This window comes from Molossus molossus, unplaced genomic scaffold (assembly GCF_014108415.1).
Source record: "Molossus molossus isolate mMolMol1 unplaced genomic scaffold, mMolMol1.p scaffold_m16_p_6, whole genome shotgun sequence".
Classification (NCBI taxonomy): Eukaryota; Metazoa; Chordata; class Mammalia; order Chiroptera; family Molossidae; genus Molossus; species Molossus molossus.
The window spans coordinates 87221187-87365365 of record NW_023425399.1 but is presented as its reverse complement, the minus strand read 5'-3'; the positions used below and the strand labels follow the sequence as shown (position 1 = coordinate 87365365).

At 39.2% G+C, this 144179-nt stretch overlaps 1 protein-coding gene and 3 long non-coding RNA genes across 8 annotated transcripts; 3 read left to right on the top strand and 1 right to left on the bottom strand.

Moving 5' to 3' along the window:
- The first annotated feature begins 10210 nt into the window (after nt 1–10210).
- Nucleotides 10211–15534, top strand: LOC118618274. The gene is made up of 3 exons (XR_004957034.1): nt 10211–10314; nt 11157–11392; nt 15429–15534. It is a non-coding gene; the product is annotated as an uncharacterized LOC118618274 (long non-coding RNA).
- A 15866-nt stretch (nt 15535–31400) lies between these two features.
- On the top strand, nt 31401–90702 carry LOC118618273. Of its 3 annotated transcripts, none has more exons than XR_004957032.1 (8): nt 31401–31509; nt 32613–32672; nt 41120–41181; nt 41871–41943; nt 42280–42440; nt 48571–48723; nt 79454–79588; nt 90468–90702. It is a non-coding gene; the product is annotated as an uncharacterized LOC118618273 (long non-coding RNA). The 3 variants fall into 3 exon arrangements; XR_004957031.1 differs by having other exon boundaries at nt 79454–79599; XR_004957033.1 differs by having other exon boundaries at nt 79454–79691.
- Nucleotides 32808–137682, bottom strand: GALNT1 (polypeptide N-acetylgalactosaminyltransferase 1). 3 transcript variants are annotated; one of them, XM_036244436.1, is made up of 14 exons: nt 137601–137682; nt 122676–122730; nt 114538–114577; nt 105489–105732; nt 91785–91959; nt 67998–68164; nt 62953–63160; nt 57137–57307; nt 55037–55154; nt 53573–53753; nt 52163–52302; nt 42221–42319; nt 41385–41519; nt 32808–34924 (listed from the first exon to the last, which is right to left on the bottom strand). In XM_036244436.1, exons 4-14 carry the CDS (start codon nt 105625–105627, stop codon nt 34778–34780), a joined length of 1680 nt encoding a protein of 559 aa, XP_036100329.1. In that variant the 5' UTR covers nt 105628–105732; nt 114538–114577; nt 122676–122730; nt 137601–137682; the 3' UTR covers nt 32808–34777. The 3 variants fall into 3 exon arrangements, with proteins under 3 accessions (XP_036100329.1, XP_036100328.1, XP_036100330.1); XM_036244435.1 differs by lacking the exon at nt 114538–114577; XM_036244437.1 differs by lacking the exons at nt 32808–34924; nt 114538–114577 and adding an exon at nt 40578–40643.
- LOC118618276 lies at nt 108401–137440 on the top strand. Its single transcript, XR_004957035.1, has 3 exons — nt 108401–108434; nt 123268–123420; nt 137358–137440. It is a non-coding gene; the product is annotated as an uncharacterized LOC118618276 (long non-coding RNA).
- Nucleotides 137683–144179: the final 6497 nt, after the last annotated feature.

The following is a 144179-nucleotide window of genomic DNA, read 5'->3' as shown; positions in this document are numbered from 1 at the left end:
GGAGCCCCAGGCAGCTCCTTAAAGGGCCCGCGCACGGACTTATCGGACTCTCTCCCTCTAAGCTTGGAGGGGAGACAGCTAGAGGGACGCCAGAGACATACAGGGAAGAACTGAGCTGTTTGGCACTGGAGCGAGGGCTGGAGAGGGGGCTTCCTCCGGGACAAACGTGCTGTCAGAGGCCTTTGTTACTTTGGTGAGCCCTTCCCGGGGGCGGCAGACAGCCACCATATCTGGGACTCCAGCAACCTGGCTCACACTGGTAGCCCCGCCCTGCTGACTCCCTGAGGCCCCGCCCCTCCCCACACAACTTTCAGGCCCACCCAAGCTGTTGCCACTTGCTTAACCATAGGATTGGCCTGTCTTGGATCCTGCTTCAGGTTTTTCCTAAATTCTTTCAAACGAGCAGCATCGGGTCTCAGCGAGCCCCATACCTCTCATTAAGTAATACACAGAAACAAACACAGGGAGGCAGCCAAAATGAGGATACAAAGAAACAGGTCCCAAATGAAAGAACAGAACAAAACCCCCAAAAAAGAACTAAGCGAAAGGGAGATAAGCAACCTAACAGATACTGAGTTCAAAATACTGCTTATAAGGATGCTCAATGAACTTAGTGAGAACCTCAGTGAACTTAGGGAGGGCCTCAAGAGCATAAAAAAGGACCAGTTAGAAATCATGGATACACAGTTAGAATTGAAGGAGGCATTAACTGAAATAAAGAATCATTTACACAGCTTCAATAATAGAGTATGTAAATCCAAGGAGCAAACCATTGATTTGGAATATAAGGAAGCAAAAAATCCCCAATCAGAACAGCAAAAAAAAAAAAAAAAAAAAAAAAAAAGAATCCAAAAAAGTGAGGATAGTGTAAGGAGCCTCTGGGACAACTTCAAGTGTGCCAACATTCGCATCTTGAGGGTGCCAGAAGGAGAAGAGAGAGAACAAGAAATCGAAAACCTGTTTGAAACAATAATGGCAGAAAACTTTCCTAACTTGGTGAAGGAAACAGACATACAAGTCCAGGAAGCACAGAGAGTCCCAAACAAGATGAACCCCAACAGGCCCGCACCAAGACACATCATCATCAAAATGCAAAAGGTTCAAGACAAAGAGAGAATCTTAAAAGCAGCAAGAGAAAGGCAGCTAGTTACCTACAAGGGAGTTCCCAAAAGGCTGTCAGCTGATTTCTCAAAAGAAACTTTGCAGGCCAGAAGGGAGTGGCAAGAAATATTCAGAGTGATGAAAACCAAGAACCTACAACCAAAATTACTCTATCCTGCAAAGATGTCATTTAGAATCGATGGACATATAAAAACTTTCCCAGACAAGAAAAAGTGAAAGGAGTTCATCACTACCAAACCATTATTATATGAAATGATGAAGGGTCTTTTTGAAGAAAAAGATAAAATGTATGAACAAACAAAATGGCAATGAATACATATCTATCAACAATGGAATCTACAAACAAAATGAACAGGAAGAACAGAAACATTCTCATAGATACAGAGAACATTTTGTTGGTTGCCAGTTGGGAAGGGGGTTGGGGGAATGGGTGAAAAAGGTGAAGGGATTAAGAAGCACAAATTCATTGCTAGACTGATAAACCTCAAAGGGAAAGGGGTTGAGGGGGTGGGAAGAAATAAACCAAAGAACTTATATGCATAACCAATGGACACAGACAATAGTGTGGGAAAAGGTGGGAGGGGGGCGGGAGTGGGGAGGAGAGGGTCAATGGGGGAAAAATGTGGAACATCTGTAATACATTTTACATCCAACAATAAAGATTTGAAAAGAAAGAAAGAAATCAGTCACAAAGACCACATAGTATATATTATATTCATATGAAATGTCCAGAATAGGCAAATCCATAGAGACAGAAATAGGTTAGTTGCCTAGGGCTGGAGGGTTGGGGGGGAAATGAAGAGTGGCTACTAATGGATATAAGGTTTCTTTCTGGGGTAATAAATGTTCTGAAATTGTGGTGATGTCTGCACAACTCTGAATATATAAAAACTGTTGAATTGTGTGGAATGTGAATTATAACCCAATAAGGCTGTTACATTAAAAGAAAAGAATGGTCCTGGCTGGGTGGCGCAGTTGGTTAGAGGTTCGATCCTCAGGGTGCATAAGGGAGATAACTTATCGATCTCTCACTCTCTCTGTCATCAATAAACATATTCTCCCGCCCTGGCCGTTATGGCTCAGTGATAAGAGCGTCGCCTGTGAACCAAGGAGTCGGGTTCGATTCCAGCCAAGGGCACGTACTTTGGTTGCAGTTTGTCCCTGGCTCCGGTTGGGGTTGTGCGGGTGGCAACCAGTTGATGTGTCTCTCTCACATCAATGTTTCTCTCTCTCCCTCCCTCTCTCCCTCCACCTCTATCTGAAGAATAATGTAAAAATATCCTCGGGTGAGGATTAAAAAAAACCCCAACATATTCTCAGATAAGGATTAAAAAATAATAATAAAAGAAAATAACATATCCACAAAAGCATGAGAGCTTGGAAATTTTTAAAGTATAGTTTTAAACTACAAATTCAAGTTTTAAAATTGTTATAGGACTATTTGAGCTATTTACTTCGCATTGGGTGAGTTTTGATAGTTGGGGTTTTGAAGATTTAGACCATTTCATTTGCAAGTGGGTATTATTGTTTTCATGCCTGTGTGATCTGTAGTTATACTCTTTTGCACTCCTGATTTTGTAATTTCTGTTCTCTCTATTTATCAGTCTGACTAGAGGTACATCAGTTGTATTGATCTTTCAAAAAGTCACCTTTTGGTTTCATTAATTTTCTCTGTTTTTCTATATTCAATTTCATGGATAACTGCTCTTTATTATTTTCTTCTTCCTAATTGCTTTGGGTTTATTTTAGGTCCTCCCCCCACCCACCCCCAAGTTTCTTAGGAGGGAAGCTTAGATGCTTGCTATGAGACATTTCTTATTTTGTAATATAATCATTTAATGTAGCAAATTCTCCTTCCATTTTAGCTACATCCCACAAATTTAGATGTGTTACATATTAATTTTCTTTCATTTTAGTACACTTTTTAAATTTTATTAAATGAATCAGGGAGGCATTAGTTAATAGGGTTATATAGGTTTCAAGTATACATTTCTATGATACATGATCTCTATATCCATTGTGTGCCCACCACCCAAAGTCACATCATCTTCTGTCACCAAATATTTAGCCCCCTTTACCCTTTACAACCCCCTGTCCCCCCAGCCCTCCCACCCCCGGTAACCACCATACTATTGAAATCATACAGTTGTTACCTTTTCCTGGCTGACTTATTTCATTTAGCGTAATATTCTCAAGGTCCATCCATGTTGTCACAAATGGTCGTACATTTTATTTATTTATTTATTCTCACCTAATGACATTTTTGCATTTATCTTCAGATAGAGCAGGAGGGAGAGAGGGAGGAAGAGAAAGAGAGAAACATCAATGTGAAAGAGACACATCAACTAGTTGCCACCCACACTACCCCACCTGGGACTGGGGACAAACTGCAACCGAGGTACCTGCCCTTAGCGAGAACCGAACAGGGTCTGGCTGGTCCGCGGGCCAACGCTCTAACCTCTGAGCCAAACTGGCCAGGGCACGGCAATGCATTTTAAAATTTCCTTTTTAAAAGGTGTTTTTTCCTAGTGTTTGGAGATTCTTCAGTTATTCTCCTGTTATTAATTTCTAGTTTAATTCCATTATAGTCAGAAAGCATATTGTATGATTTCAATCCTTTTTATTTGTTAAGATTTAATTTATGACTCACGATATGGTCTATCTTGGTGAATGTTCCGAGTGCACTTGGAAAGAATGTGTAGTCTGCTGTTGTGTGGAGTGTTCTATAAATATAAATTAATTCAAGTCAGTTGATGGTGTTGTTCAGTTCTATCTCGCTAATGTAGATTACATAGAGAGGACTGTGGCAGTTTCCAAGTATAATTGTGGATATATCCACTCCTTTTCTGCTCTGACAATTATTTGCTTCTTATATTTTGAATCTCCATTCTCAGGTGCTTATATATTCAGGATTGTTATGCGTTCTTGGTGAATTGATTCTTCTATCAATATGTAATATCTCTCTTCAGCTGGTAACTTTCTTTGCTCTGAAGTTTACTTTGATACTAATGTCACTCTTGCTTTGGTTTGTCAGGGCTTTCACGTTATAATTTTTTCCTTCTTGTTTTTTTTGTTCTTACACTGCCTATATCATAATATTTAAGAGAGTTTCTTAGAGACAGCATGTACTTGGGTCATTTAAACATTTTTTCCCCTTTATTTATTTTAGAGAGAGAGGGAGAGATAGAAACATCGATGAAAGAGAACATCGATTGGCTGCCTCCTGCATGCCCCCCTCTGGGGACCGGGGCCCACAACCTGGGCATGTGTCCTGACCAGGAATGGAACTGGCGACCTCTTGGTGCATGGGTGGATGCTCAACCACTGAGCCACACCAGCCAGACTACTTGGGTCATTTAAAAAAATCCATTCTGCCAATCTCTATCTTTTAATTGGTACGTTTACTTCATTTGCATTTAATGTAATTGATGATATGTTTGGATACAGGCCTCCCATTTTATTATTTGTTTTCTATTTGTTACTTCTATTTTTCATTCCTCTGTTTCTCTTTTCCTACCTTTATACTTCTTAAACTTTTAAAAGGTATTTCATTTTAAGTTATCTAATATATTTTTGACATTCTCTCTTTGTATAGTTTGTTTCAGTATTGGGAGAGACCATTCTGCTTGAGCTTCTTGCTTCCCTTGATCTCCTACTGTGTATGCCAAGACTGCAAAGCCCTGACCACTCTTTGGTCTGGGCCATTTCTTAGCCGTGGCATGGGGGGAGGGCCCCCCAAAGCACCGAGGACTGCAGGTTGAAAGGTGGAGTCCTGGGTAGAGGACTACGGATGCCTCTGGGCTCACACCAGACATTGGGAGAAATGTCTATGCTCAGATATAGACCTTAGAAGGGAGAAAACCAGCTGACATAAGTTTCCTTCCCGCTGCTTCCACTGTCCCCGTGGGCTAATCTCCACCACCCCTCATGCTCCCTGAGCTCCCGGCCAGGGGATAACACGGTCCCCTGGTGTTCGGAACTGATATCACTGTAGTTCCTGACTTGTGTGCATGTTAGAGCCCTTGATTGGTGTTCTCACGGATACAAAGATCTCTGACTTCAATTGATGAGGTGTTGGTGAAGTTTGCAGAAGGGAAGGAAATCCAGAGGGGCCCGTGGGCGGGGCCTTGGGCGGGGCCTTGGGCGGGGCCTTGGGCGGGGCCTTGGGCGGGGCCTCCCAAGGCTGCACCGATAAGAACCAACGTGTTCCAAGTCTGCACTTCCCGTCCCATCCGGTCAGAGGGGCTCCCAACCCGGATCAGTGCATATGCAGAGGCACATGTAGACTTCAACTTCCTCTTCATCCTTTTCTTTCTAAACCATTCCTGGTGGTCCAGCAGAAACAATCCGGAATTCTAACAAGGGAAAGAGAAATCCGTTTTGGTTTAAAAATGTAATGGCTGCCCGGCTACTCAAAGGCATTTAGTAGTATGCTAGCGCCACCTGCCGGACAAGCCACCAAGTACATGTCTTTGTTTTGAGGAAGTTGTCACCAAGCTCTTGTTGAAACTGCATGCCTGACCTATGGACACCTTGTGGCCCTTTGACCAGACATCCCCATTTTGGGGTGGATCAACTCAGACTCAATGACCAACAAGGTGAAAAGAGCCCAGCTGCCCTCTGTTCAAAAGGAAACGGCATTTTTAGGAGTCAGTTGGCCTGGCCCTATCAACATCACAGGTTCACATGAAAAAGTGACAGCAATCCCTTTAGGGGAAACAGTACCCTCACCATGTCCCTAGAGCAAAGCCACTGACTCATTGAGGTCCTCGATTCACAAAAACTCCCCTAAATTCCTGGGCCTAGTGCACTGGTGGTTTGGCAAAGTCAATGACGTCAGTGACACTTGCAGAAAGTGACCATGATTATTCGCTCAGGGGACAGAGCTCACCACAGTCCTAATCACCTTGGCTAGTATCCCCTTTGGTAAACATTGCTACATCTGGCCCGCTATGGGGAAGACCCTGGACTGGCAGATTAAAGACTCTGCCTTGTGAGGCAGCAAACCGTGGGAACAAATCGCCCCTGCTGATGGGACAGTTGTGTCACTGATACAGATGTACTCAGTAAGAATTCTCTTGACAAGACTAACTGGAATCTAGTTGCTAATCAGGCTGGAACTGCCCAGATCACAGCCATAGCTCGCCTGGTTCCACTCGCAGACTCCAGGTGGCCTTGAGCCAGGCAGGGGGATGCTGGAGAACAAACACCGAGAAGCCACTGGTGCTGGTGTGTTTCAGATTCTGCTCTTCTTCCCCATCCACCTGCTACTGCGTACTTTAGTCCTCAGAGAGCTGCTCCATGCATGTCCTGGGTGTACAGACAGGGGGCAGTGTGCTTTCCCCATCTCACCCAGAACCAGGACCAAGGGAAGGATGTGAACAAGTGGAGATGAGAGGAAAGGGCAGTCCCAAGGAGCCCCAGGTCCAGGGAAAAGGCACAGAGCTGGGAACACAGCAGCTCTGGGGACAAGAACAGCCCATCCATCTGGGTCCTGAGCTCTAAAGAGCAGCAGGAGAAAAATCTGGCAGAGGGCTTGGCTTGAGAGGGGGCCCAAGTGAGGAGTGTAGACTTTGCTGGGCCTCAGTCATGGGAGTCACTGAGAGGATGCAAGTCGAGAGAGAAAGCTGGGCTTCGGGCCCTGTTTGTGCAGTGTTGTTCCCCCTGCCTGGAACATTTCTCCTTCTCCTCTTCACTCAACCATCTCTTTCTCGTTCTTCAGGTCTCAGCTTAAATCTCACCTCAGGGAAGTCTACCGGGTCACTCCCACCCAGCCAGCTCAGACCACGGTCCCACAGAACACCGTACTTTTCCCTCTTTAATTGTTAACTGAGTCTTTGGCAGTTGTTTAATTCACACCAGTGTCCCCTGCGAGACTGAGAATATGAGGGCAGTGTTCACATATAGCTTGTTCATTGCTAAGGTCAGTCAGTCAGCAAACTTGTAGGGAGAACCTGTTCCATGCCCACCATTACTTTGGGCTCCGACAGACCTAAGACTAAGGTTATTAGCCTGATGCCTGCACTAATGCTGGTGCCCAGTGTTAACTGGCTGCCTGCACAAAGGTTGGTCTGGCTGCCAGGGATGTGTGTGGAATGGAGGGAGAGGGGGCAGGAGGCAGAGAGGCCAGGCCAGGACCTGCTATAATAGCCCAAGGGAGGTCCCAACCAGGCTCTAGTCTGGGCCTGATGGGCAGGGCTGAGCTCAAGAGTGGAAACAGATCTCCAGACCGTTTTGAGACCCTAGAGATCAGGGAGTCCTGACTGGGGACATTTGATGCTGGCCCATCTCCAGCAGGCTGCAGTGAGCCAGGCTGCATGGTGCTTTCTGGCAGTTCCTGGGGCGCTGTCAGGACTGGCGGGAGGAAGGGGGCTGAGCACCTGCTGAGCTAGGCCCAGAGGGAAGGCTCTACATCATTATTTCCAAGGCCTGTGGCCAATGAGGCTTGAGCCCAGAGAGCCCCAAGGCTTGCTCCGAGGCCCTGACTTGGGGAAGTGACAGGGCCAGGACAGGGAGCCTGGGCTTGTTTGCTTTCAAGGTCCCTGACCTCTGTGCTCCTCAAGGACCACCTGGGGGAAGGGGGTCTGGATAGGAAGACCCCCTCAGCCTCAGCCAGCTCCTTCATCATCCTCTGTCTTCCGTACCCAAACTTCCTCAGGCTGTGACCTTGGAACAAAGGAACCAACAATGAAAATGGGGTCTGCAGACCACCTGGCTTTGCCCCAGGTGGCCTCCTCCTGCCACCTCTGTGCACAGCACTGCAAGAGAATCCTCTGGGGCCCCTCATTACAGGCCCCTGCAGGGGCTCTGTGCCAACAGTCAGCTCCAAGGGCCCTGGGCTTCGTACTGATCCCCAGAGACACTGTGGGCGGGTGGGGTGAAGGCCTCCTTCTCTCTCTCAGGATCAGGGTTTTATCCACAGATCAGCAGAGCCCCAGATGAGCCTCTCAACCACCTGGAGTCTCAGGTTTCTAATATTTTTGTTTGTTTGTTTTTCATTCTCTCTTTAGTAATAGCTTTATTGAGGTATAAAAGTCATCCATTTTAAGTATACAGTTCAGTGGTTTTTAGTAAATTTAGAGCTGTACAACCATCACTACAGTCCAGTTTTAGAACATTTCCATGTCTCCAAGATTTCCTGTGCTAAGAGAATTTAAAAAAATTTTTTTTTTTTTTTTTTTTGTATTTTTTTCTCTTTTTAAAAAAACAAGACAAAATTACTTTGGACAATCTAGGAAATAATATAAAAGCAGAAGGAAGAAAATAAAAGTTGTCTTTATTCCACAACCTATAGATAATCATTGCTATCTTGGCATATATTTAACCCCTCTTTATTTATTTACCTATTTATTCATATCTTGGGATGGTACTACTTAGGGTTTGCTGAGAAGTCAATTATATCTGGACACACAGCAGCTGCATAATAATTTTAAAATGGCAAGGAAGATCTTTTTTTATCTTACTGATTTTAAAGAACTTGACTGAAGTTTTGACTCCTGAATCAGTGTTCTTTCTAATCTTGAAAGTAGGGGGTTGGCCTAGACAAGCCTGCCCTGTGGCGTGCATAGGTATTTCCCCCAGAGGGCGCTCTGCTCACAGGATCTGGTACACTCTTGACTGCATCCCTGACTGGAGTCACCTCTGGGGAGAAAGACTCAGAGAAACAAGAGGCTTGCCTCAATTTGTCTTTTCCCAGACCTGTGTAACTGGGACGCCTATTTTCCATAGAACACCTTTAAGGTTCATGGAACCCAGACTGAGAAACTCCTGAATGACCTTTTTCATTTTAGCCTAAGTAGTAGGTGCCCAATATATATGTTCACTAAACAAATGAAGGCCTGAATGGGGTTGTGCCCCTCCCTCCACTCACCATCTTGGCCTCTTCAGGCCCACTGTCCTTCCCAGCACCCTGCTCTGTCCCCCAGCTCTGGCTCCTCTGGTCTGAAGTGCCTGCTCCCTGGGGCCTCTGCACAAGCTGCACTGAGCCTGACCCACACTCACCTCCCCAGCAGCCCAGACCAGCTGCCCATTTTTAAGGTTGGGATTAAAAAGGGGTGGAGAGTCCAATTTCCGTAAGAACAGGGCATGGTGAATGCCATCAAGACGGGTTAAATGCATTTCTTGAGGAGCTACTTTGTGTCAGGCACTGTGTGGTCACTTTGGGGCATGTTTTCTGCTCTAAGAAGTTCTCAGTACTTTGGGGTACATTATTTGATCCAGGAATGACATTGGCCCCCATCTGTTTGCCCGGCTCTGGCTCACAGAGTACTTCTGTAGATAAACCAGACCTGGGCCTCATTCCCCAGCTCCCTCCCACCTCAGTCGGTGCACCATGAGCTTAGGGGCAGAGGTGGCCAGCGACTCGGCTCCTGTGGACTGGCCCCGCCCTGCCGTGCCCCGTGCCTAAGTCTCTCATCCTAGCCCTGCTCAGTGGACAGCACCTTTCACAAAAGCTGGCTTCCTCTGGCAGCTCTGACTCCTTGCATCTTATAGTTAAAAATAGGTGCAGAACCTTAAAACCCCCTGCCTTGAGGTTTCAGAGGTCATTCTAGTTGTTTCAGTAGATATTTGTTCTAAAGATCTGCACTATCTGGCCATGCCTGTCAACAATTAAAGCCAGGTACTCCCTGGCAAATTCATTCCTTCTAGAAGCAAATTATTTCACAGACTCCAATCAAGTAAATTGCTTATTCCCAGCGCTTTGGGAGGCATTGGGGGGGGGGGGGGTGTATTACTCTGAAGACAGATGATCTGCACTGTGAGAATCCAAGATATTGCCAAGGTGACAAGCAACATGCAACTTGAGAGGCTGCCTGAGACTCTCCCATTCACCTAGAAGGGTGATGAGACCGGGGTGTCCAGGGTTAACTAAGAGCTGTAGGTTTTCCTCAGGGTGTGGTCCCCAGCTGGCCAAATTCTGTTGGTTCCTTTCAGCTGAGGGTTCTCAAACATAGGGAAAACTGTATGTTTTAATGGCAACTATGAATTGTGTAGATCACACACTTTGTGTTATCTGATTCTGGCCTTTTATTGCCTGAGTGCTGTTTTAGAACTGCAAGTTGTAGATGACTGATAGCAGTGCACTTGATTCTTATCCACAGACATCAGTGAATTTTCTGGAGGGACAACTGTCTCCCTATGTGGAAAAGCCAATTTTGGATTCACTTGCAAGTCCACTCCAGTATTCTTAAGGTATACATGTACCTGTTCTTTGGATTCTCCTTTAAACGGTTTGTAATATCCTATAGGTTTCCTCATTAACAATGAGTCAAATAAAATCTTTCACATGTATTCATTTTATATCTATTAGAGCCAGAGTTTTACCTTTTGTTGATAATTATAGCACAAACTTTAGTTCATTGGAGTCAACCCCAGAACTTCTCACACATTAGGTCTGGTGTGGGGCCCGATAATTTGATTTCTAACAAGCACATGGGTTACACTTTGAGAACTCTGATTTGGCTTCCCCCAAGGACATCCTGGTGGTGACAAGGGATCAGTTGTGGGGAGAAATGAGGTGTCTAACCTTGGGATGTGCAGGGTGCCTCCCAGAACCCCACCGAGACTCCATTTCACAGAAACCAATGGAGAGGAACCCACGTTGGGGGGAGAGCGACCACCGGGCCAACGCTCTGTCCCCAGTGCCCTGGCCCAGCTGTGTGCTTCCATCCTTGTGTAACTACCACCTGTGCCCCTTAAGGCCCAGATGTTCGGAGGTGGACATGTGCCCCAGGAGGAGTGGGAGAGTCGGATCACCCCCTGGCCACCTTGCCTGGATGTCCTTGCTCTTCCTCAGGGCAGTGCCAGTCTCCATGCAGCCCCCCCTCGAGCTAGGGGGCACATCGGGTTGAGCTGGTCTCTAGGACCTGCGACCCAGGGAGGGGCAGGGGGGTATCGTTAGTGGATGAGGCATTAATGAGAATTGGGGTTTGGCTGATAGGTAGCTTGAGCAGGACTCTAAGGAGGAGTCTGAGAGGAGAGGCCTCAGCACCTGGGGAACCCAGGTGTTTCTCATCTTGGGACTCCCCGTCCAGGTGATCTCTCGAGATCCCGCGAGAACTGGCTTTCTCTGGGAGGAGTGGTGGAGGCAGCAGCGCCGGTCCGGGAGTCCACGTTTCTCTGAGCCTCCCCCGATGCTCGGCGCTGGGTGGAGAGCGAGCAGAGCCCGAGCTGTGCCGCAGGGGAGCAGGAGGAGGCGCTGGCAGCCAGGGTCCCTCGGCGAGGTCGAGACGCTTCGCAGGCCGGAGGAACGACTGGCCCCAGGGATGTGGTGAGTACATGGAGTGTGTGTGTCCATGTTTGTTTATGTTTTTGTTGTTTTTTCCTAAAACCTATGCATGAAGTTCACTAAACTGAGCAAACTTTGGTCGGGCTGGATGGGTAGTCCAAGGTGCATATGCGTTCGCACCAGCTGTAGCCTGCGCACTGGTTAGCCGCCTTGGCTTCTGAGGGTAAGGGCTGGGCGATTTTTGTTGGTTGGTTGGTTGTTTTTGGTTCCGTTTTGTTTGTTTGTTTGTTTGCTTGCTTTAACCCAGCTTGTGCTGTGATAAAGTGGGGATTAGCTGTGGTGGAGGCTGTCCAGGGCTGACAGCACAGGGTTTATCTGGTGGGCTCCCATTCAGTTCCTGTGCTGGCTCGACACATTTTCTGATTTAAGAATGTACCTTCCTGTGGCCTTTGACCAGGCTAAAGGTAGGTTTGGTGCCCCGGGAGCCTGTGCTGGTAGCTGGGGGTCCCCAGGGCTCTGGCCATCCTGGGAAGTGATAAGACTCCTGGTCTTACAGGTGAGGGTCTCTCCCCGGATGGGGCCTCCAATGGTCCCATCCTTGCACCTCGTTGACACAGAATACATCCCTTGCTTGCAGAGCCCCTGGGATGAGCCTCATTCCCTGCAAGGCTCCTCGGATGAGCCACTGTCACAATGTGTCTCTAACCGTTGGGTTGGGGGAAGTTTCAAAGAGAATTTGAGTTTGTTTCATAGGTGGCAAGAGCCAGACTCCACACTGAAGTCTGGGTAAAGGTGACAGAACACTTGGTTGGCTCGCTGTCCATTGGTGCTGCTGTTGTCCATTCTTGCTCAGAGATGGCAGGTTGAGAGGTCATCTTGTTGACACGGTTGTAGTGAAGTTGTTTTGATATGGTCTCCTGAGATTAGCAGATGTGGGTGAAGGTGGAAGGGCAAGGATGGGAGGGGGTAGAACTCTTTAGAGGTGACACAAGCAACTCAAATGGGCAAGTGGGCATCAAACACTGAGATTAATTATCTGAGTGGGATGGGGAGGTGTCCATAGACTTACAGGCAAATAATTATTATAATTATGATTATTATAAATACTAATTTATCCATATAAATTAAGAACCTTAAATAGAAAACATAGACAATCACACATTATACATTTATGTAAAAAGTAAACAAACATGTAATTAGAAAAAACAAACAAGAAAAATTACCCAACCCAAATAATAGAGAAAAAAATAACAACAATTGATAAAACAATTAGAAAATTAGCCAGGATGTAGAATTCAACATCATCATCAACCAACAGAATCGAATTAACATTTTTAGAACAGTCTGCCCAACAACATACATTCTTTTCAAGTGCCTATTGAGCATTTACCAAGATAGATCATATCTTGGGTCATAGAGTAAATTACAACAAATTTAAAAGAATGGAAGTCATACAGATTGTGTTTTTTAAACCACAGTGGATTCAAACTAGAAATCAGTAACAGAAAATAAATAAAAAAGTCTTCAAACACTTGGAAACTAAGCGACACACCTCTAAATAATCTGTGGGCCAAAAAGGAAGTCTCAAGGGCAATTAAAAATAAAATTAATTAAATGACAGTGAAAATACAAACATATTAAAATGTGAGACACAGCCAAAGTAGTACTGAGAGGGAAATTCGTAGCACCAAACACTTACATAAGAAAGAAAGTTTCAAATCAATGTAAACGCCCACCTTGAGAAACTAGACCAAAATAAGCTGAAAGCAAGCAGAACAGAGGAAATAAAGATGAGGACAGAAATCAATAAAACTGAAAACAAAAGTAATAGAAGAGACTCAATGAAACCAAAACAGACTCTTTGAAAAGATCAATAATATTGGCAAACCTCTAGCAAGAGTGACAAATTTTTAAAAAGAGAGAGAGAAGAAAAATTAACCAGTATCAGGAATGAAACAGAAACTATCACTACAGACCCTGCAAACATTAAAAGGACAATAAGGGAGTACAACACACTACTCTATACACAAAAGTTTGACAACTTAGATGAAGTGAATCAATTCCTTGAAAAATACAAACTACCAAATTTGCCCCGTATGAAATAGATAATTAGTCCTACAATTATTAGAGATATTGAATCTGTAGTTTAAAATCCTGTAAAAGAAATTTCCAGGTTAAAATGGCTTCACTGGATAATTCTACCGAACATCTGAAGAATTCTATTCTAATGCTGTACAGGCTCTTTCAGGAACACATCTCAGCCCTTTTTATGAAGTCAGCATTATCCTTCTACCAAACTACACAATGATAGTACAAAAAAGAAATGTACTAGCCAGTATCCCTTGTGAATACAGATGCAAAAACTCTCACCCAAACATTAGCAAACAGAAGTTATCAGTCTATAAAGTAATTATACACCATGACTAAGTGGGGTTTATTCCACAGGTGCAATGCTAGTTCATTATTTGAAAATAAATCAATGTAATTCACCATTGTAAGTTGCTGCTGTAACAAATGAACACAAACTAGTAGCTTAAAAACACAAACTTGTTTTAGCATTCTACAAGTCTAAAGTTTCACTGGCCTAAAATCAGGGTATCAGTAGGGCTCTGTTCTTTTCTGGAGACTTTAGGGGAGAATCTGTTTCCAGCTTCTGGAGGCCTCTGGCATTCTGGGGCTCGGGGCCTCCTTTCATCTTCAGAGCCAGCAAAGGCCACTTGAGTCTTTGCTTTTGTTTTTTTGTTTTTTACATCACATCACTCTAGCACTGACTCTTCTGTTACGTGTAAGGATACCTGTGACTGCTTTGGAACCACCCAGATAATCCAGGATAATTTTCCCATCTCAAAGTCAGCTGATTAGCAATCTTATTTCCATCTACAACCTTAATTCTCCTTTGCCAAATAACCTAATATATGCATAGGTTCCAGGGATGAGGACATGACCATCTTTGGGAGCCATTATGCTGCCTATAACATCTGACCCCCTGCCTGCTTCCTGGCCCTGTCTTGGGCCCTTTTCCTTCTCCCAGCTATTCCCTGGCCAGACTGCCTGCTACTGTGTCAGCTTGCTGACCTCGTGTCCATCCCAGGGCCATTGCCCTCGTTGCGTCCCCCACCCCCACTGCGCAACTGCCCATGGCCTGCTCTTTGGTACCTTTCAGGCTCTGGTCAGCTATCCCTTCCTCAGGGAGGCTGTCCACCTGTTGTAGAATGGCTCCCTCCCCTCTGTCACTTTGTCAGCTGCTGTAGTTGTCTGTAAGGCACGTTCTTTATTGTTTACTTGTTTTTTTTAATCTGTCTCTCTGTCCCTGCCCCCCTCATTCTGAGTTATTGAATGGTACGGGATATAGAGGAGGCTCTCAGTCTATAGTTGATGAATTAATGGACAAATAAATGACAATCATCTGCAAATAAGGGCAACAAATTATTGTTCTTGATATTTTTTTGTCTCTCCTTTCTGTTTCATTTCCTAATGCATTGCCCAGAACTTCCTGAACACTGTTAAGGGGTAATGATGCTTACAGGCATCCTTGTTTTGTTTGATTTAAATAGCATAGTCTCTAGGGGTTTCTGTCTAAATAGAACTTTCACTTTTGGTTTGAAATATTAAAGTACAAGAATACTTGAGATATATATATATATATAGATAGATAGATATAGATATAGATATATAGATGTATATATCACATGCTTTTGCAACAAGTTTTTACTAGTAATGTTTTACCAAACAGCTACTGGTCAGATACATGTATAGATTTTTCTCTTGAACCTTAGTTATATTTTGAGACAATCCCAACTTGGTTGCAGTGAATTGTATTTTTAATCCAATGTTGAATTCTCTCTGTTAATATTATATCTAGGGGTCTTGAGTCTGCAATCATAAGGGAGACTGCGACTCTTCTTTTCCCTCCTTAGTTCCTCTGTCTCAGGCCAGCTCTAGGTCCCCTCCACTGCCTGTAGTCTGCTCATCAGCCTTCCTTGGAAGGCCCCAGGTTCAGGCAGTCAGGTGGCCTGGGCTAAGTAACAGTGGAATTACTGAAGAGTAAATCTCTGCTGTTTCTTTTCACTTTTTGCAGTTATACACGTCTCTTCAGGAGAATCAGATTGAGTCATACATTGGGTAAAGGACCAGATTTCTATTCTCCGTCTGGTCCGGCACACGGCTGGGTGCAGCGGCCCCCACCACAGGTATCAGCTCAGCAGAGGCACATGGCGAAAGCAGCAGAAGGGGAAATGGTTTGTTCATGCCATCCGTCAAAGTGTTGTAACTCTCCAGAGAAGCAGGCATTTTAGAGATGACAACACAGGGAGAGACTGAGGGTCTGCTGTAAACATCCCTCAGCTCACCAGTATGTCTGGACCAGTGACTGTGGACCTCAAAGTCCCTGCTCATTACACAATCCCAGACTGTCTCCTTTCATAACTGCCCCCTCCCTCGCTTTGGCTGTTCAAATGGATGTGCAGGGCAAGGTTGCCTGATGTTTTGAAACCTGGCAAAGGCCCAAAGCTGGTGACAGAAAGCAGCCAGAGTAGTCAGGGCAGCTCCTGGCACCCACCCAGCCCTTCTGCCTTCAGATCCCAGCATCTGAACAGGGAGGGGTGGGAGAGGCCAGTCCTGAGGAATGGCAGCCTCTCCCCTTCAACAGGGTGTGTCCCCACTCAGGTAGGAAGGGATGTCTGCTTGGAGGGGAGCCTGGCACCACACACCTTGCCTATCTGCCTGGGTGGTGGTGTTTGCTGGGGTGCCCTCTACCACCTGAACAGAAGAGAGAGTGTGTGGTGAGAGCTGCCTAGGGAGGGATCCCTAGTTTCTAAGAGTCAAGGAACAAGATGGCAAAGCAACCCACAGCCTAGGGGTCTGAGAGGGCTGTTCCCATGCACCCTGGTGGGGAAACGCAGGGCAGAATAGGGGGGATGCCAACTGGGAGAGTCCAGTCCCCTTTACTGCCACCAAAAATACTGTGGAAGGAGAACAGAAAGGAGTGAGTTTTGACTAAGCTCAAGATTATCAGAATAAAACAAAGGAAGTGGCTAAAACGTTGTGGAATTGGGCCCTGGCCAGTTTACTCAGTGGTTAGGGCATCGGCCCATGGACCTGAGAGACCAGGTTCGGTTCCTGCAGCTTGTACCTGGCCTTGGTTGGGGTCATGTGGTTAGCAACCACTCGATGTGTCTCTCACATCTATGTTTCTCTCTCTCTCTCTCCCTCTCCCTCTCTCTTCCTCTCCCTCCCTTTCTCCCTCCCGCTCTATATGGAAAAAAAAAAAGGGGGTGGAATTGGGCCAAAGTGTTAAGGGAGCTCCTTCCAAATGCAAAATATGGCTGGCGGACAGGTATGGGAACAAGCAAAACCATTTCAGGGGAAGGCTTCTTAATAAATGGGTTCCACACTCTTTGATGACAGTGGATTTCTGACCCTGCCTCCTGCCTCCCTCCCCCCCCCCTCAAGGGAAGTCCTGAACGCAGCAGGCCTTTGGGGAAATAGATGCTCTACCACTCTTACTCGACACACCCTTTAGTTTGATTATTTTGCTCTGACCCCCTTTGCTCAAACAAACATTCCCTACGGGCTTTCAGAGATGTCCGGCCATCTGCTTGCAGCTCCCCTGAAGCTTTGGCCTTTGCCGCTGGGTCAGTGCCTCCTAATAGACAGAGCATCTTCTCCTTTTGGGAGAAGGCAAAGTAATGTCCACACACTATTCCTACCAAGCATCCTTCCTGCACGGTGGCTGGGGGAGGACCGCACACAAAGCTGGGCTCCCTCGCAGCCACAACAGAGGGGACTCTGTCAGTTTTCTGCAGCGGCACAGAGCCGGGGATCACCAAGAAGAGAGACTGGAGGAGGGTTCTAGGGCAGAGCCTGATAAAGAGGACATGGGGCAACATGGCAAACAGTGTCCTGGGTGTGGTAGTTGGGGTGGCTTTCTCAGTCCCCATTTCACCCTAAAGGGTTAGTCCGACCCTCTCAGTGCTTTCTCAGTCCCCACATCAGTGACTGCTGGGTGATGAGCTGTAAGAGGTGCCCTAGGAGTGAGGTGCTAGGAAAGGCTTTCTTGCCTCTAAGTCTAAGAGATGGACTCTCTCTGGATGTGCTCTGTGTGTGTGTGTGTGTGTGTGGGGGGGGGGGATGAGGCCTCCAAGGAGCGGGGAAGGTTAGGGCCAGTGAAGTAGAGCTTCCCCATGGACCTCTCTTATGTGAGATGATAAATGTACTTCTTTTTAAGACCCCTGAAAAGTAGAGTTTCCATTACTTGGAGCTGGAAGCATGGAGTCTTCCAATTAATAAGCACAGCTTCTCCTTTTTTTTTTTATCCTCACCTGAGGACATTTTTCCATTTTTCGTTCAGATAGAGTGGGAAGGAGAGAGAGAGAGAGAGAGAAACATCGACGTGAAAGGGACACATCGAGTGGTTGCCACCCGCATGACCCAACCAGGGCCGGGGATAAACTGCAACTGAGGTACGTGCCCTTAGCAGGAACCAAACCCGGGTGTCTCTGGACCTCAGGCTGATGCTCTAACCACTGAGGCAAACCGGCGAGGGCTCTATTTTTTAGATCTTATTTAATTTCTCTTTATTGTGCTTTGTAATTGTTGGCAGAAATGTCTTGATCTATTTCATTAAATTTATTCCTATTTTGTAGTTTTGTTGCTGGGCATATTATATTAGACATATTTCTCATTTCCAGTGCTCTTTGCTCCTTTTTGTAGATCTGAATGTTTATCTGCTACCATTTCCTTTCAGTACAAAGAACTTTTAGCATTTCTTCTTGTTCAGGACTATTGGAACAGAGGCGCTAAGGTTTCATTTATATGAAAATGTCTTTATTTCAACTTCAATATTTTTTTTGTTTTGAAACATTTTTTTATTTTATTTTTGTTACAGATGTTTCTCCTTTTTCATCCCATTGACATTCTACTCCCCATCTCCCCACCCCATCCCCAGTTTTGTTGTCCATGTCTATTGGTTATGCATACATGCATATAAGTTCTGTGGTTTATCTCCTCCCTCCCCCCCTCACCCTCTCTTCCAAGGTTTGTCAGTCTGAACCCTACTTCCACGTCTTTGGGTCTACCCTATTCCTCAGACTGTTATGTTCATTATATTCCACAAATAAGTGAGATCATATGAAATTTGTCTTTTTCTGCTTGGCTTGTTTAGATTAGGATAATATTTTCTAGGTCTCTCCATGTCATCTCAAAGGATAAGAGATCTTTCTTTCTTACAGCTGCATAGTACTCCATTGTATACATGTACCACTGCTTTTTTATCCATTTGTCTACTGATGGACACTTGGGCTTTTTCCAGATCTTAGCTATTGTAAATAGTGCTGCTATGAACATGGGGGTATATATATTCTTTCTGATTGGTGTTTCAGGCTTCTTAGGGTATATTCCCAGAAGTGGGATCACTGGGTCAAATGGCAGTTCAATTTTTAATTTTTTGAGGTAACACCATAGTGTTTTCCATAGTGGCTGCACCAGTCTGCATTCCCACCAGCAGTATACTAGAGTCCCCTTTTCTCCACACCCTCACCTACACTTGTTTGATGATTAGTTGATGGTGGCCATTCTGACAGGTGTGAGGTGATACCTCATTGTTGTTTTAATTTGCATCTCTCTGATGATTAGTGATGTTGAGCATTTATTCATATGTCACTTGGCCATTTGTATGTCCTGTTTGGAGAGGTGTCTATTCAGCTCCTCTGCCCATTTTTAAATTGAGTTCTTTCTCTTTCTTTTGTTGAGTTGTATGAGTACTCTATATATTTTGGAAATTAACCCCTTATCTGATATATCATTGGCAATGATGCTCTCCCATACAGTGTGTTGCCTTTCCATTTTAATGATTGTATCTTTTGCTGTGCAGAAGCTTTTGAGTTTGATGTAGTCCCACGTGTTCATTTTCTCCATTGTTTCTGTTGCCTTAGGTGATGTATCAGTGAAAATTCTGCTGCGTATGATGTCAGAAATTTTGCTGCCTAGATTTTCTTCTAGGATTTTTATGGATTCACGGGTCACATTTAAGTCTTTTATCATTCTGAGTTTATTTTTGTGTATGGTGTAAGTTGATGGTCTAGTTTCATTTTTTTGCATGTAGCTGTCCAGTTTTCCCAACACCATTTATTAAAGAGGATGTCTTTACTCCACTGTATGCTCTTGCCTTCTTTGTCAAATATTAATTGAGCATAATGTCTTGGGTCCATTTCTGGGTTCTCTGTTCTGTTCCACTGGTCTATATGCCTGTTCTTGTGCCAGTACCAGGCTGTTTTGATTACAGTAGCTTTGTAGTATAACCTGATATCTGGTATTGTGATCCCACCTACTTTGTCCTTCTTTTTCAATATTGGTGTGGCTATGCAGGGTCTTTTTTGGTTCCATATGAACTTTTGAAGTATTTCTTCTAGTTCTGTGAAATATGTCGTTGGTATTTTGACATTGAATCTATAGATTGCTTTGGAAAATATGGACATTTTAATGATGTTAATTCTTCTAATCCATGAACAAGGTATGTGCTTCCATTTTTTTACATCTTTCTCTATTTCTTTTTTCCAATGTCCTGTAGTTTTCTGCAAATAGGTCTTTTACTTCTTTGGTTAAGTTTATTCCTAGGTATCTTAATTTTTTTGCCAGGATGGTAAAACGGATTTTTTTTTTTTTTTAGTTCCTCTTTCTGTGAGTTCATTGGTGTATAAGAATGCCATCGATTTCTTGACGTTAATTTTGTATCCTGCTACTTTTCCAAATTCATTTATTAACTCTAGTAGATTTGTGATGGAGTCTTTCTATGTATAATAGCATGTCATCTGCAAATAATGACAGTTTTACTTTCTCCTTTCCAATTTTCTTCCTGTCTGATTGCTGTGGCTAAGACTTCCAGTAGTATGTTAAATAAGAATGGTGAAAGTGAGCATCACTGTCTTGTTCCTGTTCTTAAGGGAAATGTTTTTAGTTTCTGCCCATTGAGTATGATGTTGGCTGTAGGTCTTTCGTATATGGCCTTTATTATGTCAAGATATGATTCCTCTATTCCCACACTGCTGAGCATTTTTATCAGAAATGGATGCTGCATTTTGTCGAATGCTTTTTCAGCATCTATTGATATGATCATGTGGTTTTTATTCTTCATTTTATTTATGTGGTGTTTCACATTTATTGATTTGCAAACATTGTACCAGCCTTGCATCCCTGGGATGAATCCCACTTGGTCATGGTGAGTAATTCTTTTGATGTATTGCTGGATCCGATTTGCTAGTGTTTTGCTCAGGATTTTGGCATCTATGTTCATCAGGGATATTGGCCTGTAGTTTTATTTCTTTGTAGTGTCTTTTTCTGGTTTTGGAATTACAATTATGCTGGATTTATGAGTTTGGAAGTCTTCCTTCTTCTTGAATTTTCTGGAATAGTTTGAGGAGAATAGGTGTTAGTTCTTTTTTGAATGTTCGGCACAACTCCCCTGTGAAGCCATCCAGGTCTGGGCTTTTGTTTGCTGGGAGAGTCTTGATTACCTCTTCAATTTCCTTAGTTGTTATTGGTCTGTTCAAGTTTTCTATCTCTTCCTGGTTCAGTTTTGGGAGACTATGTGTTTCTAGAAATTTGTCCATTTTGCTTAGATTGTCGAATTTGTTGCCATGTAATTGTTCATAGTAGTTGTTAACGATCTTTTGTATTTCTGTGGTGTCAGTTGTTACTTCTCCTTTTTCATTTTTGATTTTGTGTATTTGGGTTCTCTCTCTTTGTTTCTTGGTGAGTCTAGCTAAGGGTCCATCAATCTTGTTTATCTTTTTGAAAAACCAGCTCTTTGTTTCATTGATTCTTTGAATTGTTTTTTTGGTCTCTATGTCATTTATTTCTGCTCTGATCTTTACTATTTCCTTCCTTCTACTTGCTCTGGGATTTTCTTTTTGTTTGCTTTCTAATTCTTTAAGTTGAGAGGTTAGATACTCTATTAGATATTTTTCTTGTTTTTTGAGGTAGGCCTGTAGTGCTATGAACTTCCCTCTCAGAACTGCTTTCGCTGCATCCCATAGATTTTGTGTTGTGTGTTCATTTTCATTGGTTTCCAGGAAGTTTTTAATTTCTTCCTTGATCTCCTCAGTAACCTATTCATTATTTAATAACATGCTATTTAGCCTCCATGTGTTCAAATGTCTTTGCATGTTTTTGTTGCAATTGATTTCTAGTTTCATGCCATTGTGATCTGAGAAAATGCTTGATATGATTTCAATCTTCTTGAAATTGTAGAGATTTAGTTTGTGTCCTAACATGTGGACTATCTTTGAGAATGTCCCATGTGCACTTGAGAAGAATGTGAATTCTGTAGTTTTGGGGTGTAATTATCTGTAGACATCTATTAAATCCATTTGGTCATGTGCTTCATTTTGAGTCTCTGTTTCCTTGCTAATTTTTTGTCTACAGGATCTATCCAGTGATGTCAGTGGGGTGTTGAAGTCCCCTGCTATGATTGTATTGCTGTCGATTTCTCCTTTGAAGTCCTCCAGAAGATTTTTAATATGTTTTGGTGCTTCTATATTGGGTGCATATGTTTATCAAGGTTATATCTTCCTGTTGGATAGATCCTTTCAATAGTATGTAGTAGCCTTGTTTGTCTTTAGTTATGGCCTTCATTTTGAAATCTATTTTATCAGATATGAGTATTGCTACCCCAGATTTTTTTTCTTTTCCATTTGCTTGGAAGATTTTTTTCCATCCCTTCACTTTCAAGCTATGTGAGTCTTTTGTTGTGAGGTGGATCTCTTGTGAACAATATATAGATAAGTCATGCTTTCTTATCCAATCAGCTACTCTGTGTCTTTTTATCAGAGCATTCAATCCATTTACATTGAAGGTGATTATTGATATATACTTATTTATTGCCATTTTTGTTTAGTTGGTTATATTTTTCTTCCTGTTTCTTCTACTGATTACAGCAGTCCTTTTAACATTTCTTGCAGTGCTGGTTTGTTGTTAATGTATTCCCTTAGCCTTGTTTTTGTCTGGGAAGCTCTTTATTTGACCTTCTATTTTGAATGATAGCCTTGCTGGGTAGAGTAGTCTTGGATTCAGACCCTTATTTTTCATGACCTTGATTACTTCGTGCCATTCCCTCTGACCTGTAGTGTTTCTGTTGAGAAGTCAGCCTTATGGGGGTTCCTTTGTAGGTAACCTGTTGCTTATCTCTTGTTGCTTTTAGGATTCTCTCTGTGTTTAATTTTTGGCATTTTAATTATTATGTGTCTCAGCGTGGGCCTGTTTGGGTTCTTCTTACTTGGGGCTCTCTGTGCTTCTTGAACTTGAATGCCTTCTTCCTTCACCAAATTAGGGAAGTTTTGTCACTATATCTTCAAATATATCCTCTAACCCTTGCTCATTTTCTTCTTCTTCGGGGACTCCTATGATGCAAATATTATTACGTTTCCAGTCGTCCCACAGTTCTCTTAAGCTCTCTTCCTCTTTTTTAATTGTTTTTTCCTTTTGGTTTTCTAATTGGTTGATTTTTTTTTTACCCTGTCTTCTAATTCACTGATCCGGTCCTTAACTTCCTCTACTCTGCTGTTTAGACCTTCCAATGTGTTTTTTATTTCTGATATGTCATTCTTCATTTCTTCATGGTGGTTTTTAATTACCAGTTGTTTGATTTTCAACATTTCTATGTCTTTACTCATGGTTTTGATGTCCTTACTCATGCAGTTGAGCTTCCTCAAGATCATGGCTCTGAATTCTGGCTCTGTTAACTTGCTTAACTGCTCCACATTTATCTCATCTTCGGTAGAGGTCTCTTATTGTTTCTCATGGCATTTGTTTTTTTTTGTTTCATCATCTTGGCTATCATGATTGGCTTTGGGGCCTGCCAAATTTTCCCTGTGGATGTTACAATTCTGCTATTTGTGGCTCCCTTTCCTGGGTTTGGATGAGCATGGGAGGACCCACGTTAAACACCACTGTCAAGTCTTACTTTCCTGGGTAAAGTTGCAAGCCCAGGAATGGTTCAGTTATCCTCTAGCTTTTTGCCTTGAGGCTATTAGTCATGGTTACTTGAAGAGCCTTGGGTTCTCAGTTGAATGAAAAACTCCCGCAGGTGCTCAGTGTAAGGATTTCCTGAGAGTGGGGCAGATGCTGGTTGTTAATGAGTCTCAATTTGCATTCCAATGGCTCACCTTGGTGGGGTTGAATCTCTGAGGGAGGGGCCGCCGCCTATCCCCAGAACCCGGGAAAGGAGTAAGATGGCCACTGTCCTGCATGGCTGCAACTCAGCAAAAGCTGTGAGCGTTCTCTGAGCGCCCTCCAAATCCCAAGTGTCCCCACACAGTTCTAGTCTAGTCCACCGTCTCTCTGCCGGAGCTCAAGGTGAATGGCTGTGGCTATTTTAGGGTCTGTTCTGGCTCTGCACTGTGGAGCTGCTTGGGAATGTAACCCCGAGGGTGCTGCTCACAGCCAAGACCGCTGCTGTGGGCTTCCAGCCACCCTATCGCGCCTCCGCAGTCCTACCAGGATTGAGTCAGTGTCCCTGGTTTTATGGTCCTCGTAAGCTGCCCCTCTGTTGCTTCTTCCTGACGACCTGTCCCTATTTTAGTTGTAATTCCAGCTTGGTCCTGGGAGATGGTCCGTGCAGCTTCCATTCACTCTGTTGCCATTTTGGATCTCACCTTCAATATTTTAACTTGCTTATTTGCTTTTCAGAGTATTACAATTCAATGATTTTTAGCATATTCTCAGAGTTAGTATTCGCTACTGAATTCCATAACATTTTTTAAATCTCTAAAATAAACCTGTACCCATTTTCATTCACTCCTTATTCCCTCTTCTTCAAGGCCCACCAACCACTAAATCTTTTTTTTGTCTCTATGGATGATTAATACAAACATCTCATATAAATGGAATAATAAAATGTGTCCTTTTGTGTCTGGTTTCTTTCATATCGTATATTTTCATAGTGCATCCATGTTGTAGCTTTATTAGTATTTCATTCCTTTCTTTTTTTTTAAGACAATTTTTTATGTTCACAACAAAACTGAGTAAAACTCTCCTGTTACCAACATCACTCACCAGAGTGGTGCATTTGTCACCAAGGATGAATCTACATTGACGTGCCATAATCACCCCAAGTCCATAGTTTACCTTATGGTTCATCCTCGGTGGTGTATATTCTGTGGGTTAATACCAATGTTAATGACATATACTCATCATTATATTATCACTCAGAGTATTTTCCCTGCCCTAAAAATCCTGTGCGTTGCGCCTATTTATCCCCTCACCTCACGGCAACCACTGATCATTTTATTATCTCCATCATTTTGCCTTTTCCAGAATGTCAAATAGTTGGAATCCTACAGTATGTAGCCTTTCAGATTGGCTTCACTTGGTAATATGCACTTAAGGTTCTTCCATGTACTTCCATGGATTGATATCTCATTTCTTTTAGCACTGAGTGATAGTCCGTTGTATGGATGTGCCCGTTTATGTATCCATCCACCTACTGAAGGACATCTTGGTTACTTCTAGGTTTGGGCAATAATAAGCAAAGCTGCTATAAACGTCTATGTGCAGATTTCTGTGTGGACATGTTTTCAACTCCTTTGGGTGAAGACCAAGGAGTGCAATTGCTGGATCACTGTCTTCCAAAGTGCCTGTACATTTTGCATTCCCACCAGCAGTGGATGAGAGTTCCTGTTGCTCCACATTCTCTCCAGCATTTGGTGCATTCCTTTTTTAATTGTGGGGAAATAGCCCATAAAATTTACCATTTTAACTGTATAATACAGTGGTGTTAAGTCTATTCACATTGTTGTGAAAATATCCATTAAATAGCAACTCCATTTTCCTACTTTCCCCCACCATGGTAAACTACAATTCTACTTTTTATTTTAGTGAATTTGACTTTAGATACCTCATGTAAGTGCAAACATATAATATTTCTCTTTTTTGTGGTGGCCATATTTCACTTAGCACAATGTCCTCAAGGTTCATCTATGTTGTAATGTGCCAGGATTTTCTTACTTTTTAAGGCTGAAGAATATTCCATATTTCTTGGCTATTGTGAATAGTGCTGGTATGAACATGAGTGTGTAAATATTTCTTTGTGACGCTGCTTTCAATTATCTTGAATATATACCTAGAAGTGGGTATATATTGTTGGATCATATGGTAATTTTTAGTTTTCCAAGGCAACTCCATACTCTTTTCCATTATGGTTGCAACAATTTTACAATCCCACCAACTGTCCACAAGTCCCAACTTCTCCACATCCCTGTTAACACTTGTTATTTTCTGCGTGTGCGTTTCTTAATATTACCCATACTAATGAGTGAAAGGGGATATATAATTGTGATTTTATTTTGCATTTCTCTGATAACTAGTGATGCGGAGCATCTTTTTATATGCTTGTAAGCCATTTGTGTGCCATCTTTGGAGAAATGTCTATGTAAGTCTTGTGCCCATTTTTAAATTGAGTTACTTGATTATTTGTTGATTTGTAGGTTTTTTCATATCCTGGATATTAAACCCTTTTTTCAGATATGATTTGCAAATATTTTCTCCCATTCTGTAGATTGTCTGTTCACTCTGTTGAATGTGCCCTTTAACATACACAAGTTTTTAAGTTTGATGTAGTCCTATTTGTGTATGTTCTGTTGCCTGTACTTTTGGTGTCATACCCAAGAAATCATTGCCATGTCCAGTGTCATGAAGATTTTCACCTGTTTTCTTCTAGGAGTTTTACATCTTATGTTCAGATCTTTAATCCATTTTGAATTTTTATGTATGGTGATAAGAGTCAAAACTTCATTCTTTTGCATGTGGATATTCAGTTTTTGCAATAGTTTTTTGGAAGAGATTGTCCTATCTTCATTGAGAAATCTTGGCACCCTTGTTGAAGATCATTTGACCATATATGTGAGGGTTTATTTCTGGGCTTTCCATTCTATCCCATTGGTCTGTTTGCTTGCTTTATGACAGTACCATAGTGTTTTGATTATTGTAGCTTCATAATGTGTTTTGAAAACAGGAAGTATGAGTCCTCCAATTTTGTTCTCTCCCCTCCCCCACCCCAATTTTCTTGGCTATTCCGTGTCCTTTGAGATTCCATATGAATTTGAGAATGAATTTTTCTATTTCTGCAAAAAAAACAACAAAACAAAACAAACAAACAAACAAAAAAAACTGTTGGAATTTTGATGGCTATTGTGTTGAACTTATAGATTTCTTTGAGTGGTATACATATCTTAACAATATTAAGTTGTCCAGTTCATGAAAATAGGGTATCTTTCCACTTAATTGTGTTTCTTTAATTTCTTTCAGCTATGTTTTGTAGTTTTCAGTATATAAGTCTTTTATCTCCTAGGTTAGGTTTATTCCTAAGTATTTTATTCTTTTTGATGTTATAAATGGAACTGCTTTCTTAATTTCCTCTTTAGATTGTTTATTTTTAATGTATCGAAATGCCATTTTGTGCGTTCATTTTGTATCCTGTAGTTCTGCTAAATTAGTTCTAACAGGGTTGTGTATGTGTAATCTTTAGAAGTTCCTACATATAAGATCATGTCATCTTCAAACAGAGATAATTTACTTCTTTCATTCCTATTTGGATTTTTGTCATTGCCTAAATGTTGTGGCTAAGACTTCCAATACTTTGTTGAACAGAAGTGGCAAGAGAAGGCATCCTTGTCTTGTTAGAGGAAAAACTTTGTCTTTCACCACTGAGTATGACAATACCTGTGGGCTTTTCATATATGGTCTTTATTATGTTGTGGTAGTTTCTATTTTCAGTTTATTGATTGCTTGCTTTTAAATCATTAAAAAGTATTGAAAGCATAGAGGGGATAAATGTTAATGAAAAAATAAAATAAAAATGAAAAAAAGGTATTAAATCTTCTCATATGCTTTTCTGCATTAACTGAAATGATCATATGGATTTTGTCCTTCATTCTGTTAATGTGGTATAGCAATTGATTTTTGTAAGTTGAGACATACTAGCTTTCCAGGAATGAATCCCACGTGGTCATAGTGTAGAATCCTTTCATTTCTGTTGAATTCCATTTGCTAGTATTTTGTTAAGGATTTTTGCACCAATATTCATTAGGGACATTGGTCTATTGTTTTATTTTCTTGTACAGTCATCCTTTGCCACTTTGTGTTTCGACTTTCACGGCTTTACTCTATTGTGGTTTTTTCAAATATATTCATTAAAAAGTTGATCAAGACAGTGAAAATGATACAGCGCGCTCAGTTGTCTGAGTCAATTATACACCCTTGTATTACAATTAAAATTACTGTATGTGTGGACTGTAGGCCTATATATTTGAGCACCCCAGGAATTCTTCAACGCCAGGTGCAACTGCTAGAGTCTGGAACAGATTAACCACAATAAACGAGGGACGACTGTATTGTTTTTGGCGTTAGTACCAGGGTAATGCTAGGCTCAAGGAATGAACTTTAAAAGAAGATTTTTTTTTTCTTTATTGATTTTAGAGAGGAAGTGAAAAGGAGAGAGAGATAGAAACATCGATGAGAGAGAACATTGTTTGGCCGCCTCCTGCATGCACCCACTGGGGATTTGGCCCACACCCTGGGCATGTGTCCTGACCAGGAATTGAACTGGCAACCTCTTGGTGCATGGGTCAACACTCAACCACTGAGCCACACCAGCTGGGCTGGATCTTCTTTCTTTTTACCTCTTGCTCCCTTTGGTGTCTGCCTGCAGATCTGCTCTAATATGCTACTTGCCTGTTTTCAGCAGGTTACAAATTCTGGTACTGATCCCATTAGTGCTCAGAGTCAGGCAAGGCAGAAACCAGTCCTTCAGGTTGCCTCCAGATAAGCCAGCACATTGGATACATGGTCTACTCTTTTGTTCTTGAGGGAGGAATGGGTACTTCTCCAGTTCCTCTGTACTAAGCCATGTTTTTCCCCCTTCAATATCTTTCTCTGTGGTTCAGTTTGGAAATTTTTTGACTTATGTTTAAGTTCAACAATTAATTTTTCTATATCATCCAATTTGCTGTTAATCCCATTCAATAAAATTTTTGATGTTTTTCAACTTTAGGATTCGTACCTTTCTCTTTTCGAGTTTCTAAACCTATTCTGAAATTTCCCATGTTCTTATTGTATCAAATCTTTTTTAAGTATTGATGAATTTGCTAATTCCATTATGTAGGTTAGCAGTGGATCTGTTTCTTTTGACTTTTGAAAAACAAGTAACTTTCTTGTTACTTTTTCATTGTATATTAGACATTGTGATTGATACACTGAAAAGATCCTGTATTCTGTTATCTTCTTCAGAAGACTGTTGTTGAGTTTTTTCCAAGATGGCAGTTATATTATTGGTAGATCAACTTGATGTTAAAGGCTTGGTTTTACTGTTAAGTCTAGTCCTTTCCTATTTTGACCATGTCTATAGGAACAGACCTAAATCCTTAAAGTCTTTATTCCTACATATGGCCCTTCCTGAATTTTAACATAAAGTCTAAAGTGTTTAGCAGGCCTCTCCGAACTCAGAACTGTATTTTGGCACCACGCAACTGCTAAGATCTCTGCTCACACCTTTCTGCCTCCCACTTTTCTCCTGAGCTTCTTGGAGTCTTACCCTATGTACACTTAGTCAAATCTGCCAAGGATTCGAAGAAAGTTTCATATGCAGATTTGGGGGCTCCTCTATGACTCCCTCCTGTTTGGCATTTCCTCCCTCAATTTTCAGCCACTCTGCTTCTTAGTAACATTTCTGACTCTTCAGCCTGAGACAAGCCACTACCTGTATGAACACTACCTCTAGTGTGCTGTGTACTGGAGATGCTCTCTGAGGAAAAGCTGCATATTTATCATCATACCCTGTGAAGATCCCTTTTTAACAAAGGTCAAATTCCCCTACATTTCCTGACTTTTGCTCACTCTTTAGGCATTAATTTTTTTTTTTTTAAGTGTTTTCCAGGGTTATTAATTTATTGGCAAAAGTTTTAGTCTGACAAAAGCTGTTCTTACCCTGGCTGGTTTGCTCAGTGGTTAGTGTTGGCCCAAGGACCGAAGGGTCTTCATTTCGATTCTAGACAAGGGCACATACATTAGTTGCAGGTTCAATCCCTGATCCCATGCAGGAAGTGACTAATCGATGTATCTCTCACAGTGATGTTTCTCTCCCTCCCTCCCTCCCACTCTCTAAAAATCAATGGAAAAATATTCTTGGGTGAGGATTAACAACAAAAAGCTATTCTCACTTTGTGAGAACTTTCTCGTTTCCTCTTTTAGATAGTGATTTTGTAATTTAATTTGTGGGAGCATAGAGGCTTAATTCCCCCTACCCCAAAAGACATGTATTCTAATGATTTCCAGTAAGTGTCATTAATCTGGACTCATTTTTTCTCAATCTGCAGACTGTATTGAGGTTTTAAACCTTTGATCTATGGTGAAATCAGGCCTTCTGGCTGTAGGGTGGTATCATCCTCATCACTACTATCTGGAAAGGGGACAGAGGTAGATTACCCTTTGGTTTCCTTTACAAGGTGGCACACTTTCTTTTTTTTTTTTTAATCCTCACCCGAGGACATTTTTCCATTTTTTGCACAGATAGAGTGGGAGGGAGAGAGAGGAAGAGAGAGAGGGAAACATCGATGTGAAAGGGACACATCGAGTGGCTGCCACCCGCACGACCAACCAGGGCCGGGGACAAACTGCAACCGAGGTACATGCCCTTAGCGGGAACCGAACCCGGGTCTCTCCGGACCGCAGGTGGATGCTCTAACCGCTGAGCCAAACCGGCCAGGGCCAAGGTGGCACACTTTCTTACCTACCCTTTGCCCTGTAAGTGTAACCTCTGACTATCCGAACTTTATGCAGGGATCGTCAAGTCTCCAACTTTGTTCAGGCTAAAAGCCTAAGCTCCCATTCACCAAACTCTGATTATTATATTTTATTCATAGGAGAGAAAGGATGTTCATATTTAAGTTACTTTTGTGGCTTAAGTTTATGTGTCTCCCCCACCCTCACACACCCATTTTCCCCCCTAGACTTTAGGGATTTTCCATATTTTCTTGTGAGCTCAGCATCCCACTGAGAAGTGTTTTTTTTTTTTTTTTTTTTTTTGCAATTTATTTAGCCTGTGGGTGTTTTGTAGCAGGGAAGAACTTTTTAGAAAACCTTGATGCCAAAAGAGTAACTATCTTCCTTATTTCCCCCCAGCATTTTATTGAGGTATAATTTACATACGATAAAAAGCATATATTCTAAGTATACAGCTCAATAAATTTTAACTAATATATATGCATGTTACCACTAAGTCAATTTATAGAATACTTCCATCATTCCAGAATGTTCTCTCATGCCCCTTTCCAGTCTATACTTACCCAGAGGTTTTCACCCTAGATTTGTTTTGGAGCTTGATATAAATGTAACGTTTTTCTTGTTCAACAGTATTTTTTAGAATTATCCCTTTTACAAGCAATTCATTTTTTTTTTTTAATTGCAGACTAGTATTCCAATGTACCATTTGATTATCCATTAACTTGCTGGTGGATATGAGTAGTTTCCAGTTTGGGGGTATTATAAACAGGGCTGCTATGAATATTATTGTACAAATCTTACTGTGGGCATATGTACTCATTTCTCTTGGTTATATCTCTAGAAATGGAATCAATGAGTCATAGGGTGGGCACATATTTTCCTTTATAAAAAACTGACAAGCTGTTTCCCAAGGTGATTATACCAATGTACAGTTCTACTAGTTGCTCCATATTCTCACCATTCAGCAGGTATGCAGTGGCATTTTCTTGTGGTTCCATTGTGCACTCCTTGATGGCTGATGTTGAACACCTTTTCCTGTGCCAATTGTGCATTTGAATAGCTTCTGTGAATTGTGTATTCAGTAACTTATTTTTATATTGTGTTGCTTTTGCAATGGCTTTTTCGTTGTTTCCCTGCATACAAGTCCTTTGTCAGTTACAAGTGTTGCAAATATTTTCTCCTTAGCTGTGGCTTGCCATTTAACAGTATCACTTTCAGAAAGAAAGTTTATTATCAGTAAAATTTATCATTTTCTTTCTTTTATAGTTGTCTTTTGTGCCCCAAGAGCCATGAAGATACTGTGTTCAATTGTTTTGCCCTTTACATTTAGGTCTGTGACCCACTTGGAATAAATTGTGTATTGTGTGAAAGCATCCGTGTTTTCTTCTCAGGTAACCAAAGTTACTCTAGCTCTAACTAAAAAAAAAAAAAATCCTTTCTCTATTGAATTGCATGGTGTTTTTGTTGAAAAGCCAATATATATATATATATGAGTCTATATCTGAACTCTTTTCTATCCACTGACATGTTTGTCCTAAGTCTAGTACCATAGTCTCTTAATTACTATAGCTTTCAAGTCAGTCATGAAATTGAGTAGTTTAAGTCTTCCAATTTTTTTTTCCTTCAAGATTATCTTGACTATTCTGGGTCTGTTGCATTTCCATATTTATGTTCCAATTTATATCAGATTAAAACTTAACTGATATACAAGGCAGCCTCATAGGATTTTGATTTCATTGACTCTAGATTAATTTGTGCGAAACTGAGATTTTAACATTATGCAGTCTTTCAGTCCATGAGCATAATATATTTATTGCAGTGTTGTATAATTTCCCTCAGAAACATTTCGTAGTTTTCATTCTACTAACTATCTTTTGAGGTATCTGACTTATATGATGCTAATATAAATTATATTTTTTAAATTTTAATTGTAAACAACTAGAGTTTTGCCTCATATTCTCCAAAATTTTTAGTTCTGGTAGGTCCATCAAACAAATACTTGGTAATCTTCAGGAAATTAGAGGATGGGAGCAGCATCATCATATAAATAGAAATACATCTGATTTTCCAAACACTATAAATAGTGACCCACTCTTTGTACACCTCCTTTCAGTTATGATCTGAATCAGAAACATTACCTTCTGATTTTCTTTGTTCTTTGAAAAACATGTGATTCTGGAGTTAAACTTTTTGTATTCTTCTTGGGAGATGAGAAGAGCACCAGATCTTTACAGAGGCACCTGTTTTTCAGCGAACGTAGAACAGGGAAATGAGGACATGGCCTACATGCTGCCCCTTTCTGCAAAATGGTGAACGAAGGACTGTTTTTCAAGAATGCCAATAAGAGACATAAAATAAATTGTTATTGGAATAGGGTGCATAGATTTGTGATATTTAAATTATCCTTGTCATATTTATTAATTCTTCACTGGTCAAATAATAGTCCCATCTTTTCATTCTTTGCCTTCTTTTTCATTCATTCTTTTCTTTCCAGTTTGACTTACAACGGAGTGATTAGCATGTTGGCTAACCTACAAATGGATATAATGAACAGGTACCCATTTTAACTTCAAAAAACACCAATGTAAGGCACAACTATTCAGGAATATTTATATTTTCAAAGTATTTAGGAATTCTTTAATTAGAAAAATAAAGGCAATGGGATTATCTATCAGGTTCTAAAAGTACCCATGAATTAAATCACTCACATCCCCCTCTTAAAAAACAAAAACAAAAACAAAAACAAAACAAAACAAAATCTTAAATCACACTGCTATTAAGCTTTCTTACAGTTAGGAAGAAAACCAAGCTATGCTAGAGTACAAAACCTGAAATTCTGAGCATGAAAATAATTTATTGATTAGACAGCTGGTTTATTCAAGCATTAGGCCTACTGAGGATAGATTTAACACAGCTCATGGGGCAGGAAAAAAAATTCCATCCAGCACTGTTCAATTTCAAATTTCCTGGGGACAAAATTTTTGCATTCTGTACTACAGACTCACCTTAAAGCATCCACATGTGCTTGATACTAACTTGAATAGGATATGAGAACTTTCTGTACACTCAGCTTGGCAAGTATCATTAGTGGTGCAACTTTCAGAAACATTCTTAGGCGCAAGAAATAGCATTGCCTGCAATGGAAGTCTTTGATAATCAAAGAAAATAATATTTAAATATAATCTTACAAATAGGAAAATCTATGCACTTTTGCCAGTAGATTGCTTTACATATCGGGAAAAGTGTCACAATGAGATTTTCTTTTTATGAGATTAAAGCTTAATTTAATTGATAGGTTATTTTGCAGTATTAGAAATCAGAGAAAAAGAAAACCGATTTACTCTAAATTAAATTTAGGGAAAGAAGTGCAGGATTAATAATATGGAATAATAGTTGCACTTCTTTGGCTAACTCATTAAAAAATGCCAATTAAACATTTTCAGTCAAATTTTATTATTACTTTTAAAAAGCAGCAGATCAACATTACAATTCAAGAACCTAATCTAAATATGCACTTAACAATGAAGCACATCTGAATATGGAGTGAAAACAGTTTTCCAAAAAAACCCATCAAATGTATCATCTTCAAATACCCAAATAATAAATCACCTCTGCAGGCCTTCTGTTGAGTGGAATCATAAACACAAACTAAAGATTTATTGCTGTGAAAACAAATCTGTAGTACAGTAGTATGAATCTTGGGTATTAAGCATATTCAGTTTAATCAAGTTGAAAATCTAGTAAGAAATTTGTGTGTGTGTGTGTGTGAAAATCTATAAGCCAGTTGACCCAAGAGCAACTGAGATATCTAACTGTTCAGTGAGACCAGACAGTATTTTATATCTCCATTTTTGGAAGGCAATTAAAAATTATAATTCTAACAGCCCACAAACCAAATTTTAAAAATTGTAGAAAGCAATTAAAATTACGTTCAAATACCCCCCCAACCCGCTCAATTTCAGCACCCCAAGGAGAAATTTTAAAAAGCATCCATGACTGTCACAGATGAAAACAAAATGAATGTCATTGGAATTAGTTACTTTTCCCCACTGAGGTATAAAAATCTATATAGAAATTTGATACTATACTATAACAAATTGTACTTCTCATAGTTCTGTTTTAATTTTCTTTAAACCCTGTTTAATATAGTTTTTTTTTTTTTTTTTTAATTGTAAAAATGTTGTTTTCATGATTCTGAATCTGGTTCCAGTTCTTTTCATATATCTTTATATCAATATTTAATATACTGGCTACCAGTTCTAATCAGAAAAATTCTTGGAAATCTCTTCATTATGACAGCACGTTCAGCAGAAATTACTGATGTGCAAGCAAACCCTAAAAGGTGCAGCTTTTCAGAAAGCACGTTTTGTTGATTGTTTCATTGTCTGAATAGTCTTTACAATGATTCTTGAGGAAAGACTCTTTCAATCTTGTAAACATCAGTGTGCACAGTCTCGCTACATTGTAGTTGCTCGTCCTTGAACAGGAAGGATGGTTCACAGCTAGTGAGAAGCGAGAGTCTAAGTTTAATGGCTGATAAACCTTACATCCTGCAGGAGGAAGCACTTTTCCTTTTTTGCTACTTAAGAATGTGGCAGAAATGTATGCTGAGGTAGCCCAGTCAATCCTTATTTTCTTCTTTTTGTGTAAAATTTGGTCTCAGAATATTTCTGGAAGGGTGACGTTTCGAAGAAGCCACTGCTGTGACCGGCTTCCACTGCAGTCTCTAATGCTGGGCACCTGGCTATCCTCTTCTGTAGCTTTATCCAGGCACTGATTACTGTTCACATGCTGCAGGGTTAATTTCTGAAAATGACAGCAAAGGAGTATTAACATGGAAGAGGAAAACAAAACAGAAACATCTCAACCATCATTTTTTTTTTTTTTATCCTCACCCGAGGACATTTTTCCATTTTTTGTACAGATAGAGTGGGAGGGAGAGAGAGAAACATCGACGTGAAGGGACACATCGAGTGGCTGCCACCCGCACGACCAACCAGGGCCGGGGACAAACTGCAACCGAAGTACGCGCCCTTAGCGGGAACCAAACCCGGGTCTCTCCGGACCGCAGGCCGACGCTCTAACCGCTGAGCCAAACTGGCCAGGGCTCAACCATCATTTTTGATGATGATTAAATTCCTCAGTAGAAAAGGGATTTTTTATATTTTTGTAATATCAATTACGTAAATAACAATGGAGAAAGAGCATCTATATAAAGATAGCATTAAGGGCTATGTGGAGGGAGAAAGGCACTGAGGTACAATGGGTTATACTGAACTTGTGGTAAGATGACCTAAATTCTAAGTCCAATTCTGCCATAAGCTCTGTGAGAAATTTCACATTTTTGGGCTTCAGTTTCCTAAAAATATGATTGGATTAGTGGTTCTTAATTTAGGATCCTCAACCTATTTTCAAAAAGCTATTTCAAAACGGCTTCATTTCCCTATGATAAGGCTGTTCAAATTAATTCTGTGATTCCATGTAAGTGCTTAGAAACTCAGGTCTTTTGAAGACTCAAAAATCGTAAGATTTGTAAAGCTGTCTTTAAGTGGCTAATAGATATGGCTATATATCTTCCTGTCTACCTGTTTATATTCTATACTGTCATGTTGATTTTTAGAATGATTTTCAAAAGACAAGAGAGGTGAAAGTTACTAGATACACACTGACTCACAGTAATGAATTTGGTACTTATCAGTGTCCTGGTTAAGGTAAAGATACCAAAGTAGGAATCTGCATTAAACACTATCCTGTAAGTGCATCCATTCATAAGGAAATGTGAAGTATATTTATTAATATACATTTATCTCACTTTTTACTTATGGCTCTATTTAAATGTAATTCATTTATCTGGAACATTTTGTTTTCATAAGGCCATTTTTATACCTATTTGAACTTAAAACCTAATGATCATATAATACAGTGAACTATTTTAGCTTTCAGTCATATATTCCATATTGTGGTCAAAGGGGCAACTGATTTTGCAGATGTCATAGTTTACTACCAACATGACTTTAGATATGTTAATTCTTATAAATGCATAAGAAGGGAACCTGAAGGAGAGTCAGCCTGGTTGTGGTTGTTTTGTTATTTATTTTTTTCCTCACTCGAGGACATTTTTCCATTTTTTTTTGTTCAGATAGAGCAGGAGGGAGAGAGAGAGAAACATCAATATGAAGGGACACATCGAGTGGCTGCCACCTGCACGACCAACCAGGGCCGGGGACAAACTGCAACCGAGGTACGCGCCCTTAGCAGGAACCGAACCCGGGTCTCCGCTGAGCCAAACCGGCCAGGGTTTTTTTTTTTTTAATTCTCACCCAAGGACATTTTTCCACTTTTTTGTTAAGATAGAGTGGGAGGGAGAGAGAGGAAGAGAGAGAGAGAGAGAGAAACATCGACGTGAAAGGGACACATCGAGTGGCTGCCACCCACACAACCCAACCAGGGCCAGGGACAAACTTCAACCAAAGTACGTGCCCTTAGCGGGAACCGAACTCGGGTCTCTCTGGACCGCATGGTTGTGGTTGTTTTTTAAATGCAGATATTTTGTAGTTTACTTGTTGAAAGAAAGGGCTTTGCAGCCAGACATTTCTAGAATAAATTCATGATTTGTCACATTCCAACTACACCCGTGAACATCACAGAGTGACTTACACAAATCTAGATGGTATAGCCTACTATACACCTAGGCTACCAGCCTGTACAGCATATTACTGGACAAAACAACATGAGATTGCATCATTTTCTTTTGTGCTTGATTTAATCAAGAAAATGACATGGGATACTGATTTATAGCAAACTTTTTTTGTTCGTAAGTAGAAAGAGTAGATTCTATTTTGTTATATTTTTTTAAATATGTTTTTATTGATTTTTTAGAGAAAGAAACATTGATTGGCTGCCCCCTGCAGGCCCCCTTCCAGGGATCATCCCCAGGGATCGAAGTAGGACCTCGGGACAACCAACGCTCAATCCACTGGGCCACACTGGCCAGGCTATTTTGTTCTTTTTAAATACATAAACCAGTAATATAGTCACTTACTATCATTATCAAGTATTATGTACTGTACGTAATTGTATGTGTTATAATTTTATACCACTTGACCCAAGCCTCGGGTTCCTCATCTATAAAACGGACAAAAATACTTAAAATCATTATGAGGAAAGATTAAGATAATTTACAGAAAGTGCTGCCTAGCTCAGAGTAAGTTCTTGATAAATGGCACTCACTATTGGAAATCTCAATATCCTAGCAATATCCCAAGCAACATGAACACAATCTGGCAGAACTGAAGGTCCCATGCACAATGCTTGCTGCTAAGGTCTGTAGACGCATATAAGACAAAATCCCCCAAACATTCCAGAAGGCCCTGAAAAGCTTCTCTGAGTGTCAACATTAATAAAAATATAGAAACTAAAAAACACAAAGTTTAGTTGGGGAATTTCTAAAAATGTTTCATTTAGAGTCATTAAAATAAACTAACAAAGACACAGGTTATTGTTCCACGCTAAGTATTTGCTCAAAATTAAGAGAGAATTCCCACAATTTCAGAAGGCTGACTTCCCCTTTGGAGGCCTGGACTCTGAAGGACCCTATTCCAGGCACAGCTCTGGCTGCTGAGAGTTCTGTGGCTCTTGACTGTGCAAACTGTCAGCATTGTACTCAGCAGAGGACCTGGTCACCACTGACTAGTTTCCCCACAGAAAAGCTTGATTAAGGCAACCGGACAAACAAATGACAGAGGTAATTGAAACTGTTGCAGAGAAGGATAAAGCTATAATTATCATTGCATAAAGTCCACCTACAACCTAGGAAAAGTAATTTGTTGCCTCCCGCTCCTACTCTCTGGATGCAACTGGGTCAAAAATCTACATTTTAGCCCGGCTGGTGTGGCTCAGTGGTTGAACGTCGACCCATGATGTTTCTCTCCCTTCATCTCTCTCTAAAATCAATAAAGAAAAAAAAATCTACATTTTATCCCAGAACGGACAGCTATAATTAGTCAAAGCAAAAGAACCTGGTGTCATAAACTGTATGCAAAATATAAACAAGACTTAAAGCATATACAAATTTAATCACAGTATTACATTGTGCAAAGAGTCTGCCTGAGATCTGCTTACACCATTCCCATGCTCTGTCACCTTGGGTAATCAATTGCCATTCTGGGCCTCAATGTCTACATCTACAGAACAAGGTCCTAGATTTATTTCTAGGTTTCCTTTGAAATCTAAGATTTCATTATTTCAAGTTTAGATTATATATTACTGACATAAGTGTTGTATTTTTCCAGATTAGTATCTTTTTGGCTGATGGAGGAAGGATAACTCTGACAGCCCTTTACAAAGCTCCCTGTACAGTGGCTCAGGCTGTGGGACTTGCATTGCAGCTCGACTCTACCCAATTCTGTCTTCTTTCCTTTTCAGTGTTAATCCAAAGGGCATTTTTAAAAAAATATTTTTTCTTTACTGATTTTAGAGATAGAAATATCGATGAGAGAGAACCTCAATCGGCTGCCTCCTGTATGCCCTACAACCTGGGCATGTGCCCTGACCAAGAATCAAACCAGCGACCTCTTGGTGCATGGGTGGATGCTCAACCACTGAGCCACACTGGCCAGACCAAAGAGCACTTCTAATAAACATACTGAACACTAAATTTATATCAGAGTCTGCTTCTGGAAGAACTCAGCCTGTAATACTAAAATTTTATCTTAGGGAACACTTTGCAAAGTGCTCCAGAAGTTTTAAAACTTTATATTCATAACTGGTTGTTTCTAATGTCTACCCCTTTACGTTTCTAATAATTTACTTTTGGAATGACAGACTGGAAAACCAAATGCCTGGTTTTCCATCCTCCCTTATAGCTGGGAGTGTGGGGGAGATCACTATGGGATGAAGTTGTGGCCCATGAGACTTTAGTAGAGTCCACTGAGGAGGAGCCAGGGAATGGGTTGGCTTTCCTGATAGCAACACAGGAGGTACAGCAACATTCTTCTTCCCATCTTGAGTTGGGATGTGATGGTGAGAGTGTAGCAGCCATCCTGTGGCCACAAGGAAAAGCCAAGCATACTACAGCAACGTTATCCCTGACACTGTGCAACTGAATCCACACCAGAAGCCACTGACTTTCAGGCTTATTAAGAAAAGTAAACCGCTAATTGTTTATGCTACTATAAACAAGTTTTATGTTACCTAACTGATATACTGTCATTTTTCAATGACCACACAATTGGGAGGCTTTTTAATTTTTAAAATATTTTGATTGTCACGACGACTGTGGGATGCCACTGGCATTTACTGTCTAAAGTCAGAGACTATACATCTTATAGTACATGGGGTAGTTACACCCAAAATGGTAGCAGCACATACCGTGGAAAACCCTGGAACTGAATATTCAGGCCATTCTCAATGGCTATGTTAACTGAGCTATTGCTATAGTATTTTTTCACTATAGTTTGACATGGTGAAGGGAGACCCAGGATTTATAAAACATGGTGTTTGCCCTCTAGGTTCTAATAATCTATAGTAGAGAAAAGACTGGTAGATTAAAAAAAAACAACCCTAAAAACTGCAAAGCAGCACAGCACTAGAGGGGTCAGAGACAATTGTAATTAAATTAGGACAGCAAGCTAATTTCTGGTTGGGATTCATGGAAGTGATGTCAAAGATGGGCCCTCAAGCATGGGTAGGATTTGCTAGGTAGAGGGAACTGCATGATCTTAAATGTAATGTGGAAAAGTACAGGGTAAGGTCAAGGAATAGCAGATTGATGATTAAGTACAGCTGGGTTTGTATACTGATACAATATATAGGGAGAAAAGATGAGCAAAGTCATAACTTTGGACATCTCCATTTAAGGGGTAGAGTGAGGCAAGCAAACCAAAGGAACAGAGAAAAAGCTAAGAGAAGTAACTAAATAGTGTATCTAAAGTCAATGGATAAGAGGATTTTATTTATTTATTTAACTTTTATTTTTGTTACAGATGTTTCTCCTTTTTCATCCCATTGACACCCTCCTCCCCACCCCATCCCTGGCTTTGTTGTCCACGACCATTGGTTATGCATACATGCATATAAGTTCTGTGGTTTATCTCTTCCCACCCCCTCTTCGGAGGGTTGTCAGTCTGTACCCTACTTCCATGTTTCTGGGTCTACCCTATTCCTCAGACTGTTATATTCATTATATTCCTCGATGGATAAGAGGATTTTAAAATATCAGCTCAGCAGCAGGAAATGCTATGAAAAGCTAAGGAAAAAGAGAGGAGGATGCTCCTGGCTTCACGTCCAGGAGTAGACTGCAGAATCAGGCTGATGCAGGAGAAAAGGGTTGGAGAAACGGAGGTGCAAGTGCTGGCCATTCACTTGCCATCAAACAACACAGGAGAAAAGTTAGGAGAGCACGTAGCACGTAACATAGGAATGAAAGTCTTTCCTTACATGAAGAACCAGAGGAAGACATCATGAAGACGCTGGTGCAGGTTCAAGACCCGTAGAGCAAAAACACAAGTTGGGAGGTTGGTCAGATCTGAGGCGAGGGGAGAGGCTTACTGGAGTACCTCTATGTGAGTGAGTACAACACATACTGGGTGGGGAAAGGGAGAAGCTCCAGAGGGACATCAAGATAAATATAAAAAGTTTTGTTAGCCCTGGCTGGTTTGGCTCAGCAGTAGAGCATATACTTGTAGACCAATGAGTCGCAGGTTTGATTCTGGCCAAGGGCACGTACCTCAGTTGTGGTTTTGTCCCCGGCCCTGGTAGGGGTCGTGCCGGAGGCAACTAGCCGATATGTCCCTCTCGGGTCAATGTTTCTCTCTCCCCCTCCCACTCTATCTGAAGAGAAACAGAAAAATTTCCTTGGGTAAGGATTTAAAAAAAAAAAGTTGTGTGTGTCACTGAAATATGATGATCAAGAGAATTTCATTAACTGACACACAGCTTTTACCTAAATGTTTAATTCCATAATTAAAAAGCCTATTTATGGCTCCATTTCTCTCATGCCAGACTGCAGAGCCTGAGGACATACAGAGGGAACAGTGGCTACTAAGTGACAACCAAGGACCAAGGTACTAGAGGCAAAACTAATCTACTTACTGGGGAGATTAAAACATGCTTATTTTACTCATTGTTTTTCCCACCTGTAAATTTTTTTAGTATAAGAACAATTTGATTTATATTCAAACTCCCCAAGAATTCATTTTTTTAGTTATAAAGTCTATAAATATACCCAGTAACACAATTTTATCTTATATGTAAATGAATAACTTACTACGGGATCATACTCCCAAAGTTGGTTGCCTTTTAGGTGGTGGCATTTGAGCATTGTGACTGGGCCATTGAGTTTGGAGACATCCAAGCAAAGGTCATCTGTTCTAATTTCTTTGTTGGCAGTGTAAGAGAAAACCTGAAAAACAAACATTACTGTTGAAGCTTACACATCTGTACACCAGTCAGTATTTTATATGCCCAATAATCTGGAAGGGAAAAAACAATTCAAGGAACACAATTTTGAACTTTATTAATGTAACAGAGAACAATTAACTGACTCAGAAAAGCTACCACTAATTTTACACAGCAGAAAGAAAATAGTTTTCTGTATACACTGAGTGTATTGTCATCTGTTTGACAGAAAAAGGGCAAAATAAACCCCATGCACAGCAATGTAAATATAGTTCTTACAAATGCTTCATTTAAAAATAATAATTAGATTGAAGGCTCCCTTCTCCTAACGGTCTTTATTATTTCCTCTTTAAAGGTAGAAAAATATTTCCTGAATGACATCATCAGATTAAAAGGACAGAATCTTCCCTGGCCGGTTTGGCTCAGAGGTTAGAGCATTGGCCTGCGGTCCAGAGAGACCCGGGTTTGGTTCCCGCTAAGGGCACGTACCTCGGTTGCAGTTTGTCCCTGGCCCTGGCTGGTTGTGCGGGTGGCAGCCACTCGATGTGGCCCTTTCACATCGATGTTTCTCTCTCTCTTTCTTCCTCCCACTCTATCTTAACAAAAAAGTGGAAAAATGTCCTCGGGTGAGGATAAAAATAAATAAATAAATAAAAGGACAGAATCTGAAAATTATCCCTTTTAAAGCTTTACTGAAATACTCACCTGATTACCTCCCATACCGTGACAGTTAAAAATTCCAACTTTTTCATTTTCTTTTCTAGCCATGTTATCTAGACACTGATTTGTTTCCACATTTCGTATCTAAGGGACAATGAATAATGAAAACATCAGGAATTAAAGAAAGTTAACCAGAGAGACACACATACATTAAAATCAATCTAAACTTCCCACTACTATAAAACAACTTCACATGCTTGACAAGGTAAGGGCTATGAGTTTGGAGGGAAAATTCGCTGCCTGGTTATCTAAAATTCTGTGGTCTAGAAAGGTCTTACTCTTTACATACATATAACTTCTGTGTTTCAGGGAGAAATCTTTGAAATTTTTATTTCTTTCGTTTCTTTAAAGCTATTCTTCTAGGATTTTATTTAGTTCAATAAGCTCTATTCTGCCTAATCATTTAAAGCAATTTAACAACTTCCTGTGGACACTGTTAACCACAAGTTAAGGGGCATTGCTTTTGATGACTACTCTGATGAATTCTTAGGCCATCAAGGTGGATATTTCCTAATAAGAGTTTGGAACTTGGCTTCATTGGGAGCCTAAGCATGGTGTGGTGCAAACACCACTCTTTTATTAGGTAGTTGTCAGTTACATAAAAGGAATTTAAATCAGTTATCAAAATTAGGAAGAGTATTTTAAACAATGCCCCTTGATACTGATTCCTCTGAACTGCAGTTTAAAGCATGTTGTAACCTAATAGACACTTGAAAGTTCTAAATCTATTCCCACGATGGTATTGTTAGCAGCTAAGCCAAAGGGAGATGTGTGACAAACTTCATGTCATGTAGATAGGAAAAAAAATGTAACTAATTTTGTGTGGTGGATAAAGTGGGGGTCAAGTTGAAACCACAAACCAATTGTTTTTATAAACAAATGTACATTCTATATATTATTCCAATACCTTATAAAATACTAATAATTCCATATGCATTTTCTTTTTTTATAAATATACAAAGACATAGCTATGAAAAACTGGGATTTTGGCATAAGTGTGACCTTGGTTTAAACCCAAATGACCCAAAACTTCTGAGATCAATTTCCCAACAGTAACTGGGACACGATGCTGGCTCTATGCTGAGGTTAGGTAAGACAATGCATCCATCTACTTACCTATTTCAGAGTCTAGCACATAGTAAGCTCAGAAATAGTAACAATCTTCCTTGCCACCTTACTGTTAGTTACTCCATCTTGCTATTACATCAACCTCAAATTCAGGTCATGTAAAACAGGACTTTTCAACTGTATAATGCTACTGCCCTGGCCGGTTTGGCTCAGTGGTTAGAGCGTCAGCCTGCGGTCCAGAGAGACCCGGGTTCGGTTCCCACTAAGGGCACGTACCTCGGTTGCAGTGTGTCCCCTGTATAATGCTACTATTTCCTCATCCCAATATTTTAATATGCCCCTGCCACTCCACCCTTGACCTTGAGAATTGCTATCTAAAACAAAACCCATTATCAATTTCCAAAAAATTCCCCTGCTGATACATATCCTATTTTTGTTAATAATCCCATCATTTGTCCAATTTTTCAAGATGGAAATCTCAGGGTCCTTTCTCATATCAGTACCCAGGGATTCTTTTACCATGTAATTAACTAGGTTTTTTAAACCACTATTTTAATTCAGAAATCTATTACCTCATAAACAGATTTTATAAAAGATGTTATAGATACAAATGTGCATAAAACATCTTTCTGCACTCTAGTGAGTAGTCAAGTAATACTTAATGATCATGGCTACCTTGCTTAAAAAGGAATTTAGTTCATATAAAACAATTATTTCCTTGTACTTTTGAAGAAAACATAAATTCTCTAGTCCTTCCCTTCAATTCTTCCCTTTCAAATACAGGTGTAAAGGCTGCGGAAGAAAGGTAATAAATGCCATAGGAAAGATTCTCTCTCATGTGGAATGGCCTTTTGGTTAAATAATTCTCTTTCACTGAATTAACTAATGAAAATGAATACAATTCTTCAAACCCCAAATGTAATAGGGTTTCTGATCACTCTGTAACTATCTTATAATAAATCAACATTGGTTATTTTGTTTCCCTAACTGAGGTTGCTAACTATAGCAAATAAAATACCCTTACGCTGTGCTTGGCATTATTTTATGAGTTTTGTATGTAACAGCTTACACCATTCTTACAACTTTCCTATGAATAATTCCAGGTTGTTTTCTGACATGAGAAATCTAAATCTCTATCCCTTGGGGTCACTATTGATTATAAGGTATTAGAAGTACAGTTTCTTCAAGGACTGGAAATCACTGCCTTCTGCCAACTGTTACAATGACAATGAACCTTGATCAGCAAGATGTGGTCAGGGACTTGGTTGTGGCTTCTGATGGGACCTGACAGCACTCCTCTAAAATGCAGGGGAGTACTGGAGTGATGCCCTGCACATTCGAGATGAGGTAGGAACTTCTTAAGGAGGCAGCTATTCATATCTTGGTCCCTGAATGGCTTTAACATTAGAAGGCAAAGAGGATTTTGTTTGGCCTCACAATTATGTGGTATCTTTGTAGCTGAAGGGGACATCTGCTCTCCAGGCTGGTTCTTCTATGTACTGAATGGCTAGAGAAGACAGTTTTCAGAGAATATCCTTCTTCTCCTGGTAGGAACATATGTGGACTACCTCATCTGTGGGGTAAGATGATTTCTTGAGGACACAAAAAACCAGGACGACTAGAGGGTTGGCTGAGGGAACATTTCTGTCCTTTAGAAAACCAGTGAATGGGTTTGGTGGGAGTTGACTTTGAAGTCTTTGGAGAAGGAAAACATTAGGAAGAAACATTTTCTAGGAATGTTGATTCAGATGTTCAGAACTGTAATTCCATATAGCTTTAAAGGCTAACCAACTACCAGCTTTCTAGTGAGGTGAAAGTAGAAAGGTGGTGACATATACTTGTGCCAGTGTTTACACTGGGATACAAATAGGTACTAGAATTGATAATCCAACATGTGACACTTAAAAGTCATTGAAAGCCCTGGCCGGTTTGGCTCAGCAGTTAGAGCGTCCGCCTGCGGTCCGGAGAGACCCGGGTTCGGTTCCCGCTAAGGGCATGTACCTCAGTTGCAGTTTGGCCCTGGTTGTTTGTGTGGGTGGCAGCCACTCGATGTGTCCCTTTCACATCGATGTTTCACTCTCTCTCTCTTCCTCTCTCTCCCTCCCACTCTGTCTGTACAAAAAATGGAAAAATGTCCTCGAATGAGGATTAAAAAAAAAAAAAAGTCATTGAAAAAAATAGCACTTGGAAAATACAGAATGACATTAAAGGTATAGGTATGTTATCAGGGAGAAGAATTTAAGACTGGTTAGGTAAGGATGTTCTAGTCCAATGTCTCCTTTGTTGGATTTCTAAAAAAAAGAGGACTAAAACTGAAAAAAAAAAAAAAGAAAATAAAGTGCAAACCTTCAGACAAGTTAGGGAGTATTTTGAAGTATATTTTAAGGAGAAGATGGGCACTTCTGGGTTCTCCCACTCTTTATAGGACTCTGTCCCATCTTCTGCTATATGTGCAGTGACAACGAATGCTCAGTAGTCTCATCACACTATGAATTCCTTCTAGTTTATTCTCATTCCAGGTTATATCTTGATGACTATCTTGGAAACAGAAATAAGAGAAGTCCCCTTGTTTGGTAACATAGTACTTGGTGATTATCAGGATGTCCAATGCCAACTGAGATTCTGAATTATTATGGGCCCTTAAACTAAAAGACTGATTTGATATGGAAAAAAAAGGGAGCTTTTCCTCATTGGAGTAGATACTCCTGAATATAAATGTGATCCTGATGTTCTCCTTAATGGAGCAGGAAAATAACTGACAAGATGGGTGGAAATTTGATATGATACATCCATATGAAAGTTGTTTTAGAATGTACATATTCTAAATTATTTGAGAATGAGGATGATTATGGAGGGTATACAATAGTTATGAGTTTTTAAGACACTAGGTTAGACAAGCAAATATAAACACCTCAACTTTAGGACCCACGCACGGAGAAATTTGTGGAATGATGGCAAGATAGATGGATTAGCTTCGATATTGACTATTGTGTTAATGTCCCCAGCACAGTCCAATAAACTTTCTATGATGATGGAAGTGTTTTATATCTGTGCTATGCAATATGGTAGCCACTAGCCACATGTGGCTAGGGTGACTGAGGAACTGAATATTAGTTTTGTTTAATTTTAATTAATTTAAATAGCCACATGTAGCTACTGGCGACCAGAGTGATGTGCAGGACTAGATGCTGACACAGAAAAATAGTCTTCCACCTTTTGTGAGGGCTACTTGTCAATGATGAGAAACAGTGAACAAACCTGCTAATGGAGCCGTTATCACATCCTTGGCACTCTCTGAAAGGCACCTGGAAGTGCCCAAGTTTGGTTAGTACTTTCTGGAATTAGTAGACATCCTAGGGGATCTAAATGATTTCAAGGGGGAAGAGGTTTGTAGACTAATGGTTCTTTTTACAGGATTTCTTTATGACTGAACAACACATCTTTCCTTATAAAACCAGAATTGCCAGTGAGCCAAACCAAAACAGTCATAAGCACCATGTACAACTAACTGTGAGATTGCCGGAGGGCAAGGAGTTGTTAGAAGCAGGAAGTTTTCTACTTGAATCATAGCAATATCTGAATTATAGTGGTTGGGGAAATAGCTACACTTCCAAGGTATCTGGAGGCAGATTAGCAGGAGTGAGAGTGGGTTTGAGGACATGCAGACATGGGCCTCACTCCCGACTCTACCATTATTAGCCATGAGACATTGGCAGATCAGATCTAACACAGTGATTCTCCAAACCACAATCTGAACAGGGGTGGATACAGGTGCCACTAAGGGGGGGGGGGGGGGGGCTTGCGATCAAATATGTTTGGGAAATACTGCGTTAAACAAATTTAAATAGGTTTCTTTATTGAAGGACTTCTCAAAGTCTTTTACATGCTGTGACTCTTGGTAGGGGTAGGGACTGGCAGTACAGAAGGATATGAAAAGCAGCATTCCCCAAACACATTTGGCCACAGAATTCATTCCCTCCTCCTCCACCTCTTGCCTTTCTAATTGAGTGAGCACCTTGAGGGACAGCAGATACCAGCATTCTTTACACAGTATTTGGGAAATGTTGCTGTAAGAACCTAATTTTCTCATCTGTAAAATAAGGATAACTATCTCAGGTTTGGAGATCTCTCAATGAGGCCTCACAGAAACCGACACATAGTAGGCCCACAATAACTGTCAATTTCCCTTCCTTGTCCACAGATCCTTCTGAAGTAGCAACTTAGGTGTACACAACTATCACTAAAATATTACTTCTGACTTTAGGATTTGAAAATAATTGTGAATGCACTCAGTTTTGGGAAACAGGCAAGAAATTAGAGCCAAAGTTCCTTAATCTCTGCTAGAGCCTCCTCCAAAACATGAGAAAGAGTGAGGGGATCAGTGGTTAAGAGCACAAACTCTCGAGCCAGACTGCCTGTGTTCAAATCCTCTCTCTTCCATTTTGTGGCTGTGACCTGAGCCATGTTGTTTAAACTATTTTCTTATGCCTCAGTTTACTCACCATGAAGTGGGGATGATAGCACCTGTGTCTCATAGTGTTAATGTGAGGTTAAAAAGAGTTAATGTTTGTGAAGCATTCAGACTGGTGCTTGACATGGAATCATGCTCACTAAATCTTAGGATTATCAGATCTGCCTGGAGAAGCAACTAACTGGTCACTCCAAAAGGCTGGCTAAACATTAATGGTCTGAATTATTTACTTTCTGTGGTAGTTGTTTAGAATATTCATTTCCTGGATTAACAGTTGTCAGATATCACAATGAAACATTTATTCAGTTCCAGGTCCTCCAGGAGCTTGAGACTTGGCTCGGTGAAACCAGAGACTAAATTTATACCTTCTAATATCCCATGATTTTAGGTTTCCCTAGGCCCTTGAAGTGTGACAAATGATCCTTAAAAAGCTAAATTCCAGTCTCTAGTGAAGGAAGGCTTACACAGGTAGAGCTATAATCACAAGAGAATGACTGGCCCCAGAAACCCAAGCTTCCATCTGGATAGTGTGGCTATTAAGGGCATGCAAGCTTAAGATCAGCTGCTTCGTTAAGAACAAGCAGGTCACAAAGGGTTAAATCTGTTCCTTGTACAGAACGCCAGCTGGCAAGAGGCAAGTAAAAGGCAAGTTTGCCTTGGCAATCGTCTACTATGGTTTAGACAAGTGGCTCTTTGTAATATGCCTATATTCTGGCCCAGTTAACAATGCCTAGGTGTTGTCCAAAACTGGGTCAGTTCAAATGAAAAAAACACCTTTTCATTCTCTATTCTTAAGTCATAGCAGCAACTGCTATAAATTTTCCCATGGCACATCACCTTCCCCGACTATAAAGAGGCTACAGCAAAGGAAACAGATGGTCATTAATGAAGCAAGAAACTGCATCACTTGTTTGAAGGTGAATTCCTCAAAGCACAAAAAAGTTCAGAGGTAAGGAACTTGCAATCCTGAAGCAGCCTCAGTAACTACTCAAGATGGGCACAGAAGTCCGCCCGCCTTGGAAAGGCAGAAAGGCAACCAGGTTGAGTGGTTTCACTCTAACTCACCACCATCCAGCTCCCTCTGGGATCCATTTGCTCTCCCATATTCTATTTCTAATTTACATTTTAATTTACATTTACATTCTTTCCTCAACTCCCTGTCACCAATACCACCTCTTGACTCTTATCTGAGGAAACAGAAGTCATTTGAGAACTTCTTCACACTTCTACCACATACCACCAGGTTCTGCCCCCAAATCTACAATTGACCTGCACTAGCCCCATTCCCTCTACCTTCATCAATGGATAAACTGCCTTCTCCCTTCACCTCCCCCCACCTCCACTGTGCACTGGAGCTCACCACTTCCCATCTGACTCCTGCAATCAGTACAATCAGTAGCTTGATTTTAGCATATTCATATTTTATTTGTGGGGTCATTTGCATTAGCACAGTTTCATTATAGCAAAAAAAAATCCCTCTGTTATTAACCCCATATTCCCCTCCAGCTACCCCCATTTCTTTCTTTCTTTCTTTTTTTTTTTTTACAATAAAACCTCTTCCAAGACTTGTCCATTCATGATCTCTACTTTCTTTTCTCCCTAGATCCCTGAAGCCATCAGGGATTGTGTCCCTACCAATCTCCACAGGAACCCTCTTGACACTAAGATGGAGAAAACCTACAACTTCTCCTTTGTCGATCCAATGGCCAATCCTCAGTACTCCTCTTACTCGACTTCTCTGCAGCATTTAAAAGTTGACCACTTCCTCTTTCTTGAAACAAGTCCTTCACCTGGAGTGGTCTTTCCCCAGAAGCTCATATGGCTTGCTCATTCACTTCCTTCAAATCTCTGCTCAAAAACTACCTTACATAAAAGCGCACCACTATCATTCATGCCCACCAGTCATTCCCTATCCCTTCTGAACCACCTGACATTGTATATTTAAAAAACAAATCTGTCTTCCTCCAGGAACTGTAAAACCCACAAAAGCACTGCTGTATTCCCAGTACCTATCACATAGCAGGTACTCTAATATTTGTTGACTGAATGAAAGGAATAAAGAGATGACAATGTATAAATTGGGGGTAACTTTTCCTGAATGTCAGGAAGATTCAATCCTGGGATGGGGCCTGGTTGTGGCCCTGTACACACACACAGCATTAGTTGCCGCTGTGACTTACTAAAGGAAACACTGTCAATTTCTTTGGTAGAAAGATTGGATTCCCCCCACCCCCAATCTGGCTTCATGTGCTTTCTAAAAGTTTATAAAGACTTACAATGAATTGCAGATTGACCCAGTAGAACAAAATTCCTTTATATAAGCAATGAACTTTTATATATTCTTCTCTAGATTATAAAAAGTGTGGTCATAAGGCAGCTAAAGTGATTTATAAGCCACTACTGGGTTGTGACCAGAACACTGTAAATTACTGCCTTGGCCTAATAAAAACAGGAACCTTGGGGAGTTAGAAGATTATTGAGAAAGGACAACTAGGATTTTGACCCACTAGTTCGGGGTATTATACTGAAGTAAAGAAGAGAAGGACAAACACTTCTCATTGGGACATAGCAGCACAATACTGCTGCTCCAACAACTAGGGGAGAAAACAGTGAAATTGCAAAAGTCCTATCTATTTTTGAGGCTATGGAAGCAATTAGGACGAGGTGAACTATAATTTCAGAAAGGAAAGAACCCTTGCTGAACAACAGCTGACAATCACCAGTTGTCTTCCTCTGAGAGGGCATTTGCTCATGGTACAGGCTGAGGACAGGCCGTGGCTGGAAAAAGCAGTGGTGTTTTGGTTCTGAGGCTGGTAGGACACATAAAAAACTAGAGGAGGCCCAAATGCAATGCCATTTGCCTGATGGGACATTTGCTGAGTTCTGGGTAAGCAAGGAGCTGGATCTAAAAGCAGAATGAAATCTTCCACGGTCTCCCTAGTCAGTAAGGTGGGAGGATAAAGTACTATCCTGAAAACCTCAGAAAGATAAAACTTTCAGGATTGCAGAGATAGAGGTGCTGCTATGCCATTACTCAAAACCCTGGCGGACCAGACCTAAAAAACACACATGAGCCAGAAGTGAACGAGGTTTCCTAAAACTGTAACCCAGCCCCACCTAGTTCCATCCTTGTTACAAGTAGAACTGTGACCCCTAAAATTCATATGTTGACATTCTAACCCGATACTTTAGAATGTGACCTTATTTGGAGACAGGTCTTTAGAGAGGTAATCAAATTAAAATGAGGTCATTAGGCTGGGTCCTAATCCAATATGTATCCAATATGTCCTTATAAAAGGGGAAATTAGGAGACAGACATGCACACTGAACAATGAAGATGAAGGCAGAGACACCAGAGACTGTCAGCAAACCACCAGAAGCTAGGGAAAGGAAGAGACAGCTCTCCTTTAGACCTCAGAAGAAAGCAAACCTGCCCACACCTTGATCTCAGAATCCACTCTTCAGAACTGTGAGATGATAAATTTCTACTGTGTAAGCCACTCAGTTTGTGGTACTTTATTATGGAAGCTCTAAGAAACTAACAGACTCCTTGACTTGATCAGATGCCTGGGCTAAACAGAAGGACCTATTTGGATATCCTATACACAGACCACAGTTTTGGCTGGGAGGTAGACTGGATGGCTAGGGACACTGTAGGAATGCTGAGGAATAGGGCACAAGAAACTGTTTCTTGTGACCATCCTGGTAATTATACCAGAGGTAAGACAAGTCTCTCTCACACCAAACCCTATACTATGGGCACCCATAAAGATACGAAGGCCAAACTCCAAAGCACAACTACCTGTGTTAACTAAGAATTAAGAATTTCAGGTTTCAAGAAAACTTGTTTGCTGAATTCTAAGAGCATTAACTAAAGTCATTATCAGAAACAAACATGCTTACCAACCTCCCTGTCCAAACTGAGATTTAGAACTCACAAGGAAAAAGAAAAAGAGTGCTAAAAATACAATTAATTACAAATGATCTTGTAAGTTTCCTTGGCAATTCTTTACAATTTATTATATTACTTTGAAGTTCTTCAAGATTTGATTCAGCTAATTAACACTAGGACATTAACTATAGGAGTATATGGTTTCAATTAAACGGGTCAGTTTGTTAAAATGAGAAGTCTATGGAAGACACTAATATGTTGTAACAAAGTACAACTATAAAAGGGGTAGAACCCTTTTAGAAAACATAACATGATAAAAATTAACAAGGTTTCAAGTTATGAAGTAGACTGTGTCAACTAACAAGAATTTTTCCACACTTGTGATTATGTAATTTTAATATGAAGGTACTAAGTACTCCTTGTTGAAGTTTAACCTCTATTGATTTTGATATATAAGTGAGAATGTAATAACCACATAGAATACATTTTTTTTTACCTCTCCCAAAGAGAAATAGTGACGTGGAATCTGAGAATCAGGGTAAATATTCTCTAGGTACCAAGAGAAAGGTTGGCATTGGAGTTTGTGTCTTAGGCCAAGTCTTGATGCTATATCTCCATAATCTACCTTCGTAACACCTGTTAAAAGAAATAAATGACTGAATTACTAATGTTCTGTTGGGTAACACATTTCTATTTATGTATTTACATCTAAGCCAGAGGAATGGGAAAAGTGGCACCATTTTGGTGATGTGTGACTATACCTGTGATATATCATAAATCCACTTCTCAAGTGTAAAACAAGGAAATATATTAGTATATATTTTTCCAAAAAATAAATAAATGTATGTGAGAACGATATACATGCTAATAATAATGTAAGTTATAGCCCGGCTGGTGTGGCTCAGTGGTTGAGCATTCACCCATGCACCAAGAGGTCGCTGGTTCAATTCCCAGTCAGGGCACATACCCAGGTTGTGGGCCCAATCCCCATGGCGGGGGGTAGGCATTCAGGAGGCGGCCAATCAATGTTTCTCTCTCTCCCTTCCTCCCTCTCTCTGTAACATCAATAAAGAAAAAAAAAGTTACATGTAATCAGCAAACTTTAATATGTTAAGGCAAAAACAAAAACTGAGATTTAATTTGCCCAAATATTAAACAGAAATCAAATAGGACAATTGTTTTCCATCAGGTTTCTTTCAAACAACTCACTGAATTGTGCACCCTGCCACTTGACAGTCTTGTATAATTAAAAAATGAAGATGGAATGGTAACACTGTCAGGAAGATGTACAGCTGATGGAATAGCTATTCCCACAAAACTTAAGAGTAGAGAAAATTCCCTTGAGGCATGCCACTGGGTTCTGGACTGGCCCTGAGATTCTCAGTCCTTTCATATCAACTTTAATGTGGAGATTAGGTTAACACACACACACAAGGAAAACACCTGGTCTAACAGTAATTTCTGCAATAATGACCTGGATAATTCATTTTATTGTTAATAACACATTATACCAGGCATTCTGCTAAGTGCTTTCTTTAAATCCTCACCTGAGGATATGTTTTTTATTGATTTTTAGAGAGAAAGGGAGAGAGAGACACTTATTAGTTGCTTCCCGTACTTGCCCCTGAACCTGCAACCTAGTTATGTGTCCTGACCAGGAACAGAACCCACAACCCTTTTTTGGTGTACGAGACAATGCTCCAACCAACTGAGCAACCTGGCCAGGGCTGCTATGCCCTTTTTATACTGTGCATGATTTCATTTATTTCTTACGATGACTTATGCAGGTAACTGTTTCGCCTCTGCTCAAAGCTTTTTCCTACCTCTTCTTACCTCTCCTCAGAAGGCATTAGGGTCAGGGACAAGAAAGTTAGTCTTGTATTTCTAATGCAAAAATAATGCTAACCTGGAGAAATTATATAGAAGAAATTCTTGAATTCATCCATCCACACTTCTGCGAGTCGTCTGTTATTTTTATTAATAATCTGTCCTGTGCCTCCTGGAAACGTGTAAGGTGTAGCTTTCCGAAACACATGTCCAACATGTGAGCAAGTAACGATCTCCAAAGTTCCTCCACATTGCCAAATCTGAACACAACACCAAAGAAGACTAGTTTTAAACACTGATAGTTTAAAAAGAAATTTGTTTGCATCTGTTGAATTTCATACTTGGAATTTCACAGATTCAAGGGCACATAGTAGAGCTCCTGTTATATGGTCATAAAACCAGTACTTCCTCAGGAGCAAGCCATTCTCTAATTTTTAGTCTTGATTAAGCCAGAGTTGAAGTTTAAATTCAGAGAAGATAGGTTAAAGGCTAAATACAGAAAAAACATGAGGTCTAGGGCAGTATTTTCCTAACTGCAGACCATGACTCATAAAAGGATCATAAATTCAAATTTGATGAATTGCAACCAGTACTTGCTAACAAGGACATACTGTTTCATGAAATGTTTGTTTTGTGTGTTATGTGTCTATAATGAATAATGTATTTATTAATGTGGTTCATGGTCAAAAAAAACTTAGACCACGGAGTATTCAGCCAGATTCGTCCTATTTGTTCCTCCTCCTCCTCCAAACCTGTGTCATAGCCTGTACACTGAATAGAACCTAGGAATCTAAACTGAATCTCTCACAAGTTATTCAGTGAGACAGTAACAGCACACTTTGTTGTCCTTGTAAGCATAAAAACAAAAAGGGGATAAAAGATCAAGTATGGTTTCACATCCTTATTTAATGAAATTATCCTTTTGCTCCTTTCAAAATACATTTTCCCACAAGCTAAAAATCTACCAACTGCTTACAATTAAAACGTATTTTGAAAAGTTTTGATTTCGTTAAACATTCAGTGTATCTACTTTAACATATTCCAAGGATCATAAAATGATGAAGCTGGATAGGATCTCTGCGATGATCTGGAGTCCAAACCTCTCCTTTTATAAGAGGGCAAAGATATCCACTAAAGTAACTAGCTGGCTTAGATTACAGTGCAGTTAGAGTGTGGTTTCCACTATAAGTTATATGTCTAAAAATTGATTATGTTTAGAAATACAGAATGTCATTTACATAATATGTTGATTATTTTTAGAGCTTGAATTACTTCCTTGAAAATAACAGAAATTTAAAACAAACAGGGAATCTTGTATAAGTTTTATAGGTAGACTATTAAGATAACAGAATTATTTGCTTAAAACAGTTTATAATAAACCCTTAATAGTTCTGCCAACCTTTAATGGACTAAAGGCTCTGAAGTCTGGTTAAACTCATACTAGATTCATTTTTTTTTAATTTAGCAATAATATGAACAATTAAAGCATATCCATACTTAAGTTTAAATAGATTACTTTTTTCAAAGGGAACTACTTACTTACCCTAAAGGAAATTTCTAGGTTTTCTCCTCCCCAAATATCCATTCCAGCGTCATATGTTCCAATCTCCTGAAAGTAATCTCTGTCTATTGAAAAAAGGCCTCCTGCCATTGTAGGTGTTCTGAAATTCAACCATAATATTATACTGTTAATTGTAACAATTTAACATTTACAATCAGTTTTTGTTTTTAAAAGTCATTTTAAAACTACAGAATAAATGCTTATTCTTACACTCTTCAGAAACATTCATAGCTTCCCTGGGGTTTTCTTTGTTTTTACGCTGTTACTTGGTTTTCAGACATGATCTGGCACCCTGGTCATGCTGTCACCACTTCTGCCTGGACATCCTTCTCTCCAGTTCCAAGGGCTCTTCCGGTCTTTAATACTTTTCTTGGTCCTCAGGTCCTGACTGAGCATCCACCCAGAAACTCCTTAAATTGAAGCTATTTCTCAAAATCCTCTCCTCTGAGAGTGCATCTACTCCATAGTTTCTAGCAACTATAACACACCAGGTTCTAAAGAGTGGCAAATATTGCAAAGATATAAGTTTAAACAGGATGAAAACAACATGGCGCTTTCCCTATACTTAATAAAGACCTTTAAGGAAAGAAGGAGATGAAGTACAGAATAAAATCTATATATCCTTCCAAAGGAATCATCATCCTGACCAAGTATGGTATATCCTCAGCAAACCAGGAGCCCAGTTTATCAAAACATGGACCACGTATGCAGAGCAGGTGGGAATAGGTGGAATTTAGCAGAGAAATGATAATGAAAGAGGTTTGGAGTGAGTTGAAGAAAAAATAGGCTCCAGCTAGGAGAAAACAATTAAATTCCAGGGAAGAAGACACACCATCGAGGTTAAATTATAGGATAATTTGGGCCACCTCTGTAACTCAACTGTGTACTCATTCCATGCCCTAGTGAGGGTGGCATATTTGCTTTTCCAGTAGAAAGAGTTTCCACAAAATAAGTTAGGACTTATTTTGATTTTAGAAGAGAAAACGTCTAACATAGTAGGAGTTAAAGGAAATAGGCCAACACCCAGAGTTATCATTTAGTAAAGGGGTTTCTTGACCTGGGTTTTGGGGTATGTCTAAGTTTTCTAGAATTATATGCCACATCTTCTATTTGCAATATGTGCACCCGCCCCCGGAGGAGACATAGCATTTATCAGATTTTTCAAAGAAGTCCATCATTTATGAAATGTTTAGGAACATTTGGCTTAGGTGGTAATTTTATCTGTCAGCAAATGAGTGGGAAAGATCAGAATTATTGAAACCTCTCTTGTACTTTGTCAGAAATGGACTTGAATTCAAGGGAAGGCAGATCTGAGAGGCCCAGGATAGGAGAAAGCTAAAAACCTGGTTTGGAAAGAACGACACTTGCTACAGAAACAACAGTAGGCTGGTGCAACTGGAATAAATCCCAGGATGGATTAGAAAGCTCAAGGTCTCAATTTAAAGATCCTAAATAGCAGGAAGATTTTTACCCCTTTCTGAAAAAACATCTATATATGGCCAAATGCAGAACAAAAGAAAATTCAGAAGTACATTAATGAAAATTCTTTTTTACATGTCTGTCAATTCTAGTCATTTTTATATTTAAAACAAGTTTTTTTTAACCGTACTAGTCAGTCAATATCATCCAGATGGTGCAAGTCTGAATTTATAATCTTATATTATGGTATATTTTCTAGTATTTGCAATTTTAAGTAATGTTTTCACATATTAACACTTACAATTAAGGAGTAGTTCGATTCAAGTTCAATATTATCCTTAACAACTGAATTAAAGCATAAATCTGACAAAGAATTGCAAAATGTTGTTCATATAGGAATGAATGAACATATGCACAGCACCATCATTTCTCATGTGCACTAGATTTATATAAACAAAAAAATTCTAATTTTATTAATTGATCAAGGGGAAAATCCCTCTTTAAAGTAATGATATATATGAAAAATGGCTCTTAACTATATATATGGTACCTATATGCTTCATGTCCTTCAAAATACACTTATAATCCTTAAAATATGATTCCCAAAACTTCACAATCTCCTGCCAATAACATTCTAGAGAAAATGTTTGACAAATTATTTACCTGACAGGAAGAGTCCGATCACCTTTCCTTCTGTCCATTTCTCTTTGGGGAACAGGATACCAGCGAAAATTGAGCTTCCAGTTGAATCCACCATAGGTCATATCAGAACCTGCCATGTACTCAAAAGTATCATCACTGATCACATCAATGATAGGACACACCACCGTTTTCCTAAAATCATAAAGGCAAAATTTTAAATCTTTAAAAATTTTCCTTTTTGAGGTCTACTAGAATACTGGAAATACTAAGTGTTTTTAAAATAAGAATATATTCCATAATGACTGTTAAAAGGCTATGGTGAAAAGATTTCCTGCTGTATCCTATCAAGCTAGTGTCATGATTATTTATCATATTTGTTTATAACTTGTTGATAATCTTCCATTTCTTTTTCATTTATACATATCTGCCACCAAACTGCCACCATGTCTGGTATTTTCACTGTAGGCATTGCTGAAAATGTGTTTGCTCGGGCATTTTCAATGCATAACTAATTGGCCATGATAAAAGACATTAAAACATATGACATAATAAAACATGAAAATATAAATAACAAAATTTTAAAAACTTTATTTAAAATGTGTGTAGATTCATGGCAATACTGCACAAATAACTGATTTTATATTGTGGATTCGACCTCTGGAAAATGTGGGTTCTACTCTCCAACTTCAAAGAGGGCTCTCAGCCTCTCTTTCTCCTCCCAACAGAGTGTGCTTCAAAATAGGAAAAACCAACTTTTGGGGCAAATCACTATCATCTGAAAGAAATGCTAACTATTTTAAGACTACCACCATGTCTACTTATCACTGTATAGACAGACCATTGGAGAGCTAAGATTTACATATCATATAAAAATGGGAGCCCTGGCCGGTTTGGCTCAGCGGTTAGAGCATTGGCCTGCGGACCAGAGAGTCCGGGTTCGGTACCTTGTTGCAGTTTGTCCCTGGCCCCGGTTGGGCTTCTGTGGGTCGATGTGTCTCTCTCACATCGATGTTTCTCTCTCTCTCCCCCCTTCTCTCCCTCCTGCTCTATCTGAAGACAAATGCAAAAATGTCCTCAGGTGAGGATTAAAAAAAAAAAGTAACTCTAAGAACTTTGTCAATGGAGAAATGAAAAAAATGAAACCAACAAACCAAAACTGTTAACCAGCCATTTTACCTTTTTTACTACAGCTGATTGATTCATCAATAGAGAAATGAAATAAAAAAAAAACAAAAAACCCCAAACTGTTAACCAGCTATTAAATCTTTTTATGGGAAAATTGCCTTACAGCCAGTTAGTCACACAGCAGAATGCTTGTGGCAAAGGTGCTACAGACAAAGTACCTAAACCATCCGGCACATATAAAAATACTGCAAATACTTCTATGGTTTTAAAAAATACTTTTACTAACTACATATTAAATCATTTTAAGCTAATAATTTTCATAATAAACAATTCTTAAACATCTGTGTATTCCTTATGATTTTTTGCAATGAAGGTATCAAGTGAACATGTTCATATAGATATTTTCACTTCTGCTTTAAGAGGAAACTCCCAGGAGTGAGATTACTGAACTAAAAGAAGGAACTTCTTTGTGGCACTACTCTTTAATGCTTTCCAAAAGTGATAAATGTAATTACATATATATTTTCCCCTACAGTTTCCCTAAAATAGTATTAACTTTGGATACCATTTTCTTACATGTTTCCTAATATAATGTTAAATTGTATCTCAGGATTTTAAAATTTATTTTGTGCCCTGGCCCATTTGGCTCAGTGGTTAGAGCGTCGGCCTGCGGTCCAGAGAGACCTGGGTTCGGTTCCCGCTAAGGGCATGTACCTTGGTTGCAGTTTGTCCCTGGCCCTGGTTGGGTCGTGCAGGTGGCAACCACTAGATGTGTCCCTTTTACATCGATGTTTCTCTCTCTCTCTCCCTCCCACTCTATCTGAACAAAATATTGAAAAATGTCCTCGGGTGAGAATAAAAAAAAAAAATTAATTTTGTAATTATTAAAAAGGATATATTCCTTCACAAGTGTTATTTGATCAAATTGTCTGATCATACACATTTAAAATTTGTTCAGTTGACAATGTGATATTTGTTATAAACCTGAAAACACTCACCCATGATCACAGCCCTTTCTAAGGACAGGTGCCCTACTCAGCCCTTGGCAGCCACATTTTAGAGTATGTGATATCTTCCTCCTCCAACTGATGTCTTATTTACCAAATCTTTCCCTCCTTTCAAATCATGAAGATATTCTCCTATATTGTTTTCAAAAAGAATTATAATTTTGCTTTTCTATTTGTCTTTAATGCTCAATGAATTGATTTTGGGTTATAATATGCAGTAAGTATCCAACTTCATTTATTTTCCTTATGCATAACCAACTGTTCCAACACTGTTTATATAATGGTCTTTTTTTTTTTCTTTTGCTGTAATTATCAGTGCCTTTTCTGTCATAAAGTTTCCATATAAACATGGGTGGTTTTTAAACACTACTGTTTCACTGGTCAATTTGTGAATTCCTGTATCATACATCGCTGCTTTAATTAATATAGCTTTAATGTAAGACTTGGTATCTGCTAGGACAAGCCCCAATGTACCTGAATCCCCTTCTTCAGGAGAGTCTTAGCAATTTTTTTTTTTAATATGCATCTCCCTATAAATGTTAGAATTAGCCAGTTTCTCTGAGCAAATTCTGTTGAGATTTCAATTGGAAATGCTTGAATTTATAGATTAATGTGGGGAGAGCTGATATTTTTTAAAATTGATTTTTAGAGGAAGGGAGAGAGAAAATCATCTACATAATGTGAGGGTGAAATACCCCCTACCGGGGATCGTACCCACAACTCAGGCATGTACCCTGACCAGGAATCTAACTGGCAACCTTTTGGTGCACAGGACGAAGCCAACCAATTGATCCACTCTGCCCAGGGCAAGAACTGATATCTTCTATCCATGAACATTATGCCTCTCTCTACTTAGATTATTTTCCAGTGAATTTCAATGGTTTTCTATTTCATTTATATTTTGTTAAACATATTCCTAAACTATAGCCTATGATTTCCATTTCTATTATAAATGGTATTTCTTTTTTTAAAAATTATATGTTCTATTTCTTGCTGGGGAAGAGAAGGCAACTGCCTGCCTTTTCTATTGTGATCGATCTTATGTTTAGCAATATTGCTAAATTATTATTTCTATAATTTTATGCATAGATTTTTCGTTATAGAAAGAACACTCTGGCCCTGGCCGGTTTGGCTCAGTGGTTAGAGCATCAGCCTGTGGTCCAGAGAGACCGGAGTTCAGTTCCCACTAAGGGCATGTACTTTGGTTGAGGTTTGTCCCCGGCCCTGGTTGGATTGTGTGGGTGGCAGCCACTCGATGTGTCCCTTTCACATCGAAGTTTCTCCCTCTCTCTCTCTCTCTTCTTCCCACTCTATCTGAACAAAAAATGAAAAAGATGTCCTCGGGTGAGGATTTAAAAAAAAAAAGAAAAAACACATCATCTGCAATTGATAACACCTGTTATTTTTTTTTTTCCTTTCCAATACTTACTATTTATTTCTTGTATCAATGTAAAACCTAAATCTTCTAATAATCCTGAGTAACAGCAGTAATTCAGGGCATCCTTATGTTGCTCCACATCTTTGAAAAAATACTTTCAACATTTCTCCATTAATATGGTGTTAGCTTGCTAAAGATTTGTTGCTTTTTATTTATTTTTTAATCCTTGCCCAAGGATATTTTTCCATTGATTTTCAGATAGAGTCGGGGGAGTGGGGGAGATTTGTTGCCTCCCTCATGAACTGGGCTGAGGGACATGCCCTTGACCAGAACTGAACCTACGACTCTTTGGTCCCCAGGCCTGGCGCTCTGACCGCTAAGCCAAACCAGCCAGGGCTGTTGGTATTGTTTTAAGATGTACTTTCTGAGATTATTAAATTTCCCTTCTACAACAGTTTGCTAAGTAGTTTTAATTATCAATGTACCCTTTTTCTGTATCTACTGAAGTGATCACAGAGTTTTAATGATGGATAATCATAGTTTCAGAAATATGTTAATGGGGCATAATATATAAATTGGTTTTATATTAACCTAAACCAATTGGTCATATGATATATATGTGCTCATATATAATTGCCCCCCCCCCCACCCCGTTAGACTAAGTTTGCTGGTACTGTGATATTTTTGTATTTGCACTAATGAGTAGTTTTGAGTAATTTTCAATGTACATATTTTCTGGTTTTCCTATCAAGGTTATACTAGTCTCATAAAAAAGAGTTGAACTGGTTCTCTATTTTTCTATTTTCTCTTTATAAATTCTTAGGAGAGATTTGTTTCTCCTTCTCACTTACACTGAGGTACTGATGTCATGACCCTAGCTTTATACAGGGGTTTGCTATTCATTTTCCCACTTTAGGCAGGGCCTAGGCCTTGTTGTCTCTGTCTTTCAAGGCAGAAGCTCAAGTTCTGCAGAAACCATACAAGTGAAAGCTTTAGTGCTTGAACTGCTCACTTGTTCTCAACTTCGGTGCCAAGTCAGCGATGCACTTAAAACCTTTTTGTTTTGTTTTGTTTTGCATTTTAGCTTTTCAGCTGGAAAAGTTATTCGGGATCCCTAATCTACCCTACAGCCCAAATGAAGTTGTTGTAATTATTATTTCAGCCAATTACCCTTTCCCATTTCTGTGTCACCTCACACTGCTTTTTCATGGTTGTAGACTCCTGCTTTATAAAGGTTAAGTGTAGTCTTTATGCAAGCAAATACTTCCTAAATCAGTCATCTATTACTTATAGAAAACAATTTACAGATATTCTGTTCCTTCTTCAGGCAATGGTCTTCCTGAAGCTGCTGTATCTTCTTAAGTTGGTTTTTCCTATTCATCTTAAACAGGGAAAGATTTAAGTCCAGCAGTTGCTAACAGAAAAGATGTAATGGCTTTAACTTGCACTATGCTCCACTTGACTAGTAAAGATTAGCCTGCTAAAATCTAAACCTCAGCGTTTAGTTGACACAGACAGGCTCTAGCTCAAACTGTGATGACAAACAGAAATTCAACTAATATAGGTCTGGCTTATTTTGTGTATTAGGTGCACTCCTGATACACAATATAAGCCACAGCCCAGCAGATCATTCTTTTAAAAATGTGCATTATGGCCCAGGCCAGGTGGCTCAGTTGGAGTGTCGTCCTATGCACCAAAAGGTTGTGGGTTCGATCCTGGTAGGGGCGTGTATGGGAGGCAACTGATAGATGGTTCTCTCTCCTTCCTCTAAAAATTTCAATAAAACATACACTTGGGTGAGGATAAAAATAAATAATGTGCATTATGACAGACAGTGGGCATGCAGTTCCCAAAGCTCTTCTTGGTGCTTTTCAATACGCAATTAAGCATTTCAGGATGTAACATGTATCTCCCCACCCCCCTTCTACTTCCTGCTGTACTACAGTTCCAGTAAGGATGCAGACAGAGATGGGATGACCTGCATGCCTCAGTGTTAGTTTTAAAGGGTAGGAACAAGTAAATGATTGTATCCTACCTTCCCTGAGTTCACTGTCCATCTGTTCTGCTCCTGCTCAGTGACCAGAGTATATACACAATATACATCTTAACAACATGCTTCCTAATCCATCCTATTAACAAAGTTTGCAAACATTCCTTCCAGACATTAGAATGTGGTTTTCTTCATAATTAGCTTAGAGGGCTCTTCATGGGTATTTTAAAGGAAACTTCTGAGGAAATTATTTTTGAATTTATTCACAAATATAGAACTTACCATATAGTTTAGGACAAATGCACTGAAAACAAGTTTATAGACTCCAGAAAATTACCTGTCTTGTTTGATCCTGGCTAGGAGAGGCTCCAGCCATCCCACTGTACACTCACAGTGAGCATCTAAGAAAGTGATCACTTGGCCTTTAGATACAGCAGCTCCTTTTAATCTAGCTCTAATCAATCCAGAACGTTGTTCCATTCGAATTACATGAACTGGTACTTTTAATTTTTTCACATAACTCTCTAGAGGTCTTTTCAAAAAGTCTGGAAAATTAACAAAACAAAAATAATGTGAAAAAAATGGTGACCTGGCATTAATCTAGATGTAAAACAATTTTGATCTGCAATATTCATTCAATAGGTTGAGCACTTCCAGTGAGGCTATCTGACTCACAAACCCACTTTGCTATAGGGAACCATTCTATCTCCTGAGAGAAAGCACTAGGGCTACCTTATTACATGAGGAATTAGGAGAGAGCCTTTAGGTTTAGGCTCAATCAAAGATAGGCATGTTACCACATTTCTCTAAGCCATTATTAGTCAGGCTTAATTCTGCTTTTTCTACTCATGCTTAAGGATCAGGTACAGAATGAATACAGTTCAAGAGCATTAAATCCAGACTGTGATAGAGAAAAGGAACAGAATATGCAATAGCTGTTAGAGTTCATAAAATTGTGGGGTTTCATCAAAGGTAGAAACTAATTGTCATATTAATTACTACAATCTTTGATTAGTAGTTCTTTTATCAGGAGGCAGGAAGTGAGGTCAAGCTTAGAAGAGAAATACTGGATTGTAATTGCAAGACCAAATACAGATTCTTAACAGATAAGCATGTCTAAGTAAAAACAGTTTTAAGAGGAAAGGGGAAAAGGGAAAGGGAGAGGAAGTGGGTATATGAAATTAACAACTCTCTCAGAGCCATGAAGATAGAGGTTATGACCCTAAACCAAGGATGTCCTGCCTCAAAAGTACATAACTGACTTTAAAAAGATGAAAAGGCCCAGGTCGGTGCGGTTCAGTGGTTAGAGTGTCGGTCTGTGCACTGAAGGTTCTCGGGTTTGATTCCAGGTCAAGGGCACGTACCTGGGTTGCAGGTTCAATCCCCAGCCCTGGTCGGGGTGCATGTGGGAGGCAACCAATGTGTCTCTCTCCCACCCCCCTCCCACTCTCTCTGAAAAAAATCAATGGAAAAAATATCCTTGGGTGAGGTTAAAGGGAAAAAAAAAAAAAAAAAACAAGAAAAGGCTCAGCTTCTTCAAAGCAAAAGAAAAAAATTTTCCGATCTGGTTATTATGCCAGAGAAGCTACTGATGGTGGTATGGCCAATGTCTTTCCAACTAGTCCCCCACAATGGGTATGAGGATAATCTTTCTCTAGGCAAGGAAAAACTCCAGATGGAACTACTGGGACTCTGATGACTAACTTTGTCCCACTGGACTCAAATAATGGGAAGGTCACCTGTAAATCCCAGGTATACGTATTAAGGGACTCTTTAACTACTAAAAGTGGGGATCCAAAGGGTTCTTGTCTAACTGGTCAGAAGAGAATTTTGGCCGGCAGGTGTGGCTCAGTGGATTGAGCATTGTCCCATTGACTGAGAGGTCCTGGTTCAATTCTGGTCGGGGCACATGCCTGGGTTGTGGGCTCAATCCCCAGTGGGGGGCGTGCAGGAGGCAGCTGATCAATGTATCTCTCTCGTTCCCTTCTTCTCTAATAAATCAATAAAAAACATTTAAAAAAATAAGAGAATCTTGTTTATTAGAATATCTTTACAGCTGATAGCCTATAAAGGGATGCCTAGGCATCACTCCATCAGGGAGTGTGAGGCCGTTAGAGAATGCGAGTGACACGGACAATTTCACTGCTCATAACAAAATTTAAGAACGTTTAGCCAGAACTCTAAAGAGCTGTAGAAAGAGCACGTAACTTAGAGTCTAATAAATCTGACTCCTATTCCCTACTAAATAAGAACCTCCATTTAATATTTGTATAAAATGAGAAAAAACAACAGTCGTCTCAGATGAGGAACAGTCTATCAGTTCCAAGTCTTAGGATAACATGAGATGACCATTACATAACTTCTGACATAGACCAGAGATTCACCCAGACTATCTTCACTAGAGATCCTGTAACAGTAAAGTTACAAGCCCTTGGTTTATACTAAGCCTTATTTTCCTCATCAATAAAACAGAAATAATTACAGAATCTACTTCATACTTCTTTAATAAATGGAGCTACTGACAACTCAACAGGTTAACTGTGAAATCAAGTATCCTGAGGCCATGAGCAGACTATAGTAATTAGGAAGCCTGCACAGACAAGAAGTGAAAGCAAGGATTAACTGACTGGTAGATTACTCATTCATTCATTAAATAAATCTGTTTACTAAATAACAGGCACTATGGGTACTGAGGGGGAGATAGAGGTGAACAAACAGACCTGATGGAGTATAGAGTCTAGCTGGGGGACAGGAGACAGTCATGAACAGACAAGTAAACAATTAAATCTCTGGTGGGAGCTGTGGAGGAGGACAGTGTCTTCTGAGTTGTGTTCAGAGGGATATAACCTGATCTTGGGAGGTCAAGGAAGGTCTCTTTAAATATAACTTGATTCTGAGTAAACATCTGAGCTGAGCTGTGGGCATGGGGTAGGCAGGGAATGGTTCAAGATATGACTGAAGATGCAGGAAGAAGTCAGGTAATACCAGCCTAAGAGGAAAGATTTTATCAGAGAAGTGACATAATCAGATTTGCATATTTAAAGGCTCACTCTGCATGCAGCATGGTGAGCAAATGAGGTAAGGTAAGAGTGTGTGTGAGACTAGTCTATTTCACCAGTCCAGGTGAAAAATGATGATGCGTGCTGTGTCTCATGAAGAGGAAAAAGCAAACTTAGAGAGATACTTAAAAATAAAGAGCTTGCTCTGCTTCCTGAGCCCAACAGTTAAACCCCTAAACAAGACAGCCAAAGAAAATTATATTAGATAATTCTCAATCCATATAGCAAGACTACAATTATAACCACAAAAACGTAATGCCTAGTTGTTTCCAAATATCAGAAATGGTGACCTAAGCTCCTAAGGTTTTCTAGGCAGGAAGATAAAGGAGAAGAAGAGCCTGATGGAGGCTCTGGGATAACAGTTAGGGACCCTGCTAAGTGACAAAGAGCCCCAAGTGAAGCAGTGAAGTAAATGTCTGCCCGCATGTTTCCTCTTACAGAATAGAGAAGGGAAAAAAAATAACTGGCGTATGTGACTTTCTTTGTCACTTTAGAGTTGTAGGCACATGTGTCTTTCTAATTAGGCCACATTCTACAAAAACTTATAATTCCACACAACTTTCTCAGGCACCCAACAGAGTAATAGAGAAATCAGGGGAGGAAATGAAAAAATAATTCATTTCACCTTAAGAAAAATCTCTCTCCTTGAGGAATATTTAGTTTAGAAAATACCAACATATGAGTAAACAAAACACGAGTCACTTGCAGTAAAGATGTTTGTACAGATCACTGTATAAATGAACTTCAGTTAATTTTCTTAAAGGATTAATTAACTCCTAGCAAACAATTATCCACATGAGGTTTATACTTCTACTGTCAACAGTAATTATTTGTTTTAAGTGTATTCTTAATTTATAACAGCTCTAATTAATTTTGCCATTAATAACATATTATACTATTAAATAAATGATTATAAACTATCTCCTTAATTAGACTAGGGAGATAAACTATAAGGTATGTGAGAAGGTAGGACTATAACTTATTCTTCATTTACATCTCTATAAACTGGCAAAGTATTAAGATTTAAATTATTAATGTGCAAACTGCTCCCAATAATTAGGGTATGAAGCTATTAAATTTAATCATAGTTATATGTACATATTTAGTGTGGGCATAGGAAGGAGAAGATATAAAATGTGACTAAACTATCTTAGCAGATGCAATGAGAGATTAGGCAAGAGAGTTGAAGATATTAGCAAAAGAGTTGAAGATATTACCAAAAAAATGATGGGTCAAGAAGTTTAAGGCTGATAAAGAAGGGAAGGAGAGCCATTTTTTTTTTTTTTTTTAGTTCCCTCCAATTTTTTCTTATGTGAGCTTAGGAATATTAGGGGAATACATGACACCAGTGATCCTAAACAGATGTGCTGGGTGGGGAGAGGGGAGCCTGGGAAATGCTGGATAACTGCATTGAACAGGTGGCTTTACTGATGGACTAAGCAAAGCCTTTCCTACATTACCTAGTAGTGTGCAATCTCCAAGGATTCAGAATAATGTAGGACCTAGGTACTTTCATTTATTTATTTATTTTTGGTACGTGCCCCTAGCAGGAACCAAACCCAGGACTCTCTGGTCTGCAGGCCGATGCTCCAACCACTGAGCCAAACTGGCCAGGGCGGGCCTAGGTACTTTTAATTAATATACCTTTCCAAAAAGAGCACTTCATAAAACAGTTTGAGAGATTCTAAGCTCACAAAGAATTCTGAGATTCTTGGAAGAATATCTGGGGAAGAGTCACTAGAGATTTATTATGAACCCAGAGTCATATACCACTTTTTCTTAATTTCCTTCCTCATCCTTTTCTGCATCTAACTATAGATCACCCCTGAACTTAAAAGCTGGAGTAAATGGGGAAGCCTATGAAGAATCCAGAGAACTAAGGCTCACCTGCTAAGGCTTCATTTTGCTGTCACAAACAATTCCTACTGTACACAGAACTAAGTATCTCCATTCGTGGCTCTAAATAAGATTTAATCTCTCTCCAATGACTCGGGGCTGCAGCTTCCCACAAAGAAAATCCTAATAAAACGATGTGGATTTATTCACTATTCTACATAAATGTTTATATTATACAGCATTATTTCTTTTTTAAAACAAAATTAAGATGAAATACAAATTAAAAGCTAATTAAAGTAGTATTTTAAGTTTCACAGTGTGTACTTTTTTTTTTTTTCATATGTGAAGGAGTCCAAATGCCACAAATATTTTTAGGATATATTAGAAGTTTGTATAGCTACTCAGTTAAAAGTGATAGCAATTAGTTGTTTTAATCCTTAATGACAAAAGGTGTAGCATATTATTGGCATTACAATTTAAAATTTACCTCTTTCACTGGCATCATCTACTAGAACAATTTCTTCTAGCATGTGTCTTGGTGAGCGATTAATGACACTATGGACAGTTCGCAGAAGCGTGCTCCAAGCTTCATTGTGGAAAACAATCACCACACTTGTTGTAGGAAGATTATCTGGATACACCTTTGTTTTACACCTAGAGACAAAGCAGATACCTTTATAAAAAGTGACTGTTAAGATAGCACAATGAATGAATCCAGACTAGAACAGATAACAGAATAATACAAACAGTTTGCTATAGTGGTGGGATTCTTGGTAACTTTTCATTTATTTAAGTTTTGGTTAATGTTGCATGCTTAATAAATAGTACCCATTTAAAGTTATCTGTTTAAATTTAAATTATTTTAAAGAGGTCAATAGTATTCTTAAAATCAGGTATCTCTCCCTAATGAGTGTTTTCTGCTGATTCAGTTTAATACAGAATGCACTAAGGCTATGCCATCAATCCAAAACTAAATTTATCTCAAGAATCCAATTGGACAAAAAAAAAATCATAACCATTAGAATCTACACAATTTAATAATTTAAGCAAAAATATACCTTTCATAAAAGAAGAGAACTAATATTCACTATCTATGGTACACTAGGCACTTAGGTGTTCTACTAATTTTGTGAGGTACTTGGAGCCATATTTCACAGCTGGAAGCAGAGGACAGGCACAGCCAGGGAGTGGCAGGGCCTGACTGAGGACTCCACAGTCCATGCTCTCCTGACCAAGCTCTTAATGCTGCCTCCTCCATACTGAAATATCAACATGCATCTTGTTTAGTAAAGACAGTGCCTAGAAATGCAATCATCAGAAAGACCAAACACACTAAAAATACATGCACACAGAATCGATGTATTAACTATATATTTCTAGCACCTTGTTTTAGGCAACATGGTCTCTTTTTTAAATCTTGTTAGCTAGATGAAACTACTAGATAACAGGTCAGTATAGTAACAGTAGCAAGTTACCAGATATCAGGGATGTGCTTTAGAACATAAACACTCTAACTCTTTCTTAGGTACCCACCAAATTGTAACTGTTACTCCAGCCTTTTCTTTCCTCCCTTTTTCCTGCTCTATAGCAACCTCCCCAAACCCTGTGGTCTCTCCAATATCATCTGTTATTACCTGTCAATGGGAGTGAAGAAAGAGAAGAAGGGGGGAGGAAATGAGAAAAATATCAACAAAACCCCTCTTCAGAAGCTGCCACAACTATACTTATTGAAAGCACCACCCTACGGCTGCTGGTTGGCAGCAGGAAGAAAAAGAAAATGGAAGGTTAAAAAAGTTGAAAAGGTTAAGGGGTTGAATAAAAAAAATAATAGGAAGGGGAGTTTACTATAGGGGCTCCATGAAAGTGGTCCCCCTTCTCTCCAAGGGGAAATAAATAGCTTCCCCTGTCCTCTTCATTAAGTTCCATTTTAGCTCCTCCCATCCTCTTTACCATTCCCAAGACCCTCTTTTCAGAGTTTGGTCTCCATCTCCTATTATTAGTAACCTCACTATCTATTCATTGACCCAAAAGACCCATAACCTCATTTCTACATCACAGTCCACTTCTCTCTCCTCCTATGATCATTCCAAGATCCACTGAAGGCCACCACACAGCCTGCCACCCTACTATACCTCCCTGCCTCCAAATCTGGGCTGCAGAAGTGAGGCCAAAAGACTAGTTGCATAGGCTATGGGATAATGTGTCCTTAGCATTCCAAATAATACTTCTGAAAATAGTTTCTCATTAAAACTCTTTTGTGATAGATCGATTGATCATTAGTACTATGCTTCAGGTACATCATAGGTGAGAGCCAAGACATTCATATATATATGTTTTCTTTTATCCTCATCCGAGGACATTTTTGCACCTATCTTCAGGTAGAGCGGGGAGGAGAGAGGGAGGAAGAGAGAGAAAGAATCATCGATGTGAGAGAGCCACATGGAGTGGTTGCCACCACATGACCCCACCGGAGCCAGGGACAAACTGCAACCAAGGTATGTGCCCTTAGCGGGAACCGAACCCAGGACTCCCCAGTCCGCGGGCCGACATTCTAACCACTGAGCAAACTGGCGAGGGCAAGACACTCATATTTTTATGGGAAGACACATCCTGAAAGCCTGACTCATAGTCTACTTGAACAGGACTTTGAAGTCAGGAATGGCCTGTATATGGGTAAAAAAAGCTCAGAAAAAGTTTCTGGTATTATTTAACTGATCGTATTAAGTCATATATGATCTCTTTTTCCCAAATTTATCCTACTTGTTATTATAAGAGAATTGGGAAACAGAAAATAGCCAAGGCGACTACAAAGCTGCTAGCTTACCAAAACAACAAGAAGAACAAAACTAAATGAAACATAAAAGATGATGGGCAAATGCACAGCATATAAACAGCATCATTAGCCATGTGCAAGGTTTGGAAGTGGAAAGGAAGAAAACAGAAAAATCTGACACAGCAGGTTCTGCATAAGAGACATGATAAGCCAGAGTTATTTCTTGGATAATATGTTAAAGAATTAAATTCTGAAATTGTATGGAAAGGAGGTAAGAACGCTAGAAATAAAGAAGACTAAAATGGAAATTGTTTACAATAGGATGGAAGAACCAAAGAAGCAATACAAATATTAGGGTTCTAATAAAAGAGAAAATAATTTCTTAAATCAAACAGTTAAATTTAATCGTTTAGAGAACACAACAAATTCATAAATAGTCTCTCAAAACAAAATAGAAAATGGAGAGAGAAAACATCCCCATGTTTATGTAAAAGCATAACAGATCTCAGAACAGATAAACATATATACTCTCCTCAACCTGGGAAAGCCACAAAGCACTTGAGAAGAACCAAAGATCCTTTCAGCATCTAGCTAAGCTTTTCCCATGGAGGGACCGCCTGTCCTTGTGGAGGTAAGAGTGAGGGGTCCCTAGAGGGTGGGGGACACAGAGCTGAGGATGAGTAGGAAGGACACAGGAAGTGTTATAAAGCAGCTTTCACCCACCCTGTCCCAACTGAGTCATGAATGAAAATTAGCCAATGTAAGGTTGTACTACTTTTTTTAAGTTATGTATAGCGTTATGGGTTAGAAAGAGAGGAAAGAATCTTAACTTTTTATTGAAATAAATAAATAAATAAATAAATAAATAATAAATAAATAAATATATATATATATATATATATATATATATATATATATATATATATATGAAAGCTGACAAGTCATAGTATGTACTGAATGAATTTCCACAAAGTGAGTGCAACAAGTAGTCAGCACTGAGGTAAACAAACAGATGGTTACCCTCACTGCAAGAGGCTTCCTCTGTGCCCACCAGGAATGTATGAATTCCAAATGCATCTTTGTCAGCACTTAATACTGTCAGTAATTTTTATTTTAGCTCTTTAAATAGGCATAAAATGGTATCTTATTATGGTTTTAATTGGTATTTCCCCAATGGCTGTCTTTTCATGTGCATATTTGCCATCCAAATAGCATCTTGGGTGAAGTGTCAAGTTCATCGACATTTTACTGCATTCAACTTTTTAAAAAAATTGGGGTGTGTGTTTTGAGAGTTCTTTATTCTAGGTACGAGTCCTTTATTGAAACTATGGTTTTCAAATATTTTCTCCCAGTCTGTAGATTGTCATGTCTTTTTTTTAAACAATGCTTTAAGCAGAGTGAAAGCTGTAAAATCTAGTGTAATTCAAATGATCCATTTTGGTTGTTTTATTTCTTTTTTAATGAAATCAGGCTTTTGGTGTCATGTCTGAATACTCTCTGCCTAATGCCAGCTCCTGAATATTTTCCCTTAAAATTATAAACTTTTAGGTTTTAGATTTATATCTATGATGAAATTAGAGTTAATTTTCATGTAACACATGAGATTTAGGCCTAGATTAATGTTTTTGCATTTGAGTATCCCATTGTTCCAGCACCATTTGTTGACAAGAGAATCTTTTCTCTATTGAATAGCTTTTGTATCTTGTCAAAAATCAAGTAGCCATATTTGTGTGGGTCTATTTCTGAACTTTCTTTTTCTGTTCCACTAATCTGATTTCTTTCTCTCTGCCTATACCACATTGTCTTGATTACTGTAGTTTTATAATAAGTCTTTAAATTGGGTGCTGTATGTCTTCAAAGTTTATTCTTCTTCAAAATTATTTTAGCTACTCTATTTCCTCTGCTTTGCCATATAAAATTTTAAATCCCTTGTTGGGATTTTTAATGGAATTGCATTAAATCTGTGTATCTGTTGGGGGAGAATTGACATCTTTCATGTTACGCGTTCCAGCACAGCTAGAACACTGAGGCTTTAATTTCCTTACTCTGCTGCACACTTCCTATGACTGTGTCTGTGTTCTTGGTCAAGCAGAGGAGACAGAAAAAGACAAGCCATGGGGATTCTGCCCGGGCTCTGGAGACAGAGATCCTCTGGTTAGAGAGCAGATTTTAGTTGCTTGCCTGGCTACTGCTCCCATAGCTGTGCTGCCTTGGCAATATTGGCTAGGGGCTGGAAAAACAGAGAGCAGAAAGAAAGCAGGGAGTGAGGAAGAGGAATAAATAGGGATTTCTCCACTCTTAATTATTAAGAGATCCCTTTCTTGCTCCTGAGACCAGAAAGTGAGGGCTACTCTTGGGGCTCCCTTTCTGCACCCAGTATATACTTCTGCATATTGGACAGCCTTCAAGTACAATGTGGAACAGAAGTAGAGAGCAGACACCCTTTCCTTGTTTCTGATCTCAGGAGGAAAGCTTTCAGTCTTGCACCATTAAGTTTGGTATGCCATTAAAAACACAATTCATAAAAGAACTGATAAATTTGACTTTATCAAAATTTTAAAATGTTGTGCTTCAAAAGGTACCATTAAGGAAATAAAAATACAAGGAACAAACTAGGAGAAAATATTTGGAAATCATTTATCTAACAAAAGATTTGTATTTAGAATACATAAAGAACTGTTACAACTCAGTAACAGAAAGACAAATAATCCAATTAAATGTGGGCAAAAGATTTAAAGAGGCATTTCGAAAATATAAAAATGTAAGTTCATGAAAAGATCCTCAAAATCATTTACTCATTAGGGGAATGCAAGTTAAAATCACAATGAAAGACCACTTCACACTCAGTAGGAATGGCTATAATAAAAAAGATAGTCAAAAAGAAATATTGGTGAGGATGTGTAGAAACTAGAACACTAATAAATTGCTGATGGGAATGTAAATGGTGCGATCACTTTGGGAAAAAACTTGGCAATTTCTTACATAGTTAAAATAGTTACTATATGACCCAGCAATTAGGAATCTACCCAAGAAAAATGAAAACATATACCCAGCCTGGTCAGAGAGACTCAGTTGGTTGGAGTGCTGTCTGGTGCACCAAAAGGTTACCGGTTCCATTTCTGGTCAGGGCACATACCTGAGTTGTGGGTTTGACCCCCCAAACAGAGTTCATATGGAGGGTAACCAATCAATATTTCCCTTTTTCTCTCTTCCCCACCGTCCCCACCTCATCTCTCTAAGCAAGGATTTAAAAAAAAAACACAAAATATCCACACAAACACTGTACACAAATGTTCTTAACATTATTCGTAATAGCCAAAAAATAAATGTGGTAGAGCCATACAACTGAGTAACACTGGGCAATAGAAAGGAACAGGAATACATGCTATAACATGGATGAATCCCAGATGCATTATGCTCAATGAAAGAATCCAAACATAAAGACTACATATTTATGATTCCATTGATATGAAATGTCCAGAAAAGGCAAATCTATACAGATAGAATTCAACAGTGCTAAGTAAATCCTGGGGCTGCGAGTGGAAATGAGTGGCTACAAATGTACACTACAGATCTTTGTGGGGCGATGGAATTTTTCTAAAAGTGGTAATGTTTGCATAACTGCAAATTTATTGCAAATCATTGAAATGTGCACTTTAAATGAGTGTATTTTCTGGTACCAGGTAAGGTGATTAAGTGAACTCCACTCTGCCTCTCCCAGGGAGTGAAACTATAAATCCAATGCAAGGAGCAGCCACTTGAGGGGGCTCTGAAATGCAAATGGTAACAGAATTCGAAGTTCCACCAAACCAGTGGTGAATTTTCCATTTTTCTCCCTCTGGCATTAGCTAGCCTGCACTCAATGGCAGCCCCTTAACTAAAAATGTGCATGGATGCACAAAGAGCCCCAAGAGAAGCTCTCTTTCTGGTCTGAGGAACTAGAAAGGTAGATACCACCCCTCTTCTCTCTCCCTCTTCTCCTACCCTAATAAATTTGAGTTTGAGAAGTACTAGATTAGGGTAGTGAGTCTCCTGGTTGGTAGGATGTCTGTAGATATGAGAATTACCTGAGCAACTTTATTTAGTTTTTTGTTTGTTTGGTAATTTTTGCATTTATCTTCAGATAGAGTTGGGGGGGGGGGAGAGAGAGAGAAATATCGATGTGAGAGACACATCAAGTGGTTGCCACCCACACGACCCCAACTGGGGCTGGGGGCAAACTGCAACCAAGGTACATGCCCTTAGCGGGGACCGAACCCTGGACTCTCTGGTCTGCGGGGCCAATGCTCTAACCGCTGAGCCAAACTAGCCAGGACTAGTTTTTTCATTTTTTTTTTTTAATATTTTTTCTTTATTGATTTTAGAAAGAGAGGAAAGGAGAGAGATCTAGAAACATCGATGAGAAAGAACACTTACTGGCCGCCTCATGCATGCCCCCCACCGGGGATCAGGCCCACAACCTGGGCATGTGCCCTGATCAGGAATCGAACCGGTGACCTCTTGGTGAATGGATTGACACTCAACCAGTGAGCTTAAGCTACACCAGCCAGGCTATTTAGTTTTTATTTGATCAAAGGACATGTACATAGCTTAAAGAATAAGCAACCATCCAAAACATGTTTTTAAAACAAAAAAACCCTGGCTAGTTTTGCTCAATGGTTAGAATGTCGACCCGCAGACCAGAGAGACCCAGGTTTGGTTCCTGCTAAGGGCAGGTACCTCAGTTGCAGTTTGTCCCCGGCCCCAGTTGGGGTCGTGTGGGTGGCAGGCAGCCAGTGGATGTGTCTCTCATGTCGATGTTTCACTCTCTCTCTCTTCCTCCCTCCCTCCCTCCCTCCCTCCCGATATATCTGAAGATAAATGCAAAAATATCCTTGGGTAAGGATAAAAAAACAAAGAAAGGCTGTTCCCTCACCTCTGCCATTTCCCCCTCCCCATAAAGCAAACCACTTGCAATTCTTTTTTCTACTTCTCTTGACATTTACTTCCATAATTCTAAGTACTATACCTGCATTTTTACTTGCTGATTTTTTCCCATAGTTCTAGATATTACATATTCCCTCCTTACTACAGGAGGGTTTATTTCATTCCTACTCCTAACCCAACACATACATTTGTGGTCCTTTAGTCTCCCAATGTATGTAAGTTTGGCTATATTGTTACTTAATGTTTATATTAGGACTAGGTAAAATGCTATTCATAGCTGATTTGTATATTATGAATACTTTTTCTTTACTGCACAGCATTACCCTCCACTTCACTCTGAGCTTTCGTTTTTCTTAGTTTTCTATATATTTGTCACTAAATCAAACCCAGACTCTCTACAGATTGTCTACACAGTCACTTAAGATGTTCCCAGCTATAATTAATATCAGTGAAATATCCTTAAGGAAACCTCTCCTGAAATTTATTGGGCTGGCTACCTCCATGCCTATGCTGCTGTCATGGGAGCTCGCCCTTCACCACTGCCTGGGGGTTCTATTGTTCCTCTTACACACTGGATCTCCTGTTTTCTTCTTCCTTAGTTTACCCCCCCCACACACCCCTTTTTTTGGCCAAGAGCACAGACTGAGAAAGGATGAGGGGAGATGGGCACATTTTTCAAACTACCATAGTGGGCTGATGCTATTAATGGGAGTGAGTTAAACAATGGAGTGGAATTGGAGTTGACTGTAAATCCCTGGGTGTTAAACAATGAGTCAAAACACAAGTGGTTTCATTTGTCCCCTATCTACAACACTAATTAAAAGATGACCTCTATAATGAGCACTCTTGTTATGTGTGTGTGAATGAACGGATTACTGAATAAACTCTAATGCATAAAATTCACTATACGTTCTAAGAGTTATCTTGAGTCCCTGCCTGAGCGAGTCATAGGTGTTTCAGGAAATAAAGAGATTATTAAATATGCTTAGGAGAGTGTTCATCTCAGCAAGACTGGGCTTACCAGAGAATCCACATAAATACCTAACAATTCAGGAATGCAGAACAGAAATCCTTTGAAAAATTTTTTTCTATTTTTCTACTGTTCAAGTCCCATTCTACTTATCTTAACCATCCTACAGCCTGAAATGGCATTATCTCACTTTATCCTTACAACAACACTTAAGACAGAGGTATTATTCCCAATTTTACAGATGAGGAAACAGGTTTAGTGAAGTAAATACACATATATAATACATCTGCTACTCCATGTCCCTTTGAGCTATGATTTTCAAGGTATTCTTTGTCATCCACCATATTGAGCTTGTCCCTACCATTTACTAAGGCCAAGTCTCTCTATATATTTATCTTTATTGTTGAATGTATTACAGATGTTCCTCATTTTTCCCCCATTGATCCTCTCCTCCCCACTCCTGCCCCCTCCTGCCTTTTCCTACACTGTTGTCTGTGTCCATTGGTTATGTAAATAAGTTCTTTGGTTTATTTCTTCACACCCCCAACCCCCTTCTTTTTGAGGTTTGTCAGTCTAGCAACCAATTTGTTCTTAATCCCTTCACCTTTTTCACCCATTCCCCCAACCCCCCTCCTATCTGGCAACCAACAAAATGTTCTTTGTATCTATGTTTCTGTTCTGCCTGTTCAGTTTGTTTGTAGATTACTTTGTCGTATTCATTGCCATTTTGTTTGTTCATATATTTCATCTTTTCTTTAAAAAGACCCTTCAACATTTCATATAATGGTTTGATGGTGATTAACTCCTTTACCTTTTTCTTGTCTGGGAAACTCTTTATATGACCATCGATTCTAAATGACAGCTTTGCAGGATAGAGTAATCTTGGTTGTAGGTTCTTGCTTTTCATCACTCTGAATATTTCTTGTCACTCCCTTCTGGCCTACAAAGTTTCTTTTGAGAAATCAGCTGACAGCCTTATGGGAACTCCCTTGTAGGTAACTAACTGCTTTTCTCTTGCTGCTTTTAAGATTCTCTCTGTCTTGAACTTTTGCATTTTGATGATGATGTGTCTTGGTGTGGGGTTTGGGGTTCATCTTGTTTGGGACTCTCTGTGCTTCCTGGACTTGTATGTCTGTTTCCTTCACCAAGTTAGGAAAGTTTTCTACCATTATTATTTCAAATAGGTTTTCGATTTCTTGTTCTCTCTCTTCTCCTTCTGGCACCCCCAAGATGTGAATGTTGGCATGCTTGAAGTTGTCCCAGAGGCTCCTTACACTATCCTCATTATTTTGGATTCTTTTTTCTTTTTGCTGTTCTGATTGGGTATTTTTTGCTTCCTTATATTCCAAATTGATGGTTTGCTTCTTGGCTTTACCTACTCTACTATTGAATCTGTGTAAATTATTCTTTATTTCAGTTGGTGCCTCCTTCATTTCTGACTGTGCATCCTTCATTTCTGACTGGTCCTTTTTTAAGCTCTTGAGGCCCTCACTAAGTTTGTTGAGGTTTTCACTAAGTTCATTGAGGTTCTCACTAAGTTCACTGAGCATCCTTATAAGCAGTATTTTGAACTCAGCCTCTGTTAGGTTGCTTATCTCCATTTCACTTAGTTCTTTTCCGGGAGATTGTTTTCTGTTCTTTCATTTGGGACCTGTCTCTTTGTCTCCTCAGTATGGCTGCCTCCCTATGTTTCTTTCTCTGTATTACTTAACGAGAGGTATGGGGCTAGCTGAGACCAGATGCTGCTTGTTTGAAAGAATTTAGGAAAACTGAAGCAGGATCCAAGACAGGCCAATCCTATGGTTAAGCAACTAGCAACAACTTGGGTGGGCCTGAAAGTTGGGTGGGGTGGGGTCTCAGTGAATCACCAGGGCGGAGCTACCAGTGTGAGCCAGGTTGCTGGACTCCCACATATGGTGACTGTCTGCCGCCCCAGGGCAGGGCTCACCAAAGGAACAAAGGCCTCTGATAGCACCTTTGTCCCGGAGAAATCCCCCTCTCCAGCCCTCACTCCATGTCAAACAGCTCAGTTCTTCCCTGTATGTCTTTGGTGCCCCTCAAGCTGCCTCCCCTCCAAGCTTAGAGGGAACAGGTCTGAGTAAGTCCATGCACGGGCCCTTTAAGGAGCCACCTGGGGCTCCATCAGCCTCAGCCTCCCTGAGCCTCAGTTCCCACTGGTTTTTCCACCCAGAAGTTATGGGGGCTTCTCTTCCTGGCACTGAAACCCTGAGCGGGGCGCCTGGTGTGGGATGGGGACCTCTCAGTCCTCAGAGATGACCGTCCCAGCCGACGTATCCTCTTGATTTTTATGTGCCACACGTGGATGTGGGACTAGCCGGTCCACCTCTGCCCCTCCTACCAGTCTCAATGTGGCTGCTTCTTTAATTCCATAGTTGTAGGACTTCCATTCAGTTTGATTTCAGGCGGTTTTGAATGAGGGTTGTTCTGTAGTTTAGTTGTCACTTTGATGTGGTTGTGGGAGGATGCAATACCGCGTTTACCTACACCACCATCTTGACTGGAAATCTCTCCAAGTCTATATTTCTTAAGATGTCTGGGTACCTGCCTGGCAGTGTTTGGCAATGTTACATCTTTTCTCCTGTGTTCACTCATTCAGGCAAGATCAATAAAGATCTAACCAAAAAAGTAGTAGTAAAGCACATTGATTGAGATTACATGTTTTGTCGCTGACAAATTTCACTTGGGTTGCTTATTAACCATCCTTGGCACAAATCATTTAATCTCCCAAAGTCTGAGTTTCCCCAGTAAACTGGGTACACTATTATTGTTTAAATATGATCAGGTGGCCCTGATCGGTTTGGCTCAGGGGTTAGAGCATTGTCTCGTGAACCAGAGAGGCCCGGGTTTGGTTCCTGCTAAGGGCACATACCTCATTTGCAGTTTGTCCCCGGCCCCAGTTGGGGTCGTGTGGGTGGCAACCACTCGAGGTGTCTCTCACATCGATGTCTCTCTCTCTCTCTTCCTCCCTCTCTCCCTGTCCCTCTATCTCAAGATAAATGCAAAAAACAATTAAAAATAAAAATATATGATCATGTGTATAATGCCTGGAACATAATAAACACTAAATAAATGGTATTGTTATTACTTCGTAAGCATCTAAGATTAATTATATAGAATAAAATTGCCATAATAAGTGAGTTGGGATTTATCTTAAACTTGCTTCCCTAATATCACACATTACAAAAGTTATTCTTTGATTGTTATTTCTACTTAATGCTTCCTGACACCGAAACAATGTTATTCTTTTCTCCAGTCTCCTCCAGGAAATGTGCAATGAAGGTCCTTGGCAAGCACAGGATGATCTGGACATGGCCAGCTACATCACCCGTCCAGCCCAGGGCTGAGAATAAGCAGGGCTTTTCTGGATTCTGAAAAGGGGGTGAAAAAGGTGCACTCTAGGTGCTGTCCCACACTACTTATCCTTCCACCTCTGGGAATTGGTCTGAAAAAGTATCTGCTGGCCAGCTTTGTCCAGCTTTAATATAGGCATAGTTAAGTATTAAAGTGACATTTCTCATTTAACATTTCATTATGAATACACTTCAGAAATCCGACAGTTGATTAGTAAAAAATAATGGAGGTGGAAAAGCATGCTTGGAGTTTTTTCCTGAGAATTGCCTGTGACCTACAACTTACTCCTGAACAGAGGCCTCTATCCTAGGTGCCAGGAAATGTTCGAAGCACTACAAATCGTCACAGCAACCCTTGTTATTTTCCTTATTGTACAGATAAGAATCATGAGGTATAGAGAAGTAAAGAAACTTGTTCAAAGCCACACAGCCAGTAAACGGCAGAGCCAGACCTGGACTTTACCACTATCAAGATATTAATGAGAAATTCATCTAGGTACAATTCAAAAAGGAAGAAAAAAATAACAGTATGAATCAAGAAGCTCTAGTATACACACATGAGTAGTTACAGATGACTAGATCAGAGGGAAGATACAGCAATAGCTGAGATTATTGCTAGAACTGTCCTAGAATTGAAGATTACGCACGCTCAGATCAAAAGTATGCTATGCGCATTGAGCATGTAGCTGAAGATAAATCTAGGCTGCACACCAAGAGAGAAAAACACAAATACTAAAAAGTTTATTAGCTGAAACTGGATCAATTAGCAAAACTGAAAATGAAAAAGATGGTAAACAGAAAACAAGATTTATTAGGTTGAATTTTATTAAACTGTCATTTTGATAGGTCAAAAATGGTATCAATTTCATATGGTTCAACTTAAAAAAACTATAAATATATCAATAGTCATAATTATAGATACATCAAACTCAACCCATTTAAAGAAAGATTAGATTGAATTAAAAATATAAAATCCAGCCATTTAGTAGAAATACACCTAAAACAAAATCATATAGAGATGGTTGAAAGTAAAGAAATAGGAAAAAGAAAACAAACAGACATACCAGAAAAATGTTCAACAGACTAAAAGTAGTATAGCACTATTGCCCTGGCCGGTTTTGTTCAGTGGTTAGAGCAGTGGTTCTCAACCTGTGGGTCAAATGACCCTTTCACAGGGGTTGCCTAAGACATAACAATAGCAAAATTACAGTTATAAAGTAACTATGAAAATAATTTGATGGGTGGGGGTCACCACAACATGAGGAACTGTATTAAAGGGTCGCGGCATTAGGAAGGTTGAGAACCACTGTGTTAGAGCGTTGGCCCGGAGACCAATGAGTCGTGGGTTCGATTCTGGTCAAGGGCATGTAGCTCAGTTGCAGTTTGTCCCCGGCCCTGGTTGGTTGTGCAGGAGGCATCCAGGTGATGTGGCTCTATCACATTGGTGTTTCTTTCTCTCTCTCTCCCTCTCCTTTCCCCTCTCCCTCCTCCCTTCCACCCTCCCTCCCTCCCACTCTATCTGATGATAAATAGAAAAATAGCCTCTATCAAAACCGGGATAAGGTGAGGGTTGATAAAGATACAGCAAACACAGTGTTTAAAAAAAAATACCAGAATTGTCTTAAATGCATCCAATGATGCAGCCTTGAAAAATAAACTATCAGAATGAGTTAGAGAAATTGTCAACCACAATCACAGCATTTTTTAAAATGCAACTTCATCATAATCTAATAGAGCATACACACTAAAACAGAAAATAAAATAAAATAAAACCAGAAGTAACCGGCTACACAAGCCTGCACTTTCCCTGTTCCTGTTTCAAGCGAACTCCATTTAGTCTCACCTACTTAAGGTTAATGCTCTTGCTAGAATAGTCCCCCGTCATATTTCCCCTCAAGGGGATCATTCCCATCAACATACAACCATACTATAACACATACCATCTAAAAACAGAAAAGGAAAACGTCTCCCTTGATTGTACAATTGCTCCAGCTAACACCCCATTTCTCTCCCTTTTCTAACAACTGTACCTCAGAAACACTGCTACACTTGCTGTCTCCACTGATTCCCCTCCCACCTGGTTCTCTCACTCTTTCCTCAAGTTGATTGTATTTGAAGTCTAACAGTTCACAAAATATAAATTGGGTGCTCAATGAGTTATCACATACCAACACCCATGTACCCACCACTCAGGTGAAGAAAAAGCACTGCCAGCACCTCAAAGTCCCCCTTGTTCCCATTACCTTTTCTTTCCTCCACAAAGGTGACCAATCACTACCCTAACACTAACATCACAGTTTGTGCCTGTTCTGACCTTCCCAGAAACAGCCATCATTCTACATATATATTTGTGTGTGACTTTCTGCTCTGTATAACAGTGAAATTCATCCATGTTGTGGAATGTATCTTTTGTTCATTTTCATTGCTATAAAGTATTCCATTGTATAAATATACCTGAAATATATTCTACTGTCGATAGGAAGACTGCTCTCAGTTTGGAGCCCATACAAACAGTACGGCTATAAACTTTTTTGCTCTTGTCTCCTGATGCATATGTGCATGTGTTCCTATTAGGAATACATAGGACTGGACCTGCTGGGTAATGAATTATGTTAATATTCATTTTAGTAAACACTGACATGTTTTTCAGTATCAGTGTACCGATTTATATTCCTATCAACAGTGTATGAAATGGTATTTCATTGTGATTTTGTGTTTTTTTTGATTACTGAGGTTGAGCATCTTGTCAATGTTTATTGATCCCTTAGCCAATCTCTTCTGTAAAGTTTAAATCTCTCGCCCATTTTTCTATTGGATTGTCCATCTTTTTCTCATTGATATACAGGTGGTCTTTATATATTCTAAATCTGAGCACTTTACTGGTTATGAGTATCATAAATGTCTTTTCTTCTGTGACTTGCCTTTTCAATATATTTTTCTTTTCAAATTTTTTTTTTTTTAATGAACAGTGTCTTTAATGTAGCCCCATTTATATGAAATTTTCACTTCATTTTTGGGCAATTTTGTGTTCTGTTGAAGAAATTTTCCCCTATCCCAAGATCTTTTTATAAAAATATTCTTTATATGGTCTTCTAGGAGCTTCATTGCTTTGCCTTCATATCTACATCTACAATACACATGAAACTGGTTTTTCTATATGGTATGAGATAAAGGTACAGCTTTAGTTTTTACCTTAATTATATCAGGTCGACCAGTACTTTACCTTTTTCTTTAGATCATCCTTTTCCTACTGATATGCAGTGCTATCTTTGTCCTAAACCAAGTGTTCCAATAGTATGGGACTGGTTATGAACTCCCTATTTTTGTTTCACTGATCTTGTTTGTTTATCCTGACAATATCATACTACCTTAATTACTATCGTTCTCTAAGAAATCTTGGTAACTTATTACAAATCCTCAACCTTATTCTTCTATAAGAATATCTGGTTCTTCTGGGTCTTTGCATTTCCAGTTACATTTGTGAATCAATTTGTCAAATTAAATGTATATGTATGTATACACACACACACACACATACACACACAAATGTGGCTGATTGGGAATGCACTACACACCTATAAATTAACTTGAAGAGAATCAACATTTGTATAATATTGAGCCGTCCACCCATGAACATGGGAAATTTCTTACTATTATTTTAATCCTCGCCTGAGGATATTTTTTCAAATATCTTCAGATAGAGGTGGGGGAAGGGGGAGACAGAGAGAGAAACATCAATGTGAGAGAGACACATCACTGGCTGCCTCTGGCATGACCTCAACCAGGAGCAGGGACAAACCCCAACTGAGGTACGTGCCCTTGACCAGAATTGAAACAGAGACTCTTTGGTCCATAGGCCAACGCTCTAACCTCTGAGCCAAACCAGCCAGGGCAAGAATTTCTCATTTATTTAGGTCTTTAATTTCTCTCAATGTTTCAGAATTGCCTTTAAAAGAGTTTCCTATATTTAATATTTTCTGGTTGCATTTTAAAGTGGTATTTAAAACATTTTTATTTTGTTTTTGGAAAACTGACACAAGAAATAGTTAATTTTTCTTATAAATATTTGCCAAACATTTATTGGCTCTAATCCTTTATCTGTAATTCTTATTGTTGTTTTTTTATCCTCACCTGAGGACATTTTTCCATTTTTTGTTCAGATAGAGTGGGAGGGAGGGAGAGAGAAACATCAAGAAACATCGACATGAAAGGGACACATCAAGTGGCCTCCACCTGCACGACCCAACCAGGGCCGGGGACAAACTGCAACCGAGGTACATGCCCTTAGTGGGAACCGAACCCAGGTCTCTCTGACTACAGGCCGATCCGGCCAGGGCACCTGTAATTCTTTTGGACTTTCATTATACATATCATGTCAACCTCAAATAATAAGTTTTAATTCTTCCTTTCCAATCCATGTAACCATTTTTCCCCTTGCCTGAATAGAAATGGTGCTAAGGAGCAGATGTGTCACAGTCCAAATCTCAAAGGGAAAGCTTTCAAAATTACTATTAAATATGAATATTTGTTGTGAGTCTTTTATCAGATTAAATAAGTTAATTACTCCGAGTTTAAGATTTGTATCATGACTGGTGACAAATTTTTATCAAATCATTTTTTATCTACTAAAATGATCACATAACTTATCTTTTTTTCCCTGTTAATGTGGTAAATTTAAATGGTAATTTTCAAATATGCTTTTTGCCTTGAAATCTACTTTACTCGATAGTAACATCCATTAGGTATATTTTTGTGCTCTTTTTTTCCTTGAATATTCCTAGATCCTTTTCTTTTTTTTTTTGATGTGTGCCTTTTATAACAGTATATAGTTGCCAATTTTCAATCCAATTTAGCATTCTTCGTCTTTTACTCAAGACCTTTAATTCATTTAATGTAATTATAGATATATTTTAGATTAAATCTACCATCAGAAATACTTGTCATTTTGCTTGTTTATTTTAATTTTAATTTCTATTTTCTCCACTTTATTAATATTTACTTTCTTCTGGTGGTTACTTTAAATATTACAAATCTCTGGACCACAGGCTGTCACTCTAACCGCTGAACCAAACTGCCAGGGCTAAATATTACAAATCTATCTTTGATTTATTAAAGTCTAATACTAACTGATATTCTTACTCACTTGTTGATAACACAAAAAATATTACAAATGTTTAACCCCATCTCCCCACCCAAAGAAAATGCTTTGTTCGACATATTAATTTTAGAGATACTTTATATCCCATGATATTATTTTACAGAGTTGACATTAATATATCTACATATTTACCATTTTTATTGTTCTTCCTTTATTTCTATTTTCTGAGTATTCCAATGGGATTTTATTTTTCTGCCTAGAGAATATCCATTAGTATTTTTTAGTGCAGGTATTGAGTTAACTCACTTGTTTATCTTAAAATTTTTAATTTTTGAAGGATACTTCTGTTGGAAATACATTTTAGGCTTGTAGTTATCCCTCAGCGTTTAAAAGATACCATGCCATAATTTTTTGGCTTTTTCCCCGTCTCTTTAGAAGTCATCTGTCAGACTGTCAGACTTACTATTGGATCTTTGAAGGTTATCTTTATCTTCCCTGCTCCAACACTTACTTTCTCTAATTCTGGTTTGTGATGAGTTTTTTGTTTGTTTGTTTGGTATATGCCCCTAGCGGGAACCAAACCCGGAACTCTCTGGTCCATAGGCCAACGCTCCAACCGCTGAGCCAAACCTGCCAGGGCTGCAATGGTTTTAATATGATGTGCCCAGGTATGATGTGGCAGGTGTCTTGCTCAAGGGTCATAGGATTTACTGATTCTGTGCCTTAATCTTTCATTAGTTTTGGAAAATTCTCGGCCATTATACTTTCAAATATTGCTGCTGCTCTATTCTTTTTCTTTGTGATTACAATTTGTAAAAATTTTAGACCTCTAACTGTAGCTCCTATATCTCTCACTATCTGTCCTTTATTTTCCATCCTTCTAACTCTCCATGCTTCATTTTGGATATTTACTTCTGATCTGTAATTCAGTTCACTAATTCTCTCTTCACCTAAGTGTAATCTGTTGCTAAACCCATCCACTGTGTTTTTAATTTTTATTATTGTACTTTCTCAGTTCCAAAATTTCCATTTGGTTATTTTCTAATAGATTCATTTCCTGCTGAAATTTTCAATCCTGTTTTTAATCTTCTTGAACACATTAATATTATGTACAGTTATTTCAAAGTCTGTGTCTGATAACTCCATTATCTGGAATCCTTTTTGGTCTATTTCCATTGTCCACTGTTTGTTTTCTTTCATTTGCCTTCTTTCCTCACATGTCTGCTCTTTCTTGATTGCAAGCCAGACAGTTGCTTCTAAGGGAGCTAGAGGCACTAGTAAACCCTAATCACCTTAATTCAATTTCATGAATTGAGATAGTTTGGAATTGGGCTTCATGACCTGATCTACCTCAATTCCATCATTACTTCTAGGAGCCTAAATTAAAGCATTATAGAAGGGGCTATCAGAACCCCACCCCCCCTTCCGCAACAATATGCACTTAGGTAGGCTCTAGACTCCAATTTTTATGCCCTAGCACCAAAAGACCATTAAGAGCAGTACTAAGTTTCTAAATATAAATCTGGATTCAGCAGATGCCTTTAGGTAAAAAGTGGCCTCCAAATTCTAGGCCCAATGCTCTGAGTTCCCATCTCCTTCTATATTTTGGCTCTGTATTTCTTCACTACTTTCTAAGCTCTGTTTTCTAACTTCTCAATGTTTTCAAGTAGAGGATGTTTATACTTTTTCTAACTCTCTAGGTGTCAACTGGAGAGTTGGTACAGATCACCAAGGCCACAACTAAAAAAAGTGGAAGTCTTCTCTATTTTTTTCAGCAGGGTTTCATTCCTGTCACTCCACAGAGACAATTTTGTCCAAGTTCTAACAATTTCCACATACTGAAATCCATTGGTAAATTTAGAGAAGTTAATTTACTTTACCTGTTAGCAGTAGTTAACCACTTTCTCCACGAAATATTTGCTTGGTTTCTTAGGCAGTGTATACCTTTTCCCTCATACTGCATCTTATCCTTCTCAGACTCTTGCTAGAAATTCCTCTCCTCAATCTTTAACCTCTTTTCATCTCATCCAGTCCCTGTCTTCAATTTCTCTTGCCCCTGATGACTATGACTTCAACCTCTCCCCAACACTAGAAGATTTTTATAAATATGTGCTAAGAACTCTTAATTTCTATCCCTATATTTCTACATTCCTCTTCTTTCCATCTTGGCAAGTATCAGTGTAATTCAGGAAGCCTGAATTCTTAACTCCTTTTCTTCTCTTCTGCTCCATATCCAACCCACCAGTATGCTGTTGCTTCCATCTTAAAAATGCAAACAGGCCCCAGCCAGTTTGGCTCAGCGGTTAGAGTGTCGGCCTGTGGACCAGAGGGGCCCGAGTTCGGTTCCCACTACCGGCATGTACCTCAGTTGCAGTTTGTCCCCAGCCCTCATTGGGATTGTGAGGATGGCAACCACTCGATGTGTCTCTCTCACATCGATGTTTCTCTCTCTCTCCCTGTCTCCCTCCCTCACGCTCTATCAGAAGATAAATGCAAAAGTGTCCTCGGGTGAAGATTAAAAAAAAAAGTGCAATCAGAATTGCAAACATCTTCACATGTGTAGCCCAGTCCATGCCACTATTCTGTCTCCCTCGTGGACTCCGTCACACCACTACTGTACTCCGCAAGAATATGCAGAGAAAAGTCTGCAGGTGGAAAGTGTAAACTGGTAAAACTACTGTGGGAACAATTATTTTAAAAATCGAATGAAATAAACACAACCTTTTAGCATAATAATTTTACATCTACGGGTTTTTTTTTATCATAGCCCGCAGAAATAATTATTTTTTGTTAATGTAGCACATAGATACTGAAACGATTAATGGGGAAAAAAACACCTTGATTATATGAGACATGCTCTGATATCCTAAGTCTATTCTACTAACTAAAATACTAAATGGATTTCATGATCCATTAATAACTAAAAGGTAAACATATACACATAAAATCAAAGAACAATAGATAAGTATGGTATATTCATAAAAGCAGTTGAAATGATTGACCCAGAACTACATGTATTGACATGGATAAATCTCAGTATCAATGCCTGAACAAAACAACCTGTAAAAGTAGCACAAGGATATGTGCATATGTTGTACTAATATTTGCAAAGTTAAAATATGAAACCATAGGCCTGATTTTTGCACTTATTATTTTTAAAACAAAATGCTTAATAAGATGTGTTAGAGGGGTTGTGTGCTTGGTAATTATAAAAATTACAAAAATAACTCTATAAGAAACAATATTTGAGGCTCTTTTGAATGTAACATTAAAATTTTAACTGTAGGCTTCCCTGAAGAGTCTAGCTTTCTTCAATTCCTAAATTTTTCAGGAAAGTAAACATAGCTTGTGAAATCTAAGATTACAGTAAAGCTTCTCTTGACTGATCTCCACTTAACCAATTTGCTGAACAGATACTATCCATCCCCTCAGTTTAATTTTTACATGCACAATATTAAATGGTTATATTATGATTCATTCACTACTCTGCCATGCAGTAAACTATGATTATTTTTACTTTCTCTGAACAACTTTTGAAAGCTTTCCCTGGAGCCCTGGAGTGTGGCTCAGGAGTGTCACCCCTACACCAAAAGGTGGTGGGTCTAATTCCTGGTCAGGACACATACCCACATTGCAGGTCAATCCTTGGTCCGGGCGTGTGCAGGAGGCAACCGATTGATGTTCTCTCTCACATCAATGTTTCACTCTTTCTCTCTAAATCAATTTTTTTTAATATCTCTAAATCAATTTTTAAGTTAAAAAAAAGCATTCCCTGGAGTTAATGATTAAGTTTTTTCCTTACTATGGTTTTCAATGTACTTATTAGTAATTCCATCCCAAACTCTTCATCAGTTGTCTAAATCTCTTCTAAAGACATTCAGCTGTATCAGATATGATTTCAACACCTTGAAGCTCTACTGGAATGCATTTTCTTCTTTTTTTAATCCTCACCCGAGGACATTTTTTTTTTTTTGGATATTTTGTTCAGATAGAGTGGGAGGGAGAGAGAGAGAGAGAGAGAGAGAGAGAGAGAAACATCGACGTGAAAGCGACACATCGAGTGGTCGCCACCCACACAACCCAATTAGGGCCGGGGACAAACTGCAACCGAGGTACGCACCCTTAGTGGGAACCGAACCTGGGTCTCTCCAGACCGCAGGCCAACGCTCTAACCGCTGAGCCAAACCAGCCAGGGTGGAATGCATTTTCTAACCTGTTCCTATCTGGAATGGTTGTCTCTCTGCCTGCACAACTCTCCAGGGCTCTTCCTTCACCAGTCTCCAGGGATTCCTAACATCTCTCACCCATGTTGGATAGATCTCCTGCCTTTCATGTCCTGTGTCCTTTTTGCCCTTAGTTTAAGTCAGTGGTTCTCAACCTTCCTAATGCTGCGACCCTTTAATACAGTTCCTCATGTTGTATGTGGACATATCTACATGTGGGCGGACCCACCTGGAGACGAATAGAGGAGCGGTGTCTCAATTCCTAAGACCATAGGAAATGTGTTTTCTGATGGTCTTAGGTGACCCCTGTGAAAGGGTTGTTCGACCCCCAAAGGGGGTGTGACCCACAGGTTGAGAACCACTAGTTTAAGTCCTGATTTGGTAGAGCACACTCTCTAATAACTTCCCAAGACAAGATGCATGGCAGTTCAATATTTTGAGACCTTGCATATCCAAAAAAAAGTCCTTATTTAACCTGCGCACTTGACTGTAAGTTTAAATGAATATAAAATTCTAGGTTGGAAACTATTCCTTTAGAAATTTGCTCTTTTGTTTCCAGAGCTGCTATTTGTGACCTGCCTTCTTCTCTAAAGAAATCTATAGTTTCTTTATTAAAAACCTAAGTTATAGATCTTTTGTATAGGAAGATTCCCAGTGTTCTAAAATTTTTTTTTTTAATCCTCATCCGAGGACATTTTTGCATTTATCTTCAGATAGAGCGGGAAGGAGAGAGGGGGGAAGAGAGAGAGAGAGAGACATCAATGCGAGAGAGACACATCAAATGGTTGCCCCAACAGGGGCTGGGGACAAACTGTAACCGAGGTATGTGCCCTTAGCGGGAACCAAACCTGGGACTCTCTAGTCCGGGGGCTGATGCTCTAACCGCTGAGCCAAACCCACCAGGGCCCAGTGTTCTAAAATTCACAATGTCTTGGGTTTTCATCTATTGTCCTGAAAACATGATAGGCTCTTTCAATCTGAAAACTTGGATAGTCCAGTTCTGGAAAATTTTGTGGACAAATCATCCCCCCGCCCCCCTTTTGTTGTTGTTGTTCTTTTTGATACTCCTATTAATCAAATATTAGTCCTCCTTGATTGCCACTTCAATTTCATGTGCTTTTACTACTGCCCACCACTTTGTTCCTTTGGGCCATCTTCATGGAATATTTCCTCCCAACCTGCTACTGAGTTTTTGCTTTTTTAAAAAAAATTTCCAAAAGGTCTTTTTGGCTCTCTCAGTGAATCTTTTTACTAGTATCCTATTATTGTTTTATGGTTGTAATACGTTTTCTTATATCACTGAGAATGTTAATTATTTCTTTTCAAGTAGTCTTCTCCCTGAATAGTCTTTGATTCCTCCAAGTTGCTGTTTCTGTTTGCTTTAGACTATACTTTTCATGTTTGCGGGTGTCCTCTGATGTTTAGTATTCCTTGGTTATCTGCTTGTTATAAAAATGGAAAATCAAAAAGCTGAATATAAGTTCTGAATATATGAGTGAGGCCTACTGACTATGACTTTCCACTGGGGTGATGTGATTAGGCTGTGACATAAATTGCAGAATCTCTGATGTTGATGTTTGCATTTTTTTTCTCTAGGGCTAGTCCAATTCTGCCGAGACAGATCCTCCAATTTCTTGCCTGGACAAGACGGCATGGAAGCTGGCATTAATGGGAGCCTCAGATAGCAAGGTGGCTAGGGTCTCAGCAATATATATGTTCACTTAACCCACCTGTGTTTTCTACAGTACCCTTGCTTTTAACTGGCCCTGTTGTCCTCTAGTCCAGATACTATGCATTACCTTCTTCATATGAAGCAAGTGGTCTCTTTTATTGCTGGTAAGAGTGAAAACTGGTCAAACCATTATGGAAAAATGTTTGGCAGCATGTGCTAAAGTTATATAAATGTATTCCTCATTCCTTTTCCCCAAGACACCAAACAGAAATGACATCTTAAGTCCTCCAAAAGAAATGCTCAAAAATGTCACAACAGCTTAATTCATTATACACAAAAAGTAGAAGCAACCCAAATGTTTATCGATGTGTAAGTGAACTATGGTATATTCACATTAACAAACACTACACTGTAATAGAAAAGAATAAAATTCTGATAGATGCAACAACATGGATTTCAAAGACACAAGAGTATATTCTGTATGGGTCCATTTATAAAAAGTACCAAAAAAGAAAAAAACTCATCTACAATTAGAAAGGTCAAAACAAAGGTTGTCTCTCAGGTTGGGAATATTGCCTGGAAAAGAACGTAAGAGAACTTTCAGGGTGATAGAAATGTTCTGTATCTTGATTTGGATGACAGACAGGTACATACATATGTAAAAATTTAGTAATCTGTACACTTACAACTGTATACTTAACTGTTTTAAGTTACAGAAAACTTAAAAGAATCTTTTTTTAAAAGCTAGTAATATGGCCCAGCCGGTGTGGCTCAGAGGTTGAACACTGACCCATGCAGCACAGACATCACCAATTCAATTCTCAGTCAGGGCACATGCCCGGGTTGTGGGTCCAATCCCCAGTTGGGGGCATGCAGGAGGTGGCTAATCAATGTTCTCTCTCCCTCTCCCTTCCTTTCTCTCTAAAATCTATAAAGAAAAAAAATTTTTTTAAGTCGATAATATGAATGTTTTGGTAATAATGAAGTTTAAAACCTCCTATTATCTTAATCTATTAAGATACACAATTCTTTTCCAAAGCCTGAAATACTAGTCCTAATGATCACTAGTAACTTGAGGTATTCGTTTAGCAGCATTTAATTATTTTTCAGTGGGGTATGTAGTAAATCAATGATATAACATTCATTTCAGGAACGGTCACCACTAATGTGCAACTGATTAGGAATTCAGAATATACTTTTCATTCAAATTAAATACTATCAGGACCATACTAAGTACTTACCCTTCTAACCTAACATCTGGTAAAGATCTGTTAAGTGCAATCATCTCACTTGCCATCAAATTGAACTGATTGATTTTAAACATCTCTTTCATCTTTTCTTGATCCTCTTTAGGAATGACGACTGGTTTCCCCATTTCTCCAGGACCTTCATGAGGCTTTTGTACTGGCTCTAGAACTAAGAATAAGGAGGAAACTTAACTAACAATGTTATAGCAATCGACTGTTTCTTTTTAATAACATCTGAGTTTAAGCCATGCCCTCAACAAGAGCCATTTCTGAACCCGTCCTCTCCTAGCCTGTAACACCTCCTAGGAGCTTCCCTGTCCTCCACTTCATGCCAGTGTCATGACTTAAGACCTTCTCACCTTGCACCACTCACGTGAATTACTGCACTGCCTTGATATACCCATCTCAAATATTCTTACCACATGAACCTCCCTAAAAGCACAGGCTTCACTGTGTTATTCCCATGGTCTCCAAAAGTCCAATCTCATCGATGTAAATTTTAACCTAACTTGCAAACCAACCACTTGCTAGGCTCTCCACGCCCCTCTCCCCAGTATTTCAAATAGCAACCCACTACTTTCCCCCAAACATACCTCATATATTCTTGCTTTGGTGCCCTTGTTCACTAAGGTCCCCCCTCCCTTGCACCTCCTTCCCACTCCCAGCTTTGCAATACCAACACTGATTTGTCTTCCAAGGCCCAGCTAAAATGGCTTCTCTTGCTTATAGCTTTTCTGAATCTTTTACATCATTTCATAGTGAGTTCTTATGTCTCTAATCAATTGCTACTTCTTTATTTTCTTATTTTGAGAGTACATTTATTAAAGCTGGGGACGGTGAAACAAGAACAGCTTAGGATAGAATAAGCAACATGAGAGAGCTTAGGTAGGGCTGCTTTGGCCTGGACAAATGGTCCTAGAAATGCCACAGGAGAGAACTGAGCCAAGGTGGGCCTGCTTTAGGTCACTGAAAAGATAGAAAAGGGGGGCCTTGAAGACAGGTTCAGGGGGTTAGCCTGAGATGGGCTGCTACTATCTGTTGCTCCCCTGGTTGTAAGTTTCATGGGGACCCTTATACATAGAGTTTAGGATAGAAAAGTAAAGATGCATGGCTCAGAGGAAAAAAAGGTGTGGGCGTGCTCCTGAAAGGGAGAGCACCCAATTGCTACTTCTTACTCTGATGATTGCTAAATCTCTCTTATCATAACTCCCACACACAAGGTTATGATGTTTTTAACTGGGTTTTTGAATTCATTCATGTATCATCTGTGGAATTTAGCATAGTGTCTTATAGGAGTTTTATAACTATATGCTGAACGCATGTGAATAAAAGTGCTATTTAAAATAGGTTGAAATGAAATCCTAGAATTTGTAACAGTAGACATTGTATGAGCACCATGCAAGATGGCGCAACATGAAAGATAATTCTAATCAGATGTTATATCCTAATAATATATATAAAGAGTAGTTAGTATTCCAGATTTGCAATCCCCAAATCTTATTCTTTGTTATATATGCTTTTGAGATGTTAAAACATTCCAAGAAGAACAGGTTCTAAGATGTATTAAATTTAGATAAAAGTGTGTTAAACTTCCCATCTAAAAGGGTTGGATATACAGTGAGGTGAGGATAATAATGAGATGAAAATATCTGACTGGGATATTACTTTCTTTTTTTAACTGAAAGTATTATTCTACTGCAGTTTTTCTCTAGGCATGCCCCCAAAAATTTCTGCACAAAAATGGAGACATCAAGGCAATAGACAAACCATCTGTCTTCAGCTAGGCTTCATCTGCCCAAGAATAGCACTAATTGGTAAAGCTGACCTACAGGAAGATCATTTCAGATGGTGGAACAAAGCAAACTATGAATACAAAAGCTACAGCATGTGAAATTATTCACTGTGTCTTTAACAACTCTGTCTAGAATATAAGAATCTATTTTAGAGAACCATCAAGAAAAATATGATATATAATAACTTTCTCCATTCTCAGAATAAACTGTGATTTTAGGAGTGACATGAAAATATTTAAAAATAACTTTAAAAACTTACAAAAAACTCACGTAACATAGTTTTTTGTTTTAATCCTCACCTGAGGATATTTTTCTATTTGTCATCAGATGGAGTGGGAGAGAGGGAGAGAAACAAACATTGATGTGAGAGATACATTGACTGGTTGCCTCCCACGCGACTGACCAGGGCCGGGGACGAACCGCAACCAAGGTATGTGCCTTTGACCGGAAGTAAGCCTACGACTTATTGGTCCATGGGCTAATGCTCTACCGCTGAGCCAAACGAGCCAGGGCAAGGTTTTAAAAACAAATCCTGCTTAATGATTTTCCAGTAAGTAAGCTTTTTAAATATAAGGGTTGATATATTTTTTAAAAAATTCTCAATAAGTAAAAACTTTAAGTAACGGAAGTATAATGCCCATATAAGCTTTTAAAACTTTAAAAATTATAAATTATAAAACTCTTAGAACCAATTCTACTTACTTACCTGTCTCTGAAAAAAGAAAGTACAATCAACAATTTTGGGGACTGGGATGTTCAGGGGTTACCAGAAAGCAGCAGAGTTCTGGAAGTGACAATTATCTTTAGCACATGGCATAGATAACACAAAGAGTAGGTGGGAGACATCTAGTGGCCCTGATTATAAATATCCTTCAATTATCTGTGCCCTGTTTAAGTGTAAGATGATGTTTTAAAGAAAAGTTAAAATGGAAACATTTTTATGCTGCTCAGTTTTGGGAGTATTAAGTTATTCAGAACACCATGTGTAACATATATTTCCAGAGAAAATAGAGGAGCTCTTGAATCCGTTCAAATCTCTGAACCTACCTACAAATTAACAGGACACATAGGGAACAGAGGATGTGATAAAAAACAAACAAACAAACAAAAAACGTTAAAGGGAGGTAAATCCTGACTGTGGGAAACTGGGAAGAAAGAACTTAATGTCTTCTTCTTCAACAATAACCAAAATTGTGTGTGGGGGGGGGGGGGGAGTAAGGGAGGCAAAGACAAAAAGGTATTCATGAATCCATGCCACAAGACTAGTCTTGAGTTGACAACTATTGAAGCCAAATGATGGGTATATGGGAATTATATTTACTATTTTACTTTTTATTTATTTTTTTACATCATCCCATGCACCAAGAGGTTGCCGGTTCAATTCCCCGACAGAGCATGTCCCCAGGTTGCAGGCCGAATCCCCAGTGGGGGGCATGCAGGAGGCAGCCAAAAGATGTTTCTCTCATCCATGTTTTTTGTTTGTTTAACTTTATTTTTGTTACAGATGTTTCTCCTTTTTTACCCCATTGACACCCTCCTCCCCATTACCCCCATCCCCAGCTTTGTTGTCCATGTCCATTGGTTATGCGTACATGCATATAAGTTCTGTGGTTTATCTCTTCCCACCCCCCACCACGCCCTCTTCTGAAGGTTGTCAGTCTGTACCCTACTTCCACGTCTCTGGGACTACCCTATTACTCAGACTGTGATGTTCATTATATTCCACAAATAAGTGAGATCATGTGGTATCTGTCTTTTTCTGCTTGGCTTGTTTTGCGTAGGGTAATACTTTCCAGGTCCCTCCATGTAGTCTCAAAGGACGAGATCTTTCTTCTTACAGCTGCATAGTACTCCATTGTGTATATGTACCAGAGCTTTTTTATCCATTCATCTATTGATAGACACTTGGGCTGATTCCAGATCTTACCTATTATAAATTGTGCTGCTATAAAATGGAGGTACATATATTCTTCCTGAGTGGTGTTTCAGGCTTCTTAGGGTATATTCCTAGAAGCAGGATCAATGGGTCAAATGGCAGTTCAATTTTTAATTTTTTGAGGTAACACCATAGTGTTTTCCACAGTGGCTGCACCAGTCTGCATCATCACCAGCAGTGTACTAAAGTCTCCTTTTCTCCACACCCTTGCCAACACTTGTTTGATGATTAGTTGATGGCAGCCATTCTGACAGGTGTGAGATGATACCTCATTGTTGTTTTAATTTGCATCTCTCTGATGATTAGTGATGTTGAGTATTTCTTCATATGTCTCTTGGCCATTTGTATGTCCTGTTTGGAAAGGTGTCCATTCAGCTCCTCTGCACATTTTTTAATTGGGTTCTTTGTCTTCCTTTTGTTGAATTGTATGAGTACTCTATATATTTTGGAAATTAACCCCTTATCTGTTATATCATTAGCAATGATGCTCTCCCATACAGTGGGTTACCTTTCCATTTTGATGGTTGTTTCTTTTGCTGTGCAGAAGCTTTTTAGTTTGACACTATAGTCCCATGTGTCTTTTCATTTGTTTCTGTTGTCTTAGGTAATGTATCAGTGAAAATTCTGCTGCGTATGATGTCTGAAATTTTGTTGCCTACATTTTCTTTGAGAATATTTATGGATTCACAGGTCACATTTAAGTCTTTTATCCATTTTGAGTTTATTCTTGTGTATGATGTCAGTTGATCTAGTTTCATTTTTTTTGCATGTAGCAGTCCAATTTTCACAACACTATTTATTAAAGAGGCTGTCTTTACTCCATTGTATGCTCTTGCCTCCTCTGTCAAATATTGAGAATAATGTCTTGGATCCATTTCTAGGTTCTCTGTTCTGTTCTTGTGCCACTACCAGTCTGTTTTGATTACAGTAGCTTTGTACTATAACATGATATCCGGTATTGTGATCCCACCTACCGTGTCCTTCTTTTTCAAAATTGCTGTAGCTATACGGGGACTTTTTTGGTTCCATATGAACTTTTGAAGTATTTGTTCTAGTTCTGTGAAATATATCACTGGTATTTTGATGGGGATTGCATTGGGTGGTATGGACATTTTAATGGTGCTAATTCTTTCAATCCATGAACAAGGTATGTGCTTCCACTTTTTTATATCTTCCTCTTTTTCTTTTTTCAATGTCCTGTAGTTTTCTGCAAATAGGTCCTTTACTTCTTTGGTTAAGTTTATTCCGAGGTATCTTCATTCTTTTGCCACGATGGTAAATGGGATTGTTTTTTCAGTTTCTCTTTCTGTGAGTTCATACTTGGTGTATAAGAATGCCGTCGATTTCTTGACGTTAATTTTGTATCCTGCTACTTTGCCAAATTCCTTTATTAAGTCTAGTAGATTTTTGATGAAGTCTTTAGGGTTTTCTATGTACAATATCATGTAATCTGTGAATAATGACAGTTTCACTTTCTCCTTTCCAATTTGGATCCCTTTTATTTTTTCTTCATGTCTGATTGCTGTGGCTAGGACTTCCAGTACTATGTTAAATAAGAGTGGCGAAAGTGGGTATTCCTGTCTTGTTCCTGTTCTTAAGGGAAATGCTTTTAGTTTCTGCCCATTGAGTATGATGTTGGCTGTAGGTCTTTCATATATGTTCTTTATTATGTCGAGATATGATCCCTCTATTCCCATATTGCTGAGCGTTTTTATCAGAAATGGATGCTGGATTTTCTCAAATGCCTTTTCAGCATCTATTGATATGATCATGTGGTTTTTATTCTTCATTTTATTTATGTGGTATATCAAATTTATTGATTTGCAAATATTGTACCAGCCTTGCATCCCTGGGATGAAACCCTCCTGGTCATGGTGAATAATTTACTTGATGTTTCGCTAGATTTGATTTGCTAGTATTTTGTTCGGGATTCTGGCATCTATGTTCATCAGGGATATTAGCCTGTAGATTTCTCTCTGTGTAATGTCTTTTTCTGGTTTTGAAATTAGAATTATGCTGGCCTTATAAAACGGGTTTGGAAGTCTTCCTTCTTCTTGAATTTTCTGGAATAGATTGAGGAGAATGGGTGTTAGTTCTTTTCTGAATGTTCGGTAAAACTCCCCCGTGAAGCTATCCGGGCCTGGGCTTTTGTTTGCTGGGAGAGTCTTAATTACCTCTTCAATTTCCTTAGTTGCTACTGGTCTGTTCAAGTTTTCTATCTCTTCCTGGTCCAGTTTTGGGAGACTATGTGTTTCTAGGAATTTATCCATTTCGCTTAGATTGTCGAATGTGGTGCCATATAATTGTTCATAGTAATTTTTAACGATCTTTTCTGTGTTGTCAGTTGTTACTTCTCCTCTTTCATTTCTGATTTTGAATATTTGGGGTTCCCTCTCTTTGTTTCTTGGTAAGTCTAGGTAATGGTCCATCAGTCCTTTTTTCACTTTGTTTCACTGATCCTTTGAATTGTTGTTTTTTTTTTTTTGGTCTCTATGCCATTTATTTCTGCTCTGATCTTTACTATTTCCTATCTTCTACTTGCTCTGGGGTTTTCTTTATGTTTGCTTTCTAATTCTTTAAGTTGTGAGGTTAGATAGTCTATTAGAACTTGTTCTTGTTTCTTGAGGTAGGCCTGTAGTGCTATGAACTTCCCTCTCAGAACTACTTTCACGCATCCCATAGATTTTGTGTTGTTGTGTGTTCATTTTCACTGGTTTCCAGGAAGTTTTTAATTTCTTCCTTGATCTCCTCGGCAACCCATTCATTGTTTAATAACATGCTATTTAGCCTCCATGTATTCAAATGCATGTTTTTGTTGCCATTGATTTCTAGTTTCATGCCATTGTGATCTGAGAAGATGCTTGATATGATTTCAATCTTCTTGAACTTGTAGAAATTCAGTTTGTGTCCTATCATGTGGACTATCTTTGAGAATGTCCCATGTGCACTTGAGAAGAATGTGAATTCTGTAGTTTTGGGGTATAATTCTCTGTAGGTATGTATTAAATCCATTTGGTCTAGTGTTTTATTTAGTCTCTGTTTTCTTGCTAATTTTTTGTCTAGAGGATCTATCCAGTGATGTCACTGGGGTGTTGAAGTCCCCTAATATGATGTCCTCCAGAAGATTTTTTATATATTTTAGTGCTCCTACATTGGCTGCATATATGTTTATCAAGGTTATATCTTCCTGTTGGATAGATCCTTTCAATAGTATGTAGTAGCCTTCTTTGTCTCTAGTTATGGCCTACATTTTGAAATCTATTTTTATCAGATATGAGTATTGCTACCCAAGCTTTTTTTTCCTTTCCGTTTGCTTGGAAGATTTTTTTCCAACGCTTCACTTTCAACCTATGTGAGTCTTTTGTTGTGATGTGGGTCTCTTGTGAACAACATATAGATGGTTCATGCTTTCTTAACCAATCAGCTACTCTGTGCCTTTTTATCAGAGCATTCAATCCATTTACATTTAAGGTGATTACTGATATGTACTTATTTATTGACATTTTTGTTTAGTTTGGTTATATTTTTCTTCCTATTGCTTCTACTTATTACAGCAGTCCTTTTAACATTTCTTGCAGTGCTGGTTTGGTGCTAATGTATCCCCTTAACCTTTTTTTTTTGGTCTGGAAAGCTCCTTATTTGACCTTCTATTTTGAATGACAGCCTTGCTGGGTCGTGTAGTCTTGGATTCAGATCCTTGTTTTTCATGACCTTGATTACTTCATGCCATGCCCTTGTGACCTGTAGTGTTTCTGTTCAGAAGTCAGCTAAGAGCCTATGGGGGTTCCTATGTAGGTAACCTGTAGCTTATCTCTTACTGCTTTTAGGATTCTCTCTTTGTCTTTAATTTTTGGCATGTTAATTACTATGTATCTTGATATGGGCCTGTTTGGGTTCTTCTTACTTGGGGCTCTCTGTGCTTCTTGAACTTGAATGCCTTCTTCCTTCACCAAATTAGGGAAGTTTTCTGTCACTATTATCCTTGCTCATTTTCTTCTTCTTTGGGGACTCCTATGATGCGAGTATTACTACGTTTCCAGTTGTCCCACAGCTCTCTTAAGCTCTCTTCCTATTTTTTAATTGTTTTTTCCATTTGGTTTTCTGATTGGTTGATTTTTTTCCTATCCTGTCTTCTAATTCACTGATCTGGTCCTCTACTCTGATGTTTAGACCTTCCAATGTGTTCTTTATTTCTGGTATGTCATTCTTGATTTCTTCTTGGTGGTTTTTAATTTCCAATTGGTTGATTTTCAACATTTCTATGTCCTTACTCATGCTATTGAGCTTCCTCAAGATCATAGTTCTGAATTGTAGCTGTTAACTTGCTTAACTGCTCCACATTTATCTCATGTTCTGTAAAGGTCCCTTGTTCTTTCATTTGGCTTTTGTTTCCTTGTTTCACCATTATGGATATCACAGTGGGTTTTGGAGCCTGCCAAATTTTCTCTGTGATTGTTGGTGTTCTGCTGTTTGTGGCTCCCTCTCCTGGGTTTGGATGAGCGAGGGGGGACCCACGTTAAACACCACTGTCAAGTCTTACTTTCCTGGGCAGAGTTGCAAGCCCAAGAATGATTCAGTTGTCCTCTAGCTTTTCGCCTAGAGGCTATCAGTAGTGATTACTTGAAGAGCCTTGGGTTCTCAGTTGAATGAAAATCTCCCTCAGGTACTCAGTGTAAGGGGATTTCCTGAGGATGGAACAGATGCTAGTTGTTAATGAGCCTTAATTTGCATTCCAATGGCCCAGCTGGGTGGGGCTGAATCTCCGAGGGAGGGGCCGCTGCCTCTCCCCAGAGCCCTGGGAAGGAGTAAGATGGCCACTGTCCTGTGTGGCTGCAACTCAGCAAAAGCTGTGAGTGCACTCCAAACCCCAAGTTACCCCACAGAGTTCCACCCCAGTCCACCCTCCCTCTGCAGGAGCCCAAGGTGAGTGGCTGTGGCTATTTTAGCATCTGTCCCAGGTCTGGGCTGTGGAGCCACTTGGGAGTGTAACCCCAAGGGCACTGCTAACAGCTAAGGCCGCTGCTGTCTGTGGGCTCCCAGCCCCCTCTCGTGCCTCTGCAATCCTACCAGGATCGAGTCATTGTCCCTGGTTATATGACCCTCACAAGCTGTTTTTCTGTTGCTTTTTCCTCACGATTTGTCTTTATTTTAGTTGTAATTCCAGTTTGGTCCTGGGAGATGGTCTGTGTAGCTTCCATTAATTCTGTTGCCATTTTGGAATCCATTATTATGTCTTTTATTTTGAAATTTTCCATAGGATCAGAGGAGCATGAAAGCAGAATCAGGGAATTACTACTATAACAATTTAGTAAGGCCCTGGCTGGTTTGGCTCAATGATTAGCACATGGGCCCGTGGACCAAAGAGTTGCAGGTTCAATTTCGGTCAAGGGCACATACCTTGGTTACAGTTTGTGCCCGGCCCCGGTTGTGGTCGTGTGGGTGGCAGCCACTCGATGTGTCTCTCTCACATCGATGTTTCTCACTCTCTCTCTTCTTCCCCCTTGCTCTATCTGAAGATAAATGCAAAGAAAAAAAAAGTCCTCGGTTGAGGTTTAAAAAAAAGGAATCAGGCAAAACTATACAACATAGACAATCCTGTTGTCAATACTTATCTGAATATCTAAGATAGTGCCCACATTATATATTTTAACTTACTGGTTGGTACAAATGAGATTTCACAGCCACATTTAAAATGACGATTAGTCAAAAGTTATATGTCTACTGCATGACTTACAAAATCTACCAGAATAGTCTAATCTAAAAATTACAATATCCTGAAAAATTAAATGGACTAGTTAACCTCTTTTGGCAAAGAGGTCAGGATAAAATGTGTGTGGTTAATGAATCTTTTTTGTACTAATGCACTTGCAGTATTAAAAAGCAACTAATGAAAAAGATGGTAAGCATTAATTTTCCATGTATTCTTCTTATCAGTCTTGTACGTAAATTAAATGTGAGTTCAGTGAAATTTTTGTTTGAAAGTAACTAAAATGGGGTTTGGATATCATCAATTGAATGAATTAAAAATATTTTTTTGGCATAAAATTTTACACCCAGATCATTTCTAAAAATCAAATCAACTTTGATAAGGGAGTGACTGAGGTGTTAGTCCACGGTATAACGTGAGAACAAAGGTATTTTAAACTTCAGTTAAACTTCATTTACATGACAGTGTAGAAGTTTCATATTTTAGAAAACTACAGGTTCCCTCTGTATGACAGCAAATAAAATTAATGTATACAAACCACATGCCATTCTTTTGCAAGTACTTTAATAATTCTTACAAATTTCTCATTTATATTTTTCTCATGGAAGTAACATAAAGAGGTATCAAGTTATATGATACCCTTTTGGAGAAAAAATACCAATAAAAGGCTATAATCATTTCTCTCAAATAATTTCTTTATCTTATTACACAACTACCATATTTACTGTTTTTATGCACTATTATTTCACCTATTCCAAAATATTTTTTCCTTTTAATAGTTTTAAATATTTGAACATCTGATTGGGATGTGGCTTATAATGGTAACTGGAATTGTTTTTGCCTTTTTAGTGGTATCTATAAATAAAGTTATGTTAAAATATAACTAAATGTAGCAAATCACCTGATTTTTAAAAAATCAAAATATTATATATAACAAATCTACTGATAACTTTCTGCTACCTCAACATCCTATCAGTTTCAACCTTCACTCCAATTTTATGTTCACTTTATTTATAATGTATATAAAACTCTAAACATGTAAAATAATGGTAATAAAGAGTTTCTGAAAGCATTTACTAATATTTTCAAGTTTTTAATCAGTGCTCTGAAGTTACTTGGGATCTCTCCACTCCCACTGCACTGAAACTGTATCAGAGCAGATTTTTCAAACTGTTCTTTGCTTATTAGTATCAACTGTCCCCCTCCCCTTATATCATTTCCCTCTTTTCCATCAATCCCTTAAGGTTATATAAATCACAATTTAAAAACATGCTCTAAGGCCCCATCTGGAACTGCTGGACCTCTCAAACCCCGGCCCCATCTGGAACTGCTGGACCTCTCAAACCCCATCATTTAACTACTGACTCACCTTCTAACTTACTGCTCATGCTCAGCCTTCTTTCTCCCACTGCTGACCTCCTTCTCAATCTGTCCTACTGAAAACCCCAAAACTCCCAGGCTATCACAAAACTTCTTTATGTCTTTCTTATCTGCTCAACAGAGAGGCCCCACACACCCCAGACTTAGCTCAAATCTGGCTCTCCCCTAGAGCCCAATAACCTCATCACCTTGTCTGTAAGGTGATGATGCTATCTTACAGCTCCATGTTGTTGCTTCCAGGCCCTTTCTCCTTTACTTTGTACTTTGCATAAAATTTACTCCTTTTCTTTGATGCTCATGTCACTAGTGGTTTTCAAATCTGTACTAACCTTAGAATCCTCTTCAAGGATAATCCTTTTCTTATGGTTTTGATACCACAGTCTCATTTGCTGAACATCTGCTCTTTCAAGTATTACTTATATTCCTTATATTTTAAATCTCTCCTTAACATATATAAAAAATACATACATACACAGAAAATCAATCTTGGCTCCATTCCTTTCTTTTAACTATTTTACTACCCCTTTCTCTTCATGGTAAAGCTTCCTAAAGGAATAAGCTACAATATTTCCACTACTTTATTAGTCCCTCAATCTGATGGTACTGCACTGGCACTTGCCAGGTTCACAAGAAACCCTGTTCCAAATATATCATAAACACCTGGTCTTCATCTCAGGTAAAGTCTCTGAATAAACACCACTCTTGGGTTTCCACGACCCCATCAACTGGCTTCTCCTTCTATCACTGAGTTCCTGCGAGAGCTCTTTTTCTTCCCTGACCCTCCATGATGCTCTCCAACACTGGGTTTATCTCTTCAAACTCTTATGTACACTTCCAGTGCAGTCTCGTGTACAGACAAGGCTTAACCTACAACCACCTGTGTGCTCCACCCTCAACCACTCTCTACTGTAGAACATCTCTACCAGCACCTCAGAGTTAAATATTCCAAACCCAACACACCCAGCCACCTTCTCTCATCAAAGCTGCTCCGCCTCTGGGGGCCCTACCTCATAGCAATTCATCTAGACAGGGAGACCTAAGAGTCACCTTGGACCTATATTCAATGGCTCTCCACAGTATGCAAATTCCACTATTTACATACTTTTCATGTATCTTATTTCCTTTTCACCTCCAGTGTCATTTCAGTGTAGGTTCTGAGAACTTCTCCAAATCTTTACACCTACTTCACAACTGGTCTCTGCTGTCTTAATCTCTTCTACTATATCAGCCACATGACCACCAAACTTCTGAAAAGTGTAGATCCCATCAGGTTACTTATCCCTTGTTTAAAATCCATCAGTGGGCTCTGGCCTGTTTGGTTCAGTGGTTAGAGCATCAGCCCACAGACCAAAGAGTCCTGGGTTTGATCCTGGCCAAAGGCATGTACCTCAGTTGTGGTTCGTCCCCAGTCCCGGTTGAGGTTGTGCAGGTGGCAACCAATCGATGTGTCTCTCTCACATCAATGTCTCTCTCTCTCTCTCTCTCTCTCTCTCTCTCTCTCTCTCTCTCTCTCTCTTCCTCCCTCCCTCCCTCTATCTGAAAATAAATGCAAAAATATCCTCGAGTAAGGATTGAAAAATAATTAATTAATTAATTAATTAATTAATTAATTTAAAAAATCCAGCAGGCATGCCACTGTCTACAGGATGAAGTTCAAAACCCTTAGCATCTCATTAAGGCCTTCTGTGATGTGGCCTCTGCTAACCACCCAAGCTTCATCTGTGCTCTTGCCTCACATTCTCCTATCCATCAACTCTGTTCTTGCACTTGCTTAGCTTGCATATGCTTCTTTCCTTTGTTTGGAAGGTGTTCTCCTCATCCACCAAACCTAAGAAACATCTATTCACCCTGGTATTACTCAACTTCAACATTACTTCCTTACTGCACCTTCCCAGACGCCCCAAGGAGTTCCTTCCTTTCTGCTCTTACAACTCTAGTACGCTATTTATTGTATCAGTATTTTACTATTATTCTTTCTCTCCTATTGGACTGCGATTCCAATCGCAGAAAGAAATTTTGTCTTTTTGTTGTTATTGTTGAACTGTCTAACTAGCACCTAGTACAATGCCCAGCACCAAGTGGATCTTCACACACTACAGGTCTCCTTCTTTCTTACTTCCATGCCTTTGCATGTAAGAAAGCACACCATGAGCTCGCACTATAAACAGCAATGAATGAAGGTGGGATGAGGGGAAAGATAATGTGTTCTCTTTGGGAAAAGAATATCCTAGTCTCTTACTGATGAATACCTGCCCTTTCATTTAAATGTAGACAGAGCTACAGCTCTAATAACAGTTCAGAAAGCAACACTTTGTTTCTCAACAAAGTTACTAAACAACAGGGCCATAAAGTAAACCAGGAAAGTTAGCAAATAGGATGATTTTAAATAAAAATATTAAAACCTATGGGAAAAGTGAAATTTTAAAAGTTAGAGGGTAATTTAGGTATTATAATAGGCTGGCAACTGAGCCTATTTATAGGCAATCCTCTCATGATAAAGGAAACAGAACTGGTTACACAATCCCATCTATAAAAATTACAGTAAGGTCTGGCCAGTGTGGCTCAGTGGATTGATTCGGGTCACTGGTTCGATTCCTGGTCAGGGCACGTGCCTGGGTTTCGGACTCAATCCCCAGTAGGGGGCATGAGGAGGCAGCTGATCAATGTTTCTCTCTCCCTCTCTTACTCCCTCTCCCTTTCTCTCTCTAAAAAAGAAAAAAAAAATCAGTAACATATTTTTAAAATGTGATCATCATATATAGGAAAGCAGGAATTACTATTAATCTAAAAATGTTAAAGTTTTATAGTATCCAAATTACTTAAACAAAAAAACCACAGTAAAATACTTAACAAAATGAGTTTTATTATAAAATGTCACTTACCATCCCCAGCAGGAAGTCCTCTCTCCTTTTTTTCATCACATTTGTTGCATTCACTGAAGTAAAGCAGCAGGAACATATCCAAGAGTACCCAAATCAAGGAGGTGGCTAGGACCACCTTGCAATATGCAAATTTTCTCATGGCACTTTAAGTCAAATGCAAAATTTTTATATATATTTATATATAAATATACAAAGATCATGAAAATTTTTCCAATCCAGTTTCATCAGAAATCAGGTTCATAACCTATAGAGAGAAAAGGAAAAAAATAACATTAATGAAAATGAACTGTAAGAATATGTATATGAAATTTTATGATGAAGAATTTTATAAATCAGACTTAGAAAAATAGTTGTGAAACACATAAAAATTAATAGCATCAAAAATATACAAATAACTCCTACAAACACACAACAACCCAGCAGGAAAGTAAATCACTTTGCAGAAAATAAACCTGAATAGCTGATAAACATGTAGAAAAGTGCTCAATTCATTATAATTAGAAAAATGCAAATTGAAACAACAATGAGCTATTATCTCACATCCATCAAACACACGAGGCTTAACTGCCTTCTATTCAATTACTATATTAAATGCTAAGGTAAAGCTAAGATACTGATTGCCACAGGAGTTTAAGAAACCAGTGATTCCCAGTTCATTTCAACCACTCATATTCAGTTCCCAAGGCCCAAAGACATGAGTTCTCTAGGAGCCTATACTATCACAGTTTATTGGGCTAATTCTTGTCTCTCTGTCCCATTGAATCCTATTCCAAAACTGTTATACTCATCAGCCATTCAGAAACAAACTCATGGAACCACGCTGGAAAAGAAAAGGGTATCTAAGATCTGAGACCTAGTGTTGGCTCTGACAGTAATTTTATAAACTTCCCTGATCTTTTTTTTTTTTTATCCTCACCTGAGGACATTTTTTTGCATTTATCTTCAGGTAGAGCAGGAGGGAGAGAGGGGGAGGAGAGAGAGAGAAGCATCGATGTGAAAGGGACACATCGAGTGGCTGCCACCCACACGACCCCAACCGAGTCCGGGGACAAACTGCAACCGAGGTACGCGCCCTTAGCGGAACCGAACCCGGGTCTCTCTGGACCGCAGGCTGACGCTCTAACCGCTGAGCCAAACCGGCCAGGGCATAAACTTCCCTGATCTTTAGTTTCTATTTCCCGCCCACACCCCACACCTCCATCTGTTAAAATATGATAAAATGACTTGTCACCAAAGTTGGAAAGTCATTTGGGATAGTCTGACTAGAAAAATTTCTGGCACATAAGGAGTTCATCTTGGGGAACTTTGGAGCAGTCTGACAGTCCTCAGAGAGGCAGGAAGTCATCCACTGAGCAGCTGATACCAAGGCTCAAAGGCCTGTTGCTGCTGAGTAGGAGAGAGACTGGCCAAGTGCATTCAGAGGAGGTAAATGGAGGAAACACTCACTTTGCACATACAACCCACATGAAAGCCACGTGAGCATATGCTTTAAAGGACCAGGCTGATGGTCAATGCTGCCCCTTACAAGGACAACTTTATGTAGCATATTCCATGGCATGCAGCACAGATGTATTTACCTGAACAATTCAGAACAGGTCAGAGACTTTATCTATGAAAAAGACAAAGTGGAAAATAGAAAACCCTCCTGCAGTGTTGGTGAGACTGCAAACTGGTGTAACCACTATGGATAACAGTATAGAGGTTCCCCAAAAAATTAAAAATGGAACTGCCTTATAACCCAATAATTCTACTTCTGGATACACATCTGGAGAAACCGAAAACACTAATTCGAAAAGAGATATGCACCCCTATGTTCACTTACAAGAACCAAAGGCATCATTTACAAGAACCAAGACATGAAAGCAACCCAAGTACCCATCAACATACAAGTAGATAAAAAAGTTGTGGTACGTATATACAATGTAATACTACTGACCATTAAAAAAAATGAAATCTGTCCAGCCGGTGTGGCTCAGTGGTTGAGCATCGACCTATGCACCAAGAGGTCGCCAGTTTGATTCCCGGTCAAGACACATGCCCAGGTTGTGGGCCAAATCCCCAGTGGGGGGCATGTAGGAGGCGGCCAATCAATGTTCTCTATCATTGATGTTTCGCTCTCTCTCTTTCTCTCCTCTCACTTCCTCTCTCTCTAAAATCAATAAAGGAAAAAAAAAAATTTTTTTTAAATGAAATCTTAACCATCTGCAACAGCATGAATGGACCTAGAGGGTATTATGATAAGTGAAGTAAGTCAGACAGAGAAAGACGAATACCATGATTTCATTTACATGCGGAATCGAAAGAACAAAACCAAAACAAACTCATACATACAGAAAACAAAGATGGTTGCTAGAGGGGAGAGGGGTTGGAGGGCTGGGTGAAAAGAGTGAAAGGATTAAGATGTACAAATTGGTAGTTACCAAAAAAAAAAAAAAATGGTAGTTACAAAACAGTCACTGGATGCAAAGGTACGTCATACAGAATATAGTAACTGGAATAAAGGGACACTCAAAGGCATGCGGTGTCACGGAACAAAAGTTCTCTCCAGAAAAGCTAGATATACATATAAATTTATATTCTGAGCTACTTCATATGAAAGGCTTCCTCTTTTGATCACTGGCAAAGCAAACAGACTTGTTAGTGCAATATCTGGGATTAAAATATGACTTTTTTATGTTCTCTAAAATCTGTCTGTTTTTTGTTTTTGCTTTTAATGGTTACAGACCAGACATGGCCGGTTTGGTTCAGCAGTTGCCAGCTCGAGGACCAAAGAGTCGTGGGTTTGATTCTGGTCAAGGGCACGCACCTCAGTTGCGGTTCAGTTCCCAGCCCTGGCTGGGGTCGTGTGGAGGCAGCCAGTCGATGTCTCTCTCTCACATCGATGTTTCTCTATCTCTCTCCCCTTCCTCCCACTCTATCTGAAGATGAATGAAAATATATCCTCAGGTGAGGTTTTTAAAAATAATAAAATAAAAAAATGATTATAGGCCAGAATACTTAAATATAAATCTTTATAACTTTGCATCTATTTCTATTTAATTTTTCCAACATTCTTAAGTTGAAGGTGAAATGCAGTGGGTAAGTGTGTGAGAGGAGAGGGATATGGAGGAAGCAGACAGTGTAGGGGAAAAGGTTAAAAAAAGATAGCAAAATCTGTGAGACCTTGGGTTAGGCAAATATTCCTTAGATAGGAAAAAAAAACAACGCACAAATTGTAAAAAGATTGATGAATTAGCCTTTGTGATTAAAAGCCTCTGTTGTTCCAAAGGCACTGTTATGAATATAAAAAAGAAGTCACAGATTGAAGGAAAATATTTACAAATTACATATCTAATAAATTACTTGTACCTGGAATACATAAAGAACTTTTTTTAAAAATTCCAATAAAATGGGCAACATTCATTTCCCCAAAAGAGCAATGCAGATGGCAAATGAGCCCATGAAAAGATGTTTGAAATCATTAGCTATTAAAATCTGCAAATTAAAGTCACAATGTAAAAGAAGTCCCCTTAACTTCTGGATATGAAAACCAGAGGAAACTGTGCCTGACCAAGAATGAGAGCTGCTGGAATCCTAGGTGTCCTTTTTTTAAAAGGTAGAATGGGAGGGAGGGAGGAACATCAATATGAGAGAGACACATCGATTGGTTGCCGCCTCCCACACGACCCTGACCAGGGCTGGAAATCGAACCTGCAACCCAAGTACGTCCCCTTGACCAGAAATCAAACCCACAACCCTTTGGTCCGTGGGTTAACACTCTAACCACTGAGCCAAACTGGTCAGGGCCTAGGTGTTCCTCTTACAGGACTCAAACACGGACTTACTCAGAAGCACTTGCTCGGAGCCCCAGTGCTGGGGCAGAAGCTTGAGAGGCACCAGGAACATACAAGGTGGAAGTGAACTGTATACCTTTAAGGTAAGGACTGGAGGGGCAGTTTTACCCCAGACAAAAATGCTGGCAGAGGCCACTGTTCCTTTGCTGAGCCCTTCCCCCAGAGCAGGCAGGCAGGTGCCACATCTGAGTCTTAAATCTACCTGGCTAACACTGTCTGCTCCACCCTGGACCCAGCCCCACCCAACATGCAGGCCCACCCAAGCTGGTTCCTAAGTAAGTATTTCCATACAAATGGCCTTCCTTGGCACCTACTGCAAACTTTGATAAAATCTCTTAAAGGCCCACAAGCTCCAAACACAGTGGCATCTGGCCTTGGTTCACAGCTTGGACTCTCCCGGGCAATTCCAAGTCCAGCGTAAGTAGCAGCCATCTGCAGATTGCTTTGTAACTCATGCTAGGTGGCCATGGGCAGGGCACAAGCAGCAGCTGACCTTGGCCTGCACCTCCTGGGAGGCCCCTGAGCCAATGCACCCAGTGGACAACTTCAGTCCACACCAAAGCAACACCCAACCACTTCCATGAGCAACACACTCAAGGGACTAACTCACTGGCACCAGAGCCTCACTGAAGCTAGTCTTGCTCCGTGGAGTTGGCCCCTGCACAGCAGATGCTCCACCATGAATCAATGCCAGTCCTCACAGCCAATTGGTCTGGGTGTGAATCCTTCACACTGACATGCCAACATCAATAAAGACTCAACTGCAACAGGAGGGTGCACACAGCCCACATGGGAGGTGGACCTGGAGCACCCAGCTACAGTGACCAAGGAGGATACACCACTGGGCTCTACAGGAAACCTACATTAGGCTACTCTACCAAACCCACAGACATAGCAGCTCTACCTAATACATAGAAACAAACACAGGGAGGCAGCCAAAATGAGGAGACAAAGAAGCATGTCCCAAATGAAAGAAGAGAGCAAAACTCCAGAAAAAAAACTAAACAACATGGAGACAATCTACCAGATACAGAGTTCAAAACAATGGTTATAAGGATTCTCAATAAACTTAGGGGAAGAGCAGATGAACTTAGTAAAAACTTCAACAGAAAAACAAAAAACATAAAAATGGAGATAGAAAGCATTAAAAAAAAAAAAAGAAATGAATACAATAACAGAAATCAAGAATATATTACAGGAAATCAATAGTACAATAGATGAAGCAGAAAACACCAATCAGAACAGAAAAAAAAAAAAAAAAGGAGCCTCTGGGAAAATTCAAGGGTGCCAACATTTGCATCATGGGGCTGTCAGAAGGAGAGGAGCAAGGAATTGAAAAATTATTTGAAAAATCAATGATGGCAAACTTACCCAACCTAGCAAAGGAAATAGATGTATAAGCCCAGTGGGCACACAGAATCCCAAACAAGACGAACCCAAAGAGACCCACAATAAGACATATCATAATTAAAATGCCAAAGGTGAAAGAAAAAAACAATCTTAAAAGCGGCAAGAGAATAGCAGTTAGTTACCTACAAGGGAGCTCCCATAAGACTGTCATGCCCTGCCAGTTTGGTTCAGTAGTTAAAGCATCGGCCCGAGGACCAAAGGGTCTCAGGTTCAATTCCCAGTCAAGAGCATGTATCTGAGTTGCAGGTATGATCCCTGGTTGAGGTCAAGTGGGAGGCAACCAATCAATGTGTCTCCCTCACATAGATGTTTCTCTCTCTTTCTCTCCTTTCCTCCTTCCCCTTCCACTCTATCTAAAAATTAGTGAAAAAATATCCTCAGGTGAGGATTAACAACAACAAAAAGACAGTCAGCTGCTTTCTCAACAGAAACTGTGAAGACCAGAAGGGGATTGGCAAGAAATATTCAAAGTGATGAAAAGCAAAGATCTACAACCAAGATTACCCAGCAAAACTATCATTTTAGAATCAAAGGGCAAATAGCTTCCCAAATAAGAAAAAGCTAAAGGAGTTCATCACCAACCAACCAGTATTATAAGAAATGTTAAAGGGTCTTCTTTAAGAAGAAAAAAAAAAAGATAAAAAATATGAATAATAAAATGGGAATACATATCTATCAACAATTACTTTAAATGTAAATGGATTAAATGCTCCAATCAAGACACACAATGGCTGAATGGATAACAAAACAAGACCCTTACATATTCTGTCTATAAGAGACTCACTTCAGATCGAAGGACACAAAGAGAATGAAAGGAACAGGAAAATATATTTCATGAAAATGGAAATTAAAAAACAAAAAAGCTGGAGTAGCAATACTTATACCAGACAAACAGACTTTAAAAAACAACTATAACAAGAGACAAAGAAGGACCCAGCAATTCCACTTCTGGGCATATATCCAAAGAAACACTAAACACTAAAACTGAAAATACATATATATCCATATATTCATTGCAGCATTATTTACACTATCCAAGATATGAAGCAACCTAAGTGTCTATTAATGGATGAACGGATAAAGAAGAATATGAATCAGCCATAAAAAAGAATGAAATTTTGCCATCTGCAACAATATGGATGGCCCTAGAGGGCATTGTATTGAGTAAAATAAATCAGAGAAAGATAAATGTCACATGATTTCACATGTATATGTAATCTAAAACAAACATGCAAAACAGAAACAGACTCACAGATACAGAAAACATTTTGATGGTTGCCAGATGGGAGGGGGGTTGGGGGATGGGTAGAAAAAGTGAAGGAATTAAGAAGTACAAAATGATAGTTCAGAACAGTCATGGGGATGTACAGTAGAGCATAGGGAATATAGTCAATAATATTGTAATAACTAAGTATGGTGTCACATGTGCACTAGATTTATTAGGATGATCACTTTGTAAATTATATAAATGTCTAATAACTGGGTTATACACCTGAAATTAATATAATATTGTATGCCAGCTGTAACTGAAAAATAAGAAAATTATTTAAAAGGGGTCTGAGATAGCCCTGGCTGGTTTGGCTTAGCGGTTAGAGCATTGGCCTGCGGTCCAAAGAGACCCGGGTTTGGTTCCCACTAAGGGCATGTACCTTGGTTGCAGTTTGTCCCTGGCCCTGGTTAGGTTGTGCAGGAGGCAGCCACTCAATGTGTCCCTTTCACGTCGATCTCTCTCTCTCTCTTTCTCTCTCTCTCTCTCTCTCTGTCTCCCTCCCTCCCTCCCTCCCTCCCTCCCTCCCTCCCTCCCTCCCTCCCTCCCAGTCTCTCTGAACAAAAAGTGGAAAAATGGTCCTCAGATGAGGATAAAAAAAGGGGGGGGGGGTCTGAGATAGGAGACCCTTCAATAGATTCATTCATTTAATTTGTAGCTGGACTCTCTTCCAGAAAAACTAGAAGACTCAAAAAAATGAAAGTTATCCTCTAACACAATAAGGAGAGTCTAGATTATTTTATTTAGTATTATATATTCCACTTGCTCCATTTCTTAATCAGAACTATAATCAAGTATATTCCCTCACTTATTAATTCGTTCAATAAACCAAACTCAATAAATGTAGAGAATATATCAAATGCAGGGAATAAAAAGGTGAACAAAATACACATACTCTCTACCCTTATCAAGTTTAGAGTTGGCTACAGAAAAGCAGGCATTAGTCAGTCACACAGATGTGACATTTCAACTGTGAAAATGCTTTGAAGGGAGGTATAAAGCACTATCAACATCTGTGATAGATCTGACTTTGTCAAAAAGGCTGAGGAAGACATGATTTGAGGGGAAAATAAGCCATTTCAGGCAGTGAGTAGCAAATACTCTATAGCAAGGATGAGCCCAGCACTGAAAGGTCAGTGGATTTAAAACTGTGTGAGATGAGGCTGGAGCTGGATAAAAGTGGACAGATGTAAGATATTAAGAAAAACTCAATGAGATTTAAGGATCATTAGATGGAGGTAAATAGGAGGAAGAATCCTGGCTTGTACAACTGGATGCAGAGTGGTGCCAGTCACAGAAATGAACTAGCAAAAAGGACCAATTTTTGGAAGGAAGGAGAATAAAGATGTGAAGAAACATACGTTTGATTTTGGACATGTTGAGTATGAGGTACCTTTGATACCTTCAAGGAGAGATGTTAACCACAGCTGCTGGATACAAAAGTATGGAGCTCAAAGGTGGGGGTCTAAGGTAAAGATATTCATACAGAAGCCCCTGTTCTCATGCAACTTTGTGGGGACAACAGACTTTTAAAAAAAAAATCAAGCCCTGGCTGGTCTGGCTCAGCGGTTAGAGTATCAGTCCACAGACCAGAGAGTCCTGGGTTCGGTTCCCCGCTAAGGGCACGTACCTCAATTGCAGTTTGTCCCTGGCCCTGGTTGGGGTCGTGTGGGTGGCAACCAGTTGATGTGTCTCTCTCTCTCTCTCTCTCTCTCTCTCTCTCTCTCTCTCTTCCTTCCTCTCTCCCTCTCACTCTATCTGAAGATAAATGAAAAAATGTCCTCAGGGTGAGGATAAAAAAAAAAAAATCTAGGACTAGAAAGGAAATTTTTTAACCTATAGTAAATGTTTAATAATAGAATTTCCTTAACAGTATAAATAAGATGAATTATGCACCCACACTTCAATTTGACATTGCACTGGAAGTCTAAGCAACAAGAAAAAAAGAATTAGAAAGTAAAGAGACAACATTATCCTAGCAGATAGCATGATTTCTATACAGAAATTCTAAGAATCAACAGATAAACCATTAAAGCTAATTCATGATTTAATTAACATTGTTGAATACAAGATGAACATAACATTCATTAATCATGCTCCTATATGGTAATAACCACCAATTAGATTATATTTTAAAAACTCACATTCCAAATAGCTATAAAAAAAACTCTAAGGTAGCCCTGGCCAGTTTTGCTCAGCGGTTAGAGCGTCGGCCTGCGGTCCAGAGAGACCCGGGTTCGGTTCCCGCTAAGGGCATGTACCTCAGTTGCAGTTTGTCCCCGGCCCTGGTTGGTCGTGCGGGTGGCAGCCACTTGATGTGTTCCTTTCACGTCGATGTTTCTCTCTCTCTCTGTTCCTCTCTCTCCCTCCCACTCTACCTGAACAAAAAATGGAAAAATGTCCTCGGGTGAGGATAAAAAAACAAAACAAAAAAAAAACTCTAAGGTATTTGGGAACAAACTATGTGCAAAGACATGGAGAAAATTGTGGAGCTCTACCAAAGGATATAAAACAACATTTGACTAATGGATAGACATACCACAGTCAGGAAAACAACCCAGCTTCTTCTCAAATTTAACCTATAAATATAATATAATTTTTTTTTACAGACATAAAATTGACATATAACATTATAAATTATTATAAATTACTATAATTCGAATCAAAACATAAATGAAGCTTTGGGGGACTGGATTTATTATAAAACAGAAGTATCTAAAGCCATGTGGTACTCAGAAACAAATCCACACATATATGGAATACTGGAAAGGTGCTACAACAAATCAGAGCAGAAAACTGGTGCAGGGACAAATGGCTTTCCATATGGTAAAACATAAATTCAGATCCCAACTTATATCAATAAGTATAAATCTGTGAACAGAAAATAACTGAAGCCAAAGTTGTTCAAAGAAATTAATAACTATTTCTGGCCTATTACCTACTGGCTAAGGTAAGAATGGCTACAGTCCTCTACTTCCTGTAAAATACTTAGGCTGACATTTCTGCCACTGTCTTTGAGACAAGTGATTATTAAAATTGAACCCCAAGAAGGCTTATTCACTAGCAAAAAAAAAAAAAACCAATTTTCAGGTATTAGCATATTCTTTCTTATTCCACCTGAGTTACAAAAATTTAGTAAAAACCAATCCGAAACCCCTACACAAAATGATGTACACATCATATATATATATATATATATATATATATATATATATATGAATCTTCTCTATTTCTCAGGTGTTAACCCAAGCTTAGAGGTTGGAGGAACAGTTTTATCATTTAGGATACTAATGGTATAGAATCCTATAAAATGTATTGGCTTGAATGTTTCAATATAGAGCATTCAATGTTCAGTATCTTAAGTGAAATGTCACTTTCTAAGGTAACAAAACTGACTTAATTTCTAGCAATACCTTTTAACGTTCGTATTTTTTCCTTGTTATAAAGTAATACATACTCAATGCAAAGAACTTGGCAAACACAGAAAACAACATATAAACCTAATAAACACATCTACTACCAAAGGGTTAAGTGTTTGTTCAGTCATTTAGAATAGGTATTAGAAATGTTATGTTTTGCCCTGGCCGTTTCAGCTCAGCGGTTAGTGTCAGCCTGCAGACTGATTGGTCACAGGTTCAATTCCAGGTCAAGGGCACATACTTGGGTTGCAGTTTCAATCCCTGAGGCAACCAGTCAATGTGTCTCTCTCACATTGATATTTGTTTCTCCCTCTCTATCAAAAAATCAATGGTAAAATATCCTCCAGTGAAAATAAAAATAAAAAAAATAAATATATATAATGTTTTAAAGCAAGTCTGTAGTATCTACTTTGCCTCATTTTTGTGTCTTAATGTCCTTCTCAGGGAGAAAAGAAAGAGATGGCTGTGATTATAAAGGGTTAGCATGGCAGATTTTCATGGTGATGCTGTATTTTGATGTTTAATATGCTCAACATACATTTCTAACCCCTCTTTCCACCCCAACCACTGAACACCATAGGCAACATCAAATGTCTTAATGGTCACTTCAAAATAGCCCTGATAGTCACAAAGCTGTGTCAAAATGTCACACATTGTTTTACACATAAAAAACAGACATAAAATGGATACAAACTGAGGTGGCTTCCTGCCTCATGATTCTGACTTTTGCTCTCCCTGCCTTCCCCAAAGGGTTTCTTTGAGACTCAGCCCGTTACCACAAGACAGTCAAACGATGCGGCCAGGCCAACCACAGGACCTCATCCCTTGGTTTCATGAGTCACAGAGCTAGAAGCCTGTGCATCTAGTACTGCAGTCAGTGACACTGCCCAACACATAGAGAAAGTGTACCTCTAGTCCAAGAGAATGAGGACAAGCAGAGAGAACAAGAGGCAGAGGGTCCTGATAGTGACCAAATCCTTGACTCTTCCTTGGCTTTTGTGAATACCCAGGAATTCTTCTATTAATCCCTTTTTCTGCTTAAGAGAGTTTTAATTGGATTCCTGACACAACCAGAACACCTGGGATGGCAGGGGTAGGGAAGTGGAACTTATCTGTAAAATCAGGCAGGTTCTGGTTCATACTTTCTAGTGCCCAAAATCACAAAAACATACAAAATAACCTAAGTATGTAAAAAAAAAAAAAAAAAAAAACTCATCACAGAAATAAAGGATCACAATACAACACATGTATATCCACCACCCAGTTGAAGAATAAAGAACATCACCTTTAATGTTCCCTCTCCAATCCCATCTCTTCCTCAGCTCCTCAATGTCAACCTCTATTCAAAACTTATTCTACCTTTTCCTGATAGTTTTACCTCACAATATCCTTAACAATGTAGTGTTTACATTTGTTTCTGAACTGGTTATAAACACAAAAATCCAAGACTTGCTTTTTTTCTAACACTGTGTTCTTGAGATCCATCCATATGTTGTATATAGTTGTTAATTCATTTTCACTAGTGAACAGTATTCCATTGGCTTAGCATACCACAGTTTATCCACTCAACTCTTAGTAAACATTTGGTTCTTTTTAGGTTTCTGTTATTACAAGCAGTACTGCTTTGAACATTCCTGAACATATTTCCTGGTACACGCATGCAAATATATTTATTTAGAGCAGGGATTGGCAAATTTCTTCTGCAAAAGGCCAGGCAGTAAATATTTTAGGCTCTGTAGGGCATCTCTGTTGCAACCATTCTACTCTGGTACCACAAAAGTGTAAATGGTATATAAACAAGTAAATGTAATAGTATTGCAACAAACTTTATGGACACTGAAATTTGAACATCATATAATTTTCACATCACAAATTACAAAATATTATTTTAATTTTTTAACGATTTAAAAAATGTTAAAAACCTTAACTATGAGCCCTGATGTAGAGTATATCCTTAGAGGTATTCAGTCACAGGGCATGCATATTTTAAGTATGACTAAGTACGATCAATTTGTTTTCCCAGATGGATGAAGCAAAACAGAATGCAAAAGGAGAGCTCTGGAGGTTATCCTTGGCAACACTTATTTTTTTCTTTTTATCCTCACCCGAGGACATTTTTTGTTCAGATGGAGTGGGAGGGAGAGAAAGGAAGAGAGAGAAACATCGACATGAATGGGACACATCGAGTGGCTGCCACCTGCACGACCAACCAGGGCCAGGAACAAACTGCAACCAAGGTACACACCCTTAGCGGGAATCGAACCCAGGTCTCTCTGGAACGCAGGCCGACGCTCTAACCCGCTGAGCCAAACCGGCCAGGGCAGCAACACTTATTAATGTCAAACTTTTTATTTTTGACAATCTGATGGGTATGTAGTTACCTTAATATACTTTCATTTGCATTTCCCATCTCTGACCTATGGCCATTCCATTTCCTCTGCCTACTGAAGTCTAGCTCACTTTTCTACTGGGAGGGTTATTTCATCTTTTTCCTATTAGTTTGTAAAGATCTCTCTACAGTATGGATCATAATCTTGTGTCAGTACACAAACTACAAATTCTTTTCCCAGTTTATAGTTTTTTTCATCCTCACCTAAGGACATTTTTGCATTTATCTTCAGATAGAGGAGGGAGAGAGAGAGAAACATCAATGTGAGAGAGACACATCGAGTGGCTGCCACCCACACTACCCCAACTGGGGCTGGGGACAATCTGCAACCAAGGTACATGCCCTTAGCAGGAACCAAACCCGGGACTCTCCGGTCCACAGGCCGATGCTCTAACTGCTGAGCCAAACTGGCCAGGATTATAGCTTATCTTCTTAGTAAGAGTGGTCTTTTTTTTTTTTTTTAAATCTTCACCTGAGGATACCTTTTCCCCCATTTTATCTTCAGACAGAGTGGGAAGGAGGGAGGGAAGGAGGGAGGGAGAGAGAGGGGCGGGGGAGAGAGGGGGAGAGAGAGAGAGAGAAAGAAACATCAATGTGAGAGAGACACGTCGACTGGCTGCCTCCCGCACGACCCTGACCAGGGCCAGGGCCCAAACTGTAACCAAGGCACGTGCCCTTGACTGGAATCAAACCTGTCACTCTTTGGTCTACAGGCCAACGCTCCACCACTGAGCCAAACCAGCCAAGGCAAGAGTGGTCTTTTATGGCTCACATTTTTCTAAGTCTTAAATTCTTCTCTGTGTAGAGACTATTTTAAAGTTTTACCCTTAAGGTTTAAGTAGAGATTCAGTGTCATTTTCTTCCATGTGGATAACTAACTGTTGCATACTATTTATGGAAAATGCTTCCTTTCCCTAATGGTGTGCAGTGCCAACTTTGTCATAAACCTGGTTTCTAGGGTTCTATTTTCTGTTCCATTGGTCTGTCTATCCCTATACCACAGTCATGCCTTAATTATTATAGCTTTATAATAATTTTGATATATGGTAAAGCTAGCCTTCTTACCTTTCACTACCTTCTTAAGGAATGCCTTGGCTACTCAACCCACTGGCCTTCCTTAGCTATGATGAGCATTTAATTACTTAAAGTAATATTCCATCCACTGCAAAAGAAATCTAGCCGTTAAAACTGTTTACATAACTATGGTGGAATAATTCTGTTCTAATAAAGTAAATTTAAAAAATCATAAAGACCATAAAAAAGAAGTTGCTATTGAGGACGGAATTAAACTCAAGTATAATAGTTAAGTCCAAAATGGTTTTCAAAATGATATCATTTTCAAAATAACTTTTGTCTACTATATTGTGTTCCCTAAAAAAAAAAATAGTTACAGTATTTGAGAGTCACAATTTCATTACATGCTCTGTGGATATTTACTGAGTCCTGGCCAACTATGTTCTTGATACTGTGTCAGGTTCTGTGTATGGTAGAAGCATAAAGGCAATAATCCACACCACGGAAGCTGTTATCACACTGTTCATCACCAGTCTAAGAGACACACCATTCTCATTATAAGAGAAACATCAATTCAGGAAACTTGGCAGGGAAAAGACATCCAGACAGAGAAGTTTCAAAACAGGTTTTATCAGAAGACAGTATAAGATACTCAACTTTCTGCAACAAGGTTTTCTTTTCTGCAACAGGTAAATTTTTTCTATAGCTGTTTTCTGTCTCTCCTCTACCTAGAGCCCTTTATGACTTCTCTGTCCTTCTGTTTTGTTCTAAAGAACATTTTTACTGCAAGACCCAAACCTGAGAGTCCTTGCTAAAAAAACCTATGGTCAAATAAGTTAGGGGAATGTTATATGCTCTCTTTGCCCTGGGAGATTCATACTACATATTACGGCACGGAAGGTTCTATAAAATTCTGCAATAAGGAAACCTATTTAACTTTATTAACTCAGAACTTCTAATTTTCAAGCATGGGACTTTCTTCATATACTTTGTCTTTTCTTTTTGCATAATATAAAGCAGGTTTCAAAGAGCAATAAATAAAGTAGTAGAACTTGGTTTCAAATCCTGTAATCAGGCAATTTTTAAACTATGGATTAATTTCTTTCTGCAAAACTGATATATCTATAAATCTCTAAATTCCATTAAAAAAAGATCCCATTCTGTTTAAAAGTCCCTCACACGGAAGGCCTTCATGAAGTGAAGGTTAATTCTGTCTAATATTTTGATATGTTTTAAGTTCATATTTCTGTTCTGTTCCTTAACATAATATATACCTGGATATAATAAACAGTTGTGAATGAAAATGGGAAATCCGAAAGTCACCATTCTATAAATCCCTAAAAGAAAATATTCTGCAAACTTCTCCTCAGAGAAGTGAAATCTGTCAACTATTTCTACTATCAATTATTTTTTTTAAGTTTAGAATATCATATTCTAAAGACTATATCAGCATTAAATACATTCAGCAAATGCAACATTATTTCTTGTATGATACCGTAAGGAAGGAGTTAATACAGCAAGTCTGTTTTACTTAGTCCTTGCTAATCTCTGGGATTGGAATGCCTGGAGCCATAGCAATGACCCCTGGCCAAACTCAGAAATCCTGAAATGTTCAGTCACTAGTTAAGAATGTTAGAGGCAGTGGGTCAGGACGTACCAGAATGTTAGTATTGTTTAAAGTAATCATCAAGATTTATGATGTGTACCTGGTCTCCATTTTGGGTTCTAAGTTTCAATTACCAAAGGGTATATGGCAGAAATGTGCCTATGTGACCAGCTTCCTATAAGAACTCTGGACTATAACACTCATGCGCTTCCCTAGCCAGAGACATTTTCTCTCTTATCATTCACAGCCAGAGAGGAAAATGTGTCTATGTAATTATCGTGGTGGAAAGACTTGGAAGTCTGTGCCACATCTCTCTAGCATTCACCTATACATACCTTTTCCCTGCTGTTCCTGCACTGTATCCTTTGCTGTAATAAACCTTAACCCTAAGTACATTATGTTGAGTCCTTCAAGCAAATCAAACTAGTGGGCAGTCATGGGATCCGCAAGAAAAACACACCATTAAAAAGTTTGGCTGGGCCCTGGCCGGTTTGACTCAGCGGTTAGAGCATCCACCTGCGGTCCGGAGAGGCCCGGGTTCGGTTCCCGCTAAGGGCATGTACCTCGGTTGCAGTTTGTCCCCGGCCCTGGTTGGTTGTGCGGGTGGCAGCCACTCGATGTGTCCCTTTCACATCGATGTTTCCCTCTCTCTCTCTTCCTCTCCCTCCCTCCCACTCTGTCTGTACAAAAAATGGAAAAATGTCCTCGGATGAGAATTAAAAAAGAGTTTGGCTGGCCATTACCTACTACTCTCATTTTTCAGAAGCTAAATGATCATAATCACAATCTCCTTAAATGAATAAATAAATCAGTGTACAAGATAAAAGTTAACACAGTAGGCCTAAGACTGCTATCCTCAGAAAGACTTGGTTGTAAGGCTGGGCCTTGGCTGGCGTCTGGGAACTTGAATAATAAACAGTTCCCTTCACGGATATAAAACTTAACCTTAAAGGATAACCTTGCCTCACTGTGCCTAAACTGTCTGCATAAATAGTATGGTTTATGCAAAACTCCTGCTTTCCTTCTGGAAGCCTGAAATTTTGGTACATGCTAGGCAGGGGATGTTTCCATCACGAACCCCTAAAAAATGTTGGCAATGAGTCTAATAAGCTTCCCTAGCCAACAACACTTCACACATATTTTCACAATTCATTGCTGGAGGAATGAAGCCCATCTTGAGTGGCTCTACTAGGCGAAGACTCTGAGAAGCTTGTGCCTGGTTTCCTCCAGACTTTACCCCCTGCACTTTTTCCTTTGTTAATACTGCTTTGTATCCTTTCACTGTATTAAATTTTAGCCATTCCTATGACTATATGCTGAATCCCATGAGTTCTCCTAGCCAATCACTGAACCTGAACATGATTTTGGGAACCCCCAACACAATCAGTATATTAAAACTTGGGTTCAAATTTTAATTCCAACACATATTATTTATGTGATCCTATAAACATGGGCCTCTTTATTCCTCTAAATCAGTGGTTCTCAACCTTCCTAATACCGCTATCGTTTAATACAGTTCCTCATGTTGTGGTGACCCCCAACCATAAAATTATTTTTGTTGCTACTTCATAACTGTAATTTTGCTACTGTTATGTCTTAGGCAACCCCTGTGAAAGGGTCATTTGACCCCCAAAGGGGTCACGACCCACAGGTTGAGAACTGCTGCGAAAAATACCATCCCCACCTTGTAAGTTCCATTACACAAAATTAAATGAGGTACAACACACTAAGATACCATAGTACACAGTAAATATTAACTAGTATTTCTAGAGGCACTGCCTTAGATGAAACAAAAACTGGGAACCTTTTATATTTGTACTGAGGCAATGGGAACTCAAATGGCCACTTGAGAGTACTGAAAAGAGATACTCAGAGACAAACTTTAACCCTGTCTCTTCAACATTTATTCTATGAATTATTACCAGTCCACATGATACAATTATTGGGTAAGTTTAAGCAGTTTAAACTGTATATAATAATCTTTTTACTTCTAAACCTAGTCTTCATTTAGTCTCCCAATTAACCTCCCTAATGAGAACTAAGTGCACTAATTAATCAGTACTGAGCTATGCTTGACTGTTAAATTTCTCAAACTACTAAACTGGAATTTTAATACAAGCCATTTTCTTATGTGTATATGAGGCATAAAGTTCAATCAACAAAAGTCTGAAACCTTCAGAGCTGTAAGAACAAACCCCAATGTAAAAAGAAGTGAAACCCTGAAGTCATTCACCCAGCTATTAACTTACCCCAAACTGGTTTTTCAAATGAATCCATATCCCAAATCCATATGTCCCACATCTCCTGTTGAAAAATAAATGTCCTATAATCAGTTTATTATAGAATAACTCTATCCTCCCCTCTTACCTCAGCCCCCCTATTGCACTGAATGACAGGCCAGGCACACCTCCAAATGCCAAGCAGGATACCTGGCACACAATGTGTTCAGTTCATGTCCAGTCCACGAACAAGTGAGTCAATGAATAAAGTATTACTGGATCCAACACCAAGCTCAGTGGAAATACGTGCCTCCTCTTACAAATCCAGGAGGACATTAAAACTTTCCAGATGGGCAAGCCAAAGACACATAAATAACACATGTGGCAGACATTGTTTGTTCCTTATCCCACCCTCAGACCCTATGTTTTTCAAGGCATTAGACTCTCAAATGAATTCAAGTGATCATTCTTCTTGCCAGTGCAAGTGTCCAAATTTCAACCAGTGGTACCTGTTGAAAGCATTCCTGAAGGAAGTCTGTTGGGAAGCATTCAGGAAAAATTATGCTCCCTCAAAGAGATAGAAGATAAACTATACTTTTCTGCCTTTGTTATTATGGTATAGGATACACAGAAGTGCTGTGTCTTGAGGTCATGACAGAAACCAACACGCCAAGGATGGCAAAGTGAAAACATGGAAAGCACAAGGGGGCTCTGATGATATGGAGTCACTGAGCAGGCAAACCCTGAAATCTCCTATGTCTGGACTTCTGGTTAGGTGAGTTGATAAAGACTGCATTGTTTAACTAGGTATTCTGCTACTATAGTAAAAAACATCCCAATACACCACTCTGTAACCTACAATTACTGTGAATCAGTGGAGAATCCAAGTTAAGGAGTCTACTTTTACAGGAGATTTCATAGAAGCAGAATTTCAATAAAAATTTAATAGCTACAAACTAGAACTTGGTATATAACATGCCTATCTTAGACACAGCCTTAATCTATCACAATCACACATCCCTAATTTGTTCAAACGCTAATAAATATCAAATATGTACAAGAAACTATGCCACGTAAAATCTAATGTACAGCCCTGGCCAGTTTGGCTCAGCGGTTAGAGCGTCGGCCTGCGGTCCGGAGAGACCCGGGTTCGGTTCCCGCTAAGGGCACGTACCTCGGTTGCAGTTTGTCCCCGGCCCTGGTCGGTTGTGCGGGTGGCAGCCACTCGATGTGTCCCTTTCACATCGATGTTTCTCTCTCTCTCTCTGTTCCTCTCTCTCCCCCCAACTCTACCTGAACAAAAAAAAAAATGGAGGAATGTCCTCGGGTGAGGATAAAAAAAAAAATAAAAAATAAAAAAATCTAATGTACATAAATGTGAAAGAATCATAACCTGTCCACAACAAGCTTGCAGCTTAGGGGGAGAGATAACAAGACAAGTTGTGTTTGTATCTTTGCGACAGGTGACAAGTTATAAGACTGTAGCACACAAAGAAGCGAAAGTGGTAGGGGAGAATGACTGGGGAACTGATTTGAGTTATGAAAGACAGAAGGATATTGCAAGTGGACAAAACAGTGTGAGCTAAATAGGGAGTCAGGAAAATGCAGGAGTGTCTAGGGGACTTGGAGATGTGGTTGGGTTGAGGGGGTGAGTTCAGAACAGGGCAAATCTTGACTATCAGGCTAAGAAGTTTGAAGAGCAATGGTCAGGGAGAGTTTACCCAAGTTTTTACTTTTATCTCTTGATTTTTATGCCATATCATTACAACAGAATACTGTGGTTTCAGTATTCAGTTCAACCATAAACTCAGACACTAGGAAATATACTGCCACCATCAACAATGGAAAACCCCAGCGATCCTGGGGAGCAGTTTCTGGCAAGGATCAGACAGAAACTTTCTCCAGGCCAGGGACCACATTATTTTCTGGCCATGGAGTCCTCAAAACCTCTAAGGTTTTTGTTCTATGTTTTTAACAAAACACCAACTTCAGCCCTGAGTTCTAATATTGCCCTCTTCTCGTCAGATTATCACTCTCTTCTGTCCTTTACCATCTTCTGAACAAGTAGCCTCTGTCTCTAATTTTTCAACTCCTCAACCCAGTGTAGTCTGGCTTCACTTCAATGAAACCATTTGATCAAGTCATTGTAATGTCCCAACTACCAAAACAAATCTCTTTCTCGGACCCATTCTATGTGATATCTCAGCCTCTTCAATTATTATTGGAATAGGCAGGCTATAAATAAAATATAACCACTTCTTTTCTGGGCTCCCAGGGTCATTTCTTGTTCTTCAACTTTTCTGACCATGCTTCAGTCTTCTTAACCAGCTTATCCCCCTCTGCCCTGGATCAGTCCTCAGGCTGCCTGACACTCGACACTCCCGTCTTGGAAATTCACCAGTGGTAGAGCTTCACCTACCACGCACCAATGGCTCCTATATTTGTATCTTCTCCCTAGGACTCTCTGGTTAGACTACAAGTTCCTCTAGCCTAACATGAAAGTTATGTTTTTCATACTTGAGCCCTAAAAAGCTTATGAAATGTCTGAGAACAGCAGAAATTCATATACAAAATAGCATCTCCATCCCAAAATAATTCTTTATAGTTTCCTAATGCTTTTTCCATTCTAGCACCAAACACTAATTTATACCACAACATATATTAATCAGTTTATTAATTATCTTGCAAGCTTCCTGAGTAGAGACTTTATTTTGTTTAATGCTATTACTACAGCACCTGGAATAGTATCTGAAAGATACTATTTGCTATATGAATAAAAATGCCAGAAAACAATGCAATGTAAGAAGGAATAAAGGTAATTGAAATTAAAGCATTTTAAGGTTGCTGTGTTTAGGTATAGGGTAGAAATATTTAATTTACTCTAGACTTTTCAGGATCAAATATTATTTAAAACTTTAAAGGTAACAACTAATTAGTAAAGAAAATGTAAATTAAAAACTAAAGTTGAAAAAAGAGGAATAAAAAAATACATCAATTTTAAAAAATGAGAATAAAATTTAAAGTCAGAAAAAACTCACAAATATAGAAAGCACAAAATAATATGGTAGGACTAAATCTCAAAATATAAATAATAAAGATTAAAAGACAAAATGTATCCATTAAAAATTGGGTTTTTAAAAATAAAAGCTAAATGCTATTTATGACACATACGCTAGAAACATAAGGATTCAGTAAAGTTAAAAGTGAAAGTAATCTCACCAAAGAAAATATACAGATGGCAAGTAAGTGTATGAAAAGATACTCCACATCATATGTCATCAGGGAAATACAAATTAAAACAACAATAAGATACCACTATATACCTATTAGAATGGCCTCAACCTTCTAACACTGACAACACCACAATTTTATGAGGAATTCCCTCTCATCAAACAAGAACTCTCATCCACTGCTGGTGAGAATGCAAAATGATACAGGCACTTTGGAAGACAATTTGGCAGTTTCTTACAAATTGAAACAAACGCTTACCTACCACCCAGCAATCACGCTCCCTGGTATTTATCCAAAGGAGCTGAAAACTTTTGTCCACATAAAAACCTGCACATGGCCTTGGCTGGTTTTCTCAGTAGTTACAGCATCAACCCACAGACTACAGGGTCGCACATTTGATTCCTGGTCAAGGAATGTACCTGGGTTGCAGGATCAAACTCCAGCCCTGGTCGGTGTTGTACGGGAGGCAACCACTTGATGTTTGATTCTCTCCCTCCCTCCCTCCCTTCCACTCTATCTAAATATTAACGGGAGCCCTGGCCAGTTTTGCTCAGTGGTTAGAGCGTCGGCCTGCGGTCCAGAGAGACCTGGGTTCGGTTCCCGCTAAGGGCATGTACCTCGGTTGCAGTTTGTCCCCAGCCCTGGTTGGGTTGTGTGGGTGGCAGCCACTCAATGTGTCCCTTTCACGTCGATGTTTCTCTCTCTCCCTCCCTCCCGCTCTATCTGAACAAAATGGAAAAATGTCCACGAGTGAGGATTAAAAAATAAATAAAAAATAAATTAATGGGAAAATATCCTTGGGTGAGGATTAACAAAACAAAAACAACCAAAAAAACATGCATGTGGATGTTTACAGTAGCTTTATTCATTACTGACAAAATTTGGAAGCAATCAAGGAGTCCTTTGGTAGGTGAATGAATAAACTGTGCTACATCCAGACAATGGAATATTATTCGGCATTAAAAAGAAATGAGCTATCAAGCCATGAAAACACATGGAGGAAATTGTAGAACATATTACTAAGTGAAAGAAGTCATACTGTATGATCCCAACTACATGATATTCTAGAAAAGGCAAAACTATTGCGCCAGAAAAAAGATCACTGGTAGCCAGGGGTGGGGGTTAGGATAAATAGGCAGAGCACAGAGGACTTTTAGAGCAGTGAAAATACTCCGTATGACATCGGTGCTCAACCTGGGGGTCGAACGACCCTTTCACAGGGGTCGCCTAAGACATAACAGTAGCAAAATTACAGTTATGAAGTAGCAATGAAAATAATTTTATGGTTGGGGGTCACCACAACATGAGGAACTGTATTATTAATAAATAGTCGCGGCATTAGGAAGGTTGAGAACCACTGCTGTATATTATAATGATGGATATATGTCGTTATACATTGGTCTAAACCCACTGAATGTACAATAACAAGAGTGACCCTTAGGTAAACTATGGACTTTGAGTGACTATATGTCACTGTAGGTTTATTCTTGATATTTTTTTAAAAGGTACCAACTGCTCTGGTGAGTAATGCTGATAATGGAGGAGGCTATGAGTGTGTGGGGGCAAGAAGTATATGGGAAATCTCTGTACCTTACTCTCAATTTTATTGTAAACCTAAAACTGCCCTAAAAAACAGTCTTTTAAAAAAGTGAAAGTATGGGAATTTACCCACAGAAAGGTAGAATAACTTATACTGGACTAACACTCCTATAAACAACAATGATAAACTCTGGCCAAAATATAAAAACAGCTATTTGAAAGCACTGGAGAGCAACCAAACAGCAGAAACTAAAGAGAAGTAAAGCTCTGAAAGAGGGGAACTATAGTAGGTGAGATTTGCCTTTATATAGCTGTTTGCTGAGGGTAGATACCAGCATAAATGGTTCAGAGTAGCTGAAAACTCAAGAAGGAAGTCACAATCTTATTGGATTGAGACATCAAAGGATGAATTTTGGAGCTAACAGAGCAACTAGAAAGTGGGGAGGGAAATCCTAGAAAATAGGAAACTCCAAAATACTGTGTATGTTTATAAACTCTACAGCAATCCTTAGCTGAACCCTGAATCACACACAACACAGGAGAGAGTCCAGAGGCCCCGAAGAAAAGCATCAGCTAGATGCCTGAAAGAACTGAGCAAAGATACCAGCTGCTGCCCAAATGCAGGGGAGATAGTTTGGAGTTTAAGTCTAGGCAGGTAACTGCCTGCTAGAACAACAAAGCATCAACACATTTTAGGAGAAAACAGAACATATCATCCATAATTTCTAGTTTATCATAAAAAATTACTAGACATGAACATAAACAGGAAAATGTGATCCACAGTCAAGAAAAAAAAATCAATACACACTGAGCACAAGATGACCCAGATATGGAATTAGTTGAGGACTATAACGCAGCTACTATAAATATGTTTAAGAACTTTATTAATGAAGAGGATCTCTCATCAGACAAATAAAAACTGTAAAAGGAAACATGTGAGACCAGGCACAACAAAAAAATACAAAGTCTGAAATGGAAAATTCACCTGACAGGTTCAACCGCAGATTACAAACCCCTTAAAAACTGATCGAAAACAATGATCCAGCCCTGAGGATCTCAGGTTCAATTCCCAATCAAGGGCATGTCCCTGGATTGCAGGTTTGATCCCCAGCCACGGTCAGGATTGTGTGAGAGGCAACCAATCGATGTCTCTCTCTCACATCAATGTTTCTCTTTCCCTCCCTATCTAAAAATCCTCGTAAGAAGATTAATAACAACAACGAAATGATCCAATCTGAAAATCTGATGGGAAAGAAGAATTTTTTAATTAACAGAGAGCCTCAATGAACTATGAAACGATACCATTAAGTTTTATATGTAAAAAACTGGAGTCCCAAAAGAAGAGTGGAGAAACTTATGCAGAAAAGTACATGTCCACAATCTGAGGAAAACTTAAAATTGCAAATCTAAGTCCACGGAACCCCAAGCAAGATAAATACAAAGAAAATCACATCGCCCAGCTAGTGTGGCTCAGTGGATGGAGCGTAGTCCCACGGATTGAGAGGTCCCAGTTCGATTCCCAGTCAGGGCACATGCCAGGGTTTCAGGCTCAATCCCCCGTAGGGAGCATGCAGGAGGCAGCCAATTGATGTTTCTCTCTTACACTGATGTTTCTATCTCTTCCTCCCTTCTTCTCTCTCCATAAAAATCAATAAAAACATATTTTTTAAAAAAAGAAAGTATACACATTGTTCTTCAAACGGTTGAAAGCTAAAGACACAGAGGAAATCATGAAAATAGCCAGAAAAACAACAACATTTAATACATGTATAGAGAAAAATGGCTGACTTCTCATTACATGTTTGGGTAAAGCAAGACAAAACAACTCATCTCTTGAAGACCTGTGCTAAAAGAAATGCTAAAGAAGTTATTCAGGGAAATGACACTAGATGAAAATTCAGATGGGGGGGGTGGGGAGGAAGTGAAGATTTCAGTAATAGTAAATATCTGAATAAATGTAAAGAACTGTTTTTTCCTTCTTAATCTCTCAAAAGTCATATGACTGATTAAAACAAAAACTATAACTCTGTATGGTAAGATATATTAATATAAAGATGTGACATATGACAAAATTAGAGCAAAGGATAGTGCTGAGAGTTAAATAGAACTACATAGTTGCAAGAGACTTCAATTTCATGTGAAATAGTACAACCCAGGGCCCGTTCATAATTAAAACAAAAACAAAGAAGTCCTATGCAGAACTGTAAAACAAGAAAAAGAAACAAATTTAAAAACCAGAAAGAAGAAAAAGAAATAAATAATAGAAAATCCAATAAAATAGTTAAGGCACATACCCAGGTTGTGGGCCCCGATCCCCAGTGGAGAACATGCAGGAGGCGGCCAACTGATGTTCTCTCTCATCAATGTTTCTATCTCTTCCTTTCCCTTCCTCTCTCTCTAAAATCAATAAAGAAAAATAAAAAGTAATAGCTAAAAATAAAAAATCCAATAAAATAAAGACAAGCAGAACTAATAAGAACTTTTAGTAAGGTTGCTGGATACAAGATCAACACACAAAATTCAACAGAATTCTTTTGCCAAACAGAATTCTTTTGCCAATAATAACTAGAAATTTATTCAGAAAGACCTAAATAAAAAAATTAAAAAATGAAGAGAGAGCATGCTCACATATGGAAGGTTTACTACAGTAAAGAAGTAAATTCTCTCAATATTAATCTATCTTCACACACTTCCAATAAAAATCTCAATGTGTTTTTTATTGAACTTAAAGTTGTATTGAACTTAAAGCAGATCCTAAAAATCACATGGAAGAGCAAAGCCAAGAAACCCAATATAATTTTGAACACAGTGAAAGAACTGTGTCTACTATATATCAAGCAATGGTAGTTAAGTTAGTGTGATAAATGAGCAGATAGATTAAAAGACCAATGAAATAGAGTCCAGAGTCAGCTTCACATTAATATGCAAACCAGATATAGGACAGAGATGGCACTACAAATCAGTGTGAAAGGATGGGCTATTTAATAAATGTTTATCCACATGTAAGAATAAATTAAAATTCCTACTTCGCACCACACTAAACACCAACTTCAGGTAGGTTAAAGATTTATTGATATAAATCTCCAAAATTTTAAGATAAAATACAGGCAAATATCTTCATGTCCTTGGGTAAGGAAGAATTTCTTTTTTTTTTTTTTTAATCCTCACCTGAGGACATTTTTCCATTTTTTGTTCAGGTAGAGTGGGAGGGAGAGAGAGGAACAGAGAGAGAGAGAAAGAGAGAAACATCGACGTGAAAGGGACACATCAAGTGGCTGCCATTCTCACGACCAACTAGGGCCGGGGACAAACTGCAACTGAGGTACATGCCCTTAGTGGGAACTGAACTCGGGTCTCTCCAGACCGCAGGCCAACACTCTAACCGCTGAGCCAAATTGGCCAGGGCAGGAAGAATTTCTTAAACAATACTCAGAATGCACAAACCATGAAAGAAAAAACTGAGTAATTTCTAGTTTAATTTAAAACTTAAAAGTTCAATATATCCAAAGACATCATAGAGCATTCAAATGATAAGCCAAAGACTTGAGGAAAATATCCACAATGGAAATAATCAACAAAAAATTAGTTATCAGAATACACTAAAAACTTCTCCAAATCAAAACAAACAACAACACACAAGTGGAAAATGGACAAAAAGAATGGGAAAAATCACAAGAAGCCAATGCACATATAAAAATATGTTCAACCTCAGTAGTATTCAGGGAAATGAATTTGGCCTCATCAGACTGGTAAAAACACAAGTGTTAGTGTTACTAGATATTAATATAATAACTAGGTACCTAGATATTAATAAAGGGAGGAAGCAAAGGGAATCAAGACATTATTAAGCATAATAAAACTGGGGAGCATGAGCTTGTTTGCTACACCAGGAAGCTACCCTTTCACACATACTCCAGGGGATCATAGTACTGCCCCACTAAGGATTAACACCCCTCCATTCCCATTCTCCAGTACTGGATTGTGGGGGGTGGGGAGGAACAAAGGAAGGTAAGCACAGGTGCAACAGAAGTCAAAATGGAGCAGCGGAGGGGGGGGGGGGGTGCTTGACCATAGAGGTCTATCAGTCTAACCTGGGAAAGAGATCATCAGAAGCCCAGGAAAGCTTGGGAAGTTGATTAGTTATTTTGAAAAAGCTCCTGGTTCTTCCCAAACCCAAGAGGATATAATCCCTAGGGAATAAGGAGGAGTTGTTTTTTTTTCCCTCTCCCCCTTCCCCCACCCCTTCTAGGTGACTAGTACTCCTCCAATTCACTCAGGAATTCTCTCTACATAGCCTTGTGGCCTTAGCAGCTGTGTGGCCAGTGGTTGATGGCGAGGTAGACTCCAAACACAGGGGAGCCTTGATACCGCAGCACCACAACAGACTGCAGCCCGGAACACAAGCTAAGATAGCCCAATGCTGGAATGGACTAAGCTTTAACATGGCACAGGGTCTCTGATCTTTGGCCTTATTTCTGGCCCTGATCTTCCATGGTGGGACAGACAGAAATGGGACACTGGGAACCCAGGAGGAGCACTCTTTAGATTTTGCATCGACTACCCAAATAAATCTTACCACCACGCTACAATCTCCCATGCATGGGTCTGTGAAATGCTTTTCTAGCGCTCCCATGGAAGAACACAATTTCCACTGGCAACATTAGTAAGAAATAAACAAATAAGACATTTATATAATGTTCCAAGTGTAATTTGGCACAGCCACTTTGAAGAGCAATCTGGCAATATCTAGTAAAGCTCAAGAAAGCACTACCCTATCACTCAGTAATTTTAGTTCTAGGTACATACCCTGGAAAACCTCTTTTGTACCTATGTGTACAGAGACATGTACAAAGACTACAGTATTGTTTATAATGGCAAAAAAAAAAGAGTAACAACTTAATGTACATCAAGAGGAACATGGATAAATGAACTACATAACAGAATACTATACAGCAGTTAATATTAAACTAGAGTTATGTGCATCAATATGGGTAAACAATATCAAATTTAAAAAACAGCATGCAGGATATGTGAAGTATATTCCATTATATATAGTTTTAAAGCATAATAAAATCAAACATATTATTCATGGACACAAACATATATATTTTGTTTGTTTGTTTGTTTTTGTTTGTTTTCTAAATCCTCATCAGAGGATAATCTTCCATGTATCTTCAGATAGGGGGGCACATCAACTTGAGAGAGACATCGATTGGCTGCCTCCCACACAACCCCAACTAGGGCCAAACCGAACCACAACAGAGGTGCATGCCCTCAACCAGAATCGAACCCACAACTCTTTGGTCCAAGGGCCGACGCTCTAACCGCTGAGCCAACCCAGCCAGGGCACAAACATGTATTTTTAACAATAGGAAATATGCATGAGAATAATATATCAAATTCATATCATGGTTGTTATTTCTAAGTAGGGAAGAAAGGGCTTCAACTGTACTGGAGCTTTTTTATATAAAAGATCTAAACTGTGGCCAACTGGTAGTTGCTCACCTAATATCTACTTTCCTTTTCTTATAATCAAACTGCTGTACTACTAAGACTGGCCATTTGTATACCCTGGCTTGCCTTGCAGATTAAGGTAGCCAGTAAGATTAAATCAGAAATCACTGGGTGGAACTATGGGAAAAGTACTGAAAGGGGGACCGGCTTCACTGGGACCTGGGCCCCTTTGTCCTTATGCCTTCCTTGATCCTCCTGCCTGGAACGCGAACACAAAGGATGGAGCTGGTAGGAGGACCTTCTTTGCAACCATGAGATGACCCTGAGAAATAAAGCTACAAGCTAAAGACTGCAAAGCAGAAAGATAAAAAGTGCGGGTCCTTGATGACCACATAAACTGCCATATCCTGAGAGGAAAAACTCTCTTTAAAGCACTTTGTTGGGGGGAAGTGGGAGTGTAGGGATCTTTCAGATGCTAACTGACATGAAGCAAACAGAGTAAATGTTAAGACAAGACATGGGGGAAAGATGGGTTCATGAGTGTTCCTTATCTTCTCCTGTACTTTTATATATATTAAATTTCTTTATTAAATATGTTAGCCCTGGCCAGAATGGCTCAGTTGGTTGGGCATCATCCTGTGTACCCAAAAGGTTGCTGGTTCAATCCCTGGTAGGGGGCCTGCAGGAGGTAGCTGATCAATGTTTCTCTCTCCTTTTCTCTTCCTCTCTAAAAATTAATAAAAAATCTTAAAAAATAAAGCAGAGATTCTCAAATGTTACCCACAGACAACTGTTAGCCAACAGATAAAGCCAAAATGCAAAGGCAACATGTATACTTTATGAGGTGGTTAACCAGAGCAGATATTCACAACTGAGGGTACCAAAGTTTGCCACCCCAAAATATGCCTTTGGAATATTGATTTTTAAGCTGGTTATTAAAACACAAGACTCAGGAAGAACCTTTGATCCTCCCAAACTTACCTTCCTAAAGGAATTCAGATAGAAAAACTTGCTTAAAGGGAGCATCACCCTAATGTGGTACAGGGAGAAATCTAGCAAAACCTGTTTGCTGGACTCCCTATTATTTCAGGTGGGCCAGTAAGAATTTATTTACCACATGTTTGTACTTTCTCATTTACCTGTGAATTGCCTGCTTTCCTTTGAAGTCCCAGTCCCAGACCTCAATTGCCCAATCTGTCCTCCAGTCTCATATTCTTACGGAACTTCCACATGCATACAGTCATCCCTCAGCCACTGTGATACAGTGAAGCCACAGAAGTCCGAAGTGTGAAGTGGCGAGGGACAACTGTATATAAATAAAGAATCCTACTTCGCGGAAATTCATTTATCGTGGTAGAGTCTGGAACTGATTAACCGTGATAAACGAGGGCCGACTGTATATATAATAAATTTGGACCTTTTCCCTTGCTAACCTGTCTCATGTTAATATGACTACTGGTCCAGCCAGAAGAACTTAAAAGACAGAAGAAAAATTTATTTTTCATCCCCACACTAGAAACTGGCCTACCACACTCAGAGAGAGCTATACTATAGCTACCAGCATTGCTATTGCCAATTTGGATAAGAAACAAGACTGTAAGATACCACAGTCTCTTGGCTCTGGGGTATGGATAAAAAGACCAAAAACAATTTGCAGACTAAATGGAAACTCTGTTGTCATTCCCTTTCCCCTATTTTTCCTTCTCCTTGCATTCCCCAGAGTTCAGTGCCATACTTTTTCTCCTCCACAACTGAATCATCTGCGAAGAAAAAATTATCAAAGGATAGTACTCTAAGAGGAAGATTATTCATCTTTTACAATTGCAAACTTGAAGGTTCTTTTGAGAATTAGTTCACTTAAAATAATGTGTAATGTTACTGAAGTGGTGTTTTGAATTCAAAAAGTTTTAATTTTTTTTCTCAACAGACTAAATAAAAACAGAAATTTGGGATAGGGGAAATTTTGGCCTAAGATAATATTTAATTACCATATGAAAAAAAACCTTTGTTCATTTATTAGTATGTTACAGAAAGACAGTGCTTTAGTTAATCATGAATTCTACTGCATAGATTTATCACAGGTACCACACACTGCAAAACACATATAATCTTCTTTTCTCCTTAACTAGTCAGCTATTTCGTACATCGATTTTTGTTTTGTAGTTTTTTTATTTCCTAATTTGGTTTCTTTCTTATTTGGTTTCGATCTAAAGTCACTTAACTTCTTTTCTTAGCATGTAACTTTAGTGGTTGTTCTGCATTCTCTCCTGCTGATCTTATTCGACTTTCTGGCCTGTTTCCTTTTATTTCTGTGAATGGCTATTCTAGGCTTCAAGACCTAGTCTCAGATTGCTTCTGCATTGATACGAGTTAAGATCAGTGCTAGATGATAACATCCCAAGCGCCTTTTAGGGGCAGATGACAGGATTTGTTTCCTGCTCTCAGAACCTAAACACCACTGTAATTAGGATCTTAGTAATTAGGATCTTAGCAATGTAGTAGAAAATTAACAAGTTAATTATTTTACCGGTCCCTAAAATAATCCTATTTAATTCACATCAATAACTCAAAACATTTCTTCTGCATTTTTAAAAATCCCACCTAATTCTTGCCCAGCTGGTGTGGCTCAGTGGGCTGAGAGTCATCCCATGCACTAAGAGGTCATTGATTCGATTCCTAGTCAGGGCAAATGCCTGGGTTGCGGGCTCCATCCCTTGGTAAGGGGCGTGCGGGAGGTAGCCGATTGTTTCTCTCTCATCGATGTTTCTATCTGTTTCTCCCTCTCCCTTCCTCTCTTTCTAAAAATCAATAAAACAGCACCTCTTTTTAAAAATTAACTAATTAATTAATTTAATTCCACCTAATTCTCAAAATTGTAATCTGCTAAAACCTCTGAACAGTTGGGTTATCCCTCCTTTCCTTCTTACATACACTAAACAGTTGAACATTTGTCTTTATTACCAATAGAAATATAACTAAAAGATAAATTTTTTGCAAATGGCACTCTCTACTTCAGCTTTAGAAAATTTAAAAATTAAGTTCATCAGCAAAATTTTCCCCCACACATACTATGTTACAGCCTACTTTTAGCTTCATTACAATAACCACAATTTCAAGAGGAATAACTAGAAAATATTTAAGATACTATATTTAGCCCTGGCCAGTTTGGCTCAGCGGCTGGAGTGTCAGCCCTTGGACCAATGAGTTGCAGGTTTGATTTCAGTCAAGGGCATGTACCTCAGTTGGTCCCTGGCCCTGGTAGAGGTCATGTGGGAGACAGCCAATCAATGTGTCTCCCTCACGTCAATGTTTCTCTCTCTCTCCCCCTCCCTCCCTCCCACTCTATCTGAAGATAAACAGAAATAAAATATCCTCGGTGAGGATTAAAAAAATAAAATAAAGATACTATATTTACACATTATCAAAGATCATACACTTTTTAATGAATATAACTTTAGAGCTTTTAAGAAAAGTCCTCACAGTACTGAGAGGTTAGTTAAATTAACTGTAACTTTCAGTTTTGCATTTTGCTGTGCTTTTATTTTTATTTATTTAATCCTCATCTGAGATATTTTTCATTTATCTTCAGATAGAATTAGAGGGAGGGAGGGAAGAGGAAGGAGAGAAAGGGAGAGAAAGAGAGAAATAGCCACGTGAGAGGGACATATTGACTGGTTGCCTCCGGCACAACTCCAACCAGTGTGGGGGACAAACTGCAACCAAAGTACCTGCCCTTGACCGAAATCAAACCTGCAACTCACTGGTGCGCTCTAACCGCTAAGCCAAACCGGCCAGGGCTTTTTAAAAAATAATTTTTCTTTATTGATTGTAGAGAGAGAAGAAGGGAGAGGGAGAGAGAGAAAGACATTGATGAGAGAGAAAATCTACTGGCCGCCTCCTGCATGCCCCGCACTGGGGATGAGGCCCACAAACTGGGTATATATCCTGTCCGGGAATCGAACTGGTAACCTCTTGGTGCATGGGTTGATGCTCAACCACTGAGCCACACCAGCTGGGCTTGCTGTGCATTTAACTGCCCTAAACATGCTAAGTCCTTGATTACTGAAAAAAAAAGAACAGCAAAGCAGTCTTAAAGGAGATGAAAACTTCACCTGATATATAGCAAAATTTAAAGAGCCCTACTCTTCAGGGAGAGTTATTTTTAAAAATCAGAAAGAGGGGAAGGGATAAAAATAATATAGTTATTGTTCTATTTCTTCATAAGAGTTTTTTCATAGAAACCAAATGTAACATGTATATTTGTTTGAGTTTCAAATCTACAAACTGAGTCAAAAAGACACTTTGGAACTATTGGGGAAATTTGACTATGACTGTTTATTAGATGATAGTAAGGAATTATTGTTAGTTTTATCAGGAATAACAACAGTATTATAGCTATAATTCAAAAAATGTTCTCATTTTATTTTATTTTTAAATTCTCACCCAAGGACATGTTTGTATGTTTGTTTGTTTGTTTGTTTGTTTTAGAGAGAAAGAGAGACAGACAGACATGGATCGGCTGCTTCCCAAACACACGCCATCCAGGGCGAGGGAATGAACCCCAAACCTAGGTATGTGCCCTGTCCGGGAATAGAACCCACAGGATGATGCTCCAACCAACAGAGCCACTCCAGCCAGGGCAAAAATGGTCTCATTTTTAAAAGACTCATACTGAAGAGTGTTGGGGGTTGAGGAGGAGGTTAGAGGTGAAGCATGTATGGTAAATCTTACCTTTGATGAATCTGGAAGATGGATACAGGTTTAAGGGGGTTCATTTTACCATTTCCTCTACTTTTATCGATGTTAGAATTTTCTAAAATATAAAGTTAAATTTCAGAGAGCTGAAAGCTAAATTAGAATTACAGATGGATTAAACACCCTACTTTTGCAAGCCAAATATTGCAAACACTGGTGTTTTGTCAACAAAATCAAGGCATACGTTCATTCACTTAACTTCAATTTTATAAGTACCTATTTACTATATACAAGCATTTCACCAGACTTTGGGAGAACAAAGATGAGTTTGACAATGTCACTGTCCTTAGAGAGGAGAAAGTTAATGTGAATACCTGTGATAAAGGATTCCAGGTGGTCAGACAAAGGTAGAGAGAACAGCAACCACAGGCAGAAGATGGAAGGGTAACAGTGTGAATGCCTGCAATGTGCACATGCATTACATTTGTAATCACTGCTGCTCAATGAAAGAGGAACTACTCATGAAGTTGTGTAGGGTTGTTTTGTTTTGTTTTCCATCCAGACCCCAACCCCAGTAGAAATGAATCAGATTCCACAAGTATGGGTTTCTTCTATGAATGATTATGCATTAGAAAATTTTATCCTAACAGTCCTTTTCAAGTTGGTCTTATCTTCCTTTTCATCTGAGGAAACTGAAAAGGCCTAAACTTTAGAGGTGGGCAGAACTTCGACATTTAGGAAACGGAAGGGTCTGAGAAGTCAGAGAATAATCTAGAGAGTGGCACATAAACTCCAAAGAGGACAAAGTTCTGAGAAAGGAGTTCTCCACAATGCAAAAGCTACAAAGAAAGTATTAAGTGACACTCAAAGCTATCTCTGTCAAGTATTTTGTAAGCTACCGTGAGTCTGGTGATTTAAACAAGACCCAAACATCAGGTCTCACAAACTGTGCTAAATCAAAGAAATGAAACGTTACTCCAGATTTCGGGGTGAGGACATTTCAAGCCTTACTACTGGCCACATTAGCCATTTGCAGTGTAAGGCCGGATTAAAAAACTGAAGTTCCCAACCAGGAAGGCTATCCTTCTTTTAACAGGGATGTAAGTTAAAGGAGAAGAATGAAAGCACAACAATTACTGAGCATTTACTACGTGCTACGCACTTTTAGAGGCACCATATAACATAATCCTCCCAATAAACCAATGAGCTAGATACTATTATGTTCATCATCTAACAGATAAGAAAATGGACACTTTAAGAAGTTGGGAATTTGCCCTGGCCAGTTTGGCTCAGCAGTTGGAGCATCGGCCTGCGGACCAGAGAGTCCCAGGTTCAGTTCCAACTAGGGGCATGTACCAAAAACAAAAAAAACAAACAAACAAAAAAAGAAGTTGTGTAATTTGACCAAACTCACACAGACTTTGTCAAGACCAGAATTCAAAATCAGTCAAGTCCCAGTAACCTTGATTAAAACCCATAAATACGTGTACCCTTTAGGGTCCACCTCTGGAATTTATATAAATGGCATTATAATATATTCTTCTGCTATATTTTTGTTGTTGTTGTTAATCCTCACCCGAGGATGTGTTTCTACTGATTTTTAGATGGAGTGAAAGGGAGGAAAAGAGAGAGAGAGAAAAACATCAATGTGAGAGAGAGACATCAATTGGCTGCCTCCCGCACAACCCCGATTGGGGCTGGGGATTGAACCTGCAACCCAGGTACATGCCCTTGACTGGGAATTGAACTCTCAACCTTTCGGTCCGTAAGCAGACACTCTAACTGCTAAGCCTTCTGCTACATTTTTTATTCCAACATCATGTTTTTAACATTCATCAATGTTGATGCATTAATAGTTCATTATTTTTGGTGCTATAGAACAGGGATTGGCAAATTATCATCTTTATAAATAAAATGTTATGGGAACACAGCCAAACCCATTTCATTTAAGGCTGCTTTTGCACTACAAAAGCCAAATTGAATTGCCAGAGACTATACAGCCTGCAAGGCCTAAAAAATTTAGTATATGGCCCTTCACAGAAAGTTTGCTGACCTCTGCCACAGAGTATTGCAGTGGTATATTTGACAGTATTCAAGTTTTACAATTTTGTCAATGTAGTTTTAATTTACATTTCCCTGTTGACAAATATTTGGTGGCTATTGATTTTTCTTCTATGAAATTGCTTTTTCCTTTCTATTGTGCATTTATCTTTTTCACATTGACATATACATGTATATATTGACATATATACATATGTGCATGTTAGTGATTAAAAAATCCTTTGCCAACTATATGTATATCCTTGCCCTAATACTACATTAACTCAATTATTAAAGTTTACATTAACTTTAAATATGGTAAGACAAGCAGCTTCAGAAATATCTTGGCTATTCCTAGCCCTCTACCAAATAAATTTTAGAATTAATTTGTCAAGTTCCACAAAAACAAACAAATGAAACTATACCCTGCAGGGTTTTTACTAAAATAGCAATGAATTTGTTAATGACAGGTTAATTAATATATTTACAAGAGATAGTCTTTCTCCCTATAAACATGGTATGCCCCCATATTTATTTAGGTCCTTAATGTCTTTCAATACATCTTTATAACTTTCTATATAAAGATGTTGACACCTATTTTTATATCTATCCTAGGTAGCTTTGTTTTTCTTTTTTACTGTTGTGAAATATATTTATTATATTTTTTATTGTGAACTACTGGGTTCAAGTAATAGAACTGATTTTACTATATTGATCTTATATTCAGCAACTTGCTAACTATTACAAATCCTAAAAATGTATCTATGGACTTGAATTTTCTAGAAAATGTTAATACTGACTCTAAGGATAACCAATTTGGTCATTCCTTATAGCCTCGTAACTTTTCTTATCATATTGACTAACTAGTAGCTCCAGCGCAATGCTGGAGAGATGGGGTAACAAGAAACATACTTAAATTGTTGCCAATTTTTAAAGGAACACTTACAATATTTCACTATTAAGTATGATGTTTGCTGCAGGTGTTTTTGGGCGTCCTTTGTCAGGTTATGAAATTTCTCTCCTATCCTTAGTTTGTTATGAGTTAGTACCTAAAAAAGTGTTAAATTTTAATAAATGCTTTTTCTAAATCTTTTTGGGAGATACAGGTTTTTGGGGTTTTGTTTTGTTTTTCAGTTTTAAACTGTTCATATGGTAATGACATTAATAGATTTTCTAATACAGAACCACACTTGTCTGCCTAGAAGAAAGACTTTGTTCAGTATGTTGTATTTCCTTTATACACTGGTGAATTCAGCTTGCCTAATATTGGGGGGGAGGCTATTATAGTTGCCATTCAGTATCAGCTTGCCTAGTTATTTTTGATAGCTTCTTGCTCCACTGCCATATTTTTATACTCTCTGAACATACTAAACATTTGTTATATTCTGTATCTGACAACTAGAATATCTGTAGCTTCTGAATGTCTGACCAAATAGCCCCCTAGTTCTGCTAATTAACTCACTGTGACTTATTGGAAGTGTTTTGGATTTTTTTTAAGTGAGTTCATGTTCCTAGAAACGTTACCTGTGTCAATTCTCTAAGATCTGTGTTCCTATATTTCCCCAGGAGGATTTGGTTTCTCAGCCATAACAACCTCAGATCACTTTTCACTAAATTCTTGGGGGCAAGGGGACACGGTGGCAGAATGTGTGTGTTTCAGGTAGTATTAGCCCTGACCCCAAATCCAGTAAGTGGACTTCTAGTTGTAATTTCTCAAGGAAGACCATTTTACCTTTTCAGTGAAAGACAAGCTGAGACAGGGAACCCTCCTTACCTCACTCCTACTCAGCCGATCCCACACTTCTCCCCCCACCCCTGCACTGTGGAACAGGTTTGTAAATTTTTTTCCTAGTTTACCTACTGACCCCTTTTCCAAGGAGTTTCAGCTTTACAGAGTCTCTGGATCTTACTTCTCACCTTACTTGATCCAGGGACTCAGTCTAGTACTCCATGGTCACCCTACAAAATCCAAAGCTCTGGGATTCCAGAGATACCCAGAATAACAACCTATCTCACCATTAGCTTACCTCCCTCCCCTGCACTCAAGATTTCTTGTTTTTAACCTGTGAGAAGTTCCCTTACTTGCTAGTCAGCTCAAATAGGCATTTAAAATACATTTTGACTATTTGGTCCTGTATTTGTAGTTTCATAAAGGGAAGATTTTTTTTTAAATCTCTAATCTACCACACTGCCAGAAACTGAAGCTGCTAAATACTTTGAAGAGTCTGCTAGCTGAGTATTTTTCTCCCCAGAAGAAAGGTACCTCTACTTCTAAAAGCCAAAAAAAGAAAGATTCATTCAGTTAACAAATATGTGGCGAACATATTCTAGGCACTTGGCACAGATCAGTTAACTGAACAAGGATTAATATACTCCAAGACCTTACATGGGAGGAAAGATGCAGACAGCAAATGATAAACATAAGCAAATTGAACTGTATCATAGAAGAGAGTAAGAGCAATGGAAAGAAAGAGAGAAGTCAAGCAGAAGTGGGGAGGGGAATGCTGTGATCTTAAACAAGGTAGTTACTTTTAAAACATTAAGTTCCCCACAACATAACACCAGTTAGTTTTTATTAAACATAAAATTGTAAGAAACTCTAAGTCTTTTCCTTTTCTTGATGTGAAGTAGGATGGCAAGTCCCCTGCAGACATGTTAATAATACATGACTCCACTTGCTTCAAAGACATAGGAGCACACTTTAACAATTAGAGATACTGCGCAAAAAATTATGATGCTACCTATTCAAAAAGATAAAATAAATGAAATGTAAAAATAAAGTTATGGTGAAATCAAGAAGGCACAAATATTTACTGACAGAATGGTTAAATGAGAATCATCTATCCCATTTTTAAAAATAATTAGAAGTTAATTGGTATCACTATTAGGCAGTTCTTTTGAATGTTAAACCTAATCAAGGCAATTTGCCCAATTATATCTCATTCTATTTTTTTTTTTTTTGTTAATCCTTACCCAAGGTTATTTTTTCCATTGATTTTTAGAGAAAATTGAAGGGAGGGAGGGAGGGAGGGAGGAGTGGAGGGGGAGAAGAGAAGGGCAGAGAGAGAGACATCAATGTGAGAAACATCAACTGGTTGCTTCCTGTACTCCCCCAACCAGGGCCAAGGTCAAACCTGCAGCCCAGGTACGTGCCCTTGACAGAAATTGAACTCAAGACCCTTCAGTGTGAGGGTCAATGCTCTAATTACAAAATCACACTGGCCAGGGCTCATTCTGTTTTATGAGGCTGTGCACTATTTATAATTCTTTTTTTTTAATCTTTATTATTGAATGTATTACAGATGTTCCTCATTTTTCCCCTACCAACCCCCACCTCCCCACTCCTGCCCTCTCATGCCTTTCCCCACACTGTTGTCTGTGTCCATTGGTTATGCATATATACAACACAAGTTCTTTGGTTTATTTCTTCCCACCCCACAACCCCCCTTCCCTTTGAGGTTTGTCAGTCTAGCAACCAATCTGTACTTCTTAATCCCTTCACCTTTTTCACCCATTCCCCCAACCCCCCTCCCAACTGGCAACCAACAAAATGTTCTCTGTATCTATGAGAATGTTTCTGTTCAGCCTGTTCATTTTGTTTGTAGATTCCATTGTCAATAGATATGTATCCATTGCCATTTTGTTTGTTCATAATTTTAATCTTTTTCTTCAAGAAGAACCTTCAACATTTCATATGATAATGGTTTGATGGTGATGAACTCCTTTAGCTTTTCCTTGTCTGGGAAACTATATGGCCATCGATTCTAAATGACAGCTTTGCAGGATATAGCAATCTTGGTTGTAGGTTCTTCCTTCCCATCACTCTGAATATTTCTTGCCACTCCCTTCTTGCCTGTAAGGTCTCTTTTGAGAAATCAGCTGACAGTCTGATGGGAACTCCTTTGTAGGTAACTAACTGCTTTTCTCTTGCTGCTTTTAAGATTCTCTCTGTCTTGAACCTTTTGCATTTTGATGATGATGTGTCTTGGTGTGGGCCTCTGGGGTTCATCTGTTTGGGACTCTCTGTGCTTCCTGGACTTGTATGTCTGTTTCCTTCACCAAGTTAGAAAAGTTTTCCGCCATTATTGTTTCCAACAGGTTTTCGATTTCTTGTTCTCTCTCTTCTCCTTCTGGCACCCCCAAGATGCAAATGTTAGCACACTTGAAGTTGTCCCAGAGGCTCCTTACACTCTCCTCATTTTTTGGGATTCTTTTTTCTTTTTGCTGTTCTGACTGGGTATTTTTTTGCTTCCTTATATTCCAAATCGATTGTTTGCTTCTTGGCTTTACCTACTCTACTATTGAATCTGTGTAAATTATTCTTTATTTCAGTTAGTGCCTCCTTCATTTCTGACTGGTCCTTTTTTAAGCTCTTGAGGCCCTTACTAAGTTCGCTGAAGTTCTCACTAAGTTCACTGAGCATCCTTATAAGCAGTATTTTGAACTCAGCCTCTGTTTGGTTGCTTATCTCCATTTCGCTTACTTCTTTTCCTGGAGTTTTGGTCTGTTCTTTCATTTGGGACCTGTCTCTTTGTCTCCTCATTTTGGCTGCCTCCCTGTATTTGTTTCTATGTT

Coding starts and splice junctions, on each gene's coding strand:
- GALNT1 (XM_036244436.1), bottom strand. CDS start 105,627: ATGAGAAAATTTGCATATTGCAAGGTGGTCCTAGCCACCTCCTTGATT. Junction 53,754..55,036: donor ACCTAGAAATTTCCTTTAGG/GTAAGTAAGTAG, acceptor TGTTGTGTTCAG/ATTTGGCAATGTGGAGGAAC. Junction 34,925..41,384: donor TTTGGGAGTATGATCCCGTA/GTAAGTTATTCA, acceptor TGTCATTTTCAG/AAATTAACCCTGCAGCATGT.